The 121,152-nt window shown below is 46.8% G+C and overlaps 25 protein-coding genes across 25 annotated transcripts; 9 read left to right on the top strand and 16 right to left on the bottom strand.

The window, feature by feature from the left end:
• Positions 1-1,472: 1,472 nt before the first annotated feature.
• Positions 1,473-2,737, top strand: PtA15_3A375 (uncharacterized protein; the record flags this gene model as incomplete). Its single annotated transcript, XM_053167337.1, has 4 exons — positions 1,473-1,475; positions 2,073-2,302; positions 2,381-2,483; positions 2,576-2,737. The coding sequence occupies 4 exons, from the start codon at positions 1,473-1,475 to the stop codon at positions 2,735-2,737; spliced, it is 498 nt and encodes a 165-aa protein (XP_053018564.1).
• Positions 2,738-6,177: 3,440 nt separating this feature from the next.
• Positions 6,178-7,604, bottom strand: PtA15_3A374 (uncharacterized protein; the record flags this gene model as incomplete). Its single annotated transcript, XM_053167336.1, has 7 exons — positions 6,178-6,241; positions 6,342-6,452; positions 6,542-6,762; positions 6,855-6,997; positions 7,106-7,185; positions 7,267-7,324; positions 7,406-7,604. 7 exons carry the CDS (start codon positions 7,602-7,604, stop codon positions 6,178-6,180), a joined length of 876 nt encoding a protein of 291 aa, XP_053018563.1.
• Positions 7,605-13,004: 5,400 nt separating this feature from the next.
• Positions 13,005-14,642, bottom strand: PtA15_3A373 (uncharacterized protein; the record flags this gene model as incomplete). Its single annotated transcript, XM_053167335.1, has 2 exons — positions 13,005-13,509; positions 13,768-14,642. The coding sequence occupies 2 exons, from the start codon at positions 14,640-14,642 to the stop codon at positions 13,005-13,007; spliced, it is 1,380 nt and encodes a 459-aa protein (XP_053018562.1).
• Positions 14,643-15,256: 614 nt separating this feature from the next.
• PtA15_3A372 (uncharacterized protein) lies at positions 15,257-17,107 on the bottom strand (the record flags this gene model as incomplete). The annotated part of the gene is made up of 6 exons (XM_053167334.1): positions 15,257-15,616; positions 15,698-16,193; positions 16,286-16,632; positions 16,701-16,787; positions 16,858-16,971; positions 17,045-17,107. The coding sequence occupies 6 exons, from the start codon at positions 17,105-17,107 to the stop codon at positions 15,257-15,259; spliced, it is 1,467 nt and encodes a 488-aa protein (XP_053018561.1).
• A 762-nt stretch (positions 17,108-17,869) lies between these two features.
• PtA15_3A371 (uncharacterized protein) lies at positions 17,870-18,325 on the top strand (the record flags this gene model as incomplete). The annotated part of the gene is made up of 1 exon (XM_053167333.1): positions 17,870-18,325. The coding sequence occupies one exon, from the start codon at positions 17,870-17,872 to the stop codon at positions 18,323-18,325; it is 456 nt and encodes a 151-aa protein (XP_053018560.1).
• A 2,214-nt stretch (positions 18,326-20,539) lies between these two features.
• PtA15_3A370 (uncharacterized protein) lies at positions 20,540-21,092 on the top strand (the record flags this gene model as incomplete). Its single annotated transcript, XM_053167332.1, has 2 exons — positions 20,540-20,978; positions 21,064-21,092. The coding sequence occupies 2 exons, from the start codon at positions 20,540-20,542 to the stop codon at positions 21,090-21,092; spliced, it is 468 nt and encodes a 155-aa protein (XP_053018559.1).
• Positions 21,093-24,530: 3,438 nt separating this feature from the next.
• Positions 24,531-25,246, bottom strand: PtA15_3A369 (uncharacterized protein; the record flags this gene model as incomplete). The annotated part of the gene is made up of 3 exons (XM_053167330.1): positions 24,531-24,671; positions 24,829-25,088; positions 25,147-25,246. 3 exons carry the CDS (start codon positions 25,244-25,246, stop codon positions 24,531-24,533), a joined length of 501 nt encoding a protein of 166 aa, XP_053018558.1.
• Positions 25,247-27,150: 1,904 nt separating this feature from the next.
• Positions 27,151-28,368, bottom strand: PtA15_3A368 (uncharacterized protein; the record flags this gene model as incomplete). The annotated part of the gene is made up of 5 exons (XM_053167329.1): positions 27,151-27,506; positions 27,572-27,621; positions 27,723-27,853; positions 27,972-28,228; positions 28,296-28,368. 5 exons carry the CDS (start codon positions 28,366-28,368, stop codon positions 27,151-27,153), a joined length of 867 nt encoding a protein of 288 aa, XP_053018557.1.
• Positions 28,369-30,827: 2,459 nt separating this feature from the next.
• PtA15_3A367 (uncharacterized protein) lies at positions 30,828-32,227 on the bottom strand (the record flags this gene model as incomplete). The annotated part of the gene is made up of 4 exons (XM_053167328.1): positions 30,828-31,231; positions 31,556-31,944; positions 32,020-32,132; positions 32,198-32,227. 4 exons carry the CDS (start codon positions 32,225-32,227, stop codon positions 30,828-30,830), a joined length of 936 nt encoding a protein of 311 aa, XP_053018556.1.
• Positions 32,228-38,696: 6,469 nt separating this feature from the next.
• On the bottom strand, positions 38,697-38,945 carry PtA15_3A366 (uncharacterized protein; the record flags this gene model as incomplete). Its single annotated transcript, XM_053167327.1, has 2 exons — positions 38,697-38,867; positions 38,931-38,945. The coding sequence occupies 2 exons, from the start codon at positions 38,943-38,945 to the stop codon at positions 38,697-38,699; spliced, it is 186 nt and encodes a 61-aa protein (XP_053018555.1).
• Positions 38,946-39,330: 385 nt separating this feature from the next.
• Positions 39,331-39,740, top strand: PtA15_3A365 (uncharacterized protein; the record flags this gene model as incomplete). Its single annotated transcript, XM_053167326.1, has 2 exons — positions 39,331-39,366; positions 39,429-39,740. 2 exons carry the CDS (start codon positions 39,331-39,333, stop codon positions 39,738-39,740), a joined length of 348 nt encoding a protein of 115 aa, XP_053018554.1.
• A 75-nt stretch (positions 39,741-39,815) lies between these two features.
• PtA15_3A364 (uncharacterized protein) lies at positions 39,816-40,560 on the top strand (the record flags this gene model as incomplete). Its single annotated transcript, XM_053167325.1, has 3 exons — positions 39,816-39,822; positions 39,890-40,078; positions 40,244-40,560. The coding sequence occupies 3 exons, from the start codon at positions 39,816-39,818 to the stop codon at positions 40,558-40,560; spliced, it is 513 nt and encodes a 170-aa protein (XP_053018553.1).
• A 1,339-nt stretch (positions 40,561-41,899) lies between these two features.
• PtA15_3A363 (uncharacterized protein) lies at positions 41,900-42,361 on the top strand (the record flags this gene model as incomplete). The annotated part of the gene is made up of 1 exon (XM_053167324.1): positions 41,900-42,361. One exon carries the CDS (start codon positions 41,900-41,902, stop codon positions 42,359-42,361), a length of 462 nt encoding a protein of 153 aa, XP_053018552.1.
• Positions 42,362-43,622: 1,261 nt separating this feature from the next.
• On the bottom strand, positions 43,623-46,351 carry PtA15_3A362 (uncharacterized protein; the record flags this gene model as incomplete). The annotated part of the gene is made up of 3 exons (XM_053167323.1): positions 43,623-44,558; positions 44,644-45,501; positions 46,259-46,351. The coding sequence occupies 3 exons, from the start codon at positions 46,349-46,351 to the stop codon at positions 43,623-43,625; spliced, it is 1,887 nt and encodes a 628-aa protein (XP_053018551.1).
• Positions 46,352-47,310: 959 nt separating this feature from the next.
• On the bottom strand, positions 47,311-48,324 carry PtA15_3A361 (uncharacterized protein; the record flags this gene model as incomplete). The annotated part of the gene is made up of 3 exons (XM_053167322.1): positions 47,311-47,820; positions 47,891-48,192; positions 48,267-48,324. The coding sequence occupies 3 exons, from the start codon at positions 48,322-48,324 to the stop codon at positions 47,311-47,313; spliced, it is 870 nt and encodes a 289-aa protein (XP_053018550.1).
• An 11,472-nt stretch (positions 48,325-59,796) lies between these two features.
• Positions 59,797-60,591, bottom strand: PtA15_3A360 (uncharacterized protein; the record flags this gene model as incomplete). Its single annotated transcript, XM_053167321.1, has 2 exons — positions 59,797-60,375; positions 60,463-60,591. The coding sequence occupies 2 exons, from the start codon at positions 60,589-60,591 to the stop codon at positions 59,797-59,799; spliced, it is 708 nt and encodes a 235-aa protein (XP_053018549.1).
• Positions 60,592-61,925: 1,334 nt separating this feature from the next.
• Positions 61,926-63,107, bottom strand: PtA15_3A359 (uncharacterized protein; the record flags this gene model as incomplete). The annotated part of the gene is made up of 4 exons (XM_053167319.1): positions 61,926-62,000; positions 62,103-62,507; positions 62,584-62,844; positions 62,934-63,107. 4 exons carry the CDS (start codon positions 63,105-63,107, stop codon positions 61,926-61,928), a joined length of 915 nt encoding a protein of 304 aa, XP_053018548.1.
• Positions 63,108-64,423: 1,316 nt separating this feature from the next.
• On the top strand, positions 64,424-66,170 carry PtA15_3A358 (uncharacterized protein; the record flags this gene model as incomplete). Its single annotated transcript, XM_053167318.1, has 6 exons — positions 64,424-64,562; positions 64,666-64,851; positions 64,944-65,003; positions 65,100-65,534; positions 65,640-65,675; positions 65,788-66,170. The coding sequence occupies 6 exons, from the start codon at positions 64,424-64,426 to the stop codon at positions 66,168-66,170; spliced, it is 1,239 nt and encodes a 412-aa protein (XP_053018547.1).
• A 5,024-nt stretch (positions 66,171-71,194) lies between these two features.
• On the top strand, positions 71,195-75,631 carry PtA15_3A357 (uncharacterized protein; the record flags this gene model as incomplete). The annotated part of the gene is made up of 6 exons (XM_053167317.1): positions 71,195-71,460; positions 71,560-72,028; positions 72,710-74,250; positions 74,327-74,886; positions 74,961-75,534; positions 75,607-75,631. The coding sequence occupies 6 exons, from the start codon at positions 71,195-71,197 to the stop codon at positions 75,629-75,631; spliced, it is 3,435 nt and encodes a 1,144-aa protein (XP_053018546.1).
• A 4,951-nt stretch (positions 75,632-80,582) lies between these two features.
• On the bottom strand, positions 80,583-85,655 carry PtA15_3A356 (uncharacterized protein; the record flags this gene model as incomplete). Its single annotated transcript, XM_053167316.1, has 8 exons — positions 80,583-80,588; positions 82,849-82,995; positions 84,544-84,629; positions 84,696-84,779; positions 84,844-84,967; positions 85,038-85,065; positions 85,135-85,585; positions 85,646-85,655. 8 exons carry the CDS (start codon positions 85,653-85,655, stop codon positions 80,583-80,585), a joined length of 936 nt encoding a protein of 311 aa, XP_053018545.1.
• A 990-nt stretch (positions 85,656-86,645) lies between these two features.
• Positions 86,646-87,461, top strand: PtA15_3A355 (uncharacterized protein; the record flags this gene model as incomplete). The annotated part of the gene is made up of 4 exons (XM_053167315.1): positions 86,646-86,794; positions 86,976-87,141; positions 87,227-87,381; positions 87,455-87,461. The coding sequence occupies 4 exons, from the start codon at positions 86,646-86,648 to the stop codon at positions 87,459-87,461; spliced, it is 477 nt and encodes a 158-aa protein (XP_053018544.1).
• An 8,718-nt stretch (positions 87,462-96,179) lies between these two features.
• On the bottom strand, positions 96,180-96,793 carry PtA15_3A354 (uncharacterized protein; the record flags this gene model as incomplete). Its single annotated transcript, XM_053167314.1, has 3 exons — positions 96,180-96,190; positions 96,252-96,703; positions 96,768-96,793. 3 exons carry the CDS (start codon positions 96,791-96,793, stop codon positions 96,180-96,182), a joined length of 489 nt encoding a protein of 162 aa, XP_053018543.1.
• A 1,233-nt stretch (positions 96,794-98,026) lies between these two features.
• PtA15_3A353 (uncharacterized protein) lies at positions 98,027-99,089 on the bottom strand (the record flags this gene model as incomplete). The annotated part of the gene is made up of 5 exons (XM_053167313.1): positions 98,027-98,352; positions 98,426-98,470; positions 98,576-98,653; positions 98,721-98,780; positions 98,933-99,089. 5 exons carry the CDS (start codon positions 99,087-99,089, stop codon positions 98,027-98,029), a joined length of 666 nt encoding a protein of 221 aa, XP_053018542.1.
• Positions 99,090-105,555: 6,466 nt separating this feature from the next.
• PtA15_3A352 (uncharacterized protein) lies at positions 105,556-106,408 on the bottom strand (the record flags this gene model as incomplete). The annotated part of the gene is made up of 4 exons (XM_053167312.1): positions 105,556-105,576; positions 105,663-105,764; positions 105,837-105,986; positions 106,055-106,408. The coding sequence occupies 4 exons, from the start codon at positions 106,406-106,408 to the stop codon at positions 105,556-105,558; spliced, it is 627 nt and encodes a 208-aa protein (XP_053018541.1).
• A 3,203-nt stretch (positions 106,409-109,611) lies between these two features.
• PtA15_3A351 (uncharacterized protein) lies at positions 109,612-110,700 on the bottom strand (the record flags this gene model as incomplete). Its single annotated transcript, XM_053167311.1, has 5 exons — positions 109,612-110,060; positions 110,143-110,178; positions 110,275-110,313; positions 110,387-110,425; positions 110,598-110,700. The coding sequence occupies 5 exons, from the start codon at positions 110,698-110,700 to the stop codon at positions 109,612-109,614; spliced, it is 666 nt and encodes a 221-aa protein (XP_053018540.1).
• Positions 110,701-121,152: the final 10,452 nt, after the last annotated feature.

Raw genomic sequence — 121,152 nt, 5'->3', positions numbered from 1 at the left:
CAAGGACCATAACAAACATGATAAAAATAACCATCAACAGCCAAGCTTTGATTCATGTGAACTGGTCCCTTCCAGGTTCTGGCAAAATTCACATTCAATTTTTCAAAGGTCACCAAAAAAAATCCAAGGAAGCTGCAGGCCCAACTCAACGTCCCTCTTGGAGGGGGGGCCGAACTTGGCTAAGTCCCTCCTGGGCGCGAAGCGCCCGCCTCCGAAGGAGGGACTTGGGAATGAGTGAAGTTTTTTGGCCTGACAAGTTTTGTGAATTTGGCAGGGAAAAATTGAAAACTTGAATTTAACCACACTAGGTAGAGTAGCATGGAAAAGATGAGAGCAAAGGCCTTCATCTTGACTTTATCCTCACCAATTTTGGGGACCATCATTCTTCATCTTCCCTCCAAAATGGGCCTCCCAAGTCCATCATTTAGCAGTTCTGTCTGGCCGCGCGGGGCCTCAAAATGCATGCCTCTGCGTGGGAAAAAACTGAGACTCCAATTCCTTGGGTTGTTTGGTGGCAACAAGTTGCTTAAAAAATAGAAGAAAAGTTGTAGAATTTAGCTGAGCTTCTTGGATACTCATTACATGTTATATGAATTTATTTGGATAAGTTTTGGGAAAGATATGGCCAAGCAAAGCAGGTGTACTTCTGCATACCTCTCATGCCAAAAAAATCCATTGCTTTGTAAGTCCCTCCTTTGGAGGCGGGCGCTTCGCGCCCAGGAGGGACTCAGTTAAGTTTGAGGGGGGGTGTTGTCCCGCAGGAACCCTCTGGAGGAGGGACTCATGCACTATTTCAACCCTGCGGGTTTAGAGGATTAGGAAAACTGTAATTTTCAATCCTTTCTGGCCATGTCAATTCTCATTGGATGATGAAGGGTTTGGTGAACAATTGCACATATTTTTCAATTCTTTGGGGGCCTTGAGTGCCTCTTGAAGTCATTTTTGTGACTGAGAATGAGATGTTCCCACTTCATTAATGTACCAAATTCTCAGTTCACACCTCTTTTGGGGCAGTACTAGAGGTGGGCTATTAACTATCAAATACCAAATCATCACAAAACATGAAGTCTAGTCTCCCACCTTGCTATGGAGACAAAAAAACCACATTTCTACAAATGTTACTCACAAATGGCATTGGGGATTGCTCCCGAAGTCTGATTAAATTCAACTACTTTTGGGGATACACATCCAGTAATTATTGAGGCTAATGTTGAGTTTGACAGAATTGAGATTTAAAATAATATTTTGACATTTAATCAGGCTCAACTGCATTATCCCACTTGGCTCAAGGTCCAAGAAATCTCATTCTCTTGTTCAAGCCCAGTAGAGCTGGGTAGCCTACTAAGCCAAATCAGAGTAAGTTTGTTGAGCAAGCTGGTGGTGTTGGCTTGTCAAGATTATTTTGATTCATGAGCCTTAGCTGCAAAGCTATATCAATCCATCATGTGATTGGGGTGGCTCAAGCCTCAACCATGGTTTAATACACGGCGGACGCACTTTTAAGGTTTTTCGCTGAAAAACCTTTGAAGTGAGGGTTTTCATTTGGAGGACCTCCAAAGTTGTGGTCCTTTGGATGATCTTTGAAGAAAATCCGAAGATTTTCCAAAGGTGGGGCAAAAACTTCAAATGACATTCAAAGGTGACAGAAATATCCGTCCGACCACCGGGTTGGACTGGATAAAATCTTACTTTCTGACATCTCACTCTACTCCGAAGTCTATTGGGAGGAAAGACCCTCCCCTCCCAATATTCTTTGGAGGACCTTTGAATGCCGCTGACTTCAATGGATCTTTGGAGGCGGAGCCCTCCCCTCCGATTATTTTTTGGAGGGCCTTCGGAGGACCTTTGAATGTCAACCCGTTCAATGGATCTTTGGAGGCGAGTGGTGCTGACAGAAGGACATTGCTCACCTGGACACTCCCCTTGACATCCCCCACCAGCTCCCCTCCGCCAACAAAGCCTCTGATTTTGTCTCAGCAGGAGGGCACCCACCCAACGGTAAGCGGGTCCGCGCTTTCTGAGCGAGGAAGCTGGGGAACTGACGGCTCTCTCTACCGCTTGGCGTTTTCTAGTACCCATGGGTCTTCCTCAGCGACCAGCCCTTCAGTCCCGACTCCGCGCTGGCTATCAAGTCGATGACCCGCTCGCAGGTCTTCTTCGGCCTCATCCCAGCCCGCCAATGGGCGTATCCTCCCCATTTCAACCGTCGCCGAACCGCGCGCGCCCAGAAGCCCAGTGCCGCAAGCTCCAAAAAGGGGGCGGATGACCAGAGCCGCCGGCACCTCTCCCGCTTCCACTCAGGGTACGCGGCCATCCTGCGGGCCATATGGCTGACTGTTCCCGAAGGAAATACGTGCTCAGATACACTCCCCTGCTCTAGGTTCTTCTTTTGGCACCCGCTCATGGCGAAGTTTGATTACTATTGGCGGGTCGAGCCTGGGATTCAATACAACTGCGACGTGGATTACGACCCCTTTGTGTTTGTAAGTCAGCAGATGAGTGTTGACGAAGGCGGCGGGCCTGGAGAGCGTGGAGCTAGAAGCACAGCTATTGACGACATGGACATTCTGTGTAGATGGAGGAGAACAAGAAAGTGTTCTCGTTCTCGATCTCGCTGATGGAGTACCAGTCGAGGATCCCGAGCCTCTGGAAAACCGTGCAGGGATTCGTGCGCGCCAATCCGGGCCTCCTTGCGGCAAACAGCTCGCTTGATTTCCTGGTGAAGGACCCATCTTGAGGGATTGAGTCGGACTACAACCTGTGCCAGTTCTGGTCGAATGCGAGTCTCCCGCCTTGTCTCTTTAGCGGGAGTATAGACGGCCTGACAAGGCCTGGGGTAACCCTTTCCTCCTTCTTTCTCTTTCCCCCTTTCTCTTTCCCCCTTCTGTCTCTCTCCCCCCCTTCTGTCTCTCCTCTGTAAGTACAACCAAATATTAGCCAATGAGAAATGGGTCAGCCTAAATGCACCCCAAAAATTTACTTCATGTACACCAACATTTTGGTGTACCCACATGTGCACCCCAATATTACTGGGGTGCACTTCTGGAATACCCCAATTTATTGGTGTGCAGACCTGCTTACCCCAAAAACATTGGGGTGCAGGTGTTCAAACCCCCAGACTGCTTCAATTTTTGGGGTGAGATTTAATGTACACCAAATGAAATGGTGTACATAAGTAGCGCACCCCATTGAGGGGAGTTACTCCCCCACCCACCTGCCCGGCTTGTTAGAACTGCACACATTGGTCATCAAGGGGAGTAGCACCCCTCAATGACCATTACAAACCGGTCATCAAGGGTGCTACTCCCCTTGATGACCAACAGAGACCGGTCATCAAGGGTGCTACTCCCCTGATGACCGGCACAATCGATCATTAAGGGGAGTAGCACCCCTCAATGACCAACACAGACCGGTCATCAAGGGTGCTACTCCCCTCGATGACCGGCACAATTGTTCATTGAGGGGAGTAGCACCTCCCCTCGATGGCCAACACAGACCTGTCATTGAGGGGGGTGCACCTCCCCTCGATGTCCGGCACAATCACTCATCAAGGGGAGTAGCACCTCCCCACGATGGCCGGCATAGATAGGTCATTGAGGCGAGGAATCGATGACCAATCTGTGCCAGCCATTGAGGGGAGGGAGAGTAGCACCCCCCTTGATGACTGGTCTGTGTTGGTCATCAAGGGGAGTAGCACATTGAGGGGAGGTGCTACTCCCCTCAATGACCAATTGTGCCGCTCATTGAGAGGAATAGCACCTCCCATTGATGACCAGCACAGACCGGTCATTGAGGGGAGTCGCACCTGCCCTCAATGACTAATCTGTGCCGGCCTTTGAGTGGAGATGCTACTCCCCTCAATGACTGATCTGTGCCGGTCATCAATGGGAGGTGCTATGCCTCTCGAGGACCAATCTGTGCCGGTCATTGAGGAGAGTAGCACCCCCCTCGATGACTGGTCTGTGATGGTCATTGAGGGGAGTTGCTACTCCCCTCGGTGAACAATTGTGCCGGTCATCAAGGGGAGCAGCACCCTTGATGACCGGTCTGTAATGGTCATCAAGGGGTGCCACTCCCCTCAATGACTGATGTGTAGTCGGGCGGGTGGGTGCGGCACCCCAGATACATCTGGGGTGTTGAGTGGCTCACCCCTTTCACAGGGTGACATATTGGAGTACTGGGGGTTTACACCCCAGTATGATGGGGTGTTGTGGTGGTGTACACCATAGATTTCACTGGCTTTGGGGTGCCCTGTGGCTCACCCCAAATTACATGGGGTATGAGGTGCTGTACCCCATCTTCACAGGGGTGCGCAAAAGTACACCCCAAGTGGTTTGGGGTACATTTCAGCAGTACCCCTTTTTGGTGTACATGAAGTAAATGTTTGGGGTGCATTTAGGCTGACCCATGAGAAATACACGCAGCAACAGATCCCAAGCCATTGTGAAGGGCAGGCCCTTGGGCCCGCCCGATCCCGGAGCATTCCGTCCAATCAAGCCTTATCGGGGGAGCCTGATTGGAGGAGCCCAATTGGATGAGTCCAATTGGGGGGCCAATCTGGGGAGCCCAACAGGACGCACACTTTGAATCAAACTTAACACAAGTCCCTCCCTGTGCTTGCGGGGCGCGAGCACCCTCCCGCTTGCGGGAGGGACTTGTGCCTAATGTCCAACATTTGGCTTGAGGCTGCCCAGCCAAATGTTGAAAAATGCCTTCTAACCCAAATATCACCGTAGACCCCTCTGATTTATTCACAGCCTCCGGTACCATTAGAATCCTCTTTCATTTCTACATAATCTCAGCAGTCCAAAACAACACCTACCGCCTTCCCCTAATAAAAAAAATAATGTAAAAATTCCACCTGAGAGCCTATCCAGCCTGATGTAGACCGGATTGCCCATCCGGCCTAAACACATGAAGATAAGGTTAGACATCAGACATCAATATCCTTTTATGTGTATAACTGCCGCAAGCCACCTAGATTCTGTATTGACAAGAGACCTGTCATTCTTAAGTCAATACTGAAAAAAACCGTGAGAGTGTGTCCAACCTTGACCTTCGGATGATCCGATGGCTTCATTGCATAACAACCCCTCACAGGAATGGCCGCTGAGCGGCGAGTTTGGGACAAATTTAATTGAAAAAATATGTACAAAAAAGCTGAGAAGCAGGGCTACAACATGGTATAGGAGGCTTTGAATTTTGTGCTGAGAGAAATGAGTAAAAGAGATGTAAACACAGAAATCATGATTTTCCGTGTAAATATCTCTCAGCCTCAGGCGAAGAATGGGACATTAGTCCTAAGCCTCTCCTTCGGAGACACTTCGCGCCTCCTCGGAGAGGCTTAGTTAAGCTCGACTTCGAATGGCCTTCGAAGAATCTTCCGAGTGCCTTCGAAGGCCAGTTCAAATGCATTCAAAGCCTCTTCGAAGTCCCCATTCGAAGGGGCTTCGAAGTAGCAATACTTCGAAGTTTTTCCGAAGGCCTGGCGAAGGATCTTCAAATTTCCTTTGGAGAGCCTTCGGAGGAAGGTTCTCCTCCGAAGGCTCTCCAAAGGACATTCGAAGTTCCATTGAAATCTTACTTCGGAGGAACTTCGTCAGATATTTTGACCAAGTGCCGACCGTCCGCTGCTGCTGGCGGGTACTTTGGAGGCTCTCCGAAATACTTTCGGAGATACTTTGGAGTTTTGCGTCCGCCGTGTAGAGCTCTACTTCAAATATGTAGTAGGGCAAAAAAAATGAATGAAGATCATTTCACTATATTATGCATTTAGCCCACCACAGTTCACACTACCTTTAAAACTGTACCAACTTTTACCTCTGTGGTCATGATAGCAAACAAACTTACTTTTCAATTACATGAGCTGAATTTCAAAATGAAGAGAAGTTTACAGTTTGTGCATTTCAATGCAAACAGACAGATTGGAGCACCACAACAACTAGATGGACATTAATACAATTGAAACAAAAAGACATTCACATAGGAGCTTCTTGGTTTGTTTTTGTTTGATTTATTCATACTTTCTAGAATACAGCTAAGAGGTCGTTCTTTTGTCAAATCTCGATGAGTTGAAGCGGGCTCACATGTACATATTTGAAAGACTATAAAAAAGCTAGACAATTTTTCTTTCCCCTTTGAATCGAAAGTATTGCTAAACGAGATCATTCAGGCGTGTCACATTCCGCTTCCAAGGACCTTGTTCACTTGAGATCTGAGACCTAGCAATGAGGAAATGACTCTACAGACGATCAGAACGATCCGAAAACGGGGGATTGGTTTTGGTCAGTTAATTTGTTGCTACGTTATCCGAACACGAGAATTGGATGGGCAGTCCTTACCCTGCTCCACCAATCACCCCATCGTTCAGGGAATGATAGCCTAACGTAGACGAAGGCGAAAGAATATCACAGAAATCTTGGAGTAATTGCAATCGTACAGCGAAAGCTTGACTGCTCAAAACAAGTAGGAACAATTCAGCCTCCAAATGTTAATCTGTTGGTTAGTCAGATTCGGGGAAGAAGCAGACGGAGATACTGACGCAGAGATGGACTGAATCTGGTGCTTCTTTTCCTCTTTTTCATGTTCTCCGAACGACTTGTTGGCTCGTTTTATCTTGCGAAGTTTAGATTGAACTTGTTGGTGCTTGTAGATCCCACTGATCACATTTAACGAGATCCCAGCCATCCAGAATTGGGCTGCTCGCTTGTTGACCAATGCCAGATCGACTTTATCGAGTGTGATAAACTTGATCTTGTCAGCCTATTTTCATCTCAGAGGGTGGTATGATTAAAATCAAACAGGTCACATCTCTGCTCATTGTCGCCCAAGCTTAGTACTTTTAGAATGCTTACCCAGATCATCATGTCATTGAACAGATAGATTGCATATGATATTTGCCGACCGACCGCACAGACCCCGACAACCGGGTCAGAGATTTCCTTGGTCACTTTGAGCGCAGCTTGCAGATGCTCCAAGGGTTTCCCAAGTCGCATGACTGCGGATTTTCATGCCCAAACATTTGTCTGAGTCAGTTTTCGACTGAACATCTGATCCAAAATTTTATTTTATTTTTCTTTGCATAGATTATTACGGGTGCACTCACGTTTTCGAGAAACTCCCAGTGCTGATTTGAGGTTGTTGAACCTCATGATCGTTTGTTTATCATATCCGTTTTTCTCGAAACTGGTTGATTTGGTAAACCCTCAACCAAACCGTAACAAGATACTCGATCGGTGAGATGAAGCCGAGAAGAAAATTGCTTACTACCAGACTAAGAAGCGAGAAAAATACTGGATGGTACGATAAAGTTTATCACGACCGACTATGGATATGGAACCATGTGGTAGTAGGTAGTCATGAGACGGGAGTCAGAGCGAACAAGAGTTGAACAAGAGAGACGAACCAGTTGTGTTTCCCACCTTCAGAGAGCTGGAAATAACGGGATGGAAGATGACTTGGTTTGCGATACTAGCCATGATGGATGGGCCGCCAGACGGTATGCTGTTTGTGTAGTTGACGGTGACCGTGACGATTGTTGTCGAAAGTGATGACACTCCGAAGTTGGAGCTCGAGTCCGCCGCCACTGACGTAATAATGTCCATGACATGTCACAGGATACTGGTAACCTGTCACATGAACGCCTGCTAACTTAACTAAAAGGCTGGCAATTGGGGCGGGCGTCCAACAAGCCACCCGTGCCCGGCCGGGTTTGAGCCGGGCTCCTCCGAGGAGGTCGCGCAAACTTTAGAGGGACTTATTTAAGTTTGGCTTGGACGGTGCTTTTGTGATAATGTTGAACTTTGGCCCAGCCTAAAGCTTGTTATAGCAGACTTGCACAGTCCCTCAAGACTTTGGGCCCCCAGGGTAGGCTGAACTTGCAAGCAAGCCTCTGTCAGGAGGGACTTACACCATACCTCCTGAAATTGGCACAGCAAGAATGCCAATTTGATTATTTTTTCATTGAGTTATGTTCACAGCTGGTGAACATGTGTGGTGTTTTAGGGCTTGTAGCATCCTCTGAGAAAAATAGAGAATGTCAATCGGTACCCGTGGCGGGTACCTAGTACCGCTTGGTAGGTACCGCCCACACCCGCCCCGCACCCGTGAGGCGGTGCCGGGTGCGGTACTAGGTATGTTCTTTTGGCCATAAAGCGGTGCGGTACCCAGGTACCGCCCACAAGTACCGCCCATCACCATGGTCCTGCTGCATCAGCCGGGTAGCCTGTGAAACTTTCAGACATGAAGATGTCACCAAAGCAGGACCAGATGTCCAGAATTAGTCCATATACCCCCGCTTCGCCCAGCCAAGGGTATATCACCAACCAACAATAACCATGGCTCCGACCCGCAAAAAACATAAGAACCAATCATCTCGAGCATCTTCAACCCACGATAATCCGACCGATAATCAAACAGATGAAGGAAATCCAAGTCAAGCTTCCACCAAAGACAACAATACTGATGCTCGAGCCAGCACCCAGCCACCATCTGGAGCAAGTCACATAATCACCAATGAGGAGGAATTAAGTGAGAGCAGTCAATTATTTACATTATATCCTAATCAATTCTGACCAACAACTATTTACCTGTAGGACAAGCTAAGAAGATTGCTTTAAACTCCATTAGCTCAAGCTATGGTCAGTATGAGATGCCCGAGCTTTCCAATCAATTGGACAAGCATGGCCGACGGATGATCGCCTATCCTTGCAAGCTGTAAGCCATTCGTATTCATCTCAGCCCTTCAAAATATCACATAACTGAATTTGAGCTTCAGATGCAGCACAAAGATCAATTGTCCCACCTCAGACTCCTCTTGCAGCAATCTGAAAAAGCACGCATCAATTTGCCTTCACAAACACCAGGAAATTAAATCAACACATTCATTGGCTGGTCTAGGAATTAAAGGCACCGGGGAAATCATTCCAAAGGAGGTAAGCCTACATTTCTTTTTTTCAGATTGTATAGTGACCAAGTAAAATCCCAGGTTCCCCAACTCTGCGCAATATGGTGCGCCAAGGCCGCTAGACCATTCTTGGCACTTGTGGATGCTAGCCACAAAGCAATCCTCCACCCCACGGTCATCAAACATTTACCAAGGCCCCATGACGTTTCTAGGGATATTCACTTACTTTACTTGGCAATACAACAAAATTACTGTAATTCTTTAAACGTGAGGTTACCTTTTTTATATAAATTCTTGATTGTTTGACTGTGCAATTGATCAAACTGAATCCTTTTAAACTGTTCAATCTTTAGGCTCACAAAGGAGCCTTATATCTTGGTGTTGATGCATGGCAATCACCCAACGGTTTTGATATCCTTGGCACGGTGATCTACCAATTAGTAGAAGGCAGCAATAGTGATATGAAGCTAGAGGCTATGCCTCTCGACTTTCTTTGGCTGTCTTGTAGCCACACTGGTGAGTACTTGGCCAAGACAGTTGCTTTGGTTGTGGAAAAATTTGGAATTAAGGACAAGGTGAGATGTTTACTATGATTGCATTCTTTGCTTTCTTTGATACTGAAAACACAATATCTTATTTAGATATGTGGTCTTGTGAGCAACAACGCCAAAAATAACAAAGTAATGGTGAGGGAGCTCAAGAAGCTTCAGTGGCCTTGTTTTAGAGGCAAGGCCAATTGGATACGCTGTTTTGCGCATATCCTTAACCTGATTGTTCAGGCTATTCTACGGCCGTTTGGTAACAAGAAGCAAAAAATACAGGGTCAATTGATGCAGATGTCGACTCCGATGGGTCACAAAGTGGAGAGGATGACGCTGCAGATCAAATCCAAATGTGAGTCCGACTCTCATTCGTCTCTAATGAACCTGATATGTGCTCAATGTTCTCGGATGCTACTCTAGTCTTTCCCAAGGCAAAAAGGATGATTCAACCCTGATACGAGATGAAGATACCGAGGCCGAGGAGGAATCCCTCTGCGCATCAGATGATGATGATTCACTCAGTGAGGGCGACATCAAAAGAGCTAGTGAAGAAGACGATGATGATAACTATACAACTGATAGTTGCAAAATAACACTGGCTAAGGTACATAATCAATTTCTCTAGATATTAGTTTGCTTGAATGGTACTTGCTAAGTTCTTCCTACAGTTTCGTGCGATCACTAAGAAGTTACGGTTCTCACCAAACTCAAAAGCCAAGTTTGTTGAGATTTGTGAAGACAAGGAGTGTGAGACTCCACATAGCGTTGAGAGGGATGTGCGTACACGATGGAACTCGACGTTCTCTCAACTCCAAAGCATTCTTTGGTGCGAACCTGAAATGTAAGTCCCCCTTTTGCTTTGGTGGTAACTTACTCTCAATTAACTTTATTCTCTCCTGCATTTTTGAAGTCTTGAGTGGCAGCGTCTCAAGCAACACGGTGTTGAGCACAAATATTACTTGGATAGGGCAGATCTAGACTTAGCGCGGGATCTCGTCCACGTCCTGGGAATTTTCCAGGAGTTAACACTCAAAGTATCTACTGCAGGGATGTCTCGCCTGTCCAACATTGTCGTCTACATTGACCAAATCACAGAGCACTTGTCAACAGTTATCAGCAATATAAAATACCCTCCAGCACTGAGGAACGCCTGCCAACATGGATTAAAGTTGACAAACAAATATTATAGCTTGACAGACTCTTCCCCGCTCTACAGGATCTCAATTTGTACATATTTCTCTCTCTCTTTTGTCTGTTGGTACTCTTGCTGACCAACTTCATTAACAGTGCTTCACCCGTCGTTTAAGGACAAGTACTTCAAACTGGCGAAATGGGAGCCTGGATGGATCGCCGAAGCAATACGTCTGGCCCGAGACATGTGGTCATTGTTTTACAAGCCGCAGCTGCCTACTCCTCCTCTAACTGCCCCAACGCCCGCCTCAAAGGTAGGTATCACATTCAGATCAAACAGAAACCCGACATAACATAAATCTAACAGATTTGTTTTGCATTTACAGCCCATGACGAGTATGCTTGCCGGCCTAAGCAATGCTGCTGCGGCAAGAGGGGGCAACTGCTCAAACAACGCGCTTGATGTCTGGCTGTCCGGTGGCCTCGTACTCAATGGCAATGAGCCAGTGAATCCTTTGAAGTGGTGAATCACACAGAAGCATTCGGGCAACATGCATGGTGGACTCGTGGACATGGCGCTGGATGTCTTAAGTTGTCCAGGCGAGTTAAATATTTGTGCGCTTCTTCCTTGTATTTCTGATTCTGATTCCTCTTTGACTTGATCCTGCAGCAACATCTGTTGTGAGCTTTTAGCTTTGGCCGGGATTACGTTTCATCAAAGCGACACAGACTCAAGCCCGTCTCAATAAGCAGGGGGATGACCGTAGCCTTCTATTCAAAGAACAAGATGATAATTGAGGGAGTCTTGGCCGCGTGGAAAGAGGGCATCAACGATGCCAAGAAGACCGAGAAGAAATCTAAAAGTAAAAGAAAGGTGATTGTCTTGGATGAAGATTGAAGATGCTTTGATTTTTTTTTAAATAAATGTTTGACATAGCTGGATTACAAGTAGATAGGACTGATATTATAAACAAGAATGTTACTACAAGTAAATTTAAGTAGTAAACTTATAGTTATAAATGTTGAAAAGTGAAGAGAACAACAGGTGCAGGTGGCGGTACCCGTGGTACCTGCCACCGGTACCGCTGGTACCCGCCAGGCGGTGCCGGGTGCGGTACTAGGTACCAACTTTGGGTGAAAGCTCAGGGGGTACCCTGGTGCCAAATGGTACCAGGGTCTACTTTGACATTCTTTAGAGAAAAAGCTACACATAAAAATGGCCACCAATTGTGCACACAAGCTGCAAAGGGCAGCGGCCACGTTAACCACTGTTTGTAAACCCAGCTATTTGTGGAGTTTGTGAAATTTCTGTGGGCTGGCAGGTTTTTTGTGAACCACCTCAAATTTGTAGGTTGGATGGCAAAAATAAGGTGTACAACCTGAACTATTTTATTCCAAAATAAAGTATTGAGGGCAAGGAATTGTAGTGCTTCAAAATTACCTCCCAGCCACACTCAGAATCTTGGCTCCGCAAAAGGGGGTGATAGCAAGCAAGTCCCTCCTGCCAAGGGTTGTCAGACGCTTGCTTTGCAAGATCACACACCCCGCAGCAGAGTGAATTTGTTAAGGCCCCGTTTGGCACCAATATAAATGGGGTCTTGATTGATTGACTTCCAACTCTCAAATGGCGCGTGCATTGGGAGGACCTCTTCTCAAAGTTGGGCCCGGGTTGTGCAGACCAAAAATTGACCCAAGCACATTTTAGGAGTTGGAAGTCAAATTTATAAACCTTGTTTGGGAGTCAGAAATTTAATTTTTGCAAAAATTTCAAAAATTAAAAAAAAAAATCCTCACTACAGCACCAAAGCCACACTAGAATTTTACAGAGGGCAACAACCCCACTCAGAGCACATGGTGAGCTGCATGGCATTATCTCACCCCAGGAAAGGGGTGTGCTACTGTGTGCTCATTTTGGCAGGTGTCCTGCTAAGGAACACCACCAAAACCTTAGCCACGGTGCCCCAAAGGGTCACAAAATTTTCCAGGGCACAGAAAAAGTCCTGCAAACAATATGGTGAGCTGCATGGCATTAGCACACCTCAGGAATGGGGAATCATCTTCTGCTAAAAACACACACATCCTTGTTTGAGTCCAGTAGACCCTTTGGGTATATTAGGATATGGATGCACATAGAGCTGCTGGCCAGCTCAACAAGAAGGGCATCCATCCCATGTCCCTGATGTATGGCGAGGGTCCGATCAGCGTTGAACATTTGGTTCAGGTGTGCGAGCACGGTTGTGACCATGAAGCGAGGCACCTTTCCTCCTGAAGACACCTACATATGCAGTCTACATGGGTATTTAGAATACTACTATCACATGAGTTATATTCTTGTTATTGATCAGAACAGCCCAAAGAATATCTGAACATCATAACTTGGGACTGAAACCGTGGCGCAGTCGGCCTCATCATCATCATCGTAGTGTTCATCGAGACCGAGAATGCGCTGTCGCGTGGATGGAGAAATTCGTCGGGGAAGCAGCGGTGTACGAGAGAGGCGTTGGGAGCACGGGTGGGGCAGAGATAGCCGCAACAGATGCGTGGCCAGGGTTGGTGCGGCATTCGTCCACAAACGCCTGACGACGCGCGGCCGAGACAAAGAGATCAGGGCAGTCGGCGGCGCCGGTGTGCGCTCCGGGGACGCTGGGAGCAAGACACCGAAAGCAGCGTCCTCGCGCACGACACAGCGCTCGACACGCATCCAGAAGCGCGCGAGTGGCCGGGGTCGCCGGGACAGCCCTGGCTGCGTCCGCTTCCATCGCTTCGGGGCCATGCGCTTGCCGGTGGGAAGGGGCTTGTTGGCGAGGAACTTGAGAGGGTGGCAACCGAGCGGAAGAGGGCAGTTCGGGGGCGCCGCCGAATCCGGGCGCCGGAGGGAGCAAGGCCAAGCGGTCGGCCTGGTCTGCCGCCTTCCAGGCCAACTGCATCTTCCTGTCGAGAGACGTGCATCGAGTCCACTCCGTCGACATCGCTTGCCGGACAATCCACGGGTTGAGTCCAGAAACATACTTCTCGATACGACTCTCTTCATCATCAGCAACGAGATAGACAAGCGATTTGAACTGGGAATTGTACTCCCCAATGGGCCGATTCTTCTGTTTACAGGCCTCCAGCGCTCTCTTGGCGTTCTCACCGATGAATTTGTCGCCAAAATCCGCGATCAGGGCGTCCAAGAATGCAGACACCGACACCAGCTTTTCATGGCGGAAAGGTATGCCGTGATGATCTTCATATATGCCGTACACCCCCTGCCGCCGAGAGTTTTCGATAATCAATGAGTTGTACCAGTTGATGGAAGGCGCCGGAATCGCGCTATGATGGGAGGGAGGGTGACCAAAATGCTGTGCGATCCAGGCTATCCGCCGCGAGTCGGACTGAAAATGCAGGTTGATTCGCAAAAAGTTTCGAACCAAACGCAGAAAATGGAGAAGATGGACCGAGTCGCCCGTGAACCAGATATCCTCAAGCTTCGGCGGTTCCGCGACCAGCTGATGCTCGTAAGCCTGCTGAGGAGCGGATGCAGCTGGTCGACGAGCCTGGGCCGTCGGTGGTACGTGGGCCGTCGGTGGGAGTTGGGCTGCCGGATGAGAACGAAACTGCGGGGTGTTGTTGGATTGTTGTTGGGGGTTGGGAGGGAAGAGATGAGGAGCATGGTGGAAAGATTGGGGAAAGGGGCGGTGGGAGGAAAAGGATTGGGTTTGTTGATGAGGGGGAAAGAAAAGTGGTCGATGATGGGGATCAGATTGGGTTTGTTGCGCGGGCGGAGGTTGAGGGTGTGCGGGAACGGCGTCCGAAGAGGCGTTGTGCTGCGACATGGACATCGTTTCCATGAGCGTCATCATCCGGTCCACGGAAGCTTGAAGGCGCTGAAACTCGCGACGGTCAACCGGGCGGACGTCGTGGGTGTTTGGCTGATTGTTTCCGGATTGAGGCGGGGCGACCGGGTCTTGCTGCCGGGAAGTGGCCGGGTTGGATGAATGGGGATCTGTCGAATTGGACCGGATGAGCGGGGAATGGCCAGCCTCCTCCGATCCACTCGGTCCCTCGACGGCGTAGTGAGGCATCGCGGCGCGTGGAGGGTTGTGTCGGAACGACTTCTGATCGGGAGTAAGGGCCGAGGAAGGGCAGGCCGTATTCGCGAGATGTGTGGATGAGAGGGGCGGATTTCTGGTGAGTCCCCAAGTGGGGTGATTTGAAGGGGAGACAGGAGTCGCCGACTCGACAGAATGAAAGGTGTCTGACGCCGATGTATGTATCAGACAGGTTGGCGAAGGTTAGACTTCAGTATTTATAATACATATTGTACGCGTCGGGACCCGAATGTTCCCTAACGCGTCTACCCGTCTACGCGACTATGAGAATGTAAGGAGTGACAACTGTATCTTAGTGTATGTTTGTAACTATAGTATATCATCTGTGCACATACAATAAGGAGAAACATGGATTTTACACAAGTGTATTGTAGATAAGAGGAAAATTTGATTTCTGCTGTTGTTTTGGCGTGTTGCCGGTGGTTGTCCTGTTGGTGACACTTATGATGAATCAGCGAAATACACTTTTCCTGTGTTACAGTGTAAAAAACCAAGTGCCCTCACACCACCTAATAGATCCATTTTCTTCTGACTAATAGAGTGACAGAGGAACCCGAGCCAGCGTCTTCGTTTGCCCGAACACGGGCTCAAGGAGCAGCCTGGAAGGAAGCCGCGGAGAATTTGAAGCAATTCAAGGAGACCGAGTCGGCGATCCTATGGACCGGAAACTCGATCTGGTTCTGAGTGGTCGGAGAGGAGGATTGGAGGAGACGGACGAGGAAGTCTCTCTTGATCTGCTCGCTATCCGACCCAGAGGCGAGTTCGACCCATGTCGCGTAGTTCAATATCAGGCCGTTGATCGACCCTTGGGCCTGTAGCCAATGGTCCCCCCTCCTCTCTGCTCCCTCCTGGCTGGCTTCTTTGGCTCCTTCGTCGTCGTCGGCGCCGGCTGGAGCGTCCGGGATCGGAGTCAACTTGTCCATCAACGCTTGCATGATTGGGAACCCCTATCACGCGCCGTACACACCAGAAAATCAGCAGATATTCTCGCCTGGGTTTTTTGTTGAGAAAGAGGGAATCCGACGGACTTCGGAGAGGTTTCCAGAGTACAGCAGGGCGGTGGCGAGGTTGTTGATGAGGCCGACATCGGGTGGGCCTTCGCGGGCGAGAGAAGCTTGGGCGAGAGGGAGGAAGCGGGGGGGGGCGTCTGCGGGCCGGCCGGCCACGATGGCACGGACGAGGCCGAGGGGGTGTGCGGGGCCAAGCGTCTCGAGCAGCCGGTCAGCCTTGTCCAGCGCGCCGAGCTCGAGCCACAGCTGCGTCTCCATCTCCACCCACCTCTGCTGCCCCCCTTCCCGCGGCTCTTCTTGCGCGCACTCCTCGACCAGACTCCGGACAAGCCCCAGCGACAGCAGCCGGTCCGGTATGTACACCCGCCCCCCTCCCCGCATCCCGCCTGCCCCCGCTGGATCCAGTAGCCCATCCGAGTCAGACCCATGCCCTGAAAATAGGCCCGCTAGCAGCCCCACAATCTCCTTCATCCTCTTCCTCCACAGCTCCTTCTGTGCTCGTTTCTCCTCGTAGCTGTGGAAACCAAGAAGCGCAAGAATACCTCAAAATGCGCTCTCTGCAAGCTCTTTCTTGAACAAAAAAAAAAACAAGAAAGGACTGCTCACTCTCGGGAATATTGATCGTAATAATCATGCATCCGTTGGCAGCCTTCAAGCAACTCGAACAATCCGTCTGAGGTTTTGATTGCGGCAGGATGCTGATGAGGGGCCAACAGGATGGGCAACCGCGCGCGGAGGATAAGGATCGGAAAAGGGATGATGTCCGGAAGGGCCTTTTTGGGAGCCTTTTTCTGGAGGTTAGAGGGGGAGCAGAGGGTTGCAGGGCTAAGGTCGAGCAGGATGTCGGTCAGGGGGAGCGTCTGGCCGATCGTCGAGAACAAGCCGAGCATCTCCCGGGCGATTATCCGCGGCTGGCGGAGCTGGTAGAGTGCCAGAAACCGGTACGACCATGCCTACACACACATACACAAGTCATGGGTAACTGCTAGAACGGTGGGGGTTGTGAGGCGGGACACTTTACTTGGAGGATTGAGGCCGTGTGGGACGGGTCTGAGCCGACGATCTGGTGGCGGGCCAGGAGGGCTAGAGCTCTCCAGGAGCAAGATTCCTGTGGGAAAAGAAACCCTGAGCGTCAGTTACCAGATTGCAAAATATATCTTGGCAGTTGCAAGACGCACGACCAGCTCGGAAGGAGATGAGAAGGAGGAAGAGGGGCGGGAGTGTTGGTCGAGCTGCTCCTTGTAGATCTGGTGTGCCAGGTCTTGGGGAACCAGACGCTGGAAGCCATTGAGCTGTACACACACGAAGTCCCAAAATCAGCCGGAGAGGTGTGTGTATGAACGAATTCAGAAGATATTATCCTACCGATGGCAGTTCCTGAAACAAGCTTGGGTTGGTGAGGCCCGGGATGTACGGCTCCTCGGCCATCGTCGGCGTCGTCGTCTGCGGGTCTTCTGCGTGGTTCATCGTGCGATCGGCTGGGCGGTTAGAGTCAGGCTGAGTCTAGACCTCCGAATCCGATGACATCACACCCCGGGGAACATGGATTGACACACCAGAGTGTCCGCACCCCGACCGCTTCTTCCCATCCTGTTCTGAGTTATCTCCTCAAAATGAAAAACCCCTCATCGCAGTCTCCGACTCTTCCGTGACCGTCATCTCATTGGCATGTCTATTTATGTAAAAAAATACATAAATATCTGAATGTGAGGGGCGCAGTTTCTTCCCGGTTCCCAGGGCACAGCTGCTGAGCGAAGAGCACCGTCGGACTCCTGTCCGGCCGGATCCAGCACCTGACAGCCTGGGCGGCTTGCGGTTGTTCCGGTTCGACGGGAGACAAGAAATGCAGAATGGTGCATCGCGGGAAACAAACGATTTTCAAATCCTCGATTGGCAATACGCAGTGCATTTTGGTGCTCGTCATTGACAATCTTATGTACTCAACCGAAATCCTTCAATTGGATGAACGGAAAGCGGGCAGGGCCGAGATGTGTGCGCTGCTCGGCTTGCTGTCGACCAGTCCTCCCTCGAAGAGAGCCCTCCCCAGAGGATCCAACAATATAAATAGAGACATTCCGGGCCTGCCTCCGCCAATCCCAGGCCCCACTTCAACCACCAGACTCGCCAGCACACTATCCTCCAGCCTGCAAACCACCGTCCCGCCCATTCCCCCAACCGAGCACATCCGAAATGCAGTTCAACGTAGCCGTCACAGTCTGCCTGGCCTTCGCCCACGCCTCCATCGCCAGGCCGTTCAACCCAACTGTCCCTGACCCTGGTTTCCTCGACCACACTGCCCAAACACCAGCTTGGGTGAACGACCCACGCAACATTCCCCGACCGCAACCCGCCTACACTACCAACGGTCCTACTCCGTACACTCCGCTGACATTTTGGCCTTACGGGGACAACCAAACCCCACAATACCCCCCAGCCTACGTACCAAACTCCGGCCCATACAACCCGTCCGCATTCTATCAATACCAAAACAGACTTGCTAACAACGGCGCGTACAACAACTTTGCGACGTCCCCGGCTGGAACATTCGGCAACAGTGGGAACTACGGGAACTACTACAACAACAACGGATTCGGGATTTTGCAGAAGGACGCCAAGCCCCAACCCGGCAAAGAAACCAAGGCTTAGAAGTCGTAGCCTTCCGACTCGATCATGGTAAGCCATCATTCGCCAGGTGTGCCAATTTCCACCAACTGACTTCGCTTCTCTCCTTCCCTGATGCACTTGCAGGATTGTCACCTCGATGGCCTCATTAGCTTTGGCTGCTTTTCTTTCATGCCACATCGACCCTGTCCTCTGCCGTTCTCCTGACATAGTAATTGCCCATACTCAGCGTTGTTTAATGTCCCATGTCTGCCACCATCCCTGTCTACGCATCTGATTGTTCTCAACTCCTCTCACAAAGACATTTCCGCCCCCTTCTGTTCTATCGTGCACTCCCGTTTACTCCCTCCTTCCCTAATGGAGCCTATCAATGCTGCAATTTCAATGACCTCATGATCTCGAATGCTCCGAAGTTCGCGTGCCCTGCTGGTTTGGCCTTGCAGACCACATCAGAACAAACACCCGAACGTACCAAGTTCAGCATAGCCTTTCCGCGGGCCAGCCCGGCGCCCCAACGCAGTGTGCTCCACGGGGGTGCTCCGCAACTTGCGCACAAATGCCGGCGTGTCTGACAGAATTGCCGCTCTGTCAGAGCATCTCCAACGGTCCCTGGATCGCGCAGACCCTGGGTCACGGCCCTGGACCACATGTAACGGGGTATCCCAGGCTCGGTCCACAGCGGACTCGCCAGAAATCGAGACCCGACAACAGGCTGGACCAACTCGTTGTCGGCAAGACCACACCTTGCCCGTCAAGCCACACAAGTAGATGACCAGCTCCTGGTCATCCTTTCGATCCTCGGAGTCAAACGCCCGGTCATCCTATCGATGACCGGCCATGCATTGATCCCGGTCATCAACAGGATGACCCGTGATTATATTGATGCCGGTCATTGGTCTCGATGTCCGCTCATCTATGTTGATGCCCGGCCATCGGCCTCGATGACCGGTCATGGGATCGATGACCAGTCATGGGCATCAATGACCGGTCATGGGTATCAATGACTATCGATGCCCGGTCATCGGCTTTGATGACCGGTCATGGGTATCGTTGACAGGTCATCCTATCGATGACCGGTCATGGGTATCGATGACAGGTCATCCTATCGATGACAGGTCATCCTATCGATGACAGGTCATCCTATCGATGACAGGTCATCCTATCGATGACCGGTCATGGGTATCAATGACCGGTCATCTTATTGATGACCAGTCATGGGTATCAACGACCGGTCATCCTACCCATGACCTGATGTGAGGATGGGCCGGTAGGTGATGTAGCGTTAGGTGTAGCATGTGTGGGGTGCGAGGTGCGGCCCAAGAGGGCCGAGTGTCGGGTTGGAGCAGACTCGCCACAAGTGGAGGGCTGTGGCGAGTTGAGGCGACTCGGGAGGCGTTTGGCGAGTCGTGTAGCGAGTCCGTTGGACCCCGAAAACTCGCCCGACTCGCTAAATTGGGGTCGCGAGTCCCGCTTTAGCGAGTCCGTTGGAGATGCTCTCAGCACACTTGAGCTCCACCAACATCCACAAATCAAGGCCCAACTTCGGCAGCTAGTGCTTGGCCCGCTAAGGTGCGACCGCAAGGCCGCCCGTTCGCCGTGGCCGTAGCTTTCTTGCCCCGCGGTTTGTCCGCGCAGGCAGCCGTTCCAGGGCCCGTCCCTGGGACGCAATCCGGCTTCCACTGGGCATGAGACCACCCCATGCGATACCCAACTGACTATCCAGTAGCCCCTGTACAAGCCGTGTGAAGCCTTCTGGATAGTCATTTGGCGCGCCTCCCAAATCCTCCCTACATTTCCCTCTCCCTCCGACATTTACATGTGAAAATTTACAACTCCGTCGCTTCCACAGCCAGACCAAACATTTACACTGTTATCACATAACTATGTGTTTATATGTCAGTAACTCTATTCTACCCGTTGGGCTCGGGTACGGGTTCTAGCGCTACCCGAGGCAGATACAAGCTATCCCATTACCCGTCCCCGCCGGAACCGGACAGGCTATGCCGGTTGGGCTCGGGTACGGGTACGGGTTGTTGCCCGCCAACTGGTAATGTCCAGTTCACATAAACAAGATGTATTCAAACCATTGGCGTACCTTCAAGATATCGGCCACCACCCAGCAAACATTCAACTCTTCCAGCCCTCAGCCTAGTAAGTCATGTCCCTCTTCCAAATTTACCCCTCCATTTTATCTTCTAAAATGCTCCGATTGTTATTTTGCAAATTCAGCTCGAAATTATGGTGCGACGACAAAACCGACCAACCTTTGTTGTACAGAATATCAATACTACTGGAACTTCCCGCCGCAGCCGGACAAGCACGTGCCAGGAGAGGAATGCACCCCGAGAACGCCGAGAACGTGAAACCATTCAGCGGGACATTGCCCTAGCACGCCGGCTTGGACTTATTGAGAATGTAGCTCCTCCCGAAATCGACCCCATAAATAGCCAGCATCAATTCGAGCCAATTATTGGAAGTTATGACGATCAACACTTTGATGAGGATGTACAGGCTCTCCCAAGTACTGCCCATGCAAGCTATCACCGAGCACGCCGCTATGCTGAAGAACGCGAGCAACTCAACCAGCGTTGGATTTCACTGGAAAAACAAGCTATAGCAGCCTATATGTTATGCTTCTATAACACTCGGAATTGGACTGAATGGAGTCCAACCTCGAGTTTGTTTGAATTTGACCAAAGCCTCTGTTCCTGTAGCGCCAACCAGATTCACTCCCGCCGTGTGGACTTGTTTGACATTGTTAGTAAGTGTGATCAATGCCTTCTTTGATTGACTAGAAAACGGTTTGACTTTCCTTACATCATTTATCATGTTAGGCCGGGAACCATCTGCGGAAGTCAAATTTTGTGAATGTACACCAGATGTTATCCGGCTTATCTACTACGGTTATCTTGCTAGCTCCCCAACAAAACCTCAAACAGCCTTCTCAATACGACTGGTGCAATTCTACAAGCTCATCTGGCTATCTTCGGTTGTCTCTATTGCCGCCTTTGTTTCAGCTTTCCTGGATTCTCGAAGCAATAGGCCAACATATTCTCGTGGTGGACGCTATCGGAAACGCATACTCCAAGTCCCTTTTTCACATAGTGTTGATCTGTATTCACGAATTCAAGCTAACCGCAAGAATTTGTTTGATGATGGATTACAACTCACCCAGAACGGCAAGTGGGCAGCCAAGTGTCCTCGCTGCTTTGGAGATAAACAACATGAAGTTAAAGGTGATTCCAATGAACCCGATATCATTATTGCACTTGATGGGAACTTTCAGCAGCGTCACTATGCCTATGCGAGTAAAGATAATCCCACCGAAACTCAGTATCCACCCAGCTTCATTGCACCATCAAAGATCAGCCCCGATGCTGTATTATTTGCAGCCACTGAAGCAGCTGCAGTTGGTATTGATGTGAGTTTTGGAACGTCAATATTTTTGAATAAGTCATATTATTCCATTATGTAACTTTTTATTTCACTCTTTTTATACAGCCACCATGCTCGGATTCTCACAAAGCTGCGAACGACACCCGCAACAAATCAACATGGGAGAAATGTGATGATAATGGACTTTTTGGAAGTGTATGTCGTCATGACATTCCACTTCTGTTTGTTAACATCTATAAAACTGGTGAGAAGTATGTTTTCTTATCTTGCTCATTTAATCGGACAAAGCACACCAGATCATCTGAGACTGCATTATCTTAAATCTCCTCAGATTGTACTATCCAGTTTCAATTCTGCGCAACCTCTTGTCGGACTTTCCCCAGCACAAGGTTGGTATCCTGTACGACCTTGGCTGTCACCTGGAAAAGCACATCACAAAGGTCAGGCAATTGTTTTTATGTAACTTAATTTCAGTTGACTAACACAGTTTACCGTGTACTGCAGCGTGGCCTGATGAGTGACCGAATATCTGACTTGAGATTTGGCACATCTGTATTTCATTCATACGTGCATGAGTGGTCATGCCAGGTGGAGTACAACCCTCGACTCAACAAATGGTGGGGACTTTCAGACGGGGAGGGCATGGAGAGGCTCTGGTCATCTCTCTCCCCATTAATTCCTAGCCTTTGTGTATCTACTAGACTTCACCGACTAACTTCAGTCCAGTCCCTTGCCGACTATAAAACAGCTCAACTCAATGAGATTGCAGGTATGTAGTTTATTGGTATCAGAATGTATTATGGTGTTTGATTTCTTTTATCTCAGCCCACTGGTTGTTACAAAAGCTTCAGCATGCAGAAAATAAGAATCATCAGTGGCACTAGTAAAACTACGTGGCAAGGCAAATCCATATACCCCTGGAATTAATTACACAGATGCATTTTTTGAAGAACAATGGCACGCTGAAAAAGTGTATCACCAAAATGCTGACCGGGACTCAGAGAGAGAAAAGGTGGAACTGGGGCGTCTTCTATGTTTGGAAAAGGAACATGACGAAGCATGGTATGATCGTTTTTAAATTTCTTTGGCTTTCATTGAGTGCTGAGCACTTCAACTTTGATTTAATCTAGGAGGTCAGCAAGCGCAATCACACCAGTGCAAGCTATTTCTCGCCTTAATGCATGTGCAATAGTTGCGAGGGAGCTGGAGGCTCAAAGGAGGATAGTAGGCAGCTCTGGTGTTGCAGACAACTTGACTGGTGCGAGTTCTCAATAGCACATATAATTTATTTTTCACTGGTGGGCTGATGCACATTTTTGTAAAATCCAAGAAACTCAATGTGATGATCTAGCAATGTTGTGGTACACAAAAACCGAACTTCGTCGAGGATTTCTGGCACTTGTAGAGGAGAAACAGCCATTACTTCGGGTCACTTGGCCCGGTGAGAGTAGCACACTTGGTAAGCTTTGTTTTTTGCTTTAACTGATCTGACCAGATAAGAACTAATAAAATGCAACCACAGGTACACGTGGTCAACAAAAGATTATGAAAGCACTGCGCAAGAGAGCTGCAAATCTACGCTCTGTGCTTGATCGATATAATCAGCAGGTTGACTCATTCCGATCCAGAAATCCAGATCGTGTTGCCCCACCTACAATCAATTATTCTGAACTTATTGCTCTACAAGCTGACGACCTATTCTGGAATGATGGTCTTTTCAACAATGCAAATGAGCCCTGGGCTGTTGACCCACGCACTCAGCAAGGTATCCGCCGTTTGGCCTATTTTAATCGTGCGCTTGAGGAAATACGACGGCTTGGATGGGAATCTAGACGTGCAATGCGATGGGCTACTGAGCGCCACACCCGCCTTCTGGTGTTGTATATTGCCCTCATTCAGCATGAAGACGATTGGATTGAGTATTTTGCTCTTCAAAATCAGTCAAATGCAGAAGCCAATCCCCTCGATGATTCAGTTCAACCTTTGATTCCACCAACTGTTCCGGTAACTTTACGGCCACTTCTTCAACACCCTTATCTAGAGCATCCGCTCAAAGATTCACATCAATTCTCATATAAGGGACCACTTGCTCACATCGCCTCCGCCATAGCAGTAATTCACATGGGCTTGATTGAAATCACTTCATTACAACTGGATTGGAATGACAAGATGCAAGAAGTTTTTGAAAGGACTCAATCACAAACTGGCGATTCGGAAATCTTTGCTAGATGGAATCAACAAGTGAAGCGCATAAAGAGATCAATTGATCTGAATCTATTTTCATATTTTGTGGAAAAAGGTTTTGACCAATTTGTTAGGACTTTGAGGTATGATGTTCCAGATGCGGAGACTGCAAATCTCATTGACGGTGATGAAGAAGACACTATTGATCTTGAGGAGGCTTATATTGAAGATATTGAGCAAATTCTATCTACAACCATGCTTGCTGATCTTGCACAAGAGTTTGGTGTTGAACACGAATGAATATGATGTAAATAGGTTTATTTTCTCCATTTTCTGTAGTATTTTAAAAACTGCCATAGATGTTTTTTTCCAGTTTTTTAGTGAGATAAATCATTGCCCAGTTTTACTTAGAGATTCTATTGTTTACTCATTTCCAAAAATCAAATTAGTAAACGAAGCAAGAATTAAGACATAGCAACATTTTGAAAACTGGAACATACAAAAACAATAGCTTCTTATTAATTGAATGACAAGGATAAGAGAAAAGAACTGGGGAAAATCTAACTACTCCTGGGGTGCTTATTTTGAGATCTTTCATCTTGATCCATGGTTTTCTTCCTTTTGGCTTCAGGTGATAAATTCTTGAGCTTCATGGCCCTTGCGACAAGTCGATGAGAAATCTGGAAGGAACAACCAAAGTGAGTGGTTTTCTTGGTCGATTTGAGCTCTTCCGGAGGGCCAATAGTGTGATGAGCGAGTTCATTGCTTTTCCATAAAACTTCAATGATACCTGGAGTTGTTCCAAAGTTGATGTTGCAGTCAAATTCAGGGAATCAAAGAGCATGGCCACGGATGTTGGCAGGTGGTAAAATAGGACTTCCAGTTGATCAGTCAATGTAGCTAAATATGCCGTATGTGAAAACATTTTTATCTTTATCACAGTGTACCTTATTGGAGAAGTCGTTTGACGTCACGATGACATTTGAGCATAAGGGAGTCGGATCCTTCTGATGACTTTCCCAAGCAGCATCAGACCAGCTTGGGATTCCAAATTCCTTGAGCGCTTCGGTATTTTGGGCATGAGCAGCTTTGGAGAAATGACGGAACCAATGACTGATGAATTCATTGTGACTTCGTAACTTTTGTCTAAGGCGAGCTTCCAGTCGGAGCTGTGATGGTTTCAGGTTTTTCCTAACAGCATATGTACCTGAGTGAAATTGTCAGAGGCTTCTCTTCAAACAAAACGGACTAGGAAAGCTTCTTACCAGCAGTTTTCCCTTTCTCATACCCACCTCTGAAACCGATGCCAGACATACGACCGCTGATTTTTTTTGAGTTCCTCAAGTTGGACCAATGACTAGCCATGATGTAAAGGTCCTCAATTAATTCGGAAAGACGAGTACAAACGGAATCCGGCTTTTGGAGTGGATGGAACTGAACAAGGAATATAACCTTTTTGCTAGATCCAGCAGTAACAATTACATTTTTAGATTGAGCAAAGGTTTGTAGTTCTATGGAAAAGGGGATTTTTTTCGGCTTCTTAGACATGCGTAACAAGAAAGGGCTGACAGTGGAGTAGTAAAACTGAGTTAAGTAAGAGGTTTGGGAAATGGTTTTTTTTGCTCGCTCTGAAAGTATTTTAGAAAAATCTAGGGAAATTTCTGTGAAGTCTTCATCATCTAATTCATCTATTTCGGTTTCGTTGTCTGAGTTGGAAATGTTATCATCTCTTTGCGAAGAAGTTTCCGAGGCAGCTGATGAGCTGAATGACTCTTGCTTACTTGCCTGGACACCAAACTGGCCCCCAGTTGGGTAAGCAAGAAGTCCTTCATTCATAGCAACGGATAAGATAAAACTAAGTGATCGATGTAAAATGGCAAGATGAAGAACTAGATTCAGTGATGGAACGATTGGGAGAGACAGTCGGAGCCAGCATTGCAAACCCTCTTCCCTTATAGAATATTTTGCAACTACTTATACGGCAGTAGCAGGTGAAGATCCGACCTGTTTCATCCCCTGGGGCTGAAACAACTGAGTCCAAGGGGAACAGGGAGGAAGCTACTCGTAGAATTAATGCCCAAAGGGGAGAATTGACCACTGGTCCAAGCAACTTCGCCTCAAAGAGAGGGTCTCCTTGTTTGAGCTTCTTCCCAAAGGGGGGGAAGGAACTAGTATACTCTCCTTGGGTGATATGCTATCATCCCAAGGAGAGGAAGCGAATGGCATATTATTCAAGTTTCAGCCCGGAAGCAACTCGCTTCCGCATCCTCTCACAGAAAGGGAGGAACGAACTAGAATCCTCTTCTTGGGTGATACAGTATCATCCCAAGGAGAGGAAGCGAATATCGTGTTGTTCAAGTTTCAGCCCGGAAGCAACTCGCTTCTGCATCCCCTCAAAAAAAGGGAGAGGGAGGAACGAACTAGAATCCTCTCCTTGGGTGATGCAGTATCATCCTAAGGAGAGGAAGCGAATATCTTGTTGTTCAGGTTTCGCTTCCGCGTCCTCTCAAAGAAAGGGAGGAACGAACTAGAATCCTCTCCTTGGGTGATACAGTATCATCCCAAGGAGAGGAAGCGAATATCGCGTTGTTCAAGTTTCGCTTCCAGATCCTCTCAAAGAAAGGGAGGAACGAACTAGAATCCTCTCCTTGGGTGATACAGTATCATCCCAAGGAGAGGAAGCGAATATCGCGTTGTTCAAGTTTCGCTTCCGCATCCTCTCAAAGAAAGGGAGGAACAAACTAGAATCCTCTCCTTGGGTGATACAGTATCATCCCAAGGAGAGGAAGCGAATATCGCGTTGTTCAAGTTTCGCTTCCGCATCCTCTCAAAGAAAGGGAGGAACAAACTAGAATAGAATCCTCTCCTTGGGTGATACAGTATCATCCCAAGGAGAGGATTCGAATCATGTGGCCATCAGAATTCTCTCAAAGAGAGGGAGCGATTGTTCATGCTTGAGCTTCGGCCCATAGAGAGGAAGCAAGCTTGCCTCAAAGTGAATAGCCTTGCAAGGCCTTCTTCTTGCTAGACGAGTCGCAAAATCCTCTTCGCGAGTTCTCGCTCGCCAAAGTTTTCCGCGTGAGCAGTGCTTAGCCTTGCAAGGCCTTCTTGCCGGATGGATCCCAACATAAGAAAAAAATATACTCGACACATTGATTTTGAATCAAGCAGACAACTTAATTTTAGCAGACATAAGACCATAAACAAGTGAAGAGGGGAGAACAGAAAAACACAGCTCAATGAACAAAGGCAGGTCACACTGGGTTGAGCTATTCATCAGAACTCATATCGTCATCACTATGAAGGGAAGGTGTAGAACTGGAGGGAGAGGATCTAGAACAACTGCTACTGGGTAGTGGGGCTTTGAGAAACTCAGGGGTTAGCACATAGTCGGAGCTGATTCCATCGGGTATAGTCGGGTCGTAAACAACGTCAATGAGCTTATCATCCAAGTCAGTATGTAGTATGGTTTTGGGTGCCGTATGGAGGTTTCGGCTAGGACTTTTGATCCATGAAGCCTGAATCTTTGCCCCAGGAAGCAGGACAAGCCGGTACTTGATTTTCGCCAGCTTGAAGTCTGTTTTAGTCCATGGCCACGTCGTCATGGCACCATTGGTTTTCTCAGCTGAGGATTGCAATCGTCAAGAGTTGTTGTGTCTCTGTTGGAAAAGAGATATGAAACTTACCAACTAGTTAAGACATGCGAGCCTTTGCCGATACCGGTCGGTCCTTTATCCGGCCTGGTGAAAGGACCAAGATAAGTCAGCCAGTAAAGGATGATTTGAAACGTTTAGCTCCACTTACAACGCCTGGTATTTGCATAAGCTGCAATCTCAGCAACCCCATAGCCAGTAAGGTAGGCTTGCATACGAGCAGGGTAGTGTCGTTCACCATCAATGTTGCGAGCAGCAGCAGTAAAGGCGGTCGCACCGTGAGTAGTCTGAGTAAACTGAAAGGTGTGGCCCAAGGTGCCTGGAGACGGCAAAAAAAACCATTTCACAGTTGCAGCTCTTGGCAACGTGAACAGCCTGTGATAAAAATATCAACAAATCAACCACTCCAATTGTAAAACCCAAAGTGTGCAACTCACTTGTTGGACCCAGCTTTCCATAAAATTTTGTACATGATCCGAGGCTCGTTTGAATGATATTGTCTGACGTTGACCCCGTTCAGCCTCGGCAGCAATTGACTCTTCCTCAGCAGTATGATGTTCGTTCGGATAATCAGCCGGAATCAAAGTTTCAGGGGGTGGTGGATCTGCAAACAAAGCCCTCTCTTCAGGCGACAGCTCCCAATATAGATCAGAAACACCACCCATAGCCGGTCGGTGCTTGACGCCTTTTTGACCTGTAAAGTAGGTAATGATTCATTCATTCATGGATGAATGGCAAGCTGTGGAAGAGAAGCTACTTACGTCCCCGGAACACGGCTCTAGCCCCTGTAGTTTTCATGAATCGGTTCCAACGGTTTGGCTTCTTGATAGCCATACGCCTGCCTCTGTTCGAAGATCATAAAGATTGGAAAGCGTAAAATCAGTACCAAGTGGTACATACATAGAGCAATGAAAACAACGTACAGATATCTATCGACCATGGGCATTGATACACCACGCTCAATGGCTTGAACGCAAAGCTCCTTGCGCTGCTTGATGAAGAACTGGGTGAAAAACGTCCGGTCGGCATCTGACATTGATTGTTTGGAATACTTGGCTGCATCTGCAGCAAGCTCAGCCTCAGTCTGATTCATCAAGTCATGAGCAGACTGTGGTTCTGGTTCAGGACTATCTACTACCATTCGTCTACGTTTCTTGTTGCTACGATTATGAAGATCAATCAAGGGTGGTGCATTTACAGATTGGATAGGGAACCGAGTCGAAGGTTGTTTGGAGGGAGCATTTGCCGGTTGGGTAAGTGGAGCAGCTTGCAAAATAAGGGGCCCTGCAGATGCATTTTGTGATTTACAGGTAGCAGGTGCGTCAAGCTGACTGGACGATTGAGCAACTTGAGATATTGGTGCCAATGCCCGAGATGGGAGTTGAGGAAGGTGCGGTAGGTTGACCACACTGGGTGAAAGAAATGGAGTACATCGGGGAGATGGATTTGTGTGAATTGAGGGAGTGTGGTGATCGGAGTTGTTGGCTTGGATATGGTTCTGGGGAGTGGAGCCATAATATGGGCTCTGTTGAGTTGGAGAAAAGCTTGTAAGGGGGATAGATTTATTGACTGAGTGGTGGGTTGGGGCAGCAGATTGGTGAGAATGGTGATTCACGTTTGGAATGAGAGGCAAAGAAGTGGGATGAATATTTGGATGTCTGTGTTGAGAATTAAAAGGCAATCCTTGATGAGGTACAGAAATTGGATGACGATGCAAGTGATGCGGATGAGGCGAAGAAAAGTGGAGACCACGTTGTAATGGTTGTAAAGATGGTTGAGGAGGATGGGGATGAGACGATGAAAAGTAGGGACCGCTTTGTGATGGGTGTAAAGATGACAGAGGAGGAGGATTGTTCGGACGATTGCATTCAGGATTTGGATAATTGAAGCCCTGTTGGGCGACAAAATCCAGACGAGGAGGTAAATATGAGCCATCCATGATTGATGAGTGGATGGGTTCTGTGCCGATAAAGGTCAAGTAACAAGTGGATGAAGGACAAAACCAATGGGTGCCGGTTGAACTTGGAGCCAGCTGACCATTGTGACCGTGCTGAGTCAAAAGGGTGGCCTTTATATTTCATTGATGATGTAAGGCAAAGAGGAAGGCTGTGGGTGCTGCGAGCATGCACAGCAATAGTATGGATTTTACATATACAAAATGTTTGGTCTGGCTGTGGAAGCGATGGAGTTGTAAATTTTCACATGTAAATGTCGGAGGGAGAGGGAAATGTAGGGAGGATTTGGGAGGCGCGCCAAATGACTATCCAGAAGGCTTCACACGGCTTGTACAGGGGCTACTGGATAGTCAGTTGGGTATCGCATGGGGTGCATGAGACCGGTCCGTATGTTTGAAGAAGCAAGTATCCTGGGCCCTGGCACACGGTGGACTGCAGCGGGCTAAAACCCCTCATGCAATGGCGTTAAGCACCCTTGTTGTGGGTGAAACGTTGGCCGCTCGACACCCAAGGCTGGGATACATTACATCTTGATGTCCCGATGGCCAGTACTGGTCTCGAGGAGCTCTGTCGAACACCTCGGGAACAGGCTGAAGCCCGCACGATCAGGATCCAGAGATATGTATCAGATTCACATGCACGAGCAGAGGGGCGACAGGTGGCCACGACCCACAGCACCTGGTCAGTCAACATAAACCTAGTATGAAGCATACCCCAGACCCGCGTGGGAAACAGCCTCCAAGCTCCCTTTGCCCGCATTTCCAAAACTTCCCAAACTTCTGGAGCATCCAGAACTTCTGCCCGACTTCCCCCCCCCCCCCCCCCCGAGCTCGGCCTAAGTCCTCCCTCCTACCTCGCACCCTTACACTTACTCTTACATGTTGTACCCTTACAATCTGTACCCTTACAATCCTCAATGTACACCTCAAGCCTCCCAAGTCCTCGTACCCCTCGCACCCTTCACCTCCCTTTTGAACACCTCACTACCCTCACACCTCCCTCGCTGCCCTTAAACCACACATAATACACATCTCACATCTTGCTAAGACTTGCACCTTGCGACCGTTACGCCTTGCTATCTATATACCATTACATGTAACTCCACTTCACCGCGCTTTGGCTCACAAGGCTTTGCACATTTTCTCATCAAGTTTTTTACTCATATGTTGTATTGTCATTGTCCAACCAATTGGGTATTTTTTGCAAGTCATTGATTCGTAAATGCAGATGAGAGAACAAAAAAAATAACAGGCAGTTGTGAAAAGACAATTTGAGGAAATCAAGATGATGAGATGAAATGGACTCGGATTGATCAACCAATCACATTGCTATTTACAACTATACATCATCCGCTTGTAAGTTTTCATGGCCACCATCCTCCTCATCACCCTCTGGTGCATCCTCTGCTTGCCCCTCGCCATCTCCTTCAATTCTGCTTCCTTGCTCTTCAAAATGTAATCGGTCCATAGCATCGTCAATCTCGACACTGTTGGAATTCATTAGGCGGGCCTTGATAGGGCCAATAGCTTCGAACCAGGGATGAGTGGAAACGGTACCCTGAATCCTAGTTTTCATCCATAGGATATCCGCATCGTCCATCCACCCCATCATTAACCTTTCGTGTGCTGCCAAGTGTGATCGGAGCTCGGACTCAAGAACTTTGAGCTTTGCTTTTGCGGGGAAATCGGGCAGGATATCTTGAAATGCGACCTCCGGATTGTCAGGATCCATTTGCGCAAGCTCTAGTGATGTAGGCAACGTGCCATCAGTGAAACTTATTGGATAACAACACATGTACATGTACATACCTACACGACCAATAGCCCGATGAATCAATGAGTGGTACTCATATGCCCAGGTGAGTGCTCTGTCTAGCTCTTGAGTCAACAGTTCAATTTCCTCTTCAATTCTATCCAGAACTAGAACCGATCGGATACCTTCCCGTACCCGAGGATCAAGAGCCCAAGGCGCCCGAGCGTGAAAAAAGTTACAGTCGGCCCAGAGTGGATCATCCAGATTCATCCGAAGGAAGGATGCGTAGTCAAGGTCTGCGTTTTCGGGTTGACTGAGACGAGCTGGATCGAATGCCATGAGGTACTGGGTTCTCCGCTGATTGAATTTCTTAATGGCCTTCTCAACAGGTCCTTTTCGCCTCTTGATCGCCGCAAGGATTCGTTCCTTTAATCGGGTGCCCAATGTATGGCCTGAGTTAGTATTGAGCAAGGGCTCTCGCTCGGATTGTACATCAATGGCATGCTCGTAAAGATCACTCTTCGCACACCACAAAAGGGTCAACATGCCCTCCTCGGATTTTTGCTTTCCACGGAGATCGTCGTAGTCCTTCCCTAAGGATTCGGCAAGACCTCTTTGAGCTTCCTCGTGAGTTTCAATCGCCACAAACATATCGCTTGCTTCACCCAACGTGGCTGGCCACTGGCCACTTCTCAAACGATCCCTAGAGCATATGAGAAAGAAGACAAGGGCTATTAGGATTTAACTTCAAATGAGATGTGATCATACATGTACTCACCAAAAACCTTCCAAAACTTCCTCGTTTTCAAAGAACTTCGCAAGATTCTTTTTCCCTTGCACTTGTTCCTCACTCTCCTCCTGTTCCAATGCCACCCGGACTTGATCTTCCCACTGTACGCGAAAAAATTCCACCGAGTATTTGAGCGAGCCCAAAACATGTGGGTTTTGAAGCTGACATAACTCAAGGAGTACTCGTTTTTCTGCATCGCGTCGTATGAGAGCCTGATTAAACTTCTTGTAAAGCCATGACACTGCAGTACAGAAGAGGGAACATGAAGTTAGCAATTGTACCTGTAGCGAAACAAGCAATGCAAAAACTTACTCAGATCAAGTATCATTTGGGAGTTGTGGTATTCACATTGATGTGCCAGTGCCCCAAGTCGGTTACTCCGTGTAGCATACCGTAAAGGACCGATCTTCGGAGAAAGAGATGACCAAAGACGCTCACAAGACTCCCCATCAGAAAGGCCCCACCCCTTTTGATATCGTGGGTTGTACTTTGTTTGGCACGGCCACTCGTGAACATACGCATGAAATACTGAGGTGCCAAAAGTTAGTCGTTCCCGTGATTCCGGAAAGATATTTCGCTAGTGGTTGAGACGGAAGTTAGTACTGATAGATAGGGAGAAGCCCAAACAGCAAATGAAAGCGTACCAGGTTAATATACTTATCTAATGAGCAGCCAATATCGTATAGCACACCAACCGGGCGATCAGGCTCAATTGCTTCCAAAATCCGTTTGAGAATAGTCAATGGAAGTGCGCGTGTTTCTCCGGTTTGATGGATGTTCGCCAAGTAGATAACTGAGTCGTGTCGGCAGCATGACCCCATCAGTCCCGTATCATCACATGCCTTCCAGGTGGTCTCGTTACGACTGTCGTTTGCCGCCTTGTGTGAATCTACACATCGATCTGCCTGTTGCAAACCAAGATGGGCGTGTTAGATGGGGAACCAGTCAATTCGATCTGCAGAAAAGCTGGATGGATGACTAGTCAATTTGATATAAAAAACTCACCTTCTTGGGGACCTTGTGAAGTCGTTCCTGCTCAGATATGTAGCTGTGAACCTCTTCCAACTCACTCGGCTGAACAAAAATAGCCGGGGTGATCAACGGAAGATGGCTCTTGCTGGCCAGTTTATGATGCCGGTGCTGAAAGTTTCCATCCAAGGATAGAATAAGACGGTTATCCACAGCAGATAAACGATGTGATCCCGTCTTCTTGCTTGGACCAAAGCACGCCGGACAAGTTCCTACGGCCATTTTCTGTTGGTTCGTTAGGCCAAGAGTGTTTTGGATAAGCTGAGTATTCAATTTTTGAAGCTCGCGATATACCAAAACTGCCGACGAGAAGCATTGTCGTAGATCACGACCCTTAGCAATACACATATATCAGCCAACAAGAAATATGTATGCAGAAACAACAAAAAATACTAACTGCAGTCTGCTTATGGTTCCAGAGCACCTCGGACCGTTCCTCGTTAAACACCTTCTGAGTTTTAATGAAGGGTTCCATCCGTACGTGAGAATGGAGCTATGCATAATTGTGATAAGCCAGAAGGCGCATAGAGAATCCAGTACTTGGCTTTATTGGCGAGCTGGGTAAAAATCCATTCGCGAGTAGGTAAACGGATCGGGGCATGCAGGAGCAAAAGTGGAATTTGACGCGTTGTTGGCCTAAAGCAATTGTGAACGTTGGCTGAAATTACATAGATATGGTAATAGCAAACAAGAAAGTGTAATCACCATTTGTATCCACTAGGTCAACCCATTCCGTTTTCCGCCGGTCGTGCTCTTCACAGTTACAGAACTGTTCTTCATGTGATTCGAAGGATGATGGTGCCGTCCAATTATCGGTCTCATTTTTCAGCCACAAGTATGCACGGAACAGCTTGGTCATTACATCGTTCCAATTGTTTGCCCGAGTCTCATGTGTGACCCTTCGATCGTGTTGCCTGAGAGCTGCTCGGTCTTCAGGATTGATTGCTGGGCAGGGCATGTGATCGCGGGTAGCTGTCAACTCGGATTCGACCGACCATGGTATAGAGGACCACGCAGATAAAGGATTGTCGTGATTTTCTGGACCAGTGGATGTTTCGAAATCAAGACTCCCAAAATCAAGTAGGTAATTCTCCGTCGAGTCAATATCGGGAGCCGGCTGCGTGTCTGACGGAAGGGGCTCGCCTCGCAGTAGGGAATTGAGTATCTCCTGGCCCTTTGTGTTCCGAGAAGTGTGTTTCAGTCGCCGTTTTCTTTGTTGGGAAGTCTCGTGTTGGAATGGATTGGACTTTCCAAGACGTGCCATGGTTTGGTCTTGTTTCAAAGTGCAGGATGAAAGATGTGATTGAGTGAGCAGAGTAAAATGGTTCGTGGCGGAAAACCAGACGGGGCCCCTAAGAATTGAGGTGGAAATGACCTAGTTGCAAAGCAGATGATATACATGTAAAGATTATATCACAGCATTCCCCAAAGCCGTGCGTCCCGGGGTGGGGACTTTTCAGGGTGCCGGATTTGATTATGAAATAAAATTTGGAGAAATCCAAGTAGTTTGAAAGCTAATGAGGATCAAAGATTGACCTCACAATTTTCCCTCAAAAATAGGGGAGTTTCTCTGCTAGAAAGCTCATTGAAGCTTTCCCGGCGCCAGGAATTCTACTGTGGGGTCTTTTGGATGTGTTGGATATTATTATGAAGTCAAATATTGAGAAATCCCAGTTGTTTAGAATTTATTGAGCATCAAATATAGGTTGCACCCATGATAATTATTCCCTCAAAATTAATTGATTGAGAGCTGCTAGAATAATTATTACAGCTTTCCTAGTGTCTGGAATCTCAATGAAGTGTTCCTGAATTTATTATAAAATAAAATTGCTTGAAATCAGAGTGGTTTGGAATTTATTGAGGAACAAAGATTGGTTTCTGACAGAGAGGATGATAAATATTGTCTGTGGATTAATATTTTGATGTTTGAGAAGTAATTATGATTTTTGGATTTGGGTAAGTAATTATGATTTGATTAATTTTTAAATCATTCTGCATTTATTATAAGTGCTTACTTTATTTTCATTAAGGGTCAACCAGTCAACTGATGATCATTCTAATCTATATACTGCTAACCATGATGTGTAGTGGTCATTCTAATATATATATGTCTAACCAAGATGTGCACATACATTCAATGAGCACCAGTTGATTGGGACTCCCTTGATGAATTTCATGCCCTCAAATTGTTTTCAGAACTTAATCAAATTTGCACTTTCATTATGAAATAAGACATGGATAAATGAAATACATCCAGGGTGTCTCAGTGAAGCATTGTGCCCTTTAATTTACACACCTTAAAATACACCAGAGGCACTCTTAACAGTGCCGGATCATCATTAATGCATTAAAAATCATGCCATAATATTTCTACAAATTTTAATTGGAAATATTTCTAAAATTATACATCATCCCCTCAAAAACCACATCTCTCCCCCTCTACACACTCTTTTCCCCAAATCACAGTGGCTGACTGCTGGCAGAAACCAATCTTTGTTCCTCAATAAATTCCACACCACTCATATTTATGAAAATTTTATTTCATAACATAAACAGGAACACTTACAAGTAACTACCAAGAGATTCCAGACACTAGGAAAGCTGTAGGAAAGCTGTAATAATCTTTCTAGCCGCTCTTAATCATTATTTTTCAGGAAATATCCTGGATGCAACCTATATTTGATGCTCAATAACTTCTAATCAACTGGGATTTATCAATATTTTACTTCATAATAATAGCCAAAAAATTCAGAAGCCCCCACAGTAGAATGCCTGGCGCCGGGAAAGCTTCAATGAGCTTTCTAGCAGAGCTACTCCCCTATTTTTGAGGGAAAATAATGAGGTCAATCTTTGATCCTCATTAGCTTTCAAACTACTTGGATTTCTCCAAATTTTATTTCATAATCAAATCCGGCACCCTGAAAAGTCCCCACCCCGGGATGCACGGCTTTGGGAAGGTGGTGATAGTCTCTATACAGCCTGCTGTACAGGCCCAGAGTTGATCATCTCACCCGCTGATCGGCTCGAGGGGCTCGGATCCCCCGATGTCCGGCCGCGGTAGAATCTAACTTAGAGAGGTTAAAACCTATGGACATTACTTTTTTCTAGTTTTCATTCTCGTAGACTCCTTGCTCGATTCACCACCCATCAGCAGCCGCCAACTTCGTGTCAAACAGACGTCACCTCTTTCCCAAAAGCATGGCCTTCGCTGGATTTGGTTTTGGCACCGGTTTGGCCAGCGATAGGACGACCTCAGATGTTCCCAACCCAAGGTCCGCGCAACATAACGGCTTGAATCGATTTGGAGATACTTGGAACCCTCGGCCCACATCGTCACATGAGAACGCTCATCAGCATAGCCTCCAACATACCGCGAACCACAGTGAATATCGATATCAAGGACATTGGGAATCTTCGACACCATTGTTACCAAGCCGTCCGCTCAATCCGCACCCCCAGGAGTACATATCAGCATCTACATTTGAATTTCAACGCCAGCGCAATCCATATGAGCAGCCCACCGATCATGGAAACCCTCGTCAGCCATATCTCCCTTACCAGCCGCATCCGAACGGTACCCCTAGTCAGCCGTATCACGAAGACACCAGTCGCCCTTTGTTGCAAAATCAGAGTACATATCACGACCACCGGCTCAATTTCTCACCCTGTCCACCCCCCCAGCCAGCCACCTCCTTGCAGACCCAGCAGCGCGCTCCTCGTTTCGACAACCCTGCCTTTTTGCAGAGCCAACAGCGTGATTCTTGTTCCGACAATCCAGGCTCTTTGCAGCCCCGTGCTTCTTGTCTTGACACGTCTGCATCTTTTTTGAACAAACGGTGTAGGGACTCCAAAGGGAATGGATGAGTGGTAATCGAAGTTCCGTTGAGGGGGAGATAAGTTGTGAATAAGATGAAAACCTATTACAATTTACGGGTGGTTTGAAAGACCTGCCCCTCTGATGGTACTATGCAAATAACCAAGAGTCTTGTAATCAATATTTAAATGGTGTGGCTGATTCCAAAGATAGCTCTTACTTTTGTATAGTAATCTCTATCTGACCTAGATCACTTGCATCAATAGTTGAGGTGAATCTTTTGTAACTTGGTTTAACGTGGTGGGTGCGATAAAGTTTGATATATGTTGTAAGAATTTGTGATGTTAAATTGCTGACACTATGTTGTTATAAATAATCTGTTACAAAGTAAATATATATATATATGGGTTGGATGTTGGTTGTTGGTTGGTTGGTTGTTGGTTCTACTACTGTTCTTAACACACACTACAGTTCTCTACACTAATCCACTACTAATAACCACAATAAAACAGAACTTCCTAGGCTGCTACAAACTAAAACTAACCACAGTGACCAAACCTCTATAGGATGATCCTAACTAAACTAACTAACCACTTGTGACCAAACCTCTGTAGGCTGATGGGGAAAAAAGAAAATTATAGTGGGGAGAGGCCCTCCTTTTATGCTGGAGGATGAGGGATTTCTGCTGCAGAAAGCTCCTTGTGAGGGATTTCTGCTGCAGGGGTTCTCACCTACACAGCCTTTCTACACAGCCACAAATACAAACAACACAGCTTTGCTGTGCTAGATACACTTTAAATCCACAGCCAAACATCTATGATATACAAACTAACAAACAAATACACAGCCTTCAGCAGTAGATTCCTGTGAAGGCTGGACCAGATACACCCTATCTCCACCTCCAAACAACGCAGCCTCCTGATAGATATCTTCTAAATCCACCTCCAAACAACACAGCCTCCTAATAGATACCTTCTAACTCCACCTCCAAACAACACAGCCTCCTGATAGAATCTTCCCTGAACAAACAAATACAAAGACTCCAGCCAAAGATGCTGTGCAGCCTGTGTTAGATACCTTCTAACTCCACCTCCAAACAACACAGCCTCCTGATAGAATCTTCCCTGAGCAAACAAATACAAAGACTCCAGCCAAAGATGCTGTGCAGCCTGTGTTAGATACCTTCTAACTCCACCTCCCAAACAAACACAGCCTCCTGATAGAATCTTCCTTGAGCAAGCAGATGTATAGATTGCCACTATCCGTGACCATTCTGGATTCTGGGGGTCTTGGCCTCTCCTCCTCTTCCTCCTGTTCCTTCCTCCCTTCCTTCTTCCTTTGCGCTCCTTCCTTCCGTTCCTGGTTGAGACTATTCCTTACTACAAATCCTTCTTTGGTTTGTATGTGCCTTGACTGTTGATGTGATAATATCTCCTCCTCTTGTATGATTACTGTACTGTCTCCACCCTCTGTTGTATCCTTTTTGGCATTGACACAGGCACAGAACACCACAACGGTGCGCTTCCTGTCTCGACCCCTTTGTTCATACCTCTCTTCGTCTCCCAAAACCGTGTTACTGATTGCCAGACTCCAAAATAGTATCCCTTTGGAATCAACCACGTCTCAGCAAGACTCTCAAACTAACCTCCCAGATCCGCTCCCGGGCCCGCTCCCAGATCCGACTCCTCAACCATCAACTAACACGCCAGCTGTCTCCCAATACGACCGCACTGTGCCTACTATCTCCCGCCCAGACAGAATTTCTGGTCGCACAAACAACCCAAAATTAAGCTCTTTACCCGCCGACAACAACGAAGATTACTTACAAGGCACCATGCGCGGCAACGGTGGCAAAAACACCATTGTTCGAGCTTTGACGGATGAAGAGATGGAGCGGTTCAAGGATAAAGAACTCTCTGAGCTTCGTATTCTTGCGGTCCAGGAAGCTAAACGCCATTGAATGACTGAGGGTATGAAGGACGAAGTCAACGACCTATATTACGAGTTTCAGCGAGATGTCTACAAGCTAGCGATCAAGCATCGGGTGGGGGGGCACTTGTTCTTTAACCATCTTGGTCAGACGAAGAAAGTTAAAGGAGGCTCAACATGGAACCACTTTTTAGAGTATGATCCAGAGCCGCAAAGTATGTTCGATAAATGTAAGGCTTTTCTTTTGCTCCATCCTGATTTGGTTTTTTTGTTTGAGGTTTGCTGACATCCATGTTTAAGTTGGTCGAGTTGATGGTCAACAAGAGGTTAAACAGCTGTGGGCGAGCAAAACAAAAGAAGAAAAGGCCCAATATAAAGATATTGATTTCCTCATTTCTTTGCATGAGTCCAATGCAGAACCTCTTGAAAAGGCTCGAGATTCCACTCATGCACCCGTCGGAGCGAGTCAAATGGCGAGGAACACGAGCATTTTGAATTCTAAAGTTTCCCTGAAGAAAACTACATCAATGGTGAACAACTGGATGAATAAACTCGAGGCTGATGTCAGTGCGGTTCCATGATGACAGCATAAATATTTTCTGACCCATTTTTATATTGTTTGCAGATGAAATCAATGGCCTTCTTCCATCAAGTCAAAGGTTTCTATGTGTTAGCTTCGCGACATCCAAACAGTACAATTTTCCACAAGGGCGGGTCACCCCTTGGTCAGGCCTTTCTCGAGATGATTGCAACATCACAAGATGCTGCTGGGCACTTTCACACCTGGGTTGCCGCACAAGCAATCCAAATTGCAAATGGTGTTAGGGTGGTTCAATTTCCAAAAACGACAAACGCTATCGACTCAGTGGCGGCTTTGAATGATGCAAGCCAACCAAAAGATTTTGGTATGTTTGCCAATTTTGAATTCCCCTTCTGAATTGGTTGTAACGACTGTTTGCTTATAGGGTCTGTTGCAAAGAATGTCCGTGCAATCCGTCTAAAGCTTCGAGAGATGATAAGTAAGCCATTTTATACCGTTCTGATTTGTCACTTTTCTCACGGCAATGACACACTTCATTTTCCTAGGCATTGCAAGTGGCAATAGGCTCGATTGCGGCTGGCCTGGCGAGAATACTGCTGCACAGCTCAAGAATAAGAAACTAAAGCTCCATGTTCCGAAAAACGAATGGAACGTTCGCCGGAAAAACTTCTACAAGCCCCTTTCCCGTTTGCACAAGGGCACGGTAAAGGGCATAATGGCTTGTTTACATTTGGGTAAAATTCGGATCACTTACCACGGGGACACTTCCTCCGATTCCGATTCCAATTCCAATTCCAATTCCAATTCCGATTCCAATTCCAATTCCGATTCCAATTCCGATTCCGATTCCAATTCCAATTCCAATTCCAACTCCAATTCTGGTTCCGAGGGCGAGTCAGATTCTCAGCTGAAATCCAAATCCCGTAACTCTCACCCTCCCAAGAAGCGTGCCCAATCCCGTAACTCTCACCCTCCCAAGAAGCGTGCCCGCAAGTGTAGCCCTGCCAGGCCCTCCAAGAAGAACACCGGCAACAAAAATACAATCAGCTCCAATCTGACCACCCGCAAGAAAACACCAAACTCGTCCAGTAAGCATTGTAGAAGCAGGAAGACTGCTTCTGCTGCGCGTAACTTGGACAGTCCTAACTCCAACCAGAATGATCCTAACTCCGAGCCAAATGACTGCAGCAACCCTTCCTCCAACCCAAACCAGTAGCAGCTTCTCTTCTTTCTTCGACTATTGATTATGTCTTTATTGCTCAGCCCATATACAGTTTTCAATTTCCCCGCTGTATTTCCTCTGTGTGGCAATGGATAGGCTTGGATTTTTTTTTGAACTGTGAACTCTGACTATTGGTTGCAAGCTCAGACATTCTCTCAAGACAAACAATAGTTTTTCATAAATAGTTTTTCATATTTGCTGGATTGGGACATCTTGCTATTAATGAATTGTGTTGTTTAGTATTGAATATTAGAGAAATCATACACACATGCGTTGAAAGTAATACAGCAATGAAATTTCAGAGGACCAAGGATCTTACAAGAGTCGGAAAACAATCAAGAATGATGAAGTGTGGAGAGGAGTGGAATGCAGTATGTATAGCAGTGAGCAAAAACTGGAGTGAGGTGTGAGGTTTGTAGCGTAAGGGTGGCGAGGGAGGTATGAGGGTTTGAGGTGTTAGGGAAGGGACCAAGGTGTAGTGTAATGGCACCGAGTTGTAATGGGTCGCAAGGTGCAAGTCTTAGCAAGATGTGAGATGTGTATTATGTATGTGTGGTTTAAGGGCAGCGAGGGAGGTGTGAGGGTAGTGAGGTGTTCAAAAGGGAGGTGAAGGGTGCGAGGGGTACGAGGACTTGGGAGGCTCGAGGTGTACATTGAGGATTGTAAGGGTACAGATTGTAAGGGTACAACATGTAAGAGTAAGTGTAAGGGTGCGAGGTAGGAGGGAGGACTTAGGCCGAGCTCGGGGGGGGGGGGGGGGGGAAGTCGGGCAGAAGTTCTGGATGCTCCAGAAGTTTGGGAAGTTTTGGAAATGCGGGCAAAGGGAGCTTGGAGGCTGTTTCCCACGCGGGTCTGGGGTATGCTTCATACTAGGTTTATGTTGACTGACCAGGTGACCCACAGGCGACTTGGATGAACGGGAAGGAACGGGCCGAACGGCCTAGTCAACATACTTCCCACATCCATGGGAGACACAGTCACGCAAGTGCATCGCCAAAAGGCCGGAAGCTGCCGGAAGCACCCGTTTTTCAAATCCTCAATTTGAAAAACGGGGTGTGTGATCTTTCAGGATCTTTCACGTACTCATGCAAAAGTCTTGAATTTGATATTTAGGTAAACGGAAAGCGGAGACGGCTGAGATATCGGCTTAACTTGCTGTCGACCGGAGTCCCCACAGGGCCCCCAAAGAGAGGATGTAGCATTATAAATAGAGCCATTCCGGGCCCACTGCCCCGACCACCAAGCACCACTGCACCCACCAGTATCGCCACAACACCTCCCTTCAGTCTTTCAACCACATTTCCACCGCCCAACCCACCCGAGCACACCAGAAATGCAGTTCAACGTAGCCGTCGCAGTCTGCCTGGCCTTCGCCCACGCCTCCATCGCCAGGCCGTTCAACCCGACTCTCCCTGGCCAAGACCCTGGTTTCCTCGACAACACTGCCCAAACACCAGCTTGGGTGAACGACCCACGCAACATTCCCCGACCGCAACCCGCCTACACTACCAACGGTCCTACTCCAGTCACTCCGCTGACATTTTGGCCTTACGGGGACAACCAAGCTCCACCCTACCCCCCAGCCTACGGACCAAACTTCGGCCCATACAGCCCGTCCGCATTCTATCAATACCAAAATAGCCTTGCCAACAACGGCGCGTACAACAACTTTGCGTCATCCCCGCTCGGAACATTCGGCAACAGCGGGAACTACGGGAACTACAACAACAACAACGGGTTCGGGATCTTTCAGAAGGACGCCAAGCCCCAACACGGCAAAGAAACCAAGGCTTAGGAGCAGTAGCCTTCCGACTCGATCACGGTAAGCCATCATTCGCCAGGTGTGCCCATTTTCACCAATTGACTTCGCTTATCTCCTCCGCTGCTGTATTTTTAGGATTGTCACCCCGATGGCCTCATTAGCGCTGGCTGCTTCACTTTTATGCCACGTCGACCCCGTCCCCTGCCATCCATCTTAACATTCCATTTGCCCCATTAGCGTTGTTTAATGTTCCATGTCTGCCACGATCCCTGTCCACGCATCTGTTTGCTCCTCAACCCCCTCACAAAGACACTTCTTTCCATTCTTCCTTCCTACCTCCGCACACTCTTTATTCCCGCAGCCCACACGGGGACCAGATGATCTGTTGCAATGTGAATGATGATATGATTCGATGAGCGTACACATTTTCTAAGTTCCCGTCTCCCATGTGGCACGCCCCGCCGACCGAGCGTGACTAAAGACCCAACTGCGCTACATTGAGACTGTAAATCATACACTGAGATCTAGAAAAGTTGTCGAGCCCGATCATCTACGTGTGATAGATCAGCGAGTTTGACCTCCAACCTTCACCGATGCCTAGCTCATTAGCCGGGCCGGCTTAAATTCGAACAAGATGAGGAACGTGTGACCGCTGGGGACGCCCGTTGGCCCTATTTGTCTCAACCGGTAGCGTCCTCCCGCCTAGGCCGTCGTTCCGTGGGCTGGCACCGGACCGAGTCGACATACCCATAGAGACCGGGTACGGGTTCAACTTCCGGCGCCGCCGAGGCATGCATTTTGGCCCCTGGGCACTGGCACACGGATGACTACAGCGGACAACTTCTCTCCCGTATGTACATCCGTGACGAGCGGCATGGAACTGATGTGTATGTAGCTGGCCTCAAACTGATTGGCGTTGGCGAAGCGGGCCCAAGCCTGCTTCACTTTCGCTACGCTGCCGCTCTGTGTAGCGTAACTGTTGCGGTGTTCAGTTCAACATTGGCAAAAAGAGGAACGTTTCTTCCATCGTCCCATCATATGTACATCATGTTATTTCTCCAGTAAATTATGGTCACTGCGTCTTTTCCACTGTTCACTGCTTTGCGATAATTCAAGGAAGTCCAAACTATAAATTACGGAACAGAATCTCACTTGACAGTAACAAAAAATGAGTCATCAGCGGAGTGGGGAGGTATTATATGGTTTACATTATTGCGATCTGGGTTGCGAGGTATAGAATACATGAAATAGATCCAAAACACGGGCTACAATCACTGTTTATCACTGTGTTCAATCACTTGGCTCGGTTAATTTTGCCACCAGAAGTTGGCGGGTATTCGACCGAGCCTAGTTGCGATCTTGTGCGGGGTAACAACATGGTGAAGTTGGTGAAGTGGTCATCTTTCTTGTTTGCAAATGGTTTGGCAAGTACCTGGACACCAGCAGAGGCAGAGTTGTTCAACTTGTCCAAGAATTTGGACTTGGCAGATTTGAGTTGACCGAGCGCTCTGGCAGCCAAGCTTGATGAAACCGTTCTGCGTGCTCGCTTGCTGGGAGCCTGAATCACGACGGGCTGTCTCGAATGTCCATTCCGGATGGCTTCGAAATCTACGTTCAGCACGTGTTCAAAGGCTTCCAAACCTATGATCCGGTTCAGGAGGCGCTCCAGGTAATCGTTCAGCTTTTGATTTGTTTGTCGCAAATCGTCCACTTCACCACTCTTCGTTGTGTCGTTCAGTCTTCTCAACTTGAGAAGCTTGGTTTGACCCTCAGCAGATGAAGTGGACGGCCGCTTGGGAGAAACGTGTGAGATTTCAGCCGCTAGGTTCCCGTGAGGTTCGGCGTGTTCTGTCTCAAGTGCTTGCTGGTTGAGTTGCTCAATCAGCTCTTGCTGAGCATAAGATTTATCGACAACATCGGAATAGGCTTGATGCAAGTCCTCTAGTTCGACGTTCAAGTTCTCGATGGTAAACTCCATCATGTCGAGAGTCTCCACGTACGCGGGGACCAACTCACGAAGCTCGGAAAGCTCTTTCTTGATTTCGGGAGGAATTTGGGGAGGTGATGGGAAAGTGATTTCGGTCCTAGGCGAGGGAGAACGAGTCGGGATGCTTTCGGTGAGAGTGCTCCGCCGGGCGTGTTTGAGAGAATCGGCAAGAGTGCTGATGCGGGTCTGCAGACGTTCACGTTCTACGGACCAAGAGAGCTTCTCTGCCTCAAACGCCTCTTCCTGATGTACGAGTAACAGGAGAAAAAACACAAGGACCGAGTCAGCTTATCTTGTTTCTTTCACATCAGAAGGCACAGAAACTCACCCTGAACTGAGCCTCTCTCTCTGATTCCGCCACTGATCTCTTGAGGCTATTGATCTCTGACTGTGCTGATTCTAGTTTGTCTTCCAAGCCGGAAAGATCGTGCAGACGCCCGTCCAGACGCATGCAGTCTGCATATCGGCTCTCGCTGGTCTGAAGCGCTAGTGCCAAGTCGTGGGCTTTCTGATCGAGCTGCTTTTCGAGGGACCATCTTATGAGCTTATCCTCTTTGGCAGCTGCTTTGAGCTCTTCGCACTCTTCCCTTTTGGTTTTCAGGAGTTTAAGCACGTGAGGGTTTGCTCGGCCTTCGAAGCCCTCTGGGTCATCTGCGGTTGTCATGTCAGAGGTATTATCAGGGCCCATTGAAATAGGAGGGGGAATGCTTGGTGGACGTGGGGCTAGGGCTATCTTGTTTTGAAATCCGAATAGGGCTGATATGGCTTGAAGTTGCAGATCGAGGGGAATGATGAACGAGACGGCGCTATCCGGGAGAGTGAGTCGACCCGAAGGGGTGTATTTAAGGACCAGAGCGTCCATTCGTGATGATGAGTTGGATAGCATCGGAGTTTCCAAAAGCGTGGAGGAGGAAATGCTTTTGTTCTCCTTTGTTGTTGAGAGCTTTCGCCTGTTGAAGCTTGCATTCAAGTCGTCCATGAAAAGGGTCGAAAAAGACCTCCCGACCTGCGGACAGAAGGCGATGTTCCCGGGTGAAATGTGTTGTCTCGCAAGGGATTGGGTGAGGTTTTGACCTGGTTTTTGGGATAGTCTTGTTGCTGAGCCTGAAATGTCCACGTTCAAGTAGGATCGTTCTGCCGGTAGATAGGTGTGACGAATACCATAACCCGGAGATAGTTGAGAAAACTGTTGTTTATCGAGCAAGGGTGTAAATAAAAGTGGGTAAAAGAAATCCTGCAATTGACGGAGAACAAGCTAGAAACAAGGACTGTTTGGTTGACTTACATACGATAGGTACACACAAATCAACGCTCACCCAAGCGGATGAAAACGCGTTATGTATATTTACAAATTCAGAGCGAGGACCCACCCTTCAGTGTTGGCGGAGAGCCCGCTTGGCAGAGCTGAGTGCTTTCCACTGAGGACTCAGGAGTGTTGCTTTGGCAACAAGCGTGTTTATCCTGCTTTTCTTTTGGCGACTGATCACACGAAAAGCATGCTTTCGTAAGTTTGGTGCCAGATTAGTAGGAAAGTCGGAAAGTCTTCAAGACAAACAAAGAGGAATATGTACGGAGGTGCAAGATTCGAAACAAAAGGGAAGCAAAGTTGCAAAATGTAAATATTTATGTAAATGCTTTGATTCACGGAGGCTTTCAAGCCTCCTGCCAGGGTCTGCCTCGTTTTTAGCCGCACGCTGTGGATATCGACACTAACAGTAGTAGGGGACACCGCAAAGAAATGCTAGCATCGTGTCATATCGCAAGCACCCGGCGGCTGTATTGTCCGTGTCATCGTAGTCAACGGTTTCTCAGTGATCTCCATGTATATCGTGATTCGTGGTTGTCGCGATCCGTGATGAGTCACTCGAGCGGCGTGCATATATCGCGATTAGTTGATCCACCATAGCTAGGCTTGACTCATCTGCCGCCGATCAGCCACTCACCCCAACTTGCTCAGGGTTCTCATCTGTGGCGTATGTGTGCGGGCTGGGACTTCGGATGCCGTCGTCATCAAAGCTACTTTTCCAATGTTCCATGCTGAACGCCGGGAAAAGTAATTGCACATTCTGAGTGGAGGGCAGGCTTTAGCTTACGAGTGCTCAAGTGCTGAAAATTTATCGACGCTCATTGAAGTCTTGAAAATGATAGATCGTTAAGGTGCCCAACTCGCGATAAAATCCTATAAAATCCCCGATGACATGATGGACCTGTAAGTACATACATACCTATCATGTCTTCAACAGGTTTTGGACCTATTGCCGCAAAACTGTAACTTCCAAAAGCATTCCTATGGGTTTGGAGCTAGAACGGCCAGGTAATGAGGACCCTCATTACTTGTCTTAAAGAGAGGATTTCAGCAACATGGTCAAAACCAGTAGTGATGCAAGGCCAAATATTTTACATCTACTCGGAGATCAAGTGCAAACGGCACAACTAGTCTCGGAAGAAATACATAACCCGACAGAAATCCAGTCCGTATCGCGCTTCTCCAGTAACTTTGAGTGATCGGCCGTATGAACATGACAAGCTCGAGCAAAGGCCGGCTGTGTGCTTGCATATTTCTGTAAAAGCATTCAAGGGAGTTGTCCGGATCTAGTGGGAGTTGGTGAGGCAAGCAAAATTAAAGGAAAATTGTCAAAATAACAACAGCAGGGATTCCCAGACTCATGCCGGGGCATTTTGCTACCAATCAGTACCATGACTTGATGGATAATGATTTTTTTACCTTAGCAAACATGACATCTCCTGATAAGCGTGGAGGAGAAGAGAGCATTTGTTTCGCCAAAGCAGGAAATATTTTCACAATTGGTTTCGTTTGCAAGGCAAGTAGAATCAAAAAAATATACAAGAGATCAAACTTTGCCTATATAACTCAGTAATATAACGGAGTCGGAATACTAAATAATTTATTTACATTTGTTACATTCTTGTGGGGGCACAGCCGCCCTGGATCTTGTGATAGTTGCTGGTATGATTTACAGGACTGAACAGATTTTCACTTCGCCTTTCCTGTTGATTTTCCTGCTTTAACCGGAGTAGTGGGGGCGGTTGCTGGAACAGTTGTGGAAGTTGCGGCTTGTACTTCGGGGAGACTAGCAACCCAGGCTTTCAACAAGTCCATCCCTGTCTTCGTCCCAGCAGCTGTCGGCGTGGTTGGTGGGGGTGCGGCCCGCCTTGCAGGTTTAGTTGACTTGGGTACTTCCTCTCCCGTCTTGCCCTCGAACCTCTTCAGCATTCGAAGGAAGGTCTGAGCCGCCTTGGGGGACAATTGTTCGGGTTTGGCGGATTTCTGGGCAGTTTCCAACCTGGTCAGCATCTCTGTCGCCTTGGCTTTGCCGACTAGAGTGACGGTGGGCGCTGCGCCTGGAGTAACCGGCGACTTCAAGAACTCCGTGAGCAGATTTCTGAAGTCCGCCTGAGTGACATCGCCACCTACGATCGATTTGAGGTCGGGGAGAGAATCAGCGGCAGGAACAGCGCCCTTGGGAGCATCGGCAGCACGTTTCTGTAAATGTTGTAGCGAAGTGGTTAGGCTCGGTCGTGCTCGAATAATCTGATCATGAGTTACTACTTACTTGCATCATCCAGGATTTCTTGATTTCATTGTCGAGAGATCGTCTTTGCCTAGCCGCAGTGCGCCCGTTCGGAGCGGTAAGAACACTCAACGACATTAAGGTGCATAATAACAAGCCGAAAAATTGCATGATGTTCGAGTTTGATGTAGGGGGTGTGGCGCTTCTGATAACAGTGAAGAGTTGAGAGGACGAAAAAATGCCGGTAATGGACAAAGCTGGGGCTGGGAATCTAATTGAATATATGTGAACACTATTTAAAAATACTTCTATGTAGTTTAAAAGCAAACTTGGGGATATGGAAACTGGTTGATAAGAAATAGGATGAGAGATGGTCAAAAGGATGGGGAAAAGAAGCGCATTTATAGCAAAGACTTACCTACTACTAAAGTCGAGACCTTACTGACTAGAAACGCCTGAGGGCGCGTCACCATCATTCCAGGGTGATCGATGCCTCGCTCAGGGAGATTCGCAAGTTACTAGGCTCAAGGTGACCATGAACTGAACGAGAAGAGGTTGGGTGACTGGGCAGACTGATTTCCCGACGACTGAATACAACTAACATATTGGCCAGCCAGGCACGTTGACCAGTCACGGTGAGAGCAACACGGCACTGAGAGTAAAATCGATCTGGTCCAAAGAATCGCGACAGTCGTTCCGTCTATGGAGGCCCTTCAGCCAGTTGCGCAAAGCATCTAGCAAATACCCCCGGGGGCCCCGTTCGTGATTCAAGGATCTGGTTTTTTGATTTTCCCCAGTATTTTTTGGCTAAGATCCCCAGCAAAAGGGGTGAAGATCATATGTACATACATCTGGTTTTAGCACTGGTAGGTACATAAATATGGCTTTAGAGTATGGAGTTGGGCCAGGTTGGGCCGATGTTTGTACATAATTTGAGGCTCAAAAAAAAAAAAAACCCAGCTGATCAGCAACCTTAGCCCCAAGGGTGGGCCGCTACGCTACACTACGCTACAGGGCCACTTAGCGTTAGCGTAGCGGCAAAAAGCGCCCGCCCATTTTGAGTAGCGTTAGCGCGCTGTTAGCGCCACTACGCTGCGCTACGTTTCAGCGGCGCTAACAGCGCGCCAATTTTTTGTTAGTGTTAGCGTGCCGCTACAGTCACTACGCTACGCTACACTGCGCTACAGCGCTTTTAGCGAAGAAAAGGCCTTTTTTTCAGCTAAAAGCACTCTGGCGCACCGTAGCGCGCGCTCTTTTGTGCCCTGCGTGTGTAGCGTTAGCGCAATTGCGCGCATCTGCGCTAACGCTACGCTAACAGCTAAATTAGCTGCGCACCCTTTGCGCGTAGCGTTAGCGCAGAGAAGGCGCAATTCACTAACGCTACGCTAAAACTTAGCAGAATTCCGCTACGCTACGCCACGCTAACGCTACGGTTAGCGTAGCTGGCCCACCGTTGTTAGCCCTCATAGAATTGGAATCTACATGCTCCAAACTTCCAAAGAGCTCAAAAATGTCATTCACACATACTGCTAACATGGGAAGCCCTAGATCCGGCCCACATTTTAAATGTCTTGTTGCAGGAAAGGCTGTACGGTAGGATGCCTTGCACAACTGTAGCCCATGGGTAACCCGCACCAAAAGCTCTTGGGTCGGCGCGGGTTGTGATGTTTTATTTCCCACACTTAAGTGGGCTTGCCCAATGGGCAAGCGAGGTTGGATAGTGGTTCTTGGGCAGCCCATGGGCACCCATTGAGTTTCAGTTTGGAGGGCGAGGTGTGTGAGCCTGGGTCTCTTATGTGACAACAGCACACAATGAATTTGGGGGGACTTCTTATTATATTTCAAGATAAGAAATATAACAAGAACAAGAGAGAGAAAAATGAATATCTGAGAGATTGTATTCATTTGGATAAGAGGTCTGGATATATGAAGACCTGTGATCAGAAGAAAAGAGCAAGAGCAAAAAGGGAGAGAAAATAGTCAAGAGACAGATAGGTGTACCTATGAGATACTCAAGGGTCAGTGAAAAAGGGTACTGGGAGTGTAGTGGCCTTTGGTTGGTGATCCTGGGGTTTGGTTCCGGTTGTCTGAAGTCTGTCTATCCTCCAGCTGCATGAGGGATCCTGAATTCAAACATTTTCAAGCTTTGCTGACGTAATCACATACAGCTAGCCCAGAAGAGCTTGCAACTTGGGCCGCAAACTCTGAGAGTTTGTGCTGCAGTGGCAAAAGTCTTGCACAGCTGTAAAAGACCATGCTCAGGGAATCACGAGGGAGCCCACTGCCACTGGAAGGCTGCCTGTTGAAGTGTCAATCAATACTGCCTGCCACCAATCCACACCCAACGCCAACTGCCATCAAATCCACCACCAACCCACCACCGGCTGTTGTTGAATCACCACCACCATCAAATCCATCCATCTCCCCTCCACCACAAATTGGAGAGGTTTGAAACTGTATGTTCTTTCTCAGATCATCTTGAATGTATGCCTCTCCTTCCAAACCATGCACAGCTAGTCAAAAAATCAACCTTGCTAACCCAACATGTGATTACACTAACAGGTAACAAGGTTTCTGTTTTGGTTGGTTGAGCATGGTTTGGTTGCTTGTCTCAAGGTGATATGAGTGCATTTTTTTTCTGATTTACTTTTTCACCCGTTTGACCACCACCTCCAAATCCACCTCAGCCACCAGACAGAATCATCAAACCAATTCCTTCTGTCCATTGGAACAATCCAACACAAGTGAGTTTTTTCTGTTTATCATCTATAGGGATCACACAAGCCTAACTGATCACTTCCATGAATTCTATAGATTGAGGATGGATAACTGTGAAGGCTCCCTTTCTCAATCTGAATACAGTCAATGGCTCCACCACTCACTGACGCCACCTGCAGACCAACATGTGCCCACACTTTAAAATGAGACTGCTCATATAGTTGAGCAACACAACTGCTGATGTGACGCCTTCATCAGAAGCCAGCAAAGAGTGTTTCAACTGGACCCATCACTCTTGAGCTTACTTGCAGCTTCCCTGGCCACCATGCTACTCAGTCTCAACAACCCAGCCAGGTTACTTTCAATTGCCCAGGATCCACCTTTGGCCACCCAGAGGTTCCAATTTCTATTGAGTTCCTTCTAATTGCCCCCAAACCCAGCCCACCTGCAATCAACTCCTGCAAGCACCAAACCCTAGCTGCTACCGTTGGCCCCCAATACCAAAAAGGCAAATCCAAACTCAGAAAGCTGACAATCAGCTGGGACACTCACAACTACAATCTTGAAAGGTTCAAGGCTTCCACACTCCTTTTGATCAAACACGATGAAGACAAGGGACTTGGATTCTATGCCCAAGAATGTGAAACAGAGGGCAGCATTAGGGGGTTTGAAACGTGGTGCAGGTCCCAGTTCAGGAACCGCAATTCAGGAAAACAAAGTTCCTGCAAAATGAATTTTCAAATTAGTCTGTTTTTTTTTGGGTAAAAATTGGGTGGGTGTGTTGCAGGTTCCCTGATTTTGTGAATTGGGGGTTCCTGAAACAGGACCTGCACCATGTTTGAAACCACCTATTGTTTGGAATGCAATCATCCCAAATGGATGTGCATTTGCAGCAGTGCAAAAAAAAACAACTCAATTCAGCCAAAATATTCAAGCAGTTCCTCCTAGCTGCCAAGGTCACTCCAGAATCCCACCAAATAATCTGTTGCTTGGTTCAGAAAGATCCCACGGTATTAGCTCAGGTAAGTGAATTTTCCAATCCATATCAACCAAGTTGGAATAGCTCATTGACCTCACTTTGTGTGAAATTTTAGAAAGATTCAGTTTATAAACACCTCAGGCTAATTTTCACAGGTCCCAGCTCTGCAGAAGATCCCTCTGCGGGGGCACAGGCAGCGGCTACCCTCACTGATTTGGTTGCTGAGCTTGGCTGTATCCACAAACCTGCTCAAAACCTCACTGGAAGTCACAAGACTGGGGTTTTCATCAATCTTGAAAACCCCAACAAGTTCTTCCAAATTGCTCTGTGGGCCAAAGCAATTGTAAGTTATCCAATCTATTCAATTGAAACATGAGGCTGGGGATCTAGACTGATCAATGCTGCCTATGATTCCAATAGATGAAAAACCAGTGAAGTGACCCTCAGGATTCCCCCAAGTCCAATAGCTTCCAATTCAAGACCAAGGACGACATGCCACCGCTGCCTCCTCCAGTTCCAGTGCAACCACCAATTCCGGCTCCAGTTTCCACAGACTCTCTCCATTTCCCCACCTCATTTGGTGTTGCAATGCCCCTGGGATGTTTTTCAACCCAATGCACATGGCAGCTGCGACCACAATGACCATGCCACCCTTGATGAATGTGGGAACCAGTCAGAACCTCCCCAGCACCCCAGAACATCTCAATGCTGAGGAGCTTGCAAGCAAGGGCATTCCCAAAGACCCAGCTCAATTGATTGTCTCCTCCACAGAAAATTGCCCCCATCACTCGATGAGGGCTAGTCAAAACAAATAAGTTGCATTGTTTCCTGATTCTCTTTTGCGCAAGTTATGACATGTAGTTTTATTTTTTTTATTTCACTCATCACATTATTCTTATTTATTTTGTATCCTTCACATTTTCAAGTTATTCTCATTTATTTTGTATCACCACACATTTATTTTGTCATCACACTCTTTGGAAGCACTGCCATTTTATCCTTATTTATTTTGTAATCACTTCACACTCAACATGTAATCAAAAAATCACACTCTTTGGAAGCACTGCAAGTGAGTCAAAATTCATTGCAATTGAAATAAATAGGATGCTATTTGAATTCACTTGAAGATTTTAAAGGAGAGGATGAAAATACAAAGAGAAATTTATAATGTTTTACTTAAGTTATGTAGATGAAATGAATCCAAAGCAAAGAGAGATTGAAAGTTGACTAAAAACAAAATGATTAAGACAAAGAAATCAATGCAGAAACAGAAGAAGAAGAAAAAAAATAAGAAAAAATAAGAGTGATGCAGAAGAAGAAGAAAAAATAATAAATGATCACTTTTCATGAGTTTGTGGGTGAAGAATAGTTGTGTGAAGACCTCAACGGCCTCCCCATGTTGTTGTAAGGCAGCCTTCAAGAAGCTGAAGGCTTTCTATATTGTGTTCTTGTCAGGGGAATAGGCAGGAAGATAAACAAGGAGACAGCCATGATTGTCAACAAGATGTTTGATTTTGACATTATGGTGTTATTGTGCATTGTCCATGAGGAGGATGCTTTGGGGTCCTGGATATGGGTTTGTTTTGGGAAGTTTAAAAGATCAAATTTTCAGTATTAGAATCTGAGCTCAGGATCAAGAAATTATTTTACTCACCAACACGTGCTCTAAGTAACACTCAAAATCAATTTGCCTAATGTTTTCTGGCTGTACAATCACTTCAACCAGACCACCAAGGTCAATGGCTGGAATTAAGTTGAATCAATGAGTTACTTGTGGTACAGAAAGCTGGGAGGTCCTCTCACCCACTGGAGCCCAACCTTGAGTACAAAACACTGCATCCAGACAAACCCCACTTTTTTCTTCAAAAGAGAAGCTGAAGTATTAGTAACTGAAAATGATCAAACCAATAAAAGAGGAAAGTTGACCCACCGGTGAAGACAAGCCATTCAGGTTCAAAGTTGGCCATCAGGAGGGTGTACTTTGCTTGGTTGGTTGGGTATTGATTTGCATTCACCTTCCTCATGGTTTTTTGAATTAGCTTGAGGCGTCTGTGAGCCTGTTTGATATGGTTTGTTCTGATATTTGGAGGCTGAATTGTTCAAATAATTATTAGACAGTATTCTTTATGCATAGTCCAGTTCACTTTCCATTTTGCATATTTCGTGATAGTCACACTTTTTGTTCCGCTTTCCGCTTGAGTTGTAAACCTAGTTGATTAGTTCTTATACCGCTACCACATCCTTTGTAACGGTTCTCTAACCAAATCAACATTTTTTCAAACTCTTGCTTCACTAAAAGCTGATCACTTTTGACTACCGTCTAGGTCTGTTTCCGTTTCCACCTTTTCTCTCCAAATGCCCCTTTAGTCTCGTCCTCTCTGCTCATCTTCTAGGTTTGTCTTGTGCTGTTCTCCACCGCTGTCCGCTTGTGTCTAACAGAACCCTCAAACCATCTCAAAGGTGTGCTAAGTAATTCAACCAAATCAACATTTTTTCAAACTCTTGCTTTGCTAAAAGCTGATCACTTTCAACTACCGTCTAGGTTTGTCTTGTGCCGTTCTCCACCGCTGTCCGCTTGTGTCTAAAAGCACCCTCAAACCATCTCAAAGGTTTGTCTTGTGCCTTTCTCCACCGCTGTCCGCTTGTGTCTAACAGCACCCTCAAAGTTAAACCATCTCAAAGACTTTTGTCTTATAATAATCTTTGCTGGATTTCTTGTAGATAGATGGTTAGGTTGTTGGTTACCATCTTGAAGAGGAACACATGTTCTTATTTGCTGAGAGCCAAAGGTCAATCTCTTCTCTTGTAGGTTTCTGGATTGGTGACAACAGAGCAAGTAGATTTGTAGAGAGTGCACCAGTGTCTGAGATAATTAGAGCTAACCTTGGATCCATTTGACAAATTGATTTCAGAGAGGGGTTTTCCATCAAGGGATGCCCAAACAATGGCAAATTTAAATGCAGCAGTATACTTGACATACATGGGGCCTGAAGGAGCAAAAAAGGAAACCAGAAAAAAAGCCCACTCATATCAGCTTGAGACAAGCGACCAAACAGGACCCTGGAAACCCCCAAAGTATGTGGGTAATGTAAATGTATGAATTTTGCCATTTTTTTGCAAAATGGTAGGCATGAAATAGGTATGAATGGGATTTGAAACCCAAGAGGGTAGCTGGCATCAAACATGCCAGAAATGTATGAAATTTCCACCAAAACTTGGTTAAACCTGCTACTACTGGCAGAACTTGTCTTTTTATTGGGGTTTTGGGGGTCCCTGGGGCGGGGGGGATTGTGCCTCAAGCATACACTTGAAAATGTATGAATTAGCCCCAACAAGGCCATTCCCCGGTGCCCCCCAATGTATGAATTTAGCCAAAATTCTGTATTTTACATTACCCACATTTATAGGGGGTTTCCAGGGTCGTGACCAAACCATGCTCAACTCACATGTTGCGGTAGCAAGGTTTTTTTTTTGACAATCTGTGCATGGTTTGGAAGGAGAGGCATGTGTTCAAGATGATCTGAAAAAAAAACATACAGTTTCAAACCTCTCCTATTTGTAGTGGAGGGGAGATGGATGGATTTGATGGCGGTGGTGATTTGACAATTGTCAGTGGTGGTGACTCAACAAAAGTTGGCGGTGGATTCAATGGCAGTTGGCGGTGGGTGTGGATTGGTGGCAGGTAGCCTTCCAGTGGCAGTGGGCTTCCCTGTGATTCCCCAAGCACGGTCCTTTATAGCTGCGCAAAACTTTTTGCCTCTGCGGCACAAACTCTCAGAGTTCCCGGCCCAAGTCACAAGCTCTTCTGGGCTAGCTGTATGTACATGTGGGTAGGGGCACCCAGTAGCACTTACATGTCACTGCTGCGCATGCAGTTCACACCTCAAGAAAGTAGAGCTATTTTCAAGTTACCAGTTGACACTAGGGTTGGAATTGCACAAGGAAACAGAATCTGAAGTCAAAAAGATGTTAAGCCTTAATGCAGAAAACAATACAATTTAATTGAGATATAATTGAATCAACATAATCTCCTCTTGGCCCATAGTACATATCTATTGGTCCAAGGGGAAGTTAAATATGCAGGTGATCTGTGTCTACTCCCATGGTCCCCAATCTACATCTCAAAAAAGCAACAATTGAAGAGCAAGATTGTTGCAAGTCCCTTGGCGTCAACTAAAAGAGCGCGGTTGGGGCTTTGAGCTACTTGTCAACAGCCACTCGACCGGAAATCTCATACGCTGTCAGCTCGCTGTCGCAGCTCTTGGAGGCCCCCGGAATCACTCATTGGGAGGCTTTTACTCATGTGTTACAATATCTCTCCGGGATGGCTGATAACGCGCTTGTTTACAAACAGGGTACCTCAAAGCCTTTGAGGGGTTTCACAGACGCAGATTGGGGCAATTTTCTAGTAACACGAAGATCTGTAAACGGCTATCTCTTGCTTTTCAATGATCACCTGGTGTCGTGGCAAACAAAGAAGCAACCTGTTGTGTCCCTCTCCTTGTGTGAAGCTGGATACAGGGCTCTTACCGACTTCTCCTGCAAGTTGCTTTGGCTGCGCCAGTTCCTTGATGAAGTCAATCTCTCGTTGTCTGATTCTACGACTATTGTGCATGAAGAAAATCAGGGTTGCATTGCAGCTGCAAATTTTGAGGCTAACACCAACACCAAAAGGATGAAGCATGTAGAAATTCAGTTGCATTTCATTTGCAACGTTATCAAGGATGCAAAGATCCTTCTTCAATACACTCCAAAAAAAAAATGCTTGTGGTCCCGGACTTCTTGACAAAATCAATGGCACAACCTGCGTTGATAAATTCTCTAGTGCAAATAGGACTTCTGCAGCTAGAGGAAAGGGGGGGGGGTGTTAATGTATGATTTTGTTCCTCTAGTCCGCTAGAAGATTTTATTCTCAGTTTTGATTCAAATGACATCATCATTACGATTGATCTATCCTCAATTTTGATTCATATGACATCATTAATTTCTCCCAGCAAAAGTTTCCGCTTGCTCCTCTTTCACTACGCTCGGCTTTCTCTCCTTTTGTATATATAAGCTTCCCTCTCCTACACACAAGGTTATTTTTCTTTTGGGGAACCTGACATCAATCTAAATTGTCCAAAAGCTTTACATCTAAATCATACTCTAGCTTTTGTTCCTCCATCCTTGACACATCTTGTTGATACTCATAACACTTCAAGCGCTTAGTTTGCTATTTCCCTTCCTATTCAACAACTCGCCGACCTAGCGCTTAGTTTGCTATTCCCTTCCATTTGCCACTTTGCCAACCATTCCTAGCGCTCAGTTCAGTACTCACTTCCCTTGACATCTTGCTGACTTGTGTCTTCCGATTGATAGACACCTCACTCCAGTAGGTTCAATATCAACAACATCTCATTTGTCCTTTTGATGTAGTAAATAACTCCCTGTCTTAGTCCTTCTTTATCTTCATTGTCTCTTTGTGTATCCTTGTGTCCCTCCTGTAGCGTTGTCTTTGCCTTTAGGTAAATTGTTTTCTTTTCCTCATTGTTTTTCCTTGTGTATTTCTTGACCTCATCACTTATCAGAAACATCACTTTAGTTTGTCAATTAACACCCACAAGAAAAATAAATATAGCTGCTCTTTGGAAACAATTTGCAACACAACCAAGTAATATCTTAATAAGTTCTGAGTAAAGAACAGACAAGCAAAACTTATCAAAAATCCTACAAGCGGTTTGTTTACTAATTTTAATAATTAAATATTCTCTCTGATGACATCATTTCTATTGTATGAAAAAATAATATGTATCTAGATCAACAGAATTAATGATATAATTGTCAGTTGTTACACCAACCCAGTTGTTTTGAGTTGGGCAATTCCATGAATCCCACAAATGGTGACCCATCCATTTGTGTTTGGACACTTGTGGGGCCAAGAAAAAATCTGAGTGGGCTGGTCTGGGCTGGCCCAATCATCAACCCTACCCCCAGCTGCTTGATGCATGCCAATTCAGGGAAGAAGAGATGGTAGTGCTTGCAGAAGGCACCGGGCCCAAATAGCTGCCAATCTCTTTCCAAGGCTTGAATTCTGGGAAAGCTGCCACTTTGGTAGCTGGCCCCAAGGCAAAAGCTCTCCTGCTTCTAAGAGTTCTTTGGTTTCCATCACACTTTGAAGAAGTATTCAATTGGCATCTATGTACACCACGGCTCCACTTGTAAAGTGAGTCGCGCGGCGGGCGGACCCTCCTGTCAGATTTGGGTCGGGCCGTCCTGGCAGGACGTCGAGCAGCCCTTTGGGTCGGCCCGACACTGCCCGACCACCCGTCGGCTGTTCCTGCCTACAGGGAGGGCAGGCCGACCTCGTCCGACCGTGCCGACCCACGAGGCAGCATGGTTGGCTTGTCTGATAGGTCCGGCCAACCCATCTGCCCGGTGGGTCAGCATGGTCGGCTCTCCCTCGAGGTTTTCAACAGGTTGGCTGTCCCCGTGGAAAGGATTCATTGCAATGAGAAAGAAAAGAACAGGAGAGAAAGAAGAGAAAGAAAAGAAAGAAACATACCTAGATCAACGGACAAAGGAGATGAGTACGTGCGTGGAAAGGATGAGGAAAAGGATCTTCCACGCACGCCCGTTGAGCTAGGTAACTACATACAGCATGTCACAGACAGATGAAAGATGAGTGATAGGTTGGAAGCACATGACAAAGAGAAAGAAACAGAAAAGAGACAAAATCTCAACAATAAGTGCTCACTTACCCAAAGTGGTAATTGAGCTGAATGATGAGACACTAGCCTGAACCATTTGATAAAACTCTGGTCTTGACGCATCAGTGCATCCGCAGCTTTCAGTACTCTACAAGACAATTGATGCCGAAGAGCAATTGACAGCGGGGATGGAAATAAGGCTGAATATCCCATTGATTACTGCTTTTCAAAATCAAAAGGTTACTGCTTCAAGTCCATACAATTTGATTACTTTCACCATGTCAGATCACTTTCACCCAAATGAAAAACTATGATGTATAATTCCTTGAAGTCCCCGCCAATCAATCACTTATCAAGCCAGTTCTCTGTCTCACAGAAAAGGCGGTGTGGTGGCCCATTCTGTGGTCAGCAAGTCAGGAGCATTTCTGCCGCCGCCGCCAGCAAGATCAGCAAGACCTCAGCAAGAAGCCAAGACCTACAATCATCCCTCAATACTCTCATCCAACCTCAGGACTTCAAGACCCTCATGGAATCAAGATCTTTTACCCTCTCCCCCACTACCTTTCATCATTCTTGGTCCTCACAAAGTGTCTGCTGTGGGTTTATTCTCTCTTTTGAATGGGGTTTCCATTCTTTTTCTTTTCTCTCTTTTCTTTCCTCCTCAAGTTCTTGATTGCCTGGTCTCCTCCTGTCTCATCTTATTGTGTCTTCTTTGCTTCTTTTGTGTGGTGTTTCTCTTTTTTTTCTTCTTCTTTATCCCTTGGTCAGGCGCGCTTTCAGGTTTTCATTTGTTTTGTGCTCTTTTTTCTTGTTTCTGTCTTCTGTTTTATGTTGTGTGCGTGTGCGCGTGTAGCACGCGGAGGATGTGATGAAATAGGGGATTTCAAAGTTGGCCAGATGCCAAGTTGGTGTTCAAGTTCATTCTTGAACACCAAGTTGCAAAAGTGCATGCAAGCCACACTGTACTACACCCCCTAAGCCTGCTGGAATGTTTTTTGACATTTGGTGTTCAATAAAAGCCTAGGACACCAACTTGCAAAAGTGCATGCAAGTTGTGCATGGCCAACTTTGAATCCCCCTAATATATGTGACAGGTTGCCTCCCCAAGTCCAAGTTCGCCGAGCTTGGAGGAGAGCGGCATTGCAATCTGATCCCCAGAAAACGGTCCATCCCGCAGTTTATTGATCAAGAGATTCTGAGTTCAAACCTTCGAGCGTAGCTCGCCAATCATCCTTCATCCAGCTCTTTATCCAGCCTGTTTCCGCGCTTCGACCCCATGCCTGTGAGCAAGCGACGAAATGGTGGTAACTTGGCAAAGGCTGGCATAATATTTATGATTGCAACTTCAAGTGAACTAATGATTAAATCTAGATTACAACAGATCATACACATATAATAACTTAAATTTGGTGATATCAAATCAACCCAGTTGGAATGATGATAAAATACAAAGATATGGTAGCTCAGAGGTTTGTTTTATGTAGTCTCCTTGGCTGCTGGCAGCAAAGCTGCTGCTAAAGAAGGGGTGGTCGGTGTAGAGAAAGGAGATGCGACGCTGCGCCAGCTTAGGTTGAAGTTTTTTCAGGAAGAGTGTCGATAAAAGCTTTCAACAAATCCTTATTGGTCTTTGTTCCAGAACCTGCCGGCGTCGTTGGTTTTGGCATAGTCGATGTTGCATCTCCTGGTGGGGGTGTTACTGTCGCTGGAAGTGGTGCCCGCTTGCCAAATCTAGACGACTTGCCTGGTGACTTGCCTAGTAACTTGCCTGGTAACTTGCCTGGCGACTTGCCGGGCGAATTGCCGGGCGAATTGCCTTCACCAGCCTCGCCAGTGATCCTCCCCTCCAGTCTCTTCAAAATTCGCAGAAACATTCCAGCCGCCTTGGGGGACAGCGGCTCGGGATCGATGGCCATCTGGACCATTTCCAACGCGGAGTAAATCTCTAGCGCCTTGGTTTTGCCGACCTTGCTGGAGGTGGGAGGTTTTCCTGGAGTGACTGGCGACCTCAAGAACTCCATGACCAGATTTTTGGCGTCCGTCCCACTGATACCGCTCCCTAAGATTCCGCTGGGATCCTCGGGTTTAGCACTGGCAAGAGCGGCATCGCCCGTGGGGACAGGGGGAGTAGCAGGGGCAGCACGTTTCTGCAAATTGTATAGCGAAGTGGTCAGTCTTAGTCACACTCCACGGATTGGATCTTGAGTTACAGGCATGGCTTCAGGGTGACTTACATGCATAATCCAGGATTCCTTGATTTCATTGTCGAAAGATCGTCTTTGTCTAGCCGCACTGCGCCCGTCAGGAGCGGTAAGAACAGTCATCGATATTAATGTGCATAGGAATAAGCTGAAGAATTTCATGATATTTGGAGGTTAGCGGCGGGTGTATCGGAACTGTGCGTCAATGGCCTTGGCGGAGGGATGCAGTGTGTTGAACCTCGGGAGAATTAGAGGATGGAAATGGCGATTCTGTGATTACTACAGTCTAAGAAAATCCACTCGAGATGAAAAAGAGTATAAACCATAAGTTATGTGTTGTGAAAGGTTGTGAACTGTCCAGGCTACAGCACTGAAACGGCCGAAGGCACTGCGACGGACAACAGCGGTTACCGATGCGGCGATGCCTCGCCATTATTTTCATGTGCAAAGGTCGTCGTCGGTCTGATGACCCAAACACGCGTACTAGTCATAGCACGTTGTGGGCAAGAATGGCGGGCACCAAGAGCGCTAGCTACGAGTGTAACATTCAAGGAGGAACAAGATAGAATTCTCGGAGCTCTCTCCCGAGCACCTTACAGGCTCTCACATCTGGAACCTCGAAAATGTTCCTGTGTTTCCGCTCCAAGGGATTGCAGCCGACCCAGCCTCACGTTAGCCATACACCGCTAACAACGATACAGTGTCCAAGTTGTGGCCGAACATGATTTCGATGAGGTACCCACAAGCATTTTGTGAGAATTATCTTCATTATTATGTTTTTACGCAACACTACAACACCAAATTGCCAGTTATGTTCAGGAGCTGATTGCCCCTGATTGGAGACAACATTTGCCATGACCATTGTCTTTAGCTTAATACAAAGGTTAAAATTTCTGAACTATTGCATTGGATAAACTGTTACATGCACACATCTGATTGACTAACCACCCCACAACAAACCAAAAATTTGAACCAAGAAATAACTTACAAGCCTTGACAAGTAAACAAAGAATATCAATATGTCAAGCATATGGCCAACGGATACTGAGGGCACAAGAGCAGAAATATGAGCAGAAGCAGGATGGCATACTAATGATTGAACTAGGAAATTGGATATGTAGTAGCATATAATGTAATGACTGCAGCTGAGCCGCTAGCGGAAAGCAAAACAAATGTCTTGCATCCTCGTTGCCAGGCGAGTCACCTTGACTGGTTTTGCCGACTAAACGAGATGAGAGGAAGCAAGAAAGACAAGGAAAAAGTCCAGACCAGGCCAAAGTTTACAAGGATGGAAGATAGAGTTCAAGAAGGGGGAGAGGCCGGAGTCAGTCGGAGGAGTTTTTGGCCCACTTGATGAGATGATGGGCAAGCCCGACACGAAGAAGATCGTGGGAGGAGGAGGAGCCGAGGAGGACCAAGTCGATCTGAGAGAGGAAAGGAACCGGCTTGACGAGCTCGTAACGCTTGCCCAAGATCACTGAGGTCTTCTTCTTCTTTCATAGGGCGGCGGCTCTGGAGTTCAGGATCCCAACCGGCAAGATCAGCTCCAATCTATGCAATCTCTCCCATGCCTAGTTTCCAAACAGAAACGCAAGAATGACGTGTAGATAAGCAATGAGTTCTTGCTCGTGGTCAAGAGATTGAAGAGAGAGAGAATAAGAAAAAAGCTCAACTAATTCAAACGCGTCTCTGCCATAGACTTGAGAGCGAACGACGGCGGGTCTGAGCTGGTCGTTGGTCCGGTTGTCGTTACCGAGGGGGTCCGAGTCGAGGGCGAAAGAGAGACGTTTGAGGTGTTGGCGATAAAGATCCCAGGCCATCTCGAGGTTGAAGATCCCGTTGTGGTGGGTGGAAGAGAGGTGTTCCCAGGCGATGAGGACGGAGGATTCGGCGAGGCTCAGCGCGTCTGCCCACAAAGTCGTCGAGGCTACCGTCCTGCTTCGCATGATAATCGGCTTCGCTCCCTCCGGCTTGCTCCTTGATGTACGCGTCGGGAACAGCGCACTTTGGTTCAACGCCGGGAACTTCAGCTGGCCCGTCCGTCTCACTTGGTACGCAATCATCGAAACCATCCCGTTCTAATTTTCATCACTTAATCTCAGCAATTTTTTTTTTTTTTTTTTTTTTCTTTGTACGGATTGTTAATCAACTTACGGCAGCGCCTTGGACAAGTAACACACAAGAAAAAGACATACCATCATTGATCAACATGAATTTAGATTTGAGCCAGTCGCGCGTATAAGCATGGTCCACAAACGAGCCAAGAACCTCGTTCCACTTCTGTACGAATGTGTTTTGTTTCTGGGCCAGATTCTTAGCCGGGGAGGAGGTCGAGGAGGGATGCGGATCGTGGCGGTCAGGAAGCTCGAGGAAGAATCTCATTTCCAAGTCCTCAAGTCCAACAAGACAGGGTGTCTGGTCGAGGATGGTAAGGGTCCGGGCAGGATCCCGGTCGGAGGGGTTGGAGACGGAGCATGGGGCATGCGGATCGAAAGGGGCCTTACTCCCGACAGATGCTGGAGCAAGTCGTGTAGATAGGGCATGACGACGGACGACGCGAATCCGTGTTTATCGACCACCGTCTTTGCTGGCAAAGTGGTCGTCTTGCTAGCAGGGTTCTTGGCTAACGTCTTTTGCGGGCTGGCGGGCGTCGCAGGATTGTCCGGACGGCGGGCCATGCGGCGGAGCCGGGTGGTGGATCCAGCCGAGATTTATATCGGAGAGACCGAGGACACTCTCCGAGGGGAGGAAGACAACAGCTGTCGGCTGAGTTCTTCGGCAACTCGGTCAGCGTCAGGTTCCGTTGACTGGGTATCTTCTTCATCGTCTGCCCGCAACTTGTGCATCTTTCAAGACTTCGATGCATCGCTCATCGATGCCAGATACGAATATGTACGATGTCGTCTTCCTTTGTTTCGGCCGCGGCTGCTTGCGGTCTTCGATCGAGAAGAGATGAGTGGTCCAGGCATGCGCGCAGCGAGGTTTCACAAGAGATATCACAGGCCCAAAGGCCCTGTTGTACTTCTGCTCCCACTTCTGCATTAGCAAACAATGTGACCACACAACTACTTCTCAAGATTCTTACCGGGTTTTTATTTGAGGGTGATCCCGATAGTGAGCCTTGGAGTGAGTGTTGAAGTGATTTTCAATCTTGCAAAAGAAGGTCTGGCCCGACTGGTTTGTGGCGAATTCGGGTTGTGTGCTTGTGTGGATCCAAGAAATGGCGAGCTGTTCTTCCTCGCAGTCGCGAGGAAGCCACTTTGGTCCTCTTTTTTTCTTTGGCTGTGTTGTATCAAGACTCGGTTCTGGTGCGTCCTCTGGGGATGGGGAGTTGGACATGGGGTGTTTATAGGACTTGTGGTAGCGAGGGCAGTCGGCAGGGTTGCCTAAAGATTATTTAGTTAAAGAGCCCTAAATACTCTGTAAATCTGTCTTGCCGAGCGGGTTTACAGAGACGAGGGTGGATCCTCAGACCGCTCGTTTGGACTAAAGAGTCAGCTAGTCCACATTCACCGAGTTTGAGGCGCGAGACGAGCTATGTACATAACTATGTAACGTCCGGCTGATGTATCACTATTAGGCGTTGGCCCATTCTAAGAAACCTTTACGGTTTGAGAAAAATATTGCTGTTTCAAGAAGCAGCGGCCTATTGCTTGTACCTCAGATTTTGTATAAAATGTCCACAGAAGACTCAGTATATGGTGATCTGCACTCCGACGGACCCCGAGTTAGAAACACTCAAGTGTAGCAGTAATCAGTTTGGCAATTTGTACAATCGTCTAGAGGGACCAATGTGTGAGCCCGGCACAGGCATACTTATAAAGAACCCTCGGTCTTGACTTGCCTCTTCATCCGCTCGCTTGCCAATCTATGTGTAGCACGTAGCCATTTCTCATCCATAATCTACTGAATCTCTCTAATCTGAAGGAAGAGCAAGAAAAAAAAGAACCCATCAACTTTTCTTAGCAAACTAGATACATCGATTATACCAAAGATGTTTTCGAAAGGTTTTTTAGCCTCGCTTTTGCTACTTTCTCATCTGTATCCGTTTTTTGCTATGGAAAACTTGGGCAAAGGCGCAGCGGATTACAGGAAACTGGACAAAGCGGCAGGGGAATCTACCAAAAAGAAAGGTGTGTCATGTCCCCCGCCCTCCGCCTCCTCCCAGCCCTGAGTTGTCCGCGTGATAAGATCATCGACATTCATATTTCCTTGAATCATCGCTTTCGCCCTTAGGTTCCTGGTTAGGCAGGAGGTTCAAATCGAAGGCCGGGCCATCGAGTTCCGCACCTGCAGAGGATACGCAAGATGAAGTAATAGAATATGACCGATATAGACCGATACCTGAAGCAGAGGATACGCAAGACAAATTACTAATAGCAGAAGATGACCAATATACAGGACCGATGGCGAACCATCTTTGTCAGTAACCCTTTGGATTCTCTGGAAATGGTTCTCAACCCCCGGCGGGGCTGAATCACTCATGACTTGACCTTTTACCGTTGTGCAATTAGTTGACAAGGAACTTGAACACCCCGCTGCTACCACTGCTTTGAAGAATTTTTTTGGTGGTTGTAGGTTTTCATCAAGGCGACTTCATATGCCAACCATGTTTCATCTTGGCATTAAACTCATGTTTGTTTTTGTCTACGTCAAAATATGCGAAATAGTCTTCCCACTATATTCCGAAAACGAGGAAGCGGCTTTTCGTGAAAGATACGTTACTAGGGAACCACCTCTGCAGAATCTACTCAATTCTTACCATTCCGAAGCCGCACAACACAAGTCACGTGGACCACAGCCATTGAGCACGAACATGATAGAAGCACTCGAAGGCGCCCTGTATGCAATTTTTCAACTTCAACAACCTTACTTTAAGCCCGCAGTACAGATGGCATATTACGGACAGGCGTTTTGCGTGATCACTAGAGAGCCAAGTCTGCTCAGTGAGCTTATCCAGTCGTACATCATAAAAAGTATGAACGTGCAATCACCCAATATGTCGGGTCGGCTCAAGTTCCTCTATAAGGCAATGCTGGAAATGAAAGAGTGGTCATCCTCGCTCGAGAATCCAACGAAACAGGCAAGCATGGTGAAACGGATCTGTAAGTGTGATGTTCATATTGCCCAAACTTCCTTCATTCTCTGGATTCAATCCTCGGCAGTGCTGAATCTCTCAGTATTTTTTCTTTTTTGCCACTGCGTGTTAGATGACCGTATGCGGACTCGATTGTTTCTCCAAGGTGGTAAGTTTCTTTTGACAAGAACGTCACGTGCCAATCACTATTCATCCTGAAAACAAAATGATACTCATATCTACCTTCTTCCACCTCGAATTCACCAAAATCCGAGAAATAGAAAGCATAGGACTTGGTGACAATGGGGAGCGTTACCTTAACAGATACTTCTATGGAGAAAAGCCACTTGCGGATATGTGGGAAGAGCACTTGAAAGACTTCAAACGTGGTAAATTGGGATCAAACATGAAAGAAAAAATCAAAAGTGCCCTCAACGCATTCTTTGAAATCCAAGATACTGATGCAGAAGGCCAATTGAAGATTGCATACTACACAAGAAGGTTTTTTGGCATCACTGCTGTTTCCGGGCGTCCCGCAACTGATCGGCGTAGTCAAAAAATCATTTTGCATATCAAATCGCGGATGCAATTGATGGAAAGCCACGGCCAAATGAACTCCAGTCATCAGAAGATGTGGGATGTGCTGCTGCTAATGTGGACGTAGTGGAGCAAACCAGGTCATCCTTGTATGAGGGGAACTGGGGTACCTTCCCAAAATAGTGCTAGTACTATTAGTCAAGAGTGATATCCTGTATCATGTCGACCCAAAAATTATACATCTATTCTCTATAGCTACACTTATTAGGCACCTATTTTCATTCTTTTTATTTCTTTGAAATTTCATGAAACTCTCCTCGAGATTGGTTGCAAGAAGAACTATCACCTAAGCTTTTACACTCAAATCAACTGAGATTGCTGAAATTGAAAGTTTTTACAATGGTCAACACGTGCAGATCTTGAACTTGTCAAAGTCCGCGTCCCTGCTGTGGCGTGAGCACCTTTGGCCTGGGAGAGATGTGTAGCACTGCGATCTCTCCCGCAGGGAGAGGACTTGTGACTAAGCAGGAAATCTGGCTTGACAGGATCTCCTAGCTTTGGTGGTGGAGGATGTTTTTCCATTATACCTCGTAAACCACCAACCCAGTTTTTTCTCATTTCTCATCATTTGATCCACTGCATCTTCCTGTGATTTACATCTACTCAGAATTGTGATAATCCGATTTCATCATACCTTGATCTTTTTTTCAAAACCTTGGATTTTTAGCTTTGGTCGGAAATTGACAAACCCATGACCTTATTGAACCCTCTTTTTTCATCCGTCTTTTCATTTTTTTCTATCCCCTTCATTTTGCCTTTGATTGCCAATCCCATCCACCCATCGCTTTGCATACATCCTCAAACGCATTCACTCAACACCTTGTAACTCAAAAATCAAAATCTACTACAACTATGGATCCAGATCCAACCAAAACCAAAGAGATCAGGTCACAAGAGTCAAAGCTACACTCCATTTGCAATCTCATCAATGAACTGGACCTGACCACAAAACAGTTCCTCTCTGCATTCTTGATCAGCAAAAATATGTCCATGGCCTTCCAACGACAATATTGGGGAACTGAAATAGGCTGGCCGTCTACGCTATTGCTTCTTCATACAATGCGTGTAAGGATGATAATTGGGCCGGTTTGGGCTGCCTGTGGGCCAGCCCGGCTTAACCCGCTTCAATTCTGGACAGGCCGGGCCGGGTCAAAACACCCCAATCTTGTGTCTGGCCCAAACCCGTGTCCGCAATGAGGCGGACACAGGCGGACACAGGCGGGCTTTCAGCCAAGCGTGCCAAGCGAGCAGCCCACGGTGCGGTGATTTATATGGGCATGCGTGGTAGAATGTCCACTTGGAGATAGCACGGGCGGGAATGCACAGAGCGGCTCAGGCAGAGTGCATTCCGGTGACATAAGCACTGAGGATGATGTCAGAAAAGCACGCTAAGAAAGCTTACAGAAATTTGCACACGGATAGAATGCGCGGATTTCAGATTGGAGCAGAAAGACAGGGCTGGACTGCGGCGGACTACACACGTGGACTGGTAGCAGCGGTGCGTCAGCAGGTGAGCCACGGCAGCTGAAGCGGGTTCCACCAGCCGGTGGAACTGGGGCGGAGGCGGTGGTAAGAGACTGACTGGCGGGAGCTAGACAGAGGACGGTGGGAGGTGAAGCATTGGAGAGGAGCCGAGTCTGGGACAATGACGTGCAGAAAGCGGGCGGAGCTGAAGGACTAGTGCGGGGAAGTGTTGGATCTGCGGGATCGGGTGGGACCGGTGATGCGCGTGGAGGGAAGGATGGGGGGTGGAGGCTCACAGTTTCTCTTCTCTTTTTCCTTATCCTATTATCCTATCATCTTACGGATTACTCATTATTGTACTTACACTTACGGACGTACTAGAGTATTAGGAGAGTTTTATGTGACCTTATCTTTACTTACGCCGTTACTTGCGGAGTGCGGAGCTTTATTCACTTGCGGATTATTATGCTATAGATCAGGCTCAGAGAGGAGCGCTGAAGGCTAGTGAATAGTAGCAGTGCGGAGCCAAGTCACCAATAATCACACAGCCCGGACACATATATTCTTGAAGAGGGCAGTTGGTGGACATTTCTACTGAAATACCAGCCGTTATTCTCACAACGGGCAGCCCACAGGCTAGGTCAGATCACAGGCACAGGCATGATTTGAAAGGCACTTGGTGGTGATCATTTTTCAAGGAGATTTTTTAGCTTGAAATACACAACTTCAGTAATCCATTGACATTCTAGACAGGCATAAAATCATGACATAGTAAAAAAGAGAAAGAAAACTGAAGGAACATGTATGATGCATAGATAATGAAAAAAGGAATGGGCTAAGCAGAAGAGAGAAAAGATAAAATGCTAGTGATCCTTCATCCAGTCTTGAGAGCACAAGAGTGCCTCAACTGTCTCTTCATTGAGGCAGCAGCAGTAGCCGTTTAGGAAATGGCCCCCGGTGCAGAAAGCCAATTCCGATGCCACAGAGGTTGCCGGGGCCATTAAAACAATCTTTGAAAGCTTTGAAAGAGCAGGAAACCGTGATTCATTCATCTTCCACCAGCCAAGTATGTCAACATGAGCATCACCTGTAATGGTGATGTTTTTTTTCCTTGAGGGATAAGTCCAGTTTGGCGCCTGGTGCGTTGGACTGGAAGCCGTTGGTTGATCCATTCATGTACTTCAGGAATTGGGTGGTATCTTCATCAAGCTTTTGCGGTGGGCTAGGCGCAGTCTGGGCCGGAGAGTCTGTAGGGGTGCGGGAAGGAACATACAAGGCCCAAAGATTCAAGATTGCCGCCCGCACATTACCAAGGAAGTCGGAGGTTTTTTCGGAATTGTGGGTTTCTTCAAGGCTGAAGTGTAGGTATCAAATCTTGTAACGAGGATCAAGGACAAGCCCTACAGCGGCAATTTCTTTCATTGGGTCCCAGTATTTGGTGAACTTCTCTTTCATTGGCTGAATGATACTGGTGAGGTGGCTGTTGTTAAGATGGGAGCTCTGTGCAAGTTGATTCTCAATCACCTTCATGGCCCAGTAGGTGCAATTCATCTTTGGATACTGAGTGCCGCTCAATTCAACTGTGGCTTATATTTAAGAAAAAGATATTATATTATTTCAGTTCTTCCTAGCGGAAGAACCAGAGAATAAGAATGAAATCCCACCTTTGTAGAATGGTTCCAAAAACTCCATCATCACCACCAGCTCATCCCAGTCAACAGCCGAGGGGCTGACTTCAAACTTGTTGTCGTCCATCTCAAGCTGTTGGAAGGCTAACTTCAAAGGCACCGCCGACTTGATCATCAGATAAGTTGAATTCCAGCAAGTTGGGACATCCTTTGAAGGATGTTTCTTCTTGGGATCAATGTTGGATGTCACCATTGCTCTCTCAAATGCCTCCATTCTGGCTGAGGACCCATGAATATATTTGATGCTTTCTCAAAGATGCTCAACTGGTCCGCTGATTTTCTTTAGACCCTCTTTCACTACAAGATTGATTACATGGGCTGAGTATCAAAGGTGGAAGTAGCTGGAAGTTGTCAGACGGGAACGGTCATTGATAAATTGCTGGAGTTGAGAGATTGCCACGTAGTTTGAGCTAGTGTTGTCAAGGGTGACAAAGGCGAGCTTGTTGAGATGTCGCCATTCAATCAAGACCTGGGCGGTCAGAAATGACTTGGCCGGTGGAGGCACAAGTCCCTCCTGCCGAGGGCTGTCGGAGGCTCGCTTCGCGAGACACACGCCCGCAGCAGCTAGGGACTTGGTTAAGTTCGGAAGCCGCCCCTCCCACAGGAGCTGAGAGCCCACCGCCGCTCGAACGGAGGGTCCCCCGGACCCTCCGTTCGAGCGGCACCTCACACCGTTGAATGATTGTGACGGGTCGGGCCTAAGTCTGAAAATCGCACCAATTGGTGTCCGTGGAACCCCCTTCGGAGGCGGCGGGCGCTTCGTGCCCAGGAGGGACTTAACTAAGTTCGGGTGTCCGCGCCCGGTCCAAACCCAAGCGGGCTCGGGTGGCCTATCGAACATCAGGCAGTCTGAAGCTGGCCCAATTATCAGCCGTAGCTGATGTACGTCCTGGCAGAAGGCCAAAGAATGGATGTTCGCACATGATCGTTGAGGTGTGGTCACTCTAGGAAGCACGCGAGCGAATTCAATCCGCCGCCTGCTTTGTGGAGACCGAAAAAAAAGGCGAGCCGGGTGCTGACTTCATGTTTGGCACCGGTCCAAGATAATGTGACCTGCCAGCTGAAGGGATGGCTCGATTGGTGAGCAGTTGCCTTGTCCGGTGGACTGGTGACGCGCATCGGTCGGAGAGGCAAACGAATGTCGGTCGGACGGGCCGATGACTCTGCAGTAGTGGGGCAAGAAGGCATGGCAAGGACAGCCACTGCCGTGTCGGCCCGGGTCCCAGGGTTCCTCCTCCAGCCTCCCGCTTGGACCCAACAACACCACCGGACTGATTACGAATGACGCGATGCTGAGGGCGGGTCGTCGATGGCTCCTGGCCGGGGATTGCTCAAGCATGTACTGCCATGCCACGTGCCAAGACCACACAGCCCGGTGCTTGATACACATGTAGACCCTGAAACTGGGCCAACAATTGCCGATGTCGGCCTGGAGCTGGAAGGGTCCATCCGCCCAGCCCAGGGGTTTATAATCCATGGCCTATCAGGGGTTTTGGCTGGGACGGGTTACTGTGCGAGTATTATCTTTTTTTCCTTTTTCCTCGTCAATAGAGTAGTCCATTGTTGTCGCTGGCCAGACTTGTCTGGGCAATCGTGCGATTCAGTCATCAGGATACATAGTTATTGTGTAACCATCCTTCGGCTTCGCCGTTGCCTCGCCTTTTGTTTTTATACTTTCCACCTCTTTTTTTCCTGTTTCCTTTTTTTTCATCAGCCATGTGGATTGAATCTGCGACGATTGTTCAGCCGGATTTGTGGACCACGGTAGTTCGAGCACCCACATATTATCTGCGATAGCTCAAAACGGGGGATCAGGCTGCTCGGCTTCAGGCCAACTCGCCACTCGACCATGTCTTCCAGCGGCCTGCAAGCACCTTATCAACTGTGAAGAGCGCCGTGTGCAGGTGTTTGTGTCCATCAGGACCTCCCAAGCCCAAAGATGTCGTCCTCCCCTCAGCACGAAGAAAGCTCCCGCCAATTGCCGCAATCGCCCACCAATGAACCTCTCCTGCCGCCTATTACGATCATCGCTCCGCCTGCACTAGACCCTTCCTCAACATCTTCCTCTTCCTCAACCACGCCGCACAAAAAACGCCGGGTGCAATGGGTCGGCCTGAGCGAACGGGACTCCACCGAGCTCGACGATTGGCCTTCGTCCTCCTCCCACCAATCCCATCAGCCGCATCTCCCCCCAGCCACCCACAAGTCGAGCACTGCGGGCACAGACCCTTCTTCATCCCTTTCCGATCACCAGCTCCACCATCTCCATCTCCAACCGAATTCTTTAACTCCAGCTACTGCTAGTTCATCCTCAGCCTTCTCCCGTCCATTCTCGATCCGTCTGCCTGATCGCCCGACCCTCGAGCAGTTGTCCCAGCAGATAGCCTCCCAGCATGCTCGCACAGCCAGCACTAGCAGTAGCAGACGTCATCTAGTCCATCATCAGCAGGACTCTGACTCCCGCGAGAACTCCACTTCTTCGCTTGCCCTCTCCACCAATATCAACACCAGAGCTAACTCATCCTCTGTCTGTACCGTCCCCAACTCTATCAACCCTTACTTTCCTTCCATCCAGCCCCACACGCAGGCTAACCAGCCTGCCGAGCAACACGCCTCCAACCTCAACAGCTATCGCCGCAATCTTCTTCGCTCACAGAGCTCTCGCCTCGCCTCCCAGGCCTCTTCTCGGGAAGCCTATCTTCCGACCCCCACTACTCCCATGGCCACTCCTGACCAATCCCGACCCGGCACACCGGACTCTGACCTCCACATCGTTAGTATCTGCTCTTGCTCCTCTTCTTCTTCTTCTTCTTGGTCCTCGTGCAGGTGCTCCTCTTCTTCCGCTTCCTTCTCCTGCATGTGCTCTCTCAACCTACAGCAGCATTGTGCCTTTGTTGCCACATCGAGAATATCGATAGTCACGCTTCGTTTTTCCTATCATATATCCAAATGAAAACAACAAACGGATGCACATGCATTCCATCTGCCTGCCGCCTGGAACCGCAGTGCCCCTTGCCTGGCTGTCGTTCAGCCTTCTCCTGACCGTATCTCCTCTATCCCCGGAGCGACCGTCCCTATGCTATCCATTCTCCTCTCCTTTATCTTCATCCGGGCATTGTGGCGCACCAAGTCCAGGTCTGCATTTCCCCGAGCCAGCCACCTTGAGCTGGCCGATGTGTATGTACATATGTATGTACATACAGCGATCTGCCGACACGTGAATGGGATGCATAATGCGTACATGTATGTATGTACATGCTTTCACGTGGCGGTTGACATGAGATTGAGTTGAGTCAAGAGTGAGCGATTGGCACAGATCTGCATCCTTTATCGTCATGCACAGCTCTTCCTGCTCTCTGGCGGTGTGCGCATGTGAAAGTCGCCTTTGTCCCTTTCTTCTTTTCTTCCTTGGCGCTGATCCTGATTTGCTCGGGCGGACGTCATCCGGAACCAGCCGTTTGGGGAACGCGATGGCTTACCCTCCAACCCGAACCGGAAGCCGCGCACGTTCACTCGTGAGGCCGCCAATCTGGTCTCCCTGCACAAGTTCAACATCGCGGCTGCCCTCGGCCGCAGCCATCCCGCACAGGCAGCCGGGCCGAGCGGCCCGGCAAAGCGGCTCGGAACAGCCGCCTCTCACAATGCCACCGTCCGGGAGAACCGCGCACTGGGTGCCAGCCTTGGGCTGTCCGCCTCCGGCAGCGGCTCCGGCCGGGCCGGCTTCAGGGGGCCGGGGATGTCGATGGGAAACGGCGTGCTCAGCTCGCTGCTCCACCTCTACAACCATCCCCCCAGTGCCCAGTCATCCTCGGCTACCCTGATCAACTACGGCTCCGATGATGATTCTGACGCTGGCGGCGAGGGCAGCCAGAGTGCAAACTCGCACACCAGACACTCCAGCTTGGAGAGCAACCAGGCAGCATCCAGGCCCGTTCTGCCCACTCACCAGCCGCCGGTCCCCCTCCAGCAAACTCCTCCGGCCAACCCGGGCGCCGAACGTCCAGCCTCACGAGCTTCCTTCGACGCCGTCTCGAGCGCGCGACAGAAAATCGCCCACGGTTTCTCCAAGGTCATCCAAAAATTCGACAACGAGAGGCCTGCCAGCGCCCGCTCCAAGGCTGGCGTCTTTGGGGCCTTGCAAGCTAGTGCCATGGGACTCGGCGGGGTTGCTGCCCCATCAGCCACCAACATCGCCCCCGCCGTCCAAAAGTCAGGATTCCGATTAGCGCGCTACACCAATCGCGAATCTTTGGACACCGGCGTTCCTCCTACCCCTGCCACCCCAGCCCTCACCCTGACTTCCGACGATCCATATGGCGCGATGGCTGAGGCCACCCCACGAGATGAGGATGGCTTGGCTAGCCGTCTGCGAAGAGTGACCAGCGCCGGGATCCGAGTCAGACGGCAATCCGAGGACGAGGGCATGTCCATGCCCGACCAATCCTCACTCAACGGCCATGGAGGCCAAGAGAACATCACTGGGGCTAGACTCGCATCCAGTGCCAGCTCTAGCGTCGGCTCGATCTTTAAGACGCGAATTCACAAGTCCAGCAGCATGGCCAGTCTCAAAGCCTTTGGAGACGCGATCAAGCCGACCAACTTTCACAACGAATCCGCCGTCCTCAAGGCCAAGAGGAGCGGCTCGGCCTCCGGAAGCACGCCCGGCACGCCGGCCAAGGAGTTGTTCTCTGGAGCCGAGAAGTCGCCCGCCGTGACCCCACTCGGCTTGCCGCCCCAAATCTACAACTATCCTGCCCAGGTTCCCGTCAAGGCTCATCAACACAATGGGTACGCCCGAAGAAGACGCGAAAAGAGACGCCAAGAAGAGATCTTCATCACCCTGCACGTCGCCGCCATCCTCCAACGCCAACAGTTCATCCTCCAGCTCACTCGGGCTTTGATGATGTTTGGCGGCCCGTCTCATAGATTGGAGTCCCAGGTCTTGGCCACCGCCAGAGTCTTGGAGATCGACCTGCAGGTCGTATTGATCTACTCGTTCGTACTTTTCACCAACTCTCCTTTTCATCATCGTATCGATGCAAGACTAACTCTTTCTCTTTCCTATATGTAGCATTTGTATCTTTTCGTTCCAAGATGAGGCCACTCATACCTCCGAGACCAAGTTCATCAAGCAATCCCCGAATGTAGACTTGGGCAAGTTGACCGATCTGGCCACGTTACACTGGGAAGTAGTGCATGACAAGATCGGGGTCCAAGAGGCGAGCCAAGAGATCTCCCGCTTGATGCGCGCGCCCGCGCAGTACACGAACTGGCAGACGATCCTGATCGGCGCGATGTGCAGTGCGTTTATCGGCCCCGCGGCGTTCAGTGCGAGCTTTTTGGACGTGTTGATCTCGGCCCCATTGGGCGCGGGTCTGGTTGCCGCCCAGCTCTTTGTGGCCAACAAATCTGACGTGCTCTCGCAGATCTTCGAGATCGTCGTCACTGGCTTCACCAGCTTCGTCGCCGCCGCCCTCGCCTCCACCGGTTACTTCTGCTACTCTGCCGTCATCGCCTCATCCATCGTTCTCATCCTTCCCGGATGGCTTGTCTGTTGTGCCGCCCTCGAACTCCAATCCAGGTCCATCGTCTCCGGCAGTGTCCGCTTAATCTGGGCTGTCATTTATGCATGTAAGTATTGGCTTGGCTGCTTGTTGGAGTATCTACAATAACTCACAATCGCCTCTGTTCTTCTCATACGATAGTGTTTCTGGGCCTTGGTATATCAGTCGGAGCCGAATTCTGGACATTGTTTTCGGGCAAACCGGTGATGGTCTCCATAGATGGAACGTGTGGAATGTCTCACACGAGGGATAAGTGGTACCAAACCACGATCCCGATGTGGTCTACATTCCTCGTGGTACCGGGATACGCTTTGTTCCTCGCGATGCGACAACAGGCGCGATTGAACTCGAAAGAGATCTGGGTGATGGTCATCCTCGCCTCTGGGGGCTTCACCGCCAACCATTTCGCGTCCCTCGGGTTCCCCAACCGCTCGGACATCAGCTCGGCCTTGGGCTCCTTCGTCGTCGGCTTTCTAGCCAACATCTATGGCCGCCTCTTCCAAGGCACCTCTTTCATTGTCGCCCTCGTCCCCATCCTCTTCCAGCTCCCCTCCGGATTAGGCAACGGCGGCCTACTATACTTCGCGAACACTTCCGATTCGTCGCACTCCTTCACCTCCGGCTTCCAGGTCGGCCAGCAGCTCCTAGAGGTCTCCTTGGGCCTCGTCATCGGCCTCTTCGTTGCTACCGTGCTTGTCTATCCTTTCGGAAACAGGTTCGTAGCTTACTTCCCCCTCACTTGCAGATCAACCCGTTCTGACCCTTGCTTTGTTTTTCCTTTGTTCAGGCGAGGCGGACTGATGGCCTTCTGAGCACCATCGCTCAATCGTCGACAAATTAGATCGCTCGGGAACCAACAACGAAAACAAACATCATTATATAGAAAAAACAATTGAAACTAATAAATTATAACAAAAAAAACACAATAGACCCACGACGATTAATTTGTTAGACGATCGAAAAGACTTGAGAAGAATATATATATACACACAACCCGACTTACAAAAACAAGAAGATCACCGAACAGAAGCCACCTTTCATCAAAATATCTTGAGAAAAAAAAATCAAAAAAATCAAAAATCAATTTTTTTTTATTTACAATCGAGCAGACGAAGAACTATCAAAGCGCATTTTGTCGTTGGCCATCGAATATGTACATTGAGTACCCGAAGAGCAAAGGCTCGCCTATTCTGTTTGTCCAACCAGAGATAAGTTTATGTATGCATCCAACATTGTAAATCTCCCGAACCTCCACTTTACAACACACGATCGCAAAACTGGTTTGGTCCCACTCGTTGCTTGTTTTCTTCCCTCACAATTTCTTAGCTTGGTCATCCCCATCGTCGTCATCCACTATCACCCTTTCTATGTCGGCGGAACGCTTGCGGCCCCCACCTAATAATACTATTATTAAATCCAACCCTGGGTTGTTTTTTCTTATCACTCATGTTAACGGTTACTGGGCCGGATTTGTCACGGACGGCTGCTCCCCAATCGTTTTATTTTTGTTTGTTGGTTTTGCTTTCATCGTATACCCCCACTCAATCCAAAAACGTCCCCACTCCACCCAACAACGTCCCCACTCCACTCCATGTGTTTTTTTTTGTTTGGGTCTCTCTCAAACACTTTTTTTTAAGAAATTTTTGGGTGTCGAGTCCGTCAATAGTTTTGATATGTATATCAAGCTTTACTGATGGGTGAGCGCGTCAAGAACAGGCTTTCGTGTTAGATGGAAGGATTGTCCGGTTCTTGTTGGATTTTTTCAATGACTCAGACTCAGAGCTTGAGTGTTTCAAATCTTGGGATCGAGTTGAACAAGATAATGGAATGAGAAGAAAGGTATGACATGACCGATATCAAAGGACTACTGACTTCATCTGGAACAGCCTCTCCATCGATGACTGACAATTTTATGACAGCAGGCTCTTTTTGGTTTACCTTCTGCCTCATGAATCGACTGTGTGGGAGGCTCAGTCTCGCGTGGATTGATCTTTTTTTTTTTTTTTTTTTCAAAAAATGAGGATGATCAAGATGATGTACAATATATAATATGGAAACAAATCATTTCTAAGTGAATTGCTAGATAAAAATCTGAGAAATATCTTGATAGAGGAGAAGATTTGGTCGAGGCAACATTTATTCAACTACGTTATAAGCATAGACGAAGGTGAATAGAAAAATCTAGTCGTCCTTTAGACCTAGAGAGAGCATAATTTTTCTAAAACGTCCAGGAGACTCTTTTTGACTGGATTTATATTTTCTTTGCGTCGAATATTTGAAGTCCACAAAAGCTTTAGGTAACTTCTGCTAGTATATTCCAAAGTTGTGATTAGATCGGGGTTCGTTCCCTTGGCGTAAGTAACATCGGCAAGTGCTTTGGCACACACAGCAAGGTAGGCTAGCTCGTCAACGTTTTCTCCGAAGGCATCTGTAATCACATGTACCACTTTCTCAATCAGTACCATCAGATCTATACTGGCATGTTGATTCGGGCTCTCTCTTTTTTCTTTGTTGAACCGCTGAATCATTTCGTAAGCCGACCGAGTGTGTCGAGCGTACTTCTCGAAAGACTTTGGCGGGTTGAGATCTAGTTGTTGCGGTTATCCAATTCCCGTCAGTTAATTTGCACATCTAGATTAATAATATTGTCTTCACAGAACATACTATCAGTTAGGAACGATTGAATGTTGCTTGGATTGTCTGGGGAAGTAAGGTAGTTTCAATTTTTGTTTTAAATGTCATTTCAGCTGGTTTCATAACTGCTGCGAACTTGAGCGATTGCGAGTGATGGGTCACTTACAAATAATCACCAGCCAGTCCCCCAGTGAGACTTTTGCATTACGGTCTTTTAGAGAGACTTGTTCTTTAGGGTCCTTCGGTGAGACTTTTTCTTTAGGATCCTTCGTTGTGACTTTTTCTTTTGGGATTCTTTCGTAGCTTGTTGGATCTGTGAAATCTCTTTCTCAATGAGATTGAACTGCACGTATTATGTTAATTTGTTTTTTGACTTACCTCTAAGCTTCCGGCGTATCATCGAAAGAATTCCTTCATTTGAAGATGTTTCTTCCTCTTCAATAATTATTCTTTCACTTGAAAATGGTTCTTCAACTTCAACAACTAGATTAGCCAAAGGGAACTATGGTCAGTAAAGTCCAGGGAGCTTCATCAGATGGACGGAAAAGTCTACAGTTTCTACACTGCATATTTGTTTCTATCCAAATTCCAAGAGAAGTGAGAAACAAGAACACACAGTGATTCCCTAAGCTCTGATCTAAAAGTGGCTTGTAAAGAGATTCGCTGGGATCGTCCTTAACCTTCATCGTCCTCCATCCGAAACATTCCATTCCAAAGGCTCGATCGTGAAGGAGATGGGCTAGTAGAAGCAAGGCGCATAGGAAATCAATTGCGTTCATGGGTCGCTTGTCTTGGTGTTTAAAAGAAGGTTTAAGTTTCTGAAGATTGGGACATTATCAAAGTCGTCGGGTGTGCTTTATAGACCTTGGGCGACATCGTCCCGGTTTCTGAGATTGGACTGTATCCGAAGATGCCGGTTGGACCTTGCAACCTGATACATATCATCTGGCACCAATCGCACCAGCGGTTTCGAGATCAGTCGGGGACATTTGTGTTCCAGCTTTGGTCCAAAGATGCCAGTTGGATGTGTATGTCCCCAAGCTTCAACGTGGCCAGCACCGCAAGCCCCTCTCACGCTCTGGGATTCTGGTGATAAAGAAGCAAAAGAGAGTATCAATTTTGACCATTGAAAGGAAAACAAAGACAAAAATGAAAGAGATGAAATGTAAACACACAGAAATATGGCCAAACTACTTGGATTCCGGTGATAAGCAAGCAAAAAAGAGGTGACCAGCATCACAGGGAGGAGTGTTAGAGAAGCAGAAAAACAAATGCAAGCTTCCCTAAAATAAGTATGCTAATTAATCCTTCAACATAACAGCCCTGTGGCCTCCGCTTTCCATGACTTGCTCACACAAGAAGAAAGAAAAAAGAAACCAGGCCAAGGGTTTTCTCAAGACATCAAAGGTCCCTCTTATCTTATCCAGTCATTTGACAGGAAGACTAAGCCCTGGCAATTCAGTGTGCTCAACATTGGATAGGCCACCACTGTGATTGGTTGTTGTCAGATCCTGAAAAGCCAAGGATATCGCCAGAAATCAGAGTTATGATGGTACATATCATGGGTCTGAGTAATATAAGAGTGAATGTCATTTGTAAGCCTCCAAGCAAATTTGTGATTACCCTCAAGCAGAAAGGACAGCAGGAAAATATTCTTTTTTGTAATTTCTGGCTGACATGAAACTGTGCTTGCTGTATCTATTTACTGACTAAGTTCTCTTTTGATTAGTTGAATGCTAATCCTCATCCATCTGTTTGGTAAAATTGGAATTCAATGACAACAAAATTTAGGCACTTATGGTGTTCAAAGTTGGTTCACATAATTTTATGCATGCATAAATCATAAAATCATAAAATCTTTTTTGCAGGGTATATGACCGTCTGATTATGTAATGCAAAATTTCCTCACCAAAATATTTTTATTATTTTATGATTTATGCATGCATAAAATTATGCATAATTTTATGTTTGCATATGCAAACCAACTTTATACGAGTTTTTTTGCCTGACATCTGATCAGGCCCACCAAAACTTGATCAGATGTCACAACAATCCACATTGCATTTATGGTGTTCAAAGTTGGTTTGCATAATTTTATGCATGCACAAATGTTAAAATCATAAAAATATTGTGGTGAGGAAATTTTGTATTACATAATCAGACAGTCATATCCCCTGCAAAAAAGATTTTATGATTTTATGATTTATGCATGCATAAAATTATGCAAACCAAATTTCAACACCATAATTGCAAAATTATATTGGCTCCAAACAGAGCCTTAATTAGAGATGGCTACTCTACATCCAGATACCTGCACGTGTGTGGGTACCTCTGTGCTATTTTCACTATTTCATGAAATCTGCATCTGCATCCAACAGCAGGTACCTGCTTGCCTGAGAGGTTACCTGTGCAGGTATCTGTGGGTATCCACCCCTTACAGCTTGATAAGCAGAGCAAGGTGAGAGCCAAGAAATCCCTCCTTCTGGTTGTTGTAACCTCTGCAACCAACCTTGGAAAACTGAAGGAATCCCTTCTGAATTTACATCTGTTGACAGATTTTATGAAGCCTTGGTGACTGGAAGGAATCCCTCCAGTCTACAAAGTTGTAGGACCTCTGCAACCGGAAGGAATTACCAAGATTATATCTACAAAACTGTTTGATATGAAGCCTGAAGAGATTCCTTCCGTTTTTAAAGGTCATACAACCTTTCAGACTGGAGGGGATTCCTTCCATTTTTGCAGAGGTCATACACAACATTGTTGACTGGAAGGAGTTTTTATGGTTGCCAAGGTTGCATCACCTCTGCAACCAGAAGAAAACCTTTTGATTGCCAAGCTTATAGAACCTTGGGGACTGGAAGGGATCAACCCTTCTGGTTGCCCGAGTTCAAACTCAACAACTGGGGATTCCTTTCCGGTTGGAGAGATGAGCGGATACAGCTAACCAATACCCAGGTATCCCCTGGAATTTCTCAGGATCTCAGACATCCACATCCGCTGGCAGGTACTCGTGGGCCTGTTCGGATACCCGCCAGCAGATAGCGGATACCCGCAGCGGGTGCCAAGTGGCCATCTCTAATTTTAATTTCAAGCATCAGGTTCTCCTATTTTTGAAATCATATGACTGGTCTATTTCTAAGATTATCTAAAACAAGGTTGAGTATATATTTAACAATCTGTGGAGTGATAGAAATAAAAAATGAAACTGCCTTTAAGATTCAATTTGGAAGTGTAGCACGCAGAGAAGATAACTTGGGGCTTGGCAAAATTTTGCACAGGTGATTTGACTGTGGAGGGTAGAAGGTCAAGACCTGGTGGTACAGTGGCTTAGCTGCCTGGATCTTGGGTGATTAGATAAGATACATCTTGATAGAATGAAATATTTGGTTAAGGGGATATTTGTTGAGCTGTATGTGCCAGTTTTGTGTATATAGCTTGAGCATCCTAAAAGATTTCAGAAGACTAAAAGATTTGTTTCTTCTTATTAGAAATCTGGGCTAAATACATCGCGGGCTAGTATTTAATAAACATCTAGTAAGAATTATTACCTAAAAGCAGGCGAGAAGACCGCTGCTTGCTTAATGATGTAGCTTTAGGAGAAGGATAGATCAAGAGAAAAGCCATTCTCTTTCTGTAAGGCTGAAGAGCTCGAGCTGCGGCAATTGATAGCTTTGTCAGCTTCTCTTCTTCCTTTTTCTCAGGGGACGTTTGTCCTTACTAGAGTTGCCCTATAGGGTTCTTTTGCCAATTTTCTGGGCTTGCAAACAACAATGTATGAGCGCTCCCACTTTGTCTGTGTTTATGTGACAGGGAGTTTTGCTCTTTAGTCTTTTTTTTCTAATTAATTTTGCTTTGCTTTCTGATGAGACTACTCACCAACTTTCTCTCCTGCTCTTTGAGCGGAATCGGTTTGATCCGTCTTTTCCTGTTCAACAATATCTTAGGAAGTTATTGGGATGCGGTGTTAGCAAAACATCTAGATCAGCTTTTCAGAAGTTTATTCAGGCGCTTACCTTTGGCACTAGCTTTAGATATTCTGTCTGCGAGTGATTTGCTCTTGGTATTTTCCACAAGTCTGATTTTTTGGCTCGCTGGAGTCAGACCTGCATACACCAGATTTGGAGTTTCAGTTTTACAACTCTGCCCTGCTGTATTGGACTGCGGAAGTGGTTTGCTTTGCTTACCAGATTCTGCAGCTATTGTAGCTCCAGGCCGCTCTCTCAATTTATGAGCGCTGCGCTGTTTGCCTGAGCTGATATTCTCACACATCCCATCTGTGAAGCAAGATGTTTAAGAGGTATTTGACTTTCATTTTTTGAATATCCAGCAAGTAGTTATAAAAACACTGCTATATAAGACGTGAATAGGCCCGGTTGGAATTGTTAAATTGGCAGGCAACAACTGTTGAGGCCTTTGTAGCATGGGCAAGTGCTTGGATACAGAGCACAGTGGTGTATAGCTCAACATTACTCAAGTTTCTGCTTGTGGTTTGACCAATTGTTTGCATCATTTGCTTTATCAGTTTCTCAATAGTTTTACTTGACGGATTCTCTTTATCTGGGGCGGCCTCCCTACATCCAAGTATATTAAAGTCTCAGATTCATAGAAAAAAAATTCAAGGGTTTCCCCTACAATAATCTAAAATACAAAAAAAAAATCAGAGGTTTTCCCTCATACAAAAAGGCTGACAAAATGCCGAGGTTTTGCACCAAACCAGACAAATAACAACAACAGAGAACGAAACCCAAAAGCGCCCGCACCCAGCCACCTAGCGCAGCAAGCTGACACACCGTGGCCCAACGCCCATCCCTGTCTAGCAGGGTTAAAAAGCGTTGGGAGGAAGACCCCCAGCCTCAAAGCACAAGGGGGGCCGACAAATATCCCCCGCCGGACTGCGCAATTGCAACAGCGGACGGGGGTGAGACAACCCCTGGCTGGAATTGCAGCTCGTGGGTTGCCTGAGGAAAATCACACCAAACCCACCTCTCCTTTTATAATCACTCCTCCTCGCCCCGTTACTTCCAAAACATCCACCCAACAACAATGCAGACCTCGAGCAACGACCATACACCACCAAAACTCTCGCCACAGGCGTCCTCCAAAGACCGTTGCCCGACCAACCAGCAACAATCCACATCTTGTAACCACAGCTACAACCACTCAACCACGCCCCCCCCCCCCCCCCCAATGACATACGTGCAACCCAATCAATACCGTCTAACCCTTTGCTCATTGCCCCCGAGCCGGCCTGACCCTTCCAGCCTCACCTCGGCCCTTGCAACAAGCCCTCAAGACCACCTCCCTCCGACAAGTTTACAGCCCAGCCAAGGCAATATTTTTTTTGCACCATACTTATTCGCCGTGGCCCCTGCGCCACCGACGCCCCCCACGCCACGACTTTGGCCCAATTGGCCTGTGCGAGCCGGGCGTTGAGCTCGTCGACGTCGAGCGAGCGTGCAGGATTGACAGCACTGGCAACCGTCCACGCGCCCCGCTTGGCCTCGGCGCCAATCCCGGCGGCCCCGTCGACCAGGTTCCTCATCTTCAGGGTGTCCGGTGTGGTGGCCATTTTTGTGGCGCCCGTGGCGCAGCGGATTCCTCAACTTTTCAGAGGTCAAGACAACAGCTCACGGGTCGTCAAGATCAATCAGCGCGCGTCGCGCGCGGCGGAATCATCAAGGCGTTTCAGGACCAGCGGTTTCCTTCCGGCGGATTTTCTTTTCTTTGGCTCTTTGATCTTATTTTCTTAAGATGTTTGTTACTCTTCCTTTTTTTTATGTTCTCTCCTCTTTTTTTTCATACTGCGCGCGTTGGATGGTTAGAGTGTGGTGGGTTGGTTTTGTTCTTAGCCTCTTAGTTGTTGTGTCTTTCCCTTTTCAGTTGTGGCGCGCGTATAGGCGCGCGGGTGGTTGTGATGACCTGTCACAAGATTGTCATCATCCCTGAAGTTTAAGTTCTTCGGAGCTTACAGTGCCCCCCACGACTTCTCAACTACCCCGCACCTGCAAAAAAAAATTGAACTTTGAACAATGTGTTCAAAGTCACCAGACATGTATCACATGTAAATTATACATTTTTGAGCCCTACAGACGTAGGAGAACTCAAAAATATAACTTTGAAGTCTGTGCAATGCCTCAAAAAAAAGTTTCATTTTTTTCAGATGCAAAATTTGGAACAGCTGGTTTTAAGACCATAGTATGTGGTTACAGACATGTACCATGGACTTATGGAATATTTATTATGTATTTATAGACTAAATTATCTATGTACATACATACTACAGGTGTAGGTATTTATGTAAACATGTACCTCCTTAGTTATTGTTGATTGCCATATCCATCAGTACACTCTTTGGAATGTGGCAATGTGAAGAATATTTCTTCATTGCTCTCTTGGCAGCGGGTCCAGTGAAATTTCAATGACTTTGGACTATTATCATGCATGTTACCAGGTCTGGTTGGTGAAATGTGACATTTGCATCAAAAAATAGGCCAAAAAGAGCCCAGCATCAGCCCACTTTTAAAAGAATTTTTGGAAAAAAAATCTCCAAAATTTGGAACCCCCCTGTAGGGGTAGTTGAGAAGTCGTGGGGGGCACTGTAGGCGGAGGGGACGGCATGAGACTTCGTCTGAACCCAAATTTTATCAGATCATCTCGTCACTTCGAATCTAAAGCTTATTGATCCTAGTCCAGATATACTCGCGGAGCTTCTGAGTCATTCCTCTCAGCCCGCGACGATCCCTTCTCCTCCTTCTTTTTTTAGATCACTTTCCCCGGTCCAGTTCGCCGGCTGCTCCCCTAAATCCTCAACAAAACAAACTACCGCCGACGGGAATCTACCCCCCGTCGTCTCAAAACAAATCCCCCCCCCACTTTCGCCATTAACTTCGAATCCTAGAATTTCTGGACCACCTCGAAGGCAGCGCTCAACAGCGCACATTCCCTTCCAGTAACTGCCGACGGCCCAGCACCGGTCGGAGTTCCACACCGGGTAAATGCTCACATCAAACGCCCCGCTCAAACGCTAACAAAACATCCCATCTCACATTGTCAGTCTTTCTGGTCTTGAATACAGGCGGTCTGTGCTTACCGAGAAGAAGGGAATGAATTGGTGCCGAGACAGGTATCCCGTCCGGTCGCGATCCACCTCGGCCCAAGCTTCCTTAAACCTGCGCACTAAACCGGCCCGAAACCATGAATTAGCCTCCTCTGAATCCCCCAGCAACAGACTCAATGATGCACCTTCTTCGCGATCGACGGATTTGACTTTTCCAAACAACTGGAAGACGTAAGCGAAGTTATCGACGACCAACCCGGTAAACATGTCTGCGAAAGCCAGGCTCAATGAGCACGGAGATCTGTCCCGACGGGGGAAGGGAGGCCAGCTTACTGAGGACGATGTACATCGAGATGACGTTCCACGAGATGAACAAGATGTAAGCGGCGGCGGCGCTCCCGCAATCATTGAACAAGAAGTAGGGCGACGAGACGCAGTACGGCGGCTCGACGGTATACTGCGCAGGAGAAGAAGTCAGTCGGCCGCGCATAGTGAAAAAAAAGTGTGCTGAGAAGCGAGGAACTGACGTCGTGCATGAAAGCGGTCCATCCCTCCCTGAGAGACAGTGGGAATGAAGTTTCAGAGAGTGTTTGTGAGAGAGAGAGGGAATGTGAGAGGACGGACCCAGTGCTTTGGATGGCAAGCATGACGAGGGCGTTAGCGAGGCTCTGGTAGTTGGAGTAGCGGGTGAGGGAGGTCGGGCCGGCGCGGGTGAGGCTGAAGTTCTCGACGAAGAGGATAGCCCAGACGAGGAAGAAGACGATCCAGAGGCTCATGAGGTTAGCGATCGAGGGCAGGCTGGACAGGGCGGTCTGGAACAGCTGGTTGAGCTCGTTGTTCCTCATCACCAGCTTGAACGCGATCGCCACCAGGAAGAACTTCTGGAACTGGATCGTCACGTTCGTCACTTGCCCCGGCAACACAATCGTCGGCACCGTCGTCCCAAACGTCCCCGCTATCATCACCACGTCGTAGATCCGCCACCCGTTCTGCTGGAAACTTATCCAGCCTAAGCCCAGCAGTCCCACCACCACATCCACGAGATAAAACGTCGCCAGAACAAGAAACGCTCCGGCTGCCAGATACGTCGAAGGTGAGCATTCACCCGAAAGTACTCCAATCTATCTTGAGCGACTGGGACTCATATTCTGTGGCCAGATGTCAATTAATCATCGACGGATTGACCAAAAAATTGGTCAGCTCGATCCAGCTTTCCATACTCCAATCCCAACGTGGAATCTGACAAAGGAGCTTTGTTACATAATTCTCACTAAAGGCGAACTTAGCACAAGTCCCTCGCCTGCCGGGGGGCAGAAGCGCCTCGCACGAAGTGCGACCTCCCGTCAGGGAGGGACTTGCGTGCAATCCACGATTCCTGGCGTGAGAGCCCCGCGTGCAGTTGGTGTTTTTTGCAGGTGGCCAACTTTGTGCCCCCAAATCCCCCACTTCCCAGAGGGCATGTTGCCCGCCTCTTGAACCGGTGAAAGACCTGCATCTCCTCTTCAAATTGGTGGTAGGCATGTCACCATTGCCCTCCTCCCATGAGCTGGAGATGGGCTCAAAAGAGCTCACTTTCCAAGAATCCTTTGAGATGACTAATAGAGTTGTACAGTTCTGTACAGTAAATCTCACTCCCTACATGGCCACTTTTCCTCCGTGATTGGAAATTTCAACTGGGAGGATCAGGCCTTATATCGGGAGCTACAAGGCTCAAATTGCATCAAAAGAAGCGCAATGCCAAGCACTCCTTAAGTCCCGAGGGGCGACTTCAACAGATGAATGGTTGATTTTTAAAAAAGTAAAATGTGAAAAAAAGCCTAATACAGGCGGATATTCCTGGGGCTCTCAGGCCAGGTACAGGTTTTTCCAGGTAAGCCTCTCTGTGAGACAGAGACCCTGCAGGGCTGCCCCTTTGGGGCTCTCACAGTGAGGCTTTGTTAAGCTCGCACTAAAGGCGGTGTCCAGGTTGGCAAGTATGTTGGGTCATAGGGTAAGCAACCAACCACTCTGCTTGCTTAGCTCTCATCAAACGTGTTGACCCAATATTGCAATCTGATTATGTATCCAGGCCTAAGCCGTTGATTGGAGCTCTATCACAGAGTGGAAGTTTCCTGGATGGCGGGGCTATTCACATCATGCAAATGGCAGCTATCCCATTACTCGAGTTTGACAGGGTCAAGAAAGATAAGCTGGCTCTCCAGAAACATTTCAGGATGAAGAGAGATCACGTCTTGGAGCAATTGGAACAAATGTGTCTCAAAGACAAGATCCCGCCAAAATGGACGTTCTACAGTTGAGCATTTCACTCGCTTCTCTTCTGTTCCAAAGTGAGATAAATGCATTGACATCTGGTCCCCCTCCCCATTTATCTTTCCCTTGGCAAATAATTCAGTTTGGCTTGAGTACATCCTTTTTTTTCACCAATGTACATGCGTTGCTTATAAGCTGACCAGTTTCTGGATCAGCACTGCTACCCAAAAGACCGTCAATGGGCCTTTGGGTAAAGACTGGCGTGGTGGCTGTGGTGCATCTGCCACCATCATTCCCTCAAGCACCAGAGCTGCCAAGGCTGTCGGCAAAGTCATCCCTGCTCTCAATGGCAAGGTTCTTCTTGATCAGCAGCTAATCTCAGTTTCATTTAGACTCATGCACAACTGGATTTATCTATTCTAGATTACTGGTATGGCTTTCTGAGTCCCAACTGCCAATTTCTCAGTGGCCGTTTGTCAGCAACAGTCATTCCAGCATCTTTGATGCCAAGGCTGGTATCAGCCTGAACCCCAACTTTGTCAAACTTGTCAGCTGGTATGACAACGAGTGGGGGTACTCTTGCCGGGTCTTTGATCTCATATGTGAAATGGCCAAGCAAGAGTGAGTTTCAAATTGTCTGACATCTTCTCAGCTGCTTTCGGTCTAGCAATAGCTGACCTCGGTCTTTTTTCAGTGCTTAATGGGAAACCCTAGCCATAAACGGCGCGGGAAAGGTCTTTCAACATGGCGCCACCTACTATTCATGTCCAGCTGATGAAAATAAATAAAAAAAATGCATTAAAAATATATTCCCGTATCATTTCTTGTCAACACGCCAATGTTTCCAGGTTTCTTACAGCATATAAGTTCTTTAAATCCTGTCCCCCACATTTTTGGAACTCTACTTGAAATTACCATGCAAATGGACTACAAGCTAATTCTGAATCAGGCGAGGAAAGTTAGTGTGCGCAGGGAACCTTTAATCCAATCAATATTGCCTGGTAACTATTTCGTTACCCGTAAATCATCAAGGCTGATGGTTCCTTGTCAACATTGAAGTCCCACAATACACAAACATGTCATAGTAAATGCTCAAAATTTTGCGCCAATGCAATAGGGCAAAAGGTTGACGGCCTTACTTTCTTATCAAACATACAGTGATCAAAAGTTTGAAATTCCAGAAAACAAAGCCAAGCCAAGCCTGACTTGAAGAGGGGTACGATTATACGTTGAGAAATCTAAACTATCTTGTCCTGAGCCAGTGACATCTACATTTCATACCTCATCTTGGGCGAGCTGAAAGTAAGCAACCTCAAATACAGCGAGCTTAGTGTCTACGCAACTGGGTAGTAGAAATGTGATGACTAGACGCTTTTTCACAACGGTTCAAGATTTTACCTTAAACCAGAGGAGCACCGGATTGTGAGTTGAGACCCAAAGAGAAAATTGACCAAACGACTTGCCAGTGGCATAGGTGAATCTCAACATTTCTGTTTTGATAAGACTCTACAGCACCTTATGGTTGATGACCCATTCACAGTCTATCTTTTGCGCTGCGACCAATGCTGATTGCGGGAGAACTAGAGTGCCGTCCAAGTTTAACCTGGAATAAAATTCTTGAGAATCTGTCTGATCATCCCACCAGGACAATCAAGAAGCCACATCACACCCCCCCCCCCCCTTTCCAAGCCAGCTGACCGGCACCACACAGTCAGTGCCACTGACTCAATAAACCCAACACAGTCTTGCAGCCATCAACCATCCATGAAGAGTTGTCCCAGGTTTTGCCCTCAAGCTTGCTTTATTCCAAAAGCTTCACCTGAGCAAAACACCCCTCCGAGCTTGGATCCGGAAGCATTAAAAACAACAACCTTGACATTGACCTCCAATAGAGCTCCCCAACCTTTTGTGAAGTTAGATTTGCCAGCTTGGCTAGGGAATTAACTTGAGCACCAACCAATCAGCACGGTCGAAGAACACAAAGGGAAAGCAGACAATCTGCCCAGCCCTTCAATGGGTGCTATTATTGATAAGCAGAATTGAATAAAACTTTCATATTGGTCCCATATTGCAAAGTGTTGGAAAGAATGTGACCACTTGTTTTACATAAATACCCAAACAAGATGGTGAGACTTCATCATTAATTGTGGAGATTCCAGAGGTCATGTTGGCTTTTCAGGCAGTTTTGCCTATTGCATACCGGTGCAGCAACACAACCATTTGTATTGAGACCCCACAGCGGCGGAGCCGCCTTGGCCTCTAGTAGCTTAATAATCAATGGCCACGATTTAGAATGTGTTGAGTCCTCTGGCTCGCAGTCAAGACCTAACAAGGCTGGTCATTAGATTCACATCAGTAAGAGTAAAGCAAAGTATATGTTGTAATTTCATCTTCACTGAATGTACTACCCATTAGTATGGAGGCGCTGGACCGACAAAAACAGCCAATTTTTTTTTTTTTTTTGTGAAATGCTGGTGAATCCACAAAAAAATGGACAAATGAACCACCAAAAGCGGCCATTGTTATGCTTTCAGAGCAAAAATCCGGCCACTTTGGTGTTGGTCTGACGGCACCTCTGGCCCAAAAGAACAGCCACCATGGCTCTGAGCCAACATTCCTAGCCAAAAATGGTGTCTGAGCCGACACTCCTAGACAAAAATGGCTCTGAACCAGAAATTCTGGTCAATCACGTTTCATGTTTTGAATCTAGCCATCTTTCCTTGCTTCCCCGATGAACCCATATGGCAATTTACCCCCTACTTGCCAGACACGTGATCCATTGCTTCAAAACCTAAGGCAGGTGAATCATCTACTGAAAAATGTCACGGGTCTTTCTCTTACATGTACTTGGTTAGACTCACACATGTAACTCGCCGCAGTATTTAGCTAAACCTATTTGTCCCGTTAAAGTCTTGTTTCCATTTCCACTTCTACTTTTCTTTAACACTCAAATATTGTTTGCTCAAAACTCTGGCTCACCCTTGAATCTTGTCCTCAGGTCCTTTTCCTATCTTTTCTCTCTCCTTTATTGTTGTGGTCTCATCTTATGCTCCTCTATTAGGTTTGCTTCTTGTCTGCCCGTTTGCCACCGCTGTCGCTTGTGTCTAACCGTGCACCCTATCATCAAAGGTCTGCATAAGAAACCCAACACTCAAATATTGTTCTCTCAAAACTCTGGCTCACCCTTGACTCTCATCCTCAGGTTTACTTCTTGTCTGCCTGTTTGCCACCGCTGTTGCTTGTGTCTAACCGTGCACCCTATCATCAAAGGTTTGCTTGTCTGCCCGTTTGCCACCGCTGTCGCTTGTGTCTAACCGTGCACCCTATCATCAAAGACTCTTTGTCTTATATCATGCACTCAATTTATATCCTGTGATGAATTTTCAGCTGAAGCTGGGGAAACACAAGGGAAAAATAGGCCTGAGGAGGAAAGCTCAAGGCCGGGAACAAAACAAGGAAGCCCAAGAAGGGGCTAAGCTGCTTAGCTGTGAAGGGTAAAAAGGCCCCTCACTACAAGAGACTCTCAGGTCTCAGGGAATAGGCGCACGAACTGATGCTTTAGTTTCTATCTATGTAGCTGAGTTAAATGCTATTACAACTTTTGGGGCTGAGTTGTGGGACAGAAGGTGAAACATGTATATTCAACTGGAGGGAAAAGAATGAGTGACAGGTGATGGAAAGGCAAAGAGACATGGAGTTCCAACATCCTTCGCTGCTTCCTATGGAGGCGCTGGACCAACAAAAACAGCCAAATTTGTGTTTTTTTGTGAAATGCCGGTAAATCCACGACAAAATGGACAAATGAACCAACAAAGCGGCCATTATTATGCTTTCAGAGCAACACTCCAGCCATTTTGGTGTTGGTCTGATGCCGCCTCTGGCCCAACAAAACAGCCACCATGGCTCTGAGCCAACATTGCTAGCCAAACATGGTGCCTGGGCCAACATTCCTAGACAAAAATGTTGGGTGAAATATCCATCATATGTCACATGCTCAGCCGCGAGTTCAAATCAACTTCCAGAATATTCCCGAGTCAGCTTTCTCAGCGAACCAACTCGGAACCATCAAGATCAAACTCTCCAAGCAAGACTCAACACCGGCAGTGATCAAGGTAACGTCGACGCTGTCTAGATATCGAAAACTATCACTCATTGGCATTTCTCGCTCAATAGTGTACACCGGTCAAGTCCGTGAGGGAATCACATAACCGTCAGAGGATACTTGCTCAGGGGGAGGAGAGGTACTTGGTCAAACACTATTTCTCTTATCACTCAGATTGTCAACTCAATGTTTCTTCTATTTTTAGTGTTTGTCTCTCAATATCGTCGCCTTCTCATTAGTCTGATTAATCACAAAAACAAAAAATTATTAGGTAAAATATTCAATAAATCACTACATTAAAATTGTTTTTCTTCATTTATTAACTCTTGTTTTGTTGTTAAGTTTTACTACTACTGGTTTTAAAGTGTTTGCAATTATTAAAGATCTCATCAAACTACAAAAAATGGCTCTGAACCAGAAATTTTGGTCAGTCATGTTTCATGTTTTGACTTATAGCCATCTTTCCTTGCTTCTGCTTCCAGCATCCGCCAAAGATGTGGGATCAGTATCAGTCAGTATTGTATGTATATAATGCATGTGTAGCAATACTAAACATGTGTCAGTGTCAGGATTGGTTATACATACTTATGGTGTTCAAAGTTGGTTTGCATAATTTTATGCATGCATAAATCATAAAATCATAAAAATATTTTGGTGAGGAAATTTTTTATTACATAATCAGACAGTCATATCCCCTGCAAAAAAGATTTTATGATTTTATGATTTATGCATGCATAAAATTATGCAAACCAACTTTGAACACCATAACTGTAATATTACAAGTACACAGCCTGGTTCCTATATATACCTCTTCTGTTTCAACCCGCTCCAACTCCCCCATCATTCTTGGAAACTTCTTTATCACTAAACAGGGGGGTTGGTTAGGTGACCTGAAGAGTTGGTCAAGCTTTTTACATGCTGCCTTTTGTGGTCTCTCTATCATGCTCCTCTCTGACTTGATTGGGGGCCGGTTAGGTGCCCAGGAGAGTCAGAGAAGCATTTTAGACCATATAACTTCAGAAATTTAGACAGACAGAGTTCACCAAGGAAAATGATGCTGCATGACATACCATACCAGCCTGCAGTGGCAAGCTTTTGTTTTTGCCCACTGGCTTGCCAAGGCCCCCCGGCAAGCTGGTTATAAAGTACCTTAGCTTTCCAAGGGCTGCCAATGAGCTGGTCCAAGATCCCCACTTGTCAAGTCCATTCAACAAGCCATTAGCCTCTGCAAGGACTTTAAATGTGGTTTTGGCATAGTGGTAACCAATAATCCAAAGGCTTCTGGCCATCTTGGAGAACAAATTAGTTTTAAAAAAAATGCCAATGTAAAAAAAAATTAAGGCACTGTAAAAAACACAAAGCTGTCTGACATGTTGGTCCAGTGCCTCCATAGATTCCTTCTACTTGCCCATATCTTTCACCTTTGGGCCATGGATCTTTTCTGTTGCTTTGGGGGCAGAATTAGAAATCCGGAAGTGAGGAGGCAAGATTTGATTGGGACTGATTTTACTCTTCTGGACCTGAGTTATTTATGGAGGCGCTGGACCGACATGTTGGAAATCTTTTTTTTTGCAGTGTCTTGATTTTTTTTGCATTGGCAATTTTTTTATACAAATTCATTCTCAAAGATGGCCAGAAGCCATTGGATTATTGGTTTCCACTAGAGATGTCACTTCGCCATTGGGTACCCGGGTACCCGCCTCAATTTTCAAGGATTTCAGACACCCGCACCCGCACCCGGCACCCGTTGGCGGGTACCCGCGGGTGCGTGCACTTAATTTGGGAAAAAAAGTAAATTACTGAGTTGGTACTGGGTGGTAGCATTGCAAATAATCCAATGTGATAAACTTCTACTATAAAACTACTATGAAACTCCTTTATTTCTTTCCTTTGTTCTTTTTTTTCATCTTGTTCTTCTTATTTGTCTTGAAGCTGTGGAACATTCCACTCTTGATCTTCCCATTTTTTGCATAATAGGCCACTGCCATCCCGTAGGTCATTTTTGGATTGGACTAGCCTACAAAATGGTGCAAGTAAAATTGAAGTTAACTTACAAAGCTCTTGTCCATCGGAAAGTTTTAATGTCTTTGAATTCTGAGTGCTTGTATTATCAATGTCCGTTCCTAAGGTTCGGTCATTGGAATTGTCCAGTTCAATGATCTGCAAGCAATTTGATAGCAATTTAGATCGTTGGGTAGATCTATGGGCACGGTCACTTATGTCGAACTTGGGGGAAGATGGTGATGAAGGTGGTCGGCGCCTCTTGCTGCTACCTGCCATGGTGGTGGTGTGTTGGATGGAAGTTGGGTAGTCGGTGTGGTGGACAGATGGGTACACGCGTGGGGGTCAAGTTTTTCTTGCGCGTGGTGTGCGCTGGCGGCCGTCATTGGGTCCCGCGACTCAATGAAATATGATTGGGTCCCGCGACTCAATGAAATATGATTAGGTCCCGCCACTCAATTAAATATGATTAGGTCCCGCGACTCAATGAGAGTTATGGCGCAGTCCCCAGTCCTCAAGACTTTCTCAGGTCCGACAGCGCAGTGTGGCGCGCATGCTGAGGGCGTTTCAGGATTTCTTCCCCTTTCTATTCTCTTCCATGTTTTTGGTTTTGTTTTCTTTTTGTCTTGTTTTGTTTCAGTTGTCTAGTTGTTGTAGCACGCACGTGCGCGCTAGGTTGTGATGAGATGTCTGCTAGATGTCACAAAATCTAGGAGTTCCTCATTGGGTATAGCGAGGATAAGTATACCCTTGGTCCCTGCCCCCACTGCGGGCCCCTGAAGTGTGTATATTGGGGCGGGTATCTGACTGGGTAACCGGGTACCTGCCTGAAATTTCCAGGATTTTGGACACCCACACCCCCACCCGGAACCCGTGGGCGGGTACTCATCACTGAAAGCGGGTACCCGCTTGCGGGTACCGGGTACCCGCCGACAGGTACCCAGTGACATCTCTAGTTTCCACTGTGCCACAACCACATATACAGACCAATATGTATATAAATATGTACATGAGGGCTATTCTGGCAACTCTACCTACTTTCTGCACCGCATGGGTACAAAAGCAATGCCTTTAACCATAAACAAAAGCCATCTGAGGATGTCCTGCGAGTCTTACAGCTTGCTGGATGTCCTTGCAGATGTTAACGGCTTGTTGAGTGGACTTGGGTCCCTGCAGGACGGGGCCCATTGACTCAGCTAAGTTAGAGTGATTTGCGGAGGCTCCCTTTGCAAGGGGTACTTTGCGTCAGCCAGGCTGCACCAGGCCCTCCAAAGAGAGTCTGGTGTAAGTTGGCAAATCACTTGTCAACTATTTTTCTTCTTATCCAGTTGATGATGATTTTTTTGCTGGAATCAAAGGAAGAGATGGTCTCAATTCCTCAGATTATATGCACCAAAATTCTGTTCTGGCTATAAGTCAAAACATGAAACATGACTGACCAAAATTTCTGGTTCAGAGCCATTTTTGTCTAGGAATGTTGGCCCAGGCACCATGTTTGGCTAGCAATGTTGGCTCAGAGCCATGGTGGCTGTTTTGTTGGGCCAGAGGCGCCATCAGACCAACACCAAAATGGCTGGAGTGTTGCCCTGAAAGCATAACAATGGCCGCTTTGTTGGTTCATTTGTCCATTTTGTCGTGGATTTACCGGCATTTCACAAAAGAAAAAAACACAAATTTGGCCGTTTTTGTCGGTCCAGCGCCTCAATAGGAAGCAGCGCAGGATATAAAACGAGTGCATGATTCACCTGCCTTAGGTTTTGGAAAAATGGATCACGTGTCTGGCGAATAGGGGGTAAATTGCCATATGGGTTTGTTGGTTGTCTTTTATTGTGAAGCCCCGCACTCATCCCAATCATGCCAGAGGTCTCTGTCATTGAAATTGGTGATCTTGGACTGTATCTGAAGATGTCAGTTGGACCTATGTCTCATCTGAGACAGTCTGGCACTGTAATTGCACTAGCGGGAGGGCTTTATTACAGAACCTCAAACCAGGGCGGCCAGCTCCATTGCCAAGAACAACACATACCCAACATCTTTTACACACGGGTGGAGCTGGTCCTAACTTAACTAAGTCCCTCTCTTTGTGGAGGGGGGACACTGTCCCGCAGGGACCCTCCAAAGGAGGGACTTATATACTAAGTGGACCTCGCGGCCTGAGAGAATCAGGAACTTGGCCTTTTTCAATTCTGTGTAGCTTTGTCACATCACATTATGTGATTGAGTTGTAGGGGAACAAAAGATGCAGAACATCAAGGATAATCTTTCCACCTATTGTCCTATTTTTAGGGATATGTAATGACATTCAAATATCTTTTTTTGCAACCTCATCTAGTTGGCTATATCCCGTATCACACATGTTGCACTGTACAGAATCTGGAATTCATGATGTTACAACTCTGATTACAGCTCAACAAGAGGTGTTGAGGATGGGAAAAAATAGTAGAAAGATAGGGACAGCTTGGGCCATCCCAGAAATGTAAACAATTTCAAAAATGGTGCAGAGGCTCATGAGGGAGAGTGATTCTAAAAAAGTCCCCACTTAAAGTCACAATTCTCTCAGGCCGCGGGGTCCACATAGCGCGTAAGTCCTAAGTTAGCCAAGTCCCTCCTCCTCGGGGGAGCGAAGGAGGGTCCCTGCGGGACAGCGTCCGGTCCCCCCTCCACATAGAGAGGGACTTCGTTAAGTTAGGCGTAAGTCCCTCCTTCGGAGGTCGCTTCGCTCCCCCGAGGAGGGAATTAGCTAAGTTAGAGCTGGTCACAACCTGACGTGGGGCTCTTCAGGTTAGTGAGAGATGATACTCGTAAGAGTAGAAGACTCTAGATTTCCCCGGTGGATTTCCTCTCCTGACATGGGATTCACTTCTCCTACTGGACATTGCGTTCCAGCTTTGGTATCCAAAGGCGCCAGTTTGTCCTCCCAACCTAGCAGGATTACAGACTAATTTGGGAAAATTGACACAAGCTCCGAAAACAATCAATAACATGTTTGGGAGCCGGGCCGAGTTGGACATAACTAGACTGCGACGTGGGGCTCTTCAGTCTATAGGGGTTAACCAAGATGACACTTGTAAGGTATGAAAGGTGCAAGGTAGATGAGGAAAAGGGATCTGAATCTATCTGGATCACCTTGGTGCTCTAGAGAAAGATGGGAAAGGAACTAGCGTGAAACCCCTACAAGTTCAAACAGGCACCGATCTATTTATGTATTATTGGTCCTGACAAAGCAACAACTACACCAAAAGGATGAAACGGACTAAAATACACCAACTGATACCTTGAAGGCAAATTAGTGACTAAGAAATAGACTAAAAAACACTCACTCCGGGTCTACGACATTGCCCGGTCTAGTCAAGATGAGTATCAAGTGTGTCATGATAAGGTGACTCACTGTAGACGGGAGCTCCGCCAGACCCAGCCGGTGGCAGCCCTAACAGGAGTCGTAGCCATCCGGCCGGAAGCTGCACCGGAATCTGGCTGCTCTGGGCAACATGAGTATTTGAGACACAAGAGAGGCGAGTAGATTTTGCGCGCGTCTGGCTGTTGGAGTGGGCTTCTTCGTTGGGTGGTCGTCGCAGATCGGGACTGGAGTCCGGCGACGGGATGAGCTTCTGGCCATCCTTGGGCGCGCAGGGGGAGCGTTGGTGGTGGGCAGATACGGCTTGGCCTTGGTCGGTTATAGGGAGGACTTGTTCGTGGTTTGGGCTCCAGCGGTCGATCGTTTGGTCAAGCGCTCCGCAGTCGAGTGCATGGCGATGGGTCCTGTACTGCCGGTCTTCTGGGGACACAGCCGGCTGAGTGATAATCGAACGAGTCACTTTGCGACAATGTGTGCACCTGGATCTGGGTCAGAATAAAGGGATGGCGTGTGAGTTTTTGGGGAGCGGGATTCGCCGTGCTTGGTGACCTCGCCCCTTTATCTCTGTGGGCCATTGGGGACCTCGTATGCTTGGCCTTGGATAGCCTGACAGAAGCCGTTTGATTGCTGATTAGTGCCAATGGCTTGCTGCAAAGAAGATAAAAAAAGGAGGGAAGAACAGACTGATTTGCGTAAGTTTCCTGGATGGCTTGCAGGTTCTTTTGACTCCTGATGGGTGTCCAAAAGCCAACTGCATTCTCCTAGACCAGGCCGGCTTGGCATCGCTTCCCGAAGGCTGGTCAGCTGCTGGTTTCTTATTGTTGTGCTGATGGCTCTTAGCATTTCTTGTGGCTGTATCAGTACTAAGATTCATGAAAGTGATTTTACATTGGCGTGGACTCAAGTGGCCGCAACCGTCGAGTTTTTGGCTGTCTGGTTTGTTCGATCGACCGTCTTCAATTACACGCTGAGGTAGGGCTCACAGGGCGCCGGATGGCTTGGTTTCGAGAGAGACACGATAACAACTTGATTGCCCAATGTGAGTGAAGGATCTTGTAAGCTTACGGAAAAAAAGATTCAAGCTTCGCTTGAGAGTGTTCGCCACTTGCTTTTTGGATGCTCTGGCGTATGCTGGGGCTGGACGGAGGTCAAGAGATTGCTGCAAGCGAGCAAAGAAGAGCTGTTCGGGGATCTTGCTGTACACGCTGGTTTGAGATTCCCAGGATTGGCAAACGACCGTAATCGTCCAATCACTGCAATCACCAAGCTACAGCTCAAGTCTAGACACCAGCAATGCGTCTTCCTATCAGCTTCTGCCCTTTCTGCGCTGGAAGGGAAACCACAGTTCTTCTCCTCGACAGCTACAATACCGCCTGGCTTGCAGGAAGCCCATCCACCAAGCTAGGGTAAACAAGCTGACCCGTCCGTCAACTCGAACAGCACATACTCATCTCCTTCTAAAGCAAACTAGGCGCGTCATCCAATTGAAAAATTCATCAAAGAATCCAGGCTTACTGTCGGTCCCTCTTACCCCCAATCTTATTTAAACCTAATTTCTTTTCCTGCTTTGCATCTCTCTCTGTCTCTTTCCTTTTTCTCACTTCAGTTAGATAGGCTCTCCTCCCCACTTGTTAGGCAAGCTCAACTTATGATTGGTTAGGACATGATTCAATTCAAGGTTTGACTGAAGATCAAGAAATGCATGTGCTGGGCGAAATGAAAGTTGGGTAAGAAGAATTATTTTTCTTGAGATCAGGTTGCGCCGGCGGCAAAGAGAATTGTTAGGGTTAATTTTTAGCCTTTTTTTTCTAGCGTAGCTCCAACAGGAGATATCCCAATAAAAGTTTGATTCGGTCGTCTGCAAGGCCTTGAGAACGAATATAGGTATCCAGCTTATCGTAGAGGGGTTTTCGGTGCCCTTTTTCCAAATTCAGTTTGTAAAGTGCTTTGGCACAGGTCGCAATCTGGGCTAGCTCGTCATTGTTCTCTCCTTTCAGCTCGATCATATGATTTACCACGTCGTTCGCTAGCGTGGCCATAGTACCTGAGTCTGCCGATTGACGTTTTCTCTGCAGTTCACGAACTGGCTCGATGTTTCTAGCAAGCTCTGTAAAAGATACTGGTGGGTGGTTACCTAGTGGTGTTCGTAATCGAATCCCCGTCAGTTGAATAGTAAATCTAAGTCACATTATCTGGACCAATCATACCTGGGACCGTACCACCTAGGAACATTTTGCAATAGCTTGGAAGGTCTTCGAAAGCAATGGATTTTTTTTAAAAAATATCACTTTGGCTGTTTTCATGACGGTAGCCAACAATAAAAACTAAGTTTAGTTGCGAGTGAGTGTGTCACTCACAAATCGTGCCTACCCAACGCGCCATGAGACGCTCTTCAGTCTCTTCGTGTACAATTGGTTTCTCCGAGCTCGTTTGACCTGTTAGTTCTCTCCTCAATGAGATTCAGACCCCGGCATGGATTAGGTTTCACACTTTTCGACTTACCTTTTTGTTTCCCCTTGAACAAATTTCCCAAAATTCCTTTAGCACGACGGGGCTTTTCCTCTGGAACAGCGAGATCAACCAACGGAGAGCATAATCAGTGCAGTTCAGGGAGCTTGATTGGATGGATAGAAGAGTGTGCGATTTTTGCATTGCGTATTTGTTGCATCTTTCTTCTTTTATCGAAGGGCCAGAAGTGAGAAACAAGAACACACCGGGAGTCTGTAGCTGGCTTTCTAGGAGAGGTCGCTGAAAGGCTTCGCTGAAATCGCCCTTGGTGATTTCTCCGCCGGTAAATTTTTTCATTCCAAAGGCTCGATCGTGGAGATGGGCCAGGAGAAGGATGCAACACAGGTAATAAATCGCGTTCATGATTTACCAGTTGTAGGTTTTGAAAAGATTAAAGTAATTGTGTGTCTATAGCTTGGGTCCCAGATAACGAAGCAAACTTGTCGAGTGTTTTTATAGCCCTGGACCAACACTAACCGCGCCAACGGTTTCTGCAATCGGATTCGGACGTGGACTGTACATATCCGGACGGAAGTCCCAAACTGGTACCATCTGATACTGACACCCATCGCGCCAGCGGTTTTGGACGTTCAAGTTCGTTGTGACGTGTTCTAGCTTTGGTACAAATCTATAGGGCCAGTTTGAGGATCATGTTAGAGGATAGTCGGATCATGGAGTTAGAGTCAAGATTACAAAACCTACTACGAGCATAATCATGTACTTGGCGGCAAACCCTGTGATGTCCCGGGGGTTTCACCCGGTCAGGGCTTGTAGATACTATTTAGTCTGGACGATCCCGCGCCCCGGCTTCATTCTTTTTCCTCACCGAGATTGGAGACCGGGATCCACCAGCGCCGACAGCTGACAGCAACAGGAGTGTATTGTCCAGGTTGTTAGTATTTCCTGTTGTTTTAGGGGCAGGCTTTAGGCACGACAAAAATTTACTAGATGCACGCCAAAAAAGGTGTGAACCTCCGACCACTCCAATATTTTTGGAGTGGGAGGTGGTTCACTCCAAAACCAGACCTTTTTTGGAGTGCACATCCCTGCACTCCATGCTGGTTGGGAGTGAACAACCGGGCACTCCCTTTTTGTTACTATTCTCCACGGCCGGCGGAGGCCGGCCAACAAAGGCACTTCCCTCGATGGCCGGTCTGCGGCCATCGAGGTCAGTACATATTTACCGCCACACATCTACAAGGCTCTCGATGACTGGGACCGACCAGTCATCGAGGGGACACAAGCCTCTCAATGACCGGGACCGAACAGTCATCGAGAAGACACAACCCTCTCGATGACCGGTCGGTCCCGGTCATTGAGAGGACAACCCTCCCGATGACCGGTCGGTCCCGGTCATTGAGAGGACAACCCTCCCGATGACCGGTCGGTCCCGGTCATTGAGAGGACAACCCTCCCGATGACCGGGACCAAACGGTCATCAAGAGGACTCAACCCTCTCGATGACCATTCGGTCCTGGGCATCGAGAGGGCTGTGTCCTCTCGATGACCAGTCGGTCCAGGTCATCGAGAGGGTTGTCCTCTCAATCTCCCGATGACCGGGACCGACCGGACCGACCGGTCATCGAGAGGGTTGTGTCTTTTCGATGACCGTTCGGTCCCGGTCATCGGGAGGATTGTGTCCTCTCAATGACCGGGACCGACCGGTCATCGAGAGGGTTGTGTCTTCTCGATGACTGTTCGGTCCCGGTCATTGAGAGGCTTGTGTCCCCTCGATGACTGGTCGGTCCCAGTCATCGAGAGCCTTGTAGATGTGTGGCGGTAAATATGTACTGACCTCGATGGCCGCAGACCGGCCATCGAGGGAAGTGCCTTTGTTGGCCGGCCTCCGCCGGCCGTGGAGAATAGTAACAAAAAGGGAGTGCCCGGTTGTTCACTCCCAACCAGCATGGAGTGCAGGGATGTGCACTCCAAAAAAAGGTCTGGTTTTGGAGTGAACCACCTCCCACTCCAAAAATATTGGAGTGGTCAGAGGTTCACACCTTTTTTGGCGTGCATCTAGTAAATTTATGGTGTGCCCAAAGCAATAAAAATATTTTGGTGAGGAAATTTTGTATTACATAATCAGACAGTCATATACCCCCTGCAAAAAAGATTTTATGAGTAAATTTATAGTTTCAAAATTCAGGGACATCTCTAGCATCAGATTCTCTCCCCATTCTTCTACACAGGCCAGTACATGCCCTCTGAAAAGCACATTTTAGATATGAAATGCATCCATAAAACTCCAGGTTGTGTTAAAGTATAGATAAATAAAATTATAAATCAACCCCTGTGACCCAGAGGACTTCATTAAATTTACTTATCTTTTCCCAGCACTGATGAGGTTTTTACATCTCACTTTGCACAGGCATAGCAAGTATTTCTGGTTGGAGTAAGGCAGTGTTGGTGCCTGGAACTGGGAGTTGAAGTGTTGAGATTAAAAAGGAATCCTAGAACCAGTACACTTGATAAATCCTGGTGCCTTCCCATCACCAAAATCCAAACCATAACTGCTGAGTAAGTTTTTTATTCCACCATCTCAAAATCTCACAGTCTCCAGCAATATTTAACAAAGCTTTCAGTGTACCTGTGACTGGAGAGTTTCAAAAAACACAGTTCAGCATGGGTCCCCCATACACTCTCCCCAGTCACTTCCCAAGCCCACAAAAACCATACACCCAAAGTCCTCCACAAGCCCACCCCCACGCCTACAGGCACCACCACTTCAAGTGTGGAATGATTGGCGGCGAAGGTTTGCTACTCGCATAAATCGCCGCGGGAGTCTTGGGAATGGGCAATTCAGGTTTGCCAACAGGCGAACTGGAGAGAAGTGACTTTGGTTGCGGCTCTGAAGCGACTTCATTCACCAATTCTTTTGCCAGAGAGGATTGCTTGGATGCCCAAGTTGGGGCTGAGATGAGAGATAACTCAGCCGACTGGACGTTCAGAGGAGCAAGTGAGGTCCCTTCACTTGACCGAGCGTTGGGGTGCAATGTGGAAGGCTTTGGGGATGGCCGAGTGATGGGAGGCGCTGCGGGTTGCTCATCGGACAGCTGAAAGTTTTCTTCTGCAATTGATTGGCTACCAAAGAAGGCAGACAAAAGAATGCTAGAGGGCGGGGGCTTTGATGCATTCTGAGCTGCAGGAGGAACAGAAGGGTCATTCAAGACTACAGGAACTTTAGATTTAGCGTGACCCAAGAAAGCGGCGAGGGGAGAATAAGTAGACTGAGGGCTGGTGGGTGAAACAGCCGAGCGGGAAGGGCTGGTAGGTGGGCCAGCCAAGCAGGACGGGCTGGAAGGCGGACCAGCCAAGCGGGACAGGCTGGCAGGCGGACCAGCCAAGCGGGACGGGCTGGCAGGCGGACCAGCCAAGCGGGATGGGTTGAGGGGTGGAACAGCCGGGCGGGATGAGCTGGGCGGTACAGCTGGCCAAGGATCCGACTGAGCAAGGATCGAGATAGGAGGCTGCAACCGGCTGGGAGCGACCTGGGCGGCTGCAAAAGGGGCAGGAGTGGGTTGCAATTGATACCCAGCCAAAACAACCATCAGCTTTGTCAATTGCTGCGGCTGTGGCATAGCTGCTAAAAAATTCCAACCTGCAGCCGAGCCATGCGCAGGACTATCTTTGTCACTACTCTCAAATCGGTTCGGGATCCGAGAGCCATTGTAAAATGTCTCTGGACTGTGTTGGTTACTTTTGGAGCGAGATTGTATTTGCGCTTTGGCAGGAGGAGCATATGTCCCGTTGTTCAGCATCATCCAACTTGCAGGTTGAGCAGGTAGGCCTAGATGGGGTGTCGGAAAACAGTGGTGTTGGCGAGGGATCACAATGAAGAGGCTCGTTGGGATTTCCGAGCTTCTTCAAATCACATTGCTGACTGAAGAGCATCGAGGTCCTCAGGTTACGGACTGGGATTTCTAGCTTGTACGGAGGGTTGGCTGAAGGCGGTGCAGAAGGGGTTCTCTGTTCTCCAGCTGAAGGAAACTGAATGGCGGCAGAATTATCTGGCCGCTTATGATTCACTGCTGGTCGAGAAGTAGAGCGCTTGCTTGAGGCTTTAAAGGAGAAGAAAGATTTTCGCGGGCGATCGGGCGTATCCTCAGCAGGTGAGGCCAAAGGTGGGCCGGTTGCCTTATCATTTGAGGCGGCAGATGCAGCACATCCTACCAAACAAGTCAAACAGTCAGCCCATGCAACCAAGTCGAGCCCAAAAGAAACAAAAAGAACTTTTTCTTATAGCTTGTTAGGATGAAGGAGGGAGGGTGGGACAAACAATCACTACTGCTGAGACTTCCTACCAATTGTGAGGGGATCCAAGTTATCATGTGGACGGTTGCGAGGGCCGTGGGGTGGGTTGGGTCCGGGTGAGGCCGAATACATAGTGTTCTCAATAGCTGGCCCGGTTGCCGTGGAATCAATTGCGGTTACGGGGCCACGGCGTGGCGTGGCGTTTGTGTGGCGTTTGTGTGAGGGGAGCGAACATTCTGGCCTGAGTGAGGAGCAGAGAGCTTAAAAGGCGGTAGCTCGGCAGTGTACCTGTTTTCCCAGGCAATTGGAGATGCTGCACTTCCAGCTATCCGTTGTCCTCAACTCCTCCGCTGTTGCGCGTGCGCAGTCTGAGGGGCAAAGAGTGGGCCCCCCACTGGTCAGCAGCCTTTGCTGCAGGCTGGGGGCCTTCACGTCCAACCTTTTTGACCCGCGCGCTTGACACGGGCTGGAGGTTGAGCCTGTGGGCACAGCACTGCTGATGTTGGAAGGCTAGGTTGAGAATTTAAAGAGCTACATTTTTTTTTTGATTCTTATATTGATTGTTGCGGATTTTTCATTTGTTTTTTTGTCCAATGGGGAAACCTATGGTTTTTTTTCTCTCATTTTGTGTATTTGCAGGGGGAAACCTTGATTTTTTTTTTTAGGGTTCTGGCAAATGTGTGTCTTTAATAAACTTGGATAAAATTATGCAAACCAACTTTGAAAACCATATTTTCTTTCAGAGCTTAATCTGTGCACTGTAAAATGTTGGTACCCTTTGAGGCACCTTGGCTATGGTTTGGTGGTGTTCCATAGTAGGACGCCGGCCAAAATGTGCACACAGTAGCACACCCCATTCCTGAGGTGTACTTATAATGCCATGCAGCTTACCATGTGCTCTTGAGAGAATTTTCTACCCTCTGTAATATTTTGGTGGGGCTTGGGTGCTGCAGTGAGGAGTTTTGATTTTTTTTTTTTTCAATTTTTGCCATTTTTGCAAAAATTACATGTCCAACTACCTTTTGGTATCTTCATTTTTGACTTCCAACTACCAAAATGCGCCCAGGTCAATATATGGTCCGGGCGACCTGGGCGCAACATCAGGGAGTGGTCCTCCTGACGCAAACCGTGTTTGTTAATTGGAAATCAAAGTTTAGGTAGTTGATTAATCAAGGACCATAATGTATTGGTATATCAATACATCTGTTGCTATATCAATACATGTATGGCTTTATTGATACATGTATTCCACTATCAAAACATGTATTTCTCTGTCAATACATGTATTGGTGTAGTGGTATACATATTGTTGTAGCAACTGGTCAAGTGTGTTGTATCAGGACTCCGGAAAGCCCTGACCACTCATGTAAATTCTGGGAATCCAGGTTTTGGATACTTGGGGAAATCAGATTCTCCTAATTGAGCCCGGTTCAGATACATAGTACATAAGGAGGATTTGGCTTTGATCCTTCTTCTGAGAGGAAAATTGGATGGAAGAAAGTCTTTCTGGGTGTGAATTGAACTCAAGACCTAAATATTTTTTTTCAGGCAAACCCCAAAAGATACCACCCACATTAGGACCATCTTGAAAAAATGCCAAATTGGATACATATCCGGTGATTTAAATGAGGAGCATTTTGCAAAAAAAAATGTCCCCGGATACGTGCTACATGAGCCAGCTTGGTCGGGGCTTTCCGGGGGCCTGTTGTATCAGGAATGTGATGTGGAAAGGGGCCCCAGGGTCTGCAATTATAAGATAACAAGAATTCTTGCTGAGTGCACTTGCAAGTATCACTTTGAGGTTGCTTGCCGTGATTTCTTGCTTAAAATTTAGGCTTAATTTCATGTGAGTATGTCACCTGCAAGTAACAAACTTGAGTGCCACAGGAAGCAGGAATCCTCATCATGAAACCCCCTATTATGGCCTCAGCACAGATGACTGAACTGAGAATGAAGCAACTGCCAATACATATTCTATAAAACATTCAAGCTGGAAGTTAGAATAGACAACTTAATTCAAAAGATCATATTCACATACACAAACAAACAACTGATTATAGCGATCATATACATCAATATATTACGTATTCAAAAAAAGGTTGACGAGAATATAAATGCTGGTAGAGAGAAAGAGAGGAAATACTTGAAGGTGGTGAGGATATTGAAACTGATACATTGTGCAACATCAAAGAACGAGGAGAAAAGGAGGGTAGCAAACGAGAGAAAGGGGGGAGGGGGGGCGTGAATAAACGAGCAGGGTATAGCTAGATAGTTGTTAGTGGTGGTACAAAGTACACTAAGAAGCGACAGGAAACGACGAATCGATGAGCTGTGGTATGTGAAAGGCAAACAACGAATTGAAAGTGTGTGTGCACATTTTGCAAGTCTTTAGGGGCGGGACATTGAGAGGAAACCGGACGCTTGGCTTCATCGCATGAGACGTGAACGCGTTTTCTTCACCCATCGTTCTTTACAACTGATTGTGCATGGTTATTAGGCGGTCGTGTTATTTTTTGGATGTTTCTTCGTGTTGGTGAGTATCGGTGGATTGAGCCGGCATCTAGATTGATTTTTATTCTCAATAGTATTCTATTTCAAGCTTCGATTCGGCAGGAAAAACGTAAGGTCAATTCCAATACGAAAAACAGGCGGGAAAACAAAATGGGGAGGGGGCAAGAGACATACGAATAAGAAGGCGACTTTTTGAGGATGGAGGATGTTGAGCCCGACAGGATTATAGACCGATTTATTGTACTGTTCGAGGGTATCCTTAAAAAGGTTCATTTGCTAATAGTATGAGGAACGAAGAGGGGAAAATTGGTAAGATGGATTAGGATCGAGGATAAGAGCATGACGGACTCGTTTGTGATGGGTTCCGAGGAGCCAGGGGGAGATGTAGAAGGAGAGAACGGCGAGGGTGTTATCCAGGATCGACGAATAAGGGTCGTAGGCGGAGGCAAGGATGAGGTTGAAGTCGTTGAGAGTGTTTTGAAGTTCGAGAGGGCTGATCTAGAAAGAGATGAGAATAATTAAGTATGACTGGAGACGGGGATCGAGGGATAGAAGGGGGAGCCTACTCTTCCCTCGAGTTCCTTGACCCAGCCGTCCCAGAACTGGACCCGTCCACAGGTTGCCCCACGGGCGCTGTAGTCGCGTTCGATCCGGACGATAGCCCTGGGCTTGCTCTGGCCGACTTGTCCGGCGGGAGAGGTTCCGAAGATGCTCGGGGCAATCTCGCTCGAGTAGTCGTTGAGCTGCCCGTCGTTGGTCTCGGCTATCTCGCTCGCCATCGATCCACGGTATGTATAGCTGCTCGTCGTCCTCCTGTGCGATCTCTGCTGCTTGTTCTGCTCGTCAGGTTGCCCTGTCTGTAAATGGTGGGCGTACGAGTTGGGTGAGGAGGGATGGTAGGTCGGTGTCTGGTTTTTCATCTTCAGGGCGATTGAGGCTGTTGACCGGAAAAAAGGGGGGGCAGGAAACCCAGCGAGCGGTTGGCAGAAACTGGTTTAAACCAGACACTGTGCACGCGCCTGCCCTCGCTCAAGATCAAGATCAGCACAGCAAACTGCATGAGTTTCCACCCTTCTGGTGGGAGCAAACTTCGCAGTGGAATCACTTTCCTCACCACGTAAAGCTGTTTTTATAATCTCTGGTACCTTACTGGTACTAGTGAAGCAACTGTTCTCATTGGCTGATATAGTAGACTAGGCAGCCTCATTGGAGGACTTCCGGCCAATTTAGAAAGCAGACTATCTTCTACTTCCCAATTTCTATTTCTTAACCGCTTTTGCTCCCCTTTGAAAAAAGAGAAATAGAAAATAGTGTTCAGCTGGTATTCTAAACCAAAGGGAACTCCTACATTTAATAACGGGATTCAAAGTAATTGTGACTTGCATGCACTTTTGCAAGTTGGTGTTCAAGGCTGTTCTTGATGACCAACTTGCAAAAAGATATTCAAGAAGGCTAATTAGAGGGCTTAGTACAATGTGACCTGCATGCAATTTTGCAACTTGGTGTTCAAGAATAAACTTGAACACTGACTTGCAAAAGTGCATGCAAGTCACACTTGGCCAACTTTGAAACCCATTAATATGTTTCTATCCTAGTTATTTTCATAACCAGGGGTAAAACTGGGTGTGAAAACATTTTTATACCTTCTGATCAAAATAAAAATGTTTAAAACTAGGTTCAAATACCTTGTTATAATTAGCCTTTGAAAAGCTCCCCCAACCAATTAAAAATAAAGTGCTTCACCTGATACTGTACTGGTATAAAAAATAATAAAAAATGAAAATTGTGTTCTAGTGAAGAAATATTCTTTGCCAATCCTGGTGCAGTCTTTTATGTTATCAATGGTGGGCCAGCTAAGCTAACTGTAGCATTATCATGGTGTAGTGTACCTGAATTCTGCTAACTCTTAGCGTAGTGTTAGCACTATTCTGTGGGATTGGTGCTAAAGCTATGTGCACATGGCACAAACAAGCAACCGCTAAAATGAGTTACATTGCTTTTTAGTGGGTTTTTTGCTGCTGAAAGCTCTGTAGCAGTAACACAGCGTAGCAGTGGTAGTGGCGCACTAACACTACAGAATTTCAGAAACAAAGGGGACGCTGTTAGCGCCGCTATGCTAACGCTAAAGGGCCCTGTAGCTTAGTGTAGAGTAGCGGCCCACCAATGATAGTATTGAGCCAAAAAAATCTACCATATATTTAGTTTACCAATAACCATAAAGTAAAGGCCCACTGTTAGGATGGCAAAGGGTTTGTGGATCTTCCATCCAGATTTTCCTCACACAGCTAAACCTTGCTGTTGAAGTTGATGTATGTTGATGCTACATAAAAGGGTCTGGTAGACCCACACTGAAGATCAGAGGAAAAGAGGCACATGACCGGGCTAGAGGCCAAAGGAGTTTCTAGTTCCAATTGTTGGGGCTTTATTGTGTGAGTCTAGCCAGGAGAGACCAGGTCTCTTATCAGTACATACAACAAATCAAATACTAGAAGAGGAAGCAAAGCCCCACCCACCTAGCCGGGAGAGCCCAGGTATCTACCGGACTAGGAGAAAAAGAAGATTGAGAAAAAGTATTTGTCCATGCAGGGGATCACAAGAAGCTGTGACCCTTTGGGTGAAACCCGGTCAATGACACGGGATTCACACTACAGTCAAACTTTGACTGTGTAGTAGCAACACATGATCCCTATTGGGCCCTGCCAGAATGCTTTCCTGCCCCTCCAATTTTCACCTTGGTCCTCCTATTTATGTCATTCTGTCTGCGTAGCTTAAGAGGGCCACCTGGCACCCACCATGAAATCATTTGTTTGACACAAGCTCCAGGATCCATTTTTCACTAAAACTGGATCCCTAGGAACTAGCAGTGTTTATTTGGTTATGGGGGGTAGTTTTGAATCAAGCAGTCAAACCATTGGTGCAAATTCCCCACAATGAGCCTGGAGTGAACCCCCCTAATAAGGGGGTTCACTTAAGGCAGATTTTGAAATCAGTTTTCAAAGCCATCACCTGCAGCTTTTGATTATCCTGAGAAAGACACAAATATTTGTGTAAGGGTTTCACCAAGGCTCCACCCTTACATAAGCTGGGTTTTAATAGAAGCATTGTTATCCATGCTTATACATAGTATTCCCGTTTTATGTAGTTTTCATCCTAGCTCTTCTCTTCTCCCCAAAGCTGGTCTTCACCCTACTCCTTCTTTCATCAGCCAATCTCAGGAATTCCATTCTTTTTTATAGAATTCTGGCCTTGCTGCCTTTGGCCCTCCATCCCTCCAATCCTTCCAGTGGGGGTTCACAGAACCCTTAAAATTTGGTGGGTACCTCCCCTTTGGAAGCAATTTACCACAGATAAAACTTGCTGAAAGGTGCATGAGCAGACAAAATTAGCAGTGAATGTTTGCCAAAATTAACCCCGCTAATAATTACAGGCAGATGTTTGCATGAGGTGATGTCAAAAATGATCATAGAGTTTCTTTGTTTCCAATTCTCAATCTACCCTTAAAGGAGTGGCACGTGTAAGCTTACATGTGCCACTCCTCCTACCAACGGTGAAACAGATACAATACAATACAATACAGTATCTTCAGATGTTTGTGTATTGTATCTTTTGAAAAATACAGAATTTGTAAATAAAAATTGAAGGGATTCCGCAAGAAGACTGCAGCACAAATAAGACACAGAGATGAGCCTTTGGGCTCGAGAGGGGACAGTGAGGGGGAGAATGCTCACCGGGTCGGCTCGGATAGGAGGTGCGGAAAAATAAATGAAGAACCGATGGAGCTTGATTGCTTGTAGGAGGCTACTACATATAGACTATCTACATAAAATCAAGTTGTGGGTGAGACAAGGCTAGTACAGCAAGAAAGAGCATGACCAAACTAAAAGGAGTCAGGTGGACAAGCATAAGGTGAGAATGAGTAGTCAACAAGGACTGGGAAGGAAAAGAGGCAGAAGGAGGTGAAAAACCAAAAAAAAAATGTATTATATCTGCCTGTAGTTACAACACAATAGTATTGTATCATTAAAGTATTAAACTTTATTTTCTTTTCTTGGCCACTGTGGAATTTATGCAGGAAAACTATCAAAACTTTCGAGAAGAAGATTAATGATGAATTGCATTCAATCTATGACACCGGGATAGAACTACTTGAAGCGGATGACGGTTTAGGCCTTTTTTCAGACCACAATTGCCGCAAAGCACTGAAGAGGCGAGTAACTCGCGGGTCCTTGTCGGAAGTGGAACTTGAAGGGGGATCAATGCATATATCCCAATATGCAATGACACATTTCCGGTTTCTTTTTTCCAGCTCAGTTATTGTGTAATCGGCAGGTTTGTTGGCGGCAGTGATATCACCAAGGGCTCTGGCATAAATTGCAATTTTTGCTAGATCATTGCGTTTTTTTCCGGGAAGCAGTTTTTGTATCTCTTCCATAACCTCCTGAATTGCCTTTGTCATCTCTTGGCTTACGTCGTGGTGGTTCTTGGATTGATTTTCAAATAGTTTAATAAGTGGTCCAACAATCCTTTCAGATACTTTTGCAATGTACTCTGGCTCCTCGTCGGCTATGGCAACTGGTTGCAGAATTCCCATCAGTTAAATTTACTCAATTCAGCAATGGAAAAATCTGCATCAAGCTTCACTATCATCACGTACGGCGTCTAAGAAAATTTGGAGTAATATTTGGATCGTCTTTGAAGGTAAGGTTATCGGGTAGGTTGCAAGTATAATGTTTAGTACTGGCTTCCAGAAATGGTGGTTTTAAGCTCTTAAGGAAGGGTCACTTACAAGCCGTGGTTACCCATTCATCTACCTTCAAGTCCTGACCTATGAATTTGCAGTAATCATAATAAGGGTGAACCTCATGTGCTTGGATTTTATTCGCCGCCCGTTGACTTACTCTTGGATCCTCCCGGGAATTTCCCAAACAGCCCTTTACCTTACCATAGTTTCCATACATGACAAGACAAAAGATCGAAGACAACTTTCAGTATAGTCAGAGAGCTTAATCATGTGATCAGATGACAATGAAAAGTAAAATCTGCAGTGAACTTGTACAGCGTTTGGTTGAAAATTATTCCATGTAAATCCCAAGAGTCAAGAAAACACACATTTACTTGATAAAACTCCAAACCCTCCAAACATCGCAATGGCTTGGTGGTGAAAGACATGGAGAAGCATAAGCAGGCAGGGCAGAAGATGATTCCAGTTCATGTTGAGACAATATTGTTTTGGGTTTCAAAAGAATAGATGTTCTGGATATATTGATCAAAATGTAAATGACGGACCTATAAATAGCCACAAAGGCTAAGCTCGATGCCATCCAGTCCACATCCTCGGGTTCCGCCTCAGCAAGCGTGTGTAATACCGTGCGTGATGCAGCAAATTACAGGAGTTTTTCTGTTCCAACGAGCCGCACCAAGTACATTCTTCTAGTTTGCGTCTTGCTGGATTCGATGAAACCCTGCTACAACTTAGCTTTGGTGTCGGAACAGGCTTGGAGTGTTAAAAGAGTGTTGCTACGGGACGAAAACTTAGAGCAACCATATTAAGTTAAGGAGTCAGCAGCTTGTGCAGTCACAGTGAAACCAAGAATACAGAACGTTGAGTTTTTGTGAGGTTGATGAAGAATTCACTCCTCAATGCTTTTCTGGAGCAACCCCTCTGAACATGTTTGAATTCTAGAGCTAGCAGACTTCAATGAATTGAGAGTTCAATCATCGCCATCATCTTACTTTGTTGAATGACTCAGTACATGAAGTTGCGACGCGCCTCCACTTCCAGAAGCGCAGGAAGAGGATTTGAATTGTGTAATGGAGATCCAAGGTTAGAGGCCAAGAACCATGTATTATGTTTTTTTCACCATTGCTCCCACCCTGTCCCAAATTACCAATATCCGATCTGCCCTGTCTATCTGCAATCATGTCTCAGTTGATGTGCAAGAACTCAAAAGAAGCTTGTGGTGCTATGCCAACCTTTTTCAAAGTTTGCTTCTCACAAAACTTCAATGCAATGAATGGCATCAACGGTGAAACGGTATGGTACATGTATTGGTATTTTGTTTGAGTCCAATACACTGTATTGATATTGGATCAAGTCACCAAACCAATACAATCCATGATATTGTATTGCCAATACATTCTGATACAATACAATACAAGTGTATTGCTTGGAGGGGCCATTGGACTGAGCGCCAATTGCCCAGAAAAGGTGTTGTTTTTTTAGATACAATACCACTTTATTGTATCTTTTTTTTCACTACAATACATGGTATTGAATTCTGGTGCATCAAGAAAACAATACTATACGTAGTATTGGCCAATACCAATCCTGTATTGTATTGTTTCACCATTGATGGCATGAGGCATGGGCAAGATTACTTTTCATTGAGCCTGAAAGTAGTTTTTTTGAGTTGATCACACTTTTGAAAACACATTTCTGAGCAAATTTTCTTTTGCTCTTTGGTGTTGGGTTTGTGAATATTTCTGCAAAGCAGACAAGGAATGAAGATAATTTGCAAAGTTACCCAGTAATTTTCTTGATGGCTCCTGTACATCATTTGAAAGAAGAACTAGGGTGAACACCTAACTTAACACAAGTCCCCCCTGGTGGGAGGCTTGCTGTGGCTTGCTGCGAAGCGGCCCCTCTCGCAGGGAGGGACTTGTGCGTAATGTTGAAATTTTGGCTGGGAAAGAAATCACAAATGGCTGGAGGGAAAATATTAAGCCCCAGCCAGCCTCCCCCTCAGTTCCTGTGGACCTACCCCAGAGCCAAAAGATACTTCTGGACCTCAGCTTTCATTTTGCACCAGTCTCATCTCCTCAATCCAAACCATTTGCACTGTACTAATTTTTTAAAAATCAAAAAACATGAAGAAATGTAAACAGCACTGCCCAATGAAACTGTCTATTCAGTTTTTTTTGTACATATTTTTCTGATTTTCAAATAACTAGAGGCCAAGGCGGCTTCGCTGCTGCATATCCAAAATCCAGATTCTCCCCCCTTGACAGGGCATTAGAGATCAACAAAATGGACCCGGGTACCGGTTGCACCGCCGGTACCCGCGCGTTTTTTGCCAAAATCAGGCACCCGGCACCGCATCCGGCACCGCTGGGCGGGTATATACCAGCGGTCTTTTTGGCGGGTACCACGGGTACCAGTTGAGTTTTTCTTCCCAAATCACTCTTGCAAGTCCCCTAGGACTTTGAAATAAAAAAATAGAAAACATGTATACTAGAGATGGTCACTTTGAATCTGGGTAACCGCGCATGTTTGGATACGCGCTGCGTTTTTTCCCCATTTCTGGACATCCGCATCTGCATCCGCATCCGCTGGCGGGTATCCGCAAATCAGGTTTTGGGCCATCAGCTTGGATATGTAATGCAGCAATGATCATTTTGACTTACATTTTGCAAGTATAGGCAATCATAGGCCTGCATTGATTGTCCTTTTGGCTGGAAAGTTTGGGTACATGATATGATTGATAGCTTGAGCTGACGGCATTGGCGGCAATTTTCTGAGCTCTTTCTACATGCGAAGAATTTAGAATTTAGAATCAGAATAGTGTTGCGCTAAACAGAATCATTGAAACTTACTCAGCTCCTCCTCATTGGTCATTTGATGAACCGGAATGCCTGCAGATGCAGGCTGAGAATTGTCTGGGAAGTTGTCTTCATCAGGTGGATTGTCCTGCGTTGAGGAGGTTTGGTTGCGGGTGTGAGGCATATTGGTGGGTGGATGGGTCAATATGTCTCAGGTCTACATATCTATCTCCAAAGTGGGCCGGCTGCCTGGGCTACCAGCTCCCTGTCCCCCCGGGGGATAGGTGGTACCCGGGTACCGCACCGCCTTTTCCAAAAAAAACAGGCACCCGGCACCACCTGGTGGGTGCAGGGCTGGTGCGGGCGGTGCCAGGTACCTAGCAACGGGTCCATTTTGTTATTTGTTGAGATTTTGGCTGGAGGACCGCAGCACAAGGAAACAAAAAGATGAGCCTGTGGGCTCAAGAGGGGGCAGTGAGTGTTGAGGGCTCACTGGATCGGCTTGGTATGGAGGCATGGAGAAAATAAGGAAGAACCAATGGGTTTTGATTTCAGGTTGTAGGCTATGTTTATATAGACTACATACATGGAATCAGTTTGTGGGCGACATGATAGTGAATATGCATGGAAGAAAACAGAACCAATTGCAACTCTCAACAAGATATCACAAAGGACACAAGGCTGTCACAAGCAGAGATAGCGCACATTGGAGGATAAGAAGTATATGGAAAGTTCTACGATCTAATCTCGGCAGGGACAAAGTCTACAACACTGCAAAAAAAACTGTGTCAACTGTGAGCAGTTGACCTGCGGTAACTCTGAGGAAGCTTGTGGTGTTACACCAGCCTTACCCAAGGTTTGACTCAACCAAAGCGTCAATGCACAGTCACTGTGCACCTTGCACAGTGACTGTGCCAACAAAGGCACTTGTGCATTCAGGTGGAGTTACAATGGTAGCTTGGCTTGAGTATCCTGCATGTCAACTGCAAGCAGTTGACCAAGTTTTTTTTGCAGTGCAAGGCAAGTACGGACAGAGAACATGACCAATGACTACATACAGACCATGGGATGTGAGATAATCATAAGATGTGAAAGGGAATGGATCATTTGGAATCTGAAGAGCTAGAAAGAAAAAGGAGCGAGGCAGAAGGCAAGAAAAAGGAGGACAGGGGGACGAAATTCCAACATTATTCTCTACAAGGCAGTCACATTCTTTAGCTTGCAATTGTGTCAAAGCTGGCTAGATCCTGGAATTTTAATTTTACACTCTCAGTCAGATTGATTTAACACATAAAAAATCATGTGAGAGGGGTAACTCTACTATCTGTGCAAAATCAAGTACCATGTAGTTGTTTTATTTACATGAGATACTTAGTAACTTACGAATAGCTTTGAAGCATGTGGCCTTAATCAACAACGCAAAGGCTACGCTACTCTACAAAAAGGAGCCAAATAGTGCAGCGTAGCGGGGCCCTACTATTCCTGGTGCCAATTCACCAGGGGTGATTTTGACGCACTCTCCAGAGAGTGCCATACCGTACCCTATTTCCAGAACTGTGCTGGATGCTTTTGGTGAAAGTAGTGCAAGAAATAATGAACAATGCTTGAACTCATCCACAAATGTTCTGAAAACAATCCTGGATGCATCCATAAATCATCCAGAAGTCATGCAGAACTCAACCGGAACTCAATCAGAACACAGTTGAAACCACTAAGACAAAATGACTGCCATTAAATCATAACTCAATTTGACCTGTTTGTTGATTGGGATGATTTCTTGGGGTTCAATTCATATTATTCACATAATCATGAAGGTGTTCATTGTTTTCACTTTGCTAATTTTTCCCTCATGTGCGCTCATAAAAGGTTGTTACAAATTGCAGGCTGGGCCTCTTTCAGATCAACAACACGTACACACCGGTAAGAATTATGTGAAAGGCCCGCCTTAATTGTCATATTTCCCTAAAAAAAGGCAGGTATCATCTATAATTGAGTCAAAAAAGGATGAAAATAGGGTGAAAGTGTGTTTCAAGTCAAGCTTGGAGGTTTGTGGTACCATATTTGAGCTAGACAACCTGGATTCTTAACACATATAAGCTTTTGAGTTGTTTTTATGGTTTCTTGTTTTCCAATGTCTCCATGCACATGCATGTGAGCTGTTTTGCATTTTGATAATTTCACCTTTGTGTACGCGTGTACATTGGGGTGAAAGATCACCAGAGGGGACTTTCACAGCTCCATTACAAGTAAAAACTGGTCAGAAAGCCATTAAAGCCCCAGCTAGTCACATTTATGTTGTGTGAAACCCCTTGCACATAGAGAAATTGATCAACATAAATTCACCAGCAATGATTGATAATTAGGCATTGAGTAAATATCATTTCATTATAGGTTGTAATTCATTTATCCTCAAAGAATGAAACAGTTCTATACAACATTGCATGAGGTCCTGTGATACTTCCTCATAAATTATGACAGACTTCCAATTGACTTTTGGATAACTTATAAATCATTTCCTAATACACATCTGACTGACATCACATCCAGAACAACATAAAATTACAGTCAGGCACTCTCTGGAGAGTGTGTCGAATTCTCCCCTGGTGATTAGTGATAGCAGTAGTGGTTAACCACGCTAGAGAAATTTAAAACTTGCTACTTGCATTTTGACCTCTCCTGCTTTTGCCACAAACCAGTGCAGCAAAAGCGGACAAAATTAGGACCCACTTTCTACCACTTTTAGTGGCTTTTTGCTGAAATTGTGTGGATAGCGCACCACGCTGCTATGCTTTTGGCGTCTGAAGTTTCTTTCTTCTGTGCTTTAAGTTACCTTACACTGAGAATAGCGCTAATAGTGCACTATGCCGCAGCGCTATTGGCCACCAAGTCCCCTTTGCTTTTAATGGCGTCCAGAGCGCAGAGAGCACCTGTGGTGCGCTGAAGAGCAGAGATCAGCGGAAATTGTGGCTTTTCAGCACTCAGTGCAGTGTTATTTCTACAACTTAAGCCCTTGGTACGTTTAGCAACTAAAAATTGCTACTTCAGCAGTTTTTACCACCTTTTTCCACTATTTCAGTGGTCAGCATAGTGATTTTCTACTACTTGTTATCATTGGGAGGTGAGAGACCCCTTGATGGCCAGCACTGACCGGTCATCGTGGTGTACTGTACTGCAAAGCCCCCTTGATGATTGGTACCAACTGGCCATCAAGAGCTATGAGATCCCTTGATGGCCGGTCCAAACGGTCATTGAGAGCAATGAGACCCCTCAATGACCGGTACTGACCAGCCATCAAGAGGTGTGAGACCCCTTGATGGCTGGTCCAACCGGTCATTGGGAGGTGAGAGACCCCTCAATGGCCGGTCCAACCGGCCATCAGGAGGTGAGAGACCCCTCAATGGCAGGTCCGACCAGTCATTGGGGAGTGAGAGACCCCTTGATGAACGGTCAGACCAGCCATTGAGGTGTAATGTACTGTGGAGTTCCCTTGATGACCGGTACAGACCAGCCATTGGGAGCTATGAATCTCCTTGATGCCGGGCTGGTCCGGTCATCAAGAGGTGTTACCTCCCTCAATGACCGCACAGACCAGTCATCAAGAGCTGTGACTCCCCTCAATGACCGGCATAGACCAGTCATTGGAGAGGACGAGTGAATCTGCTCAATGCCGGTCTGTAATGGTCATTGAGAGGTGTGAGTCCCCCCAATAATCACTACAGATCAGCATTGAGACAAGATGGAGACCTCCGGAGCGGGGACAGGAAACAATTGGCTTATGTAACTACTCGCAGCCAAGTCCCTTGGATTTGGAACATGTCTGGATAACCCCGACTGGTCATCTGGAAGATTCAAGCTCTCAAGCTGACCTGTAAACACTTGGATGAGTGTGTACAGGCCAGCATTTTGTCTACCCAGGTGCAGGGCCCTGACAACCAAGTTGTCAAGTTTTGGTTTGAAGGATGTCAGGGCCCAGGGTGTGTGAGCTTGGTTGGATACTTGAAGGGCTGGGGGAGGGAAGCTGTTTGTCCCCCCAGGGGATCTGGTTTTGTCCACCCCCTCCCTGAAGGCCCCCTATTTCATTTGAGTAGGCCCCTGAATCTTGATTTCAAAAAACAAAAATTCCAAACCCCAACAAAACTTCAACAATTGAACTTTAAACTCACACAAAACAAGAAAATTTAGGCCCTGTTTGGAGCCAATATAATCCAGGCAATATATGAGTTTTTTTGCATGACATCCTATGTGACATCTGATCAGGTCCGCCAAAACTTGATCAGATGCAAGTTTCCAGATTATATTGCGCGATTATATTGGTTCCAAATGGTGCCTTAAACTTGGAACTCACACAACACAAAAACATTTAAACTTTGAACTCACACAAAACAAAAACATTTGAACACACAAAAAAAAAAAAACTCACACAAAAACAACATTTCAAACTCAAACAAACCATAAACTCTGTACTGAAAAAAACTCACACTTTTTGAACTTAAAGAACACAAATTTCAAACTTTTAATTTCTTCAACCTTGTGAGCCTGTGTCTCTTATGTGACAGCAGGACACTAAGAAAAGGAGGGGGAATAGTTTGGATTTCTTGTGATAAAGAAATACAAACTGAAGAGAGGAAGAAAGAGAGAGAGAAAGAGAAGATCAGGCCTAGACTTTAAGTCTTTATAAATTGATCTGGGCTATTCTCAACCTGGAAAAGTTGGATGCCAGCTGTACCAGGCCAAAAAGAGAGCAACAGCCTCCACTCACAACAAGAAAACATTGGTGGGATTCAGAAGTAGGGTTACTACTCTGCTCTGGTTTTATAGGTCTTAACCAGAGATAACCTTTTGATCTTTTATGATTGGAAGAGTTGAAGAAAAGAAAAAACAATCAAGAGCAACAGAGTTTCACTCTGGATAAGCAAGGTTCAGTGAAAGAGTTTAATTACTGCCAATATCATAGGCGACTGGGAGCGTGGGGTTCTCTTTGGAGGTGATCCTGGGTTATCTGCGGTGTAGTTCTGGTGTGCTGAAGTCTGTAGATCCTCCTCAGGCAAGGAGGATCCTGACTTCAAAAATTTTCACAGTTTGCTTATGTAATTACATATGTACATGTGGTTTGGCGCGCCTGGTAGCGCTGACACGTCACAACTGCGCATGCGCGCCACAACTCAAGAACTCAGGGAATGAGTATAGTTACAAAGAATTGATAAGTTGTAGCTAGGGTTAAAATTGTCTGAGGAAACAGAATATGAAGTCAAAACAATGATATCTCTTAAGATGAAAAAGATATGAATTAATTTCATATGTAATAAGTAGAAAAAGAGGCAGGCTTTAGGTCAGCTGTGTTGACTCTAAGGCTGACATTCCCTACCACCAAAAAGGTTGGATTTTTGTAGGAAATTAAACCATGGGGGCAGACCTCTTCTCACTTCTGAACTTCCTTAGAAGGATAGCAGAGTCTGGAATGTCCTTCTCAAGGAGCCATTCATCATGATCAGCACTCCAGCCTTTGTATCTAGCTAAGTAAATCATGACATCTCTGTTCTCCACTCTCAATCTTTTGTCTCTGAGAATCTTCTGTATCAATTTGCTCTGAGGGTTCTTATCCATGGGGGGAATGACAACTTTAACCTTCTGTCTCAAGGGGAACTTATCTGGATTGGGGTCTCTGTAAGGTTTCACTAAGCTGACAGGGAATGTAGGGTGTTTTCTGCTGAATTCTTCAGTCAGTATTACTTCTACAGCATTCTTTCCATGTAAAGCTTTCACTAGGAAAGGTCCAGCAAAGGAGTCTCTCATCTTCTTGGGGCCTGATAAGTTGTTGAAGCTAGCTGTGGATATCAGGACTTTATCACCAACTTTAAAGGATGGTTATGTATGAGTCTTGTCCCATCTCTCTTTGTTGTAAGAGGTAGCTTCTGTTATGCATTGCTCAGCATGTTTCCTTGCTTTCTCAAAGATCTTCCCATAAGCAAGAGCAGTAGGATGAATGTCTACAGAGTCTTGTTTCAAGAAGTTTCTAGGAAGGTTTGGGATCCAGCCTTTTTATAGAATAGCAGGAGGTTTTCCAGTGGTTGAGTGTATACTGGTGCAGTAGGCTAGCTCAAGGATTGGTAAAAGTTAGACCCAGTCATAAGTATATCCATCATTGTCTTTGAATTCCAGTCCATAGGCACAAAATCTCCTGATCATGTCTTCAAGTGTTTGGATCATCCTTTCAGCTAGACCATCAGTCTGGGGGTGGTAAGCAGTAGAAAAGGAGAGTTTTGTCCCTAGCATACTATGCAGGCCAGTCCAGAATTCAGATGTAAATTTGGGATCTCTGTCAGAGATGATGATTCTTGGGATGCCAGTTCTAGGCATTAATCTGTTCCAAAACAGTATGGCAGTGTCCATTGCAGAGTCATCCTTAAATCAGGGAACAAATATTGGGGTCTTGGAGTATCTGTCTACTATTACTAGACAAGCATTGAAACTAGCAGCTCCTCCAGGAGATAAGGAAGTTACCCAATCCATGTTTATCACATCCCATGGTTTAGAAGGTTCTTCTATCTTCATGAGTAATCCAAATCTCTTTCCTGTAGCCTTGTTGGCTTTCTGGCATCTGTCACAAGAAGAGCAATATTTGCTAGTATCTTGTCTCCAATTAGCCCACCAGGCAGTATCAGCCACTTTCTCTAAGGTCCTGTCTTCAGAAAAATGGCCAGAGTAGACACTGTCATGGCACTCATGCAGGATGGTGTTAATGCTGGCTTTATCAGCTAGAACTAGGACAGAATTGTGTTTTGCTCTGAAGTAGATGAGGCCATCAAACAGAGACAATCTTCCTTCATCATATAATTTTCTCCAAGGTTCTTGAAGAGAGTGTTTCAGTTGGGCATCTTTGGTATCTTTCAGCAGAAGTTCAGACAAAATAAAAGTGTTCTTATCTTGTTGGTAGCCTTCTCTCACTGAGTCAAAGAACTCATTCTTGAAAGTAGAGACATGTATGCCCATGATGGGGAATCTATCATCATCTTTGTCCTCAGGGTCATAAGCAGGATTACTTGGATCATTTGGTAAAGCCCATCTGCTAAGTCCATCAGCATTCTTGTGAATATTGCCATCTCTATGGATTATTGTCATATTACCTCTGTATTCTTGAATAGCAATCTGCCACCTGAGCATGTGTCTATTGGGAGTCTTCATGTTCAGCAGTGATCTCAAAGCTGTGCAATCTGTTACAACATGAAATACACTGCCATCCAAGTAGTAATGGAGTTTTTCCAGAGCCCAAACCAGACATAAGCATTCAAGTTGACTAGCACCATATTTTGTTTCACTGTCCTTTAGTTGTCTGGATATGAAAACAATGGGCCCTTCTTTTCTTACTCCATCAATGACTTGGACTTGATGTAAAGCAGCACCTAGACCAGTCATGCTAGCATCTACATATAGTGTGAAGGGATGGGCCCAGTGTAAGCTCGTGATTGAGCTTCACTGAGAGGGGCGTCTTGGGTGGTCTCAACGGGGCGCGATACAAGGTCAAAACTTGGAGGGAACACTTCTGGAACCTAACTAGGGATGCATTGCACTAGTCCAGGGGAAGTGTCAGTACTTCCCTGCTGTATATACAATTTAGAGATGAGAAGAGGAAATGCTCACCTAGTCCAGGGGAAGTGTCAGTACTTCCCTGCTGGACTAGGAGGGCGCGGGTCGACAAGGCCTAAGAACTCGGTCCGAGGTGATTTGGTGACATCCTTGTGACTCCTTTGGTGAGGTCGCGGGGCGTGAGCTCACACCCAGTCTGGGAACAGTAGTAAGGGAGCTGTGGTCAGTTTTTCCTTCAACAGGTTGTATGCCACTATCCTATGATGAGTCATCCCATACATGACATCTATCCTGGTAAGCTCAGTAAGAGGCTTTGCTATCTCAGCAAACTTCTCAATGTGCTGTCTGTAGTAACCAGCAAAACCAAGAAAAGATTGCATTTCTTTCTTATGACTAGGCACAGGCTTTTGGAGGACAGCAGCTACTTTGTTCTGATCTATTCCTATAGCAATTCCAGAAACAAGATGGCCTAAAGCTTTGATTTGGTCAAATCCAAAGTTACACTTCTTCAGAGAGATTTTCATGTTCATGTTGATGACAA

Source organism: Puccinia triticina, chromosome 3A, assembly GCF_026914185.1.
Source record: "Puccinia triticina chromosome 3A, complete sequence".
Taxonomy (NCBI): Eukaryota; Fungi; Basidiomycota; class Pucciniomycetes; order Pucciniales; family Pucciniaceae; genus Puccinia; species Puccinia triticina.
The sequence above is the reverse complement of the archived record's forward strand: the minus strand, read 5'-3'. Positions and strand labels throughout refer to the sequence as shown.